This window comes from Mustelus asterias, chromosome 8 (genome assembly GCF_964213995.1).
Source record: "Mustelus asterias chromosome 8, sMusAst1.hap1.1, whole genome shotgun sequence".
Classification (NCBI taxonomy): Eukaryota; Metazoa; Chordata; class Chondrichthyes; order Carcharhiniformes; family Triakidae; genus Mustelus; species Mustelus asterias.
Genome location: NC_135808.1, coordinates 90,082,233 through 90,187,938, shown reverse-complemented (window position 1 = coordinate 90,187,938; position 105,706 = coordinate 90,082,233). Strand labels below are relative to the sequence as shown.

General features: G+C 40.8%; 1 protein-coding gene across 2 annotated transcripts; it reads left to right on the top strand.

The window, feature by feature from the left end:
• The first annotated feature begins 8,576 nt into the window (after window positions 1-8,576).
• On the top strand, window positions 8,577-96,071 carry efcab14 (EF-hand calcium binding domain 14). 2 transcript variants are annotated; one of them, XM_078218477.1, is made up of 10 exons: window positions 8,577-9,088; window positions 13,654-13,802; window positions 22,469-22,614; window positions 40,629-40,727; window positions 42,555-42,665; window positions 47,998-48,189; window positions 50,444-50,527; window positions 63,967-64,078; window positions 86,501-86,635; window positions 93,675-96,071. In XM_078218477.1, the coding sequence occupies exons 1-10, from the start codon at window positions 8,901-8,903 to the stop codon at window positions 93,839-93,841; spliced, it is 1,383 nt and encodes a 460-aa protein (XP_078074603.1). In that variant the 5' UTR covers window positions 8,577-8,900; the 3' UTR covers window positions 93,842-96,071. The 2 variants fall into 2 exon arrangements, with proteins under 2 accessions (XP_078074603.1, XP_078074604.1); XM_078218478.1 differs by having other exon boundaries at window positions 8,593-9,088; window positions 63,970-64,078.
• The last annotated feature ends 9,635 nt before the right edge of the window (window positions 96,072-105,706 follow it).

Sequence of the window (105,706 nt, the reverse complement as noted above, 5' to 3'; positions counted from 1 at the left end):
CCACCTGCCCGCAATTTTACAGGAATGGACGAGGCCTAGGGTGATCGACCTGCCCTCAATTCAATTAATGGCTACTTAAGGGCTTAATTTTGGAGGTTGGCAGGACAGATTCAAGGAATAACGGGGTGATGGGGGAGCCTGGATGGGGGGGGGGGGGGGGGGTGTCCAGCTAATTATCCTGCTTGAGCTTCAGCCAGGAGGAGTAAACGCCTCCATTACTACCCCCTTTTTGAGATTTCTACCCCCCACATTGATTGCTCTCTTCCCACCTGCTCATGATGCCTCTCACTCCTCCTCAACCCCCACTCCTCAGGTCTCCATCGAGACCCTAGACTTCCTTGTGTCAAGTAGCTCAGGCACTTTGACTCTCTGTAGGGGCCACCACTCCTATTTTCTTTTTAACTGTATCTTTGGACACACATTGCTTTCCCCTTTGGGAAATAGCAGGGGAGAGAAGGATTCCTGATCTGATCATCAACCCATTGAACCATGTTATGAATGCTGCTTCCCTGGCCCCCAAGTCTTGATACTAGATTCGAACCTGGAGCTTCTAGTCCAGCGGTAGGGGCACTACCACTGCACTATAACGCCTCCTACTGTTCCCGGTGTCTTGCTGGGACTAAAAAATTTCTGGCCAATCAGATTTGCTTTCAGGCCTGAGTGAGCGGCAGAAGGCCTGCCTCCAGCTAATTAAGCTTCTTGGAGCTGTCCCACCGTCAGAATATTTCTTCCCATGGTGTATATATGACCAAAATGTATATATATGGAATATGCAAAAAATATATTTATGTAAAAATAGAACAGAAAGATCAACAAGTAAGCATATATATATAAGATGGCATGAGAGAGAAGAGGTAGTTATGGAGAAGAAGCAACCACGAAGGGCATTGATGAGGTAAAGTATTAGAGACAAGAGGGGAGAAGGATAACTGATTAGGATACCAGAGAATAGGGCATCAAAAGTATGGAACAAGGGAAATGACAGAATACAAGAGTAAATGCACAGGACCATTGTGAGGTTAGATGTTGAGGACTGTGTGCAGCTCTGGCCTCCATACCGAATGAAATATATACTTGCCTTCGAGAAAGTAAAAAAAGTCCATCAGACCGACCCTTGGGATTAAGGGACTGTCCTATGAGTAGACTAAGGGCCAGATTCTCTGACCTCTCCCATGGCTGGGATTCTCCAGTCTTGCTGCTGTGAACAGAGATTTGGCTAAGTGCCAAATTTTCCATTCTCGCTGGCAGCTGTGGTGGGGCACGCAAGACCAGAGAAGTCCCTGTTCTCTGGGGTTTAGAAGATTGAGTCCAGATCATGCTGAGGCCACGTGGGGCCAGAGAATCATGGGTGAGGGACCATAGCATGTTCAGTGCTGGGGAGAACTCCCTTTGGGATTCTCCCTCTCCGCGCCCCGACGTAATCTGGTTCCTGCCCAGCAAAGGCCCAAACCAGATTAGAAGAAAGCCATTCACATCATAGAATCCCTACAATACAGAAGGAAGCCATTTGGCCCGTCGAGTCTGTACCAATCACAATCCCACCCAGGCCCTATCCCTGAAACCCTACACATTTACCCTTCCATTCACTCTGACACTAAGGGACAATTTAGCATGACCAATCAACCTAACCCGCACATCTTTGGATTGTGGGAGGAAACCAGAACACCCGGAAGAGACCCACACAGACACAGGGAGAACGTGCAAACTCCACACAGTGACCTGAGGCCGGAATTGAACCTGGGTGCCTGGCGCTGTGAGGCAGCAGTGCTAACCACTGTGCCGCCCATGTTGGCATTAGCATATTCAAATCTCAGTTAAATATGTTGGGGGGGGGGGGGGGGATTCTCCGGGTCCACTAGCCCTGATCACGATTCGCAATGGCCCAGAGAATCGGAAGTCGGTGGGAAAGTGGGTATTGCACTGAGCATCAAAGCCACACAACCCTCCCAGGATGCACTGCCAGCCCTGAACAGGTTCCCATCCAGAGTGGGCGTGAAGCCTATTAATATGTAAATACATCTATTTAAATGTCATTAGTGGGCCTGCAGCCCGAATCAAACAGCCCTCGCTATTCACCCACCTCCCCAGTGGGAACTGCAATGGGTGGGCTTTGGTATAGGTTCTCACAAGTGAGGACCTGCTGTGTTGAGCATTGAGGATCAAGGAAGCACTACCAACCCCTCAGCAATGAGAGGTATCCTCTCCCCCACACCACGCAGGCATGAGGTTCATCCAACCTGACCCCCTACTCAGCCCTCCTGCCCCATCAGATTCCCCACATTGCCCCCCCCCCCACCATTCAGGCCACCTCCCACTCCGTCTCCCTTCTTGCCAATCACCTTGGCAGTGTCTATAGTGCACTGCCCCCTGGCACTGACATCCTGGCCTGGCGCCTTGGGCCCTGAGGGGGTGGGGTCAAGGAGGTAGGTCCAGTGGCCATTTGCCCCTTTGCTGCAGAGAAAGGGTCCTTCAAGGTCCTGCAGTTTGGATGGGTTCAGGTTGAGAGCAAGGGATTGACCCCGCTACTCTCCCCTGGGATGGAGGTCATGTGGCTGGACTGCCCCTTCTAATTCTGGCAGATCTGAAGATCACACCTGGCATGGTGATTTCAGGTAGCCCTGTCATCAAGCTCTACATTCCCCCCTGTTAACTGTACAAATTCTGAAGTGGCCTGGTCACTTTAACCTCCATACCCCTTGGTAACCTTGCAGTGTTTCAAATCATTGCAGCATTCCATTCTGCAGCAGATTTTCCTCTCTCCTGTCACAAGCTGCAGGTGAGATCAGACCCCATGAAGTCCCCTGATAGAGTGGAGGTGTCAATTTCACAAAGTGGGGTGGGGGGGAGAGCTTCCAGCCAGCTGTGCACTCAGGCCCAATGTATGCACACAGCTTTGATTTGAAGTTGCTGTGGCTTCCCAGCAAGCAGAAATTATTTGAATCCTCTTCATTGTACTCGGAAGCCTTCGATCTGTAACAAATTCAACTGCAGTGCCTTGTAAAAGATCCAAGTGAAACCACAAGCTAATCAGGATTAGACTCTTTCCGCATTGCGGTCAGGATCAATGGGGGGCTTGAAGTGCACTCAACCATGAAGGGAAATCAAAATAAACACAGATGGCTGGAGGAGGGTGATGGAAAGCCCTTGATCTGACAGCTGGATCTTTTATTCCATATTTAAATAAATAGATTTTCAGCACCATTGAGGTTAACTGATGGTTGAAGGAAGTCATGGAGAAGCTGTGGGACATTGCTCTGGGAGAGGGTGAAGATGATGTGGAGATGCCGGCGTTAGACTGGAGTAAACACAGTAAGAGTTTTAACAACACCAGGTTAAAGTCCAACAGATTTATTTGGTAGCAAATGCCATTAGCTTTTGGAGCGCTGCTCCTTCGTCAGATGGAGTGGAAATCTGCCTTTCCACTGCAGATCTGCAGATTTCCACTCCATCTGACGAAGGAGCAGCGCTCCGAAAGCTAATGGCATTTGCTACCAAATAAACCTGTTGGACTTTAACCTGGTGTTGTTAAAACTCTTAGAGGGTGAAGAGCCAGGGGTCGTGGTCGACAAGGGTAGGAAGTGGGATGAGGTCCTGAAGTAGATTTTAGGGAGTTAGGAAGGAAATTAAAGAGCGGATCCCAAAACCATTAACCTCAGGATTACCTCCAGTGTCACATGCTGATGAACAGAGGAACATGAGGTTTCAGCAAGTGAACAAGTGGCTGGAGGATTGGTGTAGGAGGGAAGGCATCAGATTTCTGTGGCATTTGGACTGTTTCTGGTGCAGGTAGGACATATCTAAAATGGACGACTTGCACCTTAACAGGACAGGGATTAATAGTCTTTTTGGGAGATTTGTTTGTGCTGTTGGGGAGGGTTTATACTAGCTTCGGGGTGAGAATCTGAAGGGTAGCTCAAATTGGAAAGAAGTAAAGCTGGTAACAGGCAAGTAAAAAAGTCACAAGTGAAATTCAAGGGCAGGCAAAGCGAAGGCAAGCTTCAACTAAAGTGTGATAAGGATGGTGTTCGTGAGGAACCAACTAGAAAAGAGACTATTTTAGATTTAGTATTATGTAATGAAAAGGGGCTAATTCATAATTGTGTAGTAAAAGAGCCTTTTGGGATGAGTGACCATAAAACGATAGAATTTTGCATCATGTTTGAAAATGAGGTAAGCTCAATCTGAAGCCAGGGTGTTAAATGTGAACACAGGAAATTATGAAGCAATGAGGGGCAAATTGACTGAGGTGGATTGTGAAAATGCCTTCAAAGGCATGAAATACACAGGCAATGGATAATCGTTAAATAATTATTACATAGTCTATATCAATTATACATTCCTTCAAGACACAAAAACCCAAAACGTCAGCCAATCGTGGCTAACAAAGGAAGTTGAGGATTAGATAGGACGAAAAGCAAAAGACAAAAAGTTGTCAAATAATAGTAAAACTGAAGAATGGGAGCATTTTAAAATATGGTAAAGGAGGTCCTAGAAATCGAGCAAGAAAGGGGGAATAGAATATTAATATAAACTACCAGAAAATATAAAAACTGACTGTAAAAGCTCCCACAGGTATGTAAAAAGAAAATGTTTGTCTGAGATAAATATGGGTCCAATACAGTTTGAATCAGCAGAATTTATAATGAGGAATAGAATGGCAGTGAAGCTAAATACTTTGAGAGACTATGTCTGTCTACACTGAGGAAGATACAATAAATCTCCCAGAGTTAGAGATCCACGGGACTAGGGAGAAGGAGGAATTTAAGGAAATTCGTATTCGCAAAAAGATTGTATTGGAAAATTTAATGGGACTTTAAGATTGATTAGTCTCCAGGATCCGATATTCCATACCCAGAGTGTTCGGCATGATAGCACACTGGTTAGCACTGTTGCCTCACAGCACTAAGGACCCAGGTTCAATTCCGGCCTCAGGTGACTGTCTGCATGGAGTTTGCATCATCTTTGGAACATGGGAGGAAACTGGAGGAAACCCATGCAGACATTCTCCCCATGTCTGCGTGGGTTTCCTCCAGTTTCCTCCCATGCTGCAAAGATGTGCAGGTTAGCTTGATTGGCCATTCTAAATTGCCCCTTAGTGTCAGGGAGATGAGCAGAGTAAATACATAGGATTACAGGGATAATTCCTGTGTGGGATTGTTATCAGTGCGGGCTCAATGCGCTGAATGGCCTCCTTCTGCTCTGTAGAGATTCTATGAGATTCTGTGAGTCTGAGTTCGGAGAGGTAGCTATGAAGATAGTGGATGCATTGATGATCATCTTCCAAAATTCTACCAATTCTGGAACAGTTGCTGCAGATTGTAAGGAAGCAAACATCACCCCACTATCTAAGAAGGGAGGGAGAGGGATTGGGATATACTAATACATGTGACAATAATTAATAAAATTAAATCAAAAGACCCGTTAGACTTATTTCAGTAGTAAGGAACTGCGAGAATCCATTCTAAAGGATGTGATAAATTGATACTTGTATTATAATGATCTGACTGGGCATAGTCAACACGGCTTTATGAATGGGATGTAATTTCTGACGAACCTGTTATAAGGTTTTTGAGGATGTTACTAACAGCACTGTTAATAGGGAGTTGGTGGACATATAGTACTTGGATTTTCAGAAGGTTTTTGGTAAAGTTCCCCACAGGAGGTCGGTTATCAAACCTAAAGCACATGGGATAGGAAGTAATATACTGGAATGGACTAAGGATTAGTTAACAGGCAGAGAACAGTGAGTAGGAGTAAACAGATTATTCTCAGATTGGTAGGCTGTGGTCAGTGGAGTACCGCAAGGGTCAGTACTTGGGCCTCAGCTGTTCATGATATATATTAACCGAGTCCTGTGCTCTTTCTCATTGGTCACGAATTTTCCCAGTTCTTTTAGAATCATAAAAATTGCCCCTTAGGGTCCTGAGATGCGTAGGTTAGAGGGATTAGCGGGTAAATATGTGGGGGTAGGGCCTGGGTGGGATTGTGGTCGGTGCAGACTCGATGGGCCGAATGGCCTCCTTCTGCACTGTAGGGTTTCTATGATTTCTATGATAAATTATGAAAAAAAGGAGCCTTATCAATTTCAATGAGAATATTTTTTTCCATGTCAACAACACATCCTACTCCCTGAGATGCCCACCAGTCTCAGAGTGCCTCAAGAATAACAGCAGACACTGTGCACTCACTTTCCAGGGCACAGATATAGCTGTGAAAAAGAGACAAGCATTGAGATTGAATGACTCATCGGACACATTTAATCCGAACCAGTGGATGACCACCATGGGCCAGGAGCAGATACAAGAGCAGTTTCTCAAATATGTCTGCCCTCTCTGCACTGCATTAGGTGGTCCAAGATCAGGAGGAAATTTTAGGAACCGCCTCTTGAAATAATTGAATAAGAGCTGCAACTTTTCATAACCAACGTAGGCTCAGATTTTGCAGTTAGTGGGAAAGAAAACATTTAGTGGGCTCAAAAACATGGATTTCCTATATTCTGATGGCATTTTAAATTTAGCAACATCTACTTAGGATCTGTGGTGTCTAGAGACATGGCAGGTAGCAGATTGGCCGAGCAGCCTTTCACACGGAACTATTCTCATGGTCAGCAAAGCACGAAGGAAAAGGAGAACATAATTCACATCATTTTACATTGAAGTGGAGAAATCATGGGACACTTGACAAAATTGGGATCAATGGGATTTTATGATACAAATGCTGGGGGCTGTAACACTGTGAGTCACAGTCATGCTCAAGATAAACTTGGAGCAAGACATGACCAGCGGAAGGAAGTGAAACATAGAAGGGAACTAAATGAGTAGTCACAGCCAAATGGCCTTGGGAACTGATATGTAGAACAAAGGAAGCTATATGTTGAAACTGACAACTTGCTGAACAATTTGACAATAAATTTATGTTTGAATGAATATAAGTTGAGACCCCTTCCCGGTACAGACGAGAGACAGTCTGACCTATGTGCATACAGGTAATAAACTTTGCCTGTCTTTAATTTGTATCTGCAACAATATAAATTTATGCTGTAAGAGAAGGAAGTGCTGACTGGTTGGCAAGTAGACTCTGATTTGTAGAGGTGTTGCCATGGAGAATGCACCAGGTGGCTGACAGTTAACTGCCAATTAACAATCAATTTAAGATTGTCATTTGGGCTCATAGTGTAGCATATTTGCATGTACTGAAAGTATTAATGCACAGGGCCCTGTTCTTTGTTGACAGAAAGAACATGTACATACATTGGGACTCTTTCATCTAAACAAAATAAGTGGGAGCCATTTCAGGGTCAACCTGCCTAGTTAAAATTTCAAACAATGCTTTGACAGTTGTCAGTCACCTGATGCATTCTCTATGGCAATATCTCTATCAATCAAAGTCTACTTGCCAACCAATCACCATTTTCTTCTCTCACAGTATAAATTGTTTTCCTCTTTCTCGGTAGCCTTGCTAAATATTCTGATGAGTGCAAGATGCAAAGCATGCCGCTTTGACATGTCACTTTTTTCATTAATAGTCAATTTTGTACTACTCATGACTATTTACAAAGGAAATTAAAAGTTGTGGCACCAATCATTGTGGCATTAAGGGAATAGCTCAAATATCAGAAAATACTTTTATATTTAAAATATATTTGCAATTCAAAACGTTGTTCTAAGGAAATTAGGCTCCAAATTTATAAAATTAGTATTTCGGAATCAGAGCTGCCTTTCATCCGTAATTATGACTTAGTACACTGTTTAAAAACTCAATAGATTTGAAATACATTCATGTAGTATCGCTTCTAGCTTTGCACCTAGTCACTCCTGACTGAAGATTTAACATTTATTTTACTGGTTTTTACAGTGAGAATAGTTAGTTGAAATCTCATCAACTCAGTGATAATGGTGAGTCCATCCAGGAAGATTGCAATACTGAAACCTGTGGAGAAACTTTTGACAGCAACTGTGCAAGTGGGTGCATGCCAGGAGTTGGTGAAAGTAATACCGGTGAGCTCTGACAATCCCGCTGATTTTACAATGGCAAATTCGAGGCTTATTCATAAGATACAACACTGACTCATCCACATCCAGGCCGCCAGAACACACAACCCTGACACACCACCATGTTCCCTGTCTGCCAGCATCTGTAGAGAGACAACAGAGTTAACTTTTCGACTCCAAATGACTCTGTTTCGTTCGAACGCTGATGGTTTTTCCAGCACTTTCTGTTTTTATTCCATCTCCAGTGTTTTGTTCTTATTTACCATGCCCCTAAAAAGATGCCCGTCCCGTCCCATAGGCCCGGTACTGCGCAGCCGCACTAACTTGGCCCACAGACTTGGTACTGCGCCGCCGCACTGACCGGTTCTGTCCCACAGTCTCGGTATTGCGCAGCCGCACTGACCGGTTCTGTCCCACAGTCTCGGTATTGCGCAGCCGCACTGACCGGTTCTGTCCCACAGGCTTGATACTGCGCGCAGCCGCACTGACCGGTTCTGTCCCACAGTCTCGGTATTGCGCAGCCGCACTGACCGGTTCTGACCCACAGGCCCGGTGCTGCGCAGCCGCACTGGCCATTTTTGCGCCACAGGCCCGGTACTGCGCAGGCGTATTGTCCTGGCTGGCTCCGCTCGCGCGTTCTAGTCTCCGTCAGAAGGTCAGTGCGACTGGACGGTATGTCGGGGCGCTTGTGGGATTGACCAATGGGGAAGCGGCTTGTGACGAGGTGGAGTTTGGCTGCTGTCGGAGGGGCGGGCGGTGCGAGTGGAAGATTCCGGACCTGATCTTCACACGGGTAACTCTCGCGACTCACCCTCTCGGTTTATATGTTGGGCCACGAAGCGCTGCAAGCTGGAGAGCAAACACGGACAGCTCGATGTTCAGTATAAAGCGGCGACGCCGCAGAAGAAGATGAAGAAGCGGAAGGAGCTGAACGCGCTTATCGGTCTCACCGGCGACGGCAAGAAGAAGAAGCCGAAGAAAAGCTCCGGCCACCAGCTGCTGCTGCGGACCGAGGGCACGGCCACGGCCTCCGACTCGGAATCCACCTCCGAGTTCGACGAGTTCGCTCAACCAGCCTCCAGTTCCCTGTTTACAAAGTAAGAGAGGGCCGAGGAGCCAGGGGCCCTTTGAAATTAAAGGCGCTTTTGTGCCCGCGGGCGAAACCAAAACTGTTCGGCAAACTTCGGTTAGTGTTGGAGGAGGAAGGAGTGAGCAGCCGAGCTGAGGCTGCATTGGGATGTCACAGTGATCTGCCTTTGGCAAGTTTTACAAACTCTTCTGTTTGAAAACTATGCTTTAACTCCCCCCCCCCCCCCCCCATCCATTGGGTTGTTTCCACTGGTTCCAGGGTTGTACATTAATTTGTCAATAATAACGAAGGTTTCTGATAAGAGGTGCCAGGTCAACCAAATTTCCTGACCCATAACAACGAAGAAAGTCAAATATAGGAGCAGAAGCAGGCGAATTCAGCCCTTTGAGTCTGCACTGCCATTCAGTCAGGTCATGGTTGATCTCTCCCTGGTCTCAAATCCACTTCCCCATCGATCCCCCAAACCCTTTATCCTGTTTTTCTTATTAGAAATATATTTATCTCCTTGAAACCATTTAGTGATTCAGACTCCGTTGCGTTATGGGGCAGCGAGTTCCACAAATTCGCCACCCTCTGTGAGAAGTAGTTCCTCCTCCTCTCAGTTTTAAATTACCATCCCTCAACCTGTACCTGTGACGACGACTTCTAGAAAGGATAGGGGCGATTAGATGAGAAAGTAGATGTAGAACATGGGAGAATAACAACAATGAGATGATTTATCTTAATTTCTATAGAAGAATGGAAGAACTGAGTATATGGGAGTAGTAAGTAGTAGTACTGGAAAACAATCTGTGGAACACAGTAGAAAAGGCATTGTTTCTGATATGTAACTTTCACTATTGAGGGAAGTCAGTCGAAATGAGATTGACTGCAATTCTTCAGATGTTTTTGGTTATGAAAATTGTACTAGAACTGGTTTGCCAACATTTGTCCAGAAAATTGTTATAGGCTATTCAGTGATCTTTGTCTAGAAAGACACTCTGCTTGAAAGGCATGTGACCAAGGTACACAGGGTAAGGTAGCATAGTAATTGCACTACGTGACTAAGAATCCAAAGGTTTAGGTTGCTCATCTGGCAACATGAATCAATGTTAAGGAACCCTGCAATCACTCTTCCCTAGTTGTATGATACTGTCAGCCATAGTTCACTTTAAAGCACTTGCCAGTCAGTCAGAGATTGTGGGTTCAATTCCTGTTCTAGAACTTGAACACACAAATCTTGACTGTCACCCCAGTGCAGTACCTCAGTATTGAGGGAGTGCTCCACTGTCAAAAAGTTTAAATTGAGGCCTTGTTAACGCTGTAAGGTGGATGTAAAAGATTCCATGGGAATATTTTGAAGGACAGGGTGGTTATTCCTTGTATCGTCATCAATATTTATCAAAATCACAAAAACAGATGACATGACCATTCTTATGCCGCTTTGGAAGTTCACTGTGGGCAGATGTGTTGGCGAAAAACCAACATGCGGGTAAATCCCTAGATGCTTTTGTCTGGGACAGTATTGATTAGAATGGCTGGCATTGCACAGCCCTTGTCAAGACAATATCCCATCTTAATACTGAAGTCACCCTCCATCATCTGTGGCACACCGACCACCAAATGATATAGATTCAGAATGGATCTAGCAGCCCAAAGCCGGACATCCATGAGGACTATCAGCAGCTACAGCAGAATTGCATTACTGTACGATCTGTAACCTCACAGCCTGACATATTCCCTGTTTTACTATTATCATCAAGCCTGGAGATTCAGCCCTGATTAAATGACTAACTGGCTGAGAAGACTCCATGAATATCCTCATCCTCAATGATGGCAGAGTCCAGTGAGTGAGTGCAAAAAAAAAGGCTGAAGTGTTTGTGAATGTCTTCAGTCAGAAATGTATTGTGGATGATTTATCTCTGCCTCCTCCTGGAGTCGCCACCAATGTAGAAGCCGGCCTTGAGCCAGTTCAATCCACATGATATCAGGGAGCAGCTGAGTCCACTAGTTGCAGCCAAGACTATGGGCCTTGGCAATCTCCTGGCTTTAATACTGAAGACTTGTGCTCCAGAAACAGCCATTCCTCTAACCAAGCTGTTCTTGTGCAGCTACAACACTGGCAACTATCCGGTGCCCCGGTATGTCCTGTCCATATAAAGCAGGACAAAATCCAAACGAGTTACTGCCCCATCAGTCTCCCCTCGATTATCAACAAAGTGGTTGAATGTGGTGTTGTCAGTGCTATTTTGCGGCAACTATTCAACAGTGACCCACTCAGTGACGTTTGGTTTGGGTTCTGTCAACGCCATGTAGCTTGAGTCCTCATTACAGCCTTGGTCCAAACATAGACAAAACCAATTTCATAGGTAAGGTGGGAGTGACTTTCCTTCACATCAAAGCAGATTTAAGTGTGACATTATGGGCTTGTAGTAAAATTGAAACTGGGATTTGTGGGGTAGGGGGGGGAATCTCTCCACAGACTGGCGTTGTGTCCAGCACATGGACGATGTGGTTCTTGGAGGCCAATTGTCTTAGTCCAGGACTAGTTTACTAGGCCCAACCATCTTCAACTACTTCATTAGTGACCTTCCCTTTATTATAAAGCTAGGAATGAGGATGTTTGCAGATGATTGTACAGTATTCATTTCCATACACAACTCCTCAGATAATTTAGCTAATTGCAGCATCCTATACGTAAGTTAGTTCATGTTTGTGAGCTATATGTGATGACTTCTGTGGCAGCGTGCAGCATGACCTGGGCAACACTCAGGTTTGGAGTGATAAGTGACAAGCAACAGGTGCCAGACAGTAACCATTTCCGGTAACAGAAATGGGGATTTTCACAGTAATTTCATTGCAGTATTAATGTAAGCCTACTTGTGACACTAATAAATAAACTAGAAAGTCTGATCATTCTCCATGGCATTCACTGTCATTACCATCACTGAATCTTTCATCAAAAAATATCCTGGGAGTTAGTTTCACTGTTGACTGGAATCTTGACTGGACCAGCTATATATAAACATTGTGGAGCAGGTCAGCGGCTCGTATTCTGCAGACCCCTGATACTTACCTGCCATCTACAAGGCACAGGTCAGGAGTGTAATGAAATATTCTTCACTTGGCTGGGTAACAGCAGCTGCAATATTCAAGAAGCTTGACACCATCCAGAATAATGCAGCTGGCTTGGTTGGCATCCCATCCAGCACTTAAACATAGAGTTATTCAAGAAAATGAATGAATGTATTGATAAAATTTAGTGGATGTTGTGTGTATTTTTGTTTCAAAAACTGTTTCCTCAGGTGTTAATGGGAGCTTGCGGTCATTTAACATTAAAGAAAGTTAGCATTAATGACTTAACATTTAAAGGGCGTTTATTAGCATGAATTGGAAGTTGGCTAAAGGACAAAATACTGTTTTTCAGACTGGAGGGATGCAAATAATTTTTTTACAGTCAGTGTTTGGATTTCTGCTGCAATTTTAAATTAGATATGAGGATTCGAAATAAAAATCTCCATATGACACCATTAAACAACAATGTTAATTGAACAGGAACATGATCATGTGCCCAACCAAATAAATAATTTAATGAAATTTACTGCTGAGAAATGTGGGTCGAACAAAACCATTGTCTTCGTCCTCATTCACAAGCTCAGTACCCCCGCCACCTGCCTCTCCCTCTCAGCCATTGTATCGGATAGAATTTTCTTGTTCATACTCAAATTGAGCGTCTTAACTACATATCCCTGTAAGTGGGACGTAGATAAATGATTTGAGAGGGGAATTGGGCATTTGGGTGGATAACTCTTTTAGAGCAGTAATAATTGGCTGAAAGGCCTCCATTGTCCTGTAAAATTCTGTGATACTATTGTGTGATTTGTTGTCCTACAGTATGTGCCAAGTCACAGATTCAACTGCCCTGGTCATGCAGAATGCACACACAAACAAGCAATGCAAGTTTCACTTGCATTGAAAGCTTGCTTGTAATTTCATTAAATTTACTGAGTGAGCCTAAAATTTAAGGGAGCAGCAGTTTTTTTTAAAGTATATTTACTAGTGTCACAAGTAGGCTTACATTGAACTGCAATGAAGTTACTGTGAAAATCCCCTAGTCGCCATACTCTGGCGCCTGTTCGGGTACTCTGAGGGAGAAGTTAGCATGGCCAATGTACCTAACCAGCACGTCTTTCGGACTATGGGAGGAAACTGGAGCACTTGGAGGAAACACGTAGACACAAGGAGAACGTGCAGACTCCGCACAGACAGTGATCCAAGCCAGGAATCAAACCCGGGTCCCTGGCATTGTGAGACAGCAGCGTTAACCACTGTGCTGCCCTATCAGCAAGGTCACACATGGTTGATTACTAGCTCAGCAAAAATATTCACATGTTAGTGGAAATGAACAGGGCAAAAAAACATAATTATAACTGTTTGCGTTATGAAATGGTGTGGTGACATTTCCTCTTTTCAACTTTTGTCCATTGCTCAAATTTATTAATAAATTGTACAAGCTAATTGGGGTGAAAATGTCAGTGTTTATACAGTGTTAAATGGTACATAGTCATTTTCAGTTTTTTTCTTCTATTGCAGGAGAGGCTACATAAGATGCTGCAAGATTTGCTATCCACTGTGTGCGTTTGTTATGCTAGCTGCTTGTGTAGTGGCTTGTGTTGGTTTGGTCTGGATGCAGGTTGCCCTCAAAGAAGATCTGGATGCACTGAAAGAAAAGTTTAGAACATGTAAGTAGTCTATTACAAAATAAGAGCAAAACAAAACTGTTCTTGTGGGGACAGGATATTCCGCACATCTTCAAAGTTTTTTGGTGGCTTTGCATTTGGTGTTAGGAGGAAACTTGATCACACCATGGAGAATAGGAACTTCAAGTGCCGGACCTGATAAAACTGCAAGACAATTGAACTCCTATTCCATGAGTGAAGCTTTCATTTAATCAAAACCTTTTATGGGGGACATTCTAATAAAATATTGCAAAGTTTTACATCCTAGCAGTATATATTTACAGTCACACTGCTGGTGGTTCAAGTGAAAAATGGATATGTCACAATGTGACCGTATAGGAAACTTAATAGAGATTGTGTTTTAGATGAAAATTTCAATATGTAGAAGGAGCTTTACCTGGAATTCAGCAAATACCTTGTGTTATGCCTGACTTGAAAGTGCATATTGCTGATACTCGATGTAGAACATCAAAAATTCAGCACTTCGTGACTGATTTATCCACCTCTACAAATGCCTAATTATTTCCTTGCTGATTGCTTGTATGCATTTATGCTAATGCACATTAGATCACAGCAAGTGTTGTTTGAAAATAATTGATTATCAGTCAGAGGAATTTACATCCCATCAGTTGTGGTTGGATCCAAATATTAATCCTACAGTTGAGAATTTTGTGTGCAACTCACTTCACCTAGTCCCCTCAACTTTGGAATGGACTGAGAGTGACCTAGAGCTATCTGACCTTTGAAAAAGGACAGTGTGTGTTTGGTACCACTGCCTATTCAGCCACTAAAGTGGCTGGCCTAAAGTTGAGCCAAGCATTGAAATGAAGGTTCTGGATAGCAGATCCAAAAAGCTGGGTTTCTTAGGGTAAAAAAAATGCTTCAATATGTTTACTTGATTTTAACTTTCATCAAAATGATTGTTTTTAGATTGAACTGCCTAATTGTTGACTGTAATGGTATATATGGAACTATTCTATTTGTCATATCTTGGAGTGATAGGACCTGTAGACCTGGGGTCATGACTCAGATTTTGTACAAGTGAGGTTGTACAAAAAATACCATGCGATGTTTACACTAGTGACTTAATTAACTCTATATTGTATGTAAACCACCAGGTTTTAATTTAATTGTACGCCACTATTTATACTGGATGTCTCAACCCATTACTATCAGAGGTAATATCTGGTACTTTCGTAACAGTTACTGCTCTTTAGAGTATGTTTGGATGTATGTAAACTGATGAAGCATAGTAACAATGCTTTTTTTTCTGTCTGTTCCTAAGTCCTCTGGACCTGGGGATTATTCTAAGGTAGCTTAGGTTTGTGATGTAAAAGAATGCGAGAACTATAATTCTGCTAATTAGAGGCCTATTACCTCATGTCTTTGGTGGGGATATTGGGTAATGAAAAGATAGCCACATCATTTGTTAATTCTAAAGATAAGTTCTTGTCGGCACAAATTTGCAGAATAGTTTTTCCTTTTTTATTTCACAACTCATGAAGTTATGAAACATTTAAATTCTTGGGTTGGGGTGAAGATTAGAAGATTATGCATTTAGTCTCAGATGGTGAATTTTTCCAACTCCGATCAGGTGAGATCCAGCACGATCAAGGCACAGCATCGAAATGATTTTGGTAATCTTCAGTTGATTTGTCCTTTATGAGATCAAGTAGAAAAAGTTGTAAACTAGACAATGAATTGACTTGGTAATAGAAATGGAGGTGCTGATTACCATAAGGCAGCTGGGACCTACAGAGCTGGCCCCAGGTATCAGTAAGAGTTTTAACAACACCAGGTTAAAGTCCAACAGGTTTATTTGGTAGCAAATACCATTAGCTTTCGGAGCGCTGCTCCTTCGTCAGATGGAATGGAAATGTGCACATTTTAGCAAAGCTAATGGTATTTGCTACCAAATAAACCTGTTGGACTTTAACCTGGTGTTGTTAAAACTCTTAACTGTGTTTATCCCAGTCCAACGCCGGCATCTCCACATCATGACCCAGGTATCAGGTCAGGCTCCATTTTCTGATCATAGCAGTGTTGAAGATATTAGCAGACAATCGTAACTTATGGTTAATGCCATATTGCATTGGAAAGTTAAAATATTTTGTGGAGATGGGCATTATTCAAAGACCCATATGTATAATATTTACGAAACTCAAACAAAAATTTTAATAATGAGGAAAGAAAAATATTTGGATATGATAGCATAGAAGGGCATACATTTAAAGATCGTCACTAATGTGCTGTACAGTAATTTTTCCACCCCCCTAATTTGGGTCATGCTGCAGGTTAACGGGTAGGTAGAAAACTGTTCAAAGGCCTTTTCAAATTTTTCAATTTGAGCAATGCTGTTTCTTTTGCTCTTTTTCCCTGTGAAAATGGGCAATGTACCAAGCAGTCTGGCTAAATCAAAAACTCGCTGTGCAGAAAATTGCACTCCTTTGACCCATCATTTGACAACTCTATTCATTAGTCATATTGTTCAATCATTGTTCAGAGATGATGGTATTATTGCTTGACTTAAAGCCATACACGTGTGTGTAAAACATAGCCCATTTTGAATAAAGAGGGATTGTAACTTGCGAGGTCCCCAGCTTTGAATTGGAGGGAAATCCAAAGATGTGCTGAGGAACAGGTAAGGATTTGTACAGCAATTGCTCAGATGTACAAAGTTTTCCCTAGACAATTGCTCTGCACTGGGAGCTATCCAAGAAAGTGATTTAAATTGCAAACTTTGGATGGTTCTGACTGGGTTACTCCAATAGTTATTCAGGAAAAGTAAAAAGAATTAAAACTTCTAACTTGTGGGTAATTATTGTGTACACAGACTGGTAACACTCTTTCCCCCACCATATCCAACCTCCGATTTTTCAAAGCACACTCCCCCAAATCCTATCCTTTTACTTTGGATGCATACTTATTTGCATTCTCCCTGGCCTGTCAATTTCATGATGTGGAGATGTCAATTTCACTGGACCTTTAAATGTACTACGGCAGCTAGTGCTGTAAAAAATCTCAGTTAGTGAGATTGTCCTGGCTGGAGACAATACACATCTCTTTAACCTGTGATTAACCCTCTCTCCATTCACATTCTCTATACTTTTAAGACTTGATTACCTGTAAAGACTCGCATTCCAACCATTATTTTGTATATTGAGTTTGTGTCTTTATGTGCCCTGTTTGTGAACAGAACTCTCACTCACCTGATGAAGGGGCAGCGCTCCAAAAGCTTGTGGCTTGTGCTACCAAATAAACCTGTTGGACTTTAACTTGGTGTTGTGAGACTTACTGTGCTTACCCCAGTCCAACGCCGGCATCTCCACATCATGGTTTCCAGTCACTAAAGCAGCCTTCTATCACCACCCTCTGTCTCCTACAACTGAGCCAATTTTGAATCCACTTTATCAAATTACCCTATATCCCATGTACATTTGCCTTTTTTATAAGTCTCCCATGTGGGACCTAGCCAAAACGTTTGCTGAAATCCATATAAACTACATCAGCTGCACTACCCTTGTCTACACACCTTGTCACCACCTTAAAAATTAATTCAAATTTATTAGGCATGACCTCGCTCTAATGAAGCCATGCTGGCTATACCTGATCAAGCCATGCCTCTCCAAGTGGAGTTAGGTTCTCTGCTTCAGAATTTTCTCCAATAGTTTCCCGACAACTGATGAGACTCACTTTTCTGAAATTCCCTGGTTTATCTTTACGACTCTTTTTAAATAGCGGAACCACATTGGCTGTTCTCCAGTCCTCTGGCACCTCCCCCATGGCCAAAGAGGAATTAAAAATTTGGGTCAGAACCTGCAATTGTCTCCCTTGCCTCCCACAGCAGCCTGGGTCACAATTCATCCAGTCCTGGAGATTTGTCTACTTTTAAGCCTGCTAATATCTCCAATATCTTGTCTTTCCCTATGTCAATTTGCTCAGAACTCTGTCTCCCTGAATTCCATACCTTTGTCCTCATTCTCTTGAGTGAAATGGGATGTGAAGTATTCATTCAACACTCTTAGGAATGTCCTCTGGCTCCACCCATAGATTGCCCCCTTGGTCCCTAATGGCCCTGCTCCTTGCCTGGTTATCCTGCTCCCATTGATATACTTATAGAATATCTTGGGATTTTCCCTTTTTTAACCAACCAGGACTTTCTCATATCCCTCACATTTCTCATATCTATATAATATATTGTTGTGATTGGGTGTTATCCGATGGCATTTTATGAATTTAGGCAGTTCCTTTACTATGTAGGCAGCAAGAAATAAAAGCTGTGGGAATAGATTGGCAGTAGATGCATATATGTAAGCAGTAACAAAGTGGAATGAACGAGGATAGAAAGAAGAAAATAAGTGACAAATTTGAGGGTGAAGGGGGTGGGAAATTTGCAGCAGTTGATATGCTAAATCGAGCAGTGAAGTGTAGAGCTGAGGTTTTTGGTTCCTGGGGTTGCAATTCTGACTTTTGTTTGAAACCAAAACACCGTTTCAAATTTTGTGTTTTTGCCTGGTCTGTTGGAAATATTCCAGCAGACCTTCTTTATAAAACTTGAATGATTTAATGCTGCAGTTCTTTTGATATGCTATTTATAGAGAAAAATGCTTAAAATGTAGTTGAACAGAGTACTCCACAAGTGAAGGTAACTGCATTATTCAGTGGCATACATGTCTCCTTCGCAAGTGGAGGTAAAGTTCCAGGATGCTATTTATACAAGATATGTATTCACTGAAATTTTAGTTTCCTTTTTGTCCTTGTAGTAGTGTAAAGTATAACAGATACTAGTCATGCATTGTAGTGATTACTGCTGCATATTCACCAAAGTAAGCAAAAGTACTGCTGTTCTTTGAAAATGTTTTCTGTTGGTGGGTTATAGGAAACTGGTTCTGGCCAGATTGTTGAGTTCCTGGAAAAAGCACGGTGCACATTATTAAACTGTAGGCATTTTGTGTAAAGTAATAGGGAGCAAAAGAAGTCAGCAATATATTTTCATTTTTTATTCTTTCATGGGATGTGGGCATTGCTGGCAAAGCTAGTATTTGTTGCTAATTGCCCTTGAAACGAGTGGCTTTCCAGGCCATTTCAGAGGGTAGTTAAGGGTCAACCACATTACTGTGGATCTGAAGTCTCATGTAGGCCACGTAAGGAGACTAGTTTTCAAATTCATCTGCCACGATGGGTTTTGAACTCGGGTCCCGAGAGCCTGGTCATCTGGATCCCTATTCCAGTGACTTTACTACTGTGCCACCGTCTTCCCCCTTAAGATCTATCGTATACAGGTTGCTGTAATGATAGACTGTAATAGGCAAGCACAATACTGATTTGTCAAATTAGAGTCATAGAGTCATAGGGGTTTACAGCTTGGAAACACGCCCTTCAGCCCAACATGTCCATGCCACCCAGTTTTTACCACTAAGCTAGTCCCAATTGCCTGCATTTGGCCCATATCCCTCTACACCCAACTTATCCATGTAACTGTCAATGCTTTTTAAAAGACAAAATTGTACCCACCTCTACTACTACCTGTGGCAGCTTGTTCCAGACACTCACCACCCTCTGTATGTAAAAATTGCCCCTCTGGACCCTTTTGTATCTCTCACCTATGCCCGCTAGTTTCAGACTCCCCTACCTTTGGGAAAAGATATTGACTAGCTGATTTATGCCCCTCATTATTTTATAGATCTCTATAAGTTACCCCTCAGCCTTCTACGCTCCAGAGCAAAAAGTCCCAGTCTATCCAGCCTCTCCTTATAACTCAAACCATCAAGTCATATCATCAATGGATGACATGCATTTCCTCTGTCTGACGTTTTGTACATGTTGGATAAGTTCAAAGTCTATATTATTGGCCTGCGATCTAATTCTCATCTGTACTTTGTTTCACTTTGGTAAATTTTATTTGGTTTCAATAGGATAGGTCTATTTAAGTTGGACGTGCGTTGATTAAATTACTTGGAAATTTATTTTTAATACTAAATTTTATTGTGTTAATTACATCGAATAAGCTTTGAATTAATATCTGACTTATTGGCATCAGTCTGTCTTGGGCGATGATGGTTTGCACCCAGGGTGTGCGCCACTTTTGTGTTGATAATTGTCTGTTATACCTGTAAAGACAAATTTGCAAGTGGCAATTCCTTCTACTGCTGGCACAGATGAATGGCATTGGTCCGAGATCGACTAAGGAGTTTTCCTTCCAATGGGCTCTCTTTTCTGGCAACTGGTTATTTCTTTTGTTGTTCTCTCTTTTTCATGCCCTTCCTCACTGAATGTCTCCAGGCACTCCACTTAGCAGCATGAACTTGTCATGCATCAACTCTGTTCCTGCTCAACTTGAAGTCTTGTTTGCAGACGGCTTGGGGGAAATTCTCCCGTCCTGCCCGCCTCAGGAATTGTAGCGGGCAGGGGGTGGACCACGCAAAGGCCCATTGACCTCGGGCGGGATTCTCCGGTTTTGGGGCAAGCGCAGCAAGAGAATCCTACCCCTTGTATTGTAGATGTGGGTGACTTGTTGGTCTTCTGCCAATAGCAAGCTTGCCACAGAGCATGTCTTTGGAATGTGCCCATCATTCATTTGACTCTCAATGGAGTAGCTGCTGACTTGAGGGCAAATGTGTTAGGGAGTTGGTATGCTTCTAAATTTGACATTCTGCTTTGCCAAGAAGTGCTCAATATTTGTCTGAGCCAGTGGAGGTGGAAGCTGTTCAGTTACTTTTCTTGGCTTGTATAGGTTGTCCATGTCTTGTTGTAAAGGAGTGTGCTGATATCACAGGCATGGTGAACACCGAGTTGTTAGTTGACACTTGACTTCTCAACTTGACATGATGGCTGTGGCCTTGGCAATCCTGGTGTTGATTTCAGCATGAAGGGACAGGTTGCTGGTAATGGTTGAATCAAGGTATGTGAAGTTGTCGACAACCTCCAGAGTGAGGTTGTTATTGTTGATGGAAGATGGAGTCTCTACAACCTGGTCTCTAATTTTGGTCTTCCTGACCCTAATTCTCAGCCCATACTAAACTAATATTGTACTTATTGTATAATTTGGGTTTAGGGTTTGAATTTTAGATTTTGAAGGGTGATGGAAACCAGTTGGATCATCTTATTTGGGCAAATAGTTTGTTAGGGCATGTTATAGAACATAGTTTGTTTTCCCTCTTTCTGCAGCTATTCTCAAGAAGCATGTTTTTATTTTTTTTAAAATGAATTGCCATTAAAAAACATTTGCTATTCCAGCTGAAGCTGCTTGGTTCTCCTATTTCTGGCACCTGCTGTGTGACTGAAGTACATTGTTCTTCTCTGCATAACTAGTCAATGAAATGTGACGTGTATGTACCTTTGCCAACTTTTTACTATAAACTCCAAAAACCACATTTAGAATGAAAACAATGATGTAAACTTATTATGCTTTAATTGCACCCTTTCACTAACACCTCAGCTTGTAATGCAGAGAATCTCTGTGCTGCAACCAGCCCGCTTCCCAAATTGCCATCAGTTTCATATATTATCCAAAGATTATGTAATAAAATAGGAAAAACATTTGATGTACTGATTAAATACTTCTGAGAGACAATGTTAAATATTTGGCTGGGAATGTATTGCCTGAAAGGATGGAAGCAGATTCATTGGGAACTTTCCAAGTGAAATTGGATAAAACATGAAGGGAAAGAAATTGCAGGGCTCTGGAGAAAGTCTCACTCTCCTGCTCTAATTGGTGACATTTCCAGAATCACACAAGGGTCATAAATAGCCTCGTTATGTGCTTTATAATTCTATGATAATGTATTGCCTTAAAACAGGGACTGAATTAAGTATGCAGACCGTAGTCTACTTATCCATTTGAAAACTCCACATTTTGGTAACTCTTGTGTGCGATGCCATGGGTGATTGATTAGTGAAAAACTGTTTCAACAAGGGTTTTACAAGAAGTGCAGTATCTGCATTGGCCTACAATAATACAGGAAACTTGTAAGAAGCAATCCTTCAGGAACACATTTGCTAATTTTTTGTTGTTGTTAGCAATTATCCATTTTGATGCAAGAAGTTCTAATTAAAGTCGTTTTGTAATTGCCAATTTGTGCAGTAATTATCTGTTTAAAGCTACTAGGACCAGACTAGTCAGGCATTTATAGACAAGTTGCCATTTTAATGTGCAAAGATGAGGACCTTTTTATTTGAGGACTGCAACATTTTAATCAACACTCCATAGTTTGAGATAGAGAATAGCAGTTAAAGTTCCTCCTCACGTGCGTTTACAATATTGATCTATTTCAAGCTCAGAAAAACATCTTTCTGCACTAGTGTTATGATTGCGACGTTTTTCTATTTCCTACACAACCAGTATGTGCCCACTGAACAAATTTGACAGTTATTGCCAAATTAGTAGTTTAATGTGATGCCATGGCTTTTGGTACCTAACTTGTGACTAGCCAAGTGCTTAACAATAGAGTTTGCAAGTGACAAAATAAATTTTCATCCCCATTATTTTAGATTCTCAGCATTCATTGCACTGGATTATCTAATTTTTCCATAACATAGAGCAGATATGGAGCTAAGAATTTGAACTGATTTTAAGCAAGCACATTTTAACTAAGTTCTTTATGCTCTTTTTATAGTTTATATTTCTGCATGTTTTAGCCCTAAAACTGGAATTTGTTTTGTCCTTTTAGTGGAATCTAGCCAAAAGACCTCGTTTAGTGACATTCCAAAACTAAGCGAAGATCTCCTTGCAGCCCAGAAGGACCTTACCAATATAGACACTGGAGACAGAGGGATTAGCAAAATATGGACCAACATCACAGAGCTGAATAAGCAAGTAAGCAAAGGAGGATCTTATTATTCATCAAACAGTGTACAGTATTTGCAGAATGGAAAACAAACAGGCTGGAAGAATTGAAGCGTTTAACATTTACTATCAAATCATTTATTATCTTTCAGGTTACAAGACCAATATTCAATTATATGAACAAGTCTAAGTCTGAAATAAAACAAAATGCTGGAAATACTCAGCAGGTCAAGCAATATCTGTGGAGAGTTAAACAGTTAACTGTTTCAGGTTGAACTCCTATGAGAAATCTGAAATTTTCACACTGTTTCTCTCTCCACAGATATTGCACGACTAGCTGAGTGTTTGCAACACTTTGCTTTAATAGAATTATATGGAACTATATTCTATACATTACTCACTAACCATGTGGCTAATTCGATTTAATAGGAAATCAAAATGAGTAATAGATACCACCATTGGGCATGGAATCTCAATACTTGTTTCTGCATGCTGAATGCATGTGTACTTTTTGTCCATTTGTTGGTGAAATGGTAGGATGAAAAGTAGAAAGTGCAAGTGTTTTTGACTGTTGCGAGAAGTTTGGTTACTGAATAGTGATAGTAAGTAAATATACACAAGTGAAGTGCCTTTACCTGTATTGTGAGAGAGTATGTTAGGCTTTTTTTACTAAAATTAGTGAACGCAGCTGAAATAGATCCACCATAGCCACATCTACTATGTCAATTTCTATTGGATGACACTGATGTGGAATAATTGAAGCAAAATGTTTATATAGATGCATTGAAGATCGTTTGACATTTCTAAATTATATTTAAAGAAAGAAATGTTTTTACATTTAAAAACTTTGCCAAAATTCTGCCATGTCTGCTTTTATTTCAGTAGAAAAAATTAGTTCATAACCTATCAAAATAATTGTGATATATTTGATACAGACTATCTATTTTGTGCATTTTGATTTCTGAAGAAAACCAAATATGTTGCTTATGATTTATATTCCTATATAAGGGTTGCACAGTGGTTAGCACTCCTGTCTCACAGCACCAGGTACCCAGGTTTGATTCCCAGCGTGGGTCATGAGGAGTCTGCACGTTCTCCCCGTGTCTGCGTGCGTTTCCTCCGGGTGCTCCGGCCTTCTCCCACAGTCCGAAAGACGTGCTGATTAGGTGCATTGGCTATGCTAAATTCTCCCTCCGTGTCCCTGAACAGGCGCCAGAGTGTGGCAACCAGGGGATTTTCACAGTAACTTAAATGCAGTGGTAATGTAAGCCTACTTGTGACACTAATAAAGTTATATTCTGACACGCGATATAAATGGAATGATGGTGGTACTTAACTAATTCTCAGTGTGCTTAACAGAATAGGACAGTTACTGCTCTCTAGCTGTATTATGAAATTTTGTGAAGACATTGGCTAATATCATCTACAAAATCAGCCCATCAGGTGATTAGGAGTACTACATTTCAAGACTAGTCTTGGAATTTCATGTATTGCAATTCTCTGAATTTTGATAGGAAATAAATGGAGTAAGAGTACAAAGAATTTAATGTTAGATGTGTTCAAAATATCCAATTTTTTGGCGCCTTTACAGTCTAAGATTTGAGTTTCTCCAATCAACTTTCCAATTCAAGTTTTAAGGCTTATATTTTCTGTTTAAAGGAATGTACCAGAAAGCAGATTTGATTTCAATGTTTGAACTCTTTTGAGTATTCTTTGGCATCTTAAAGGTTATTTTGATTCAACATTGAAGTTTTTCAGTCCCTGATCTCCTGCAGTGAATTTACCACAGAGACATTTTCTCCTTTTCAAAATTAATTTTAGGATCTGGTGGCTCAAATATATAATAGGAAAATAATTGTTTGCAAACATGGGATTTATTCAATGGATATCTGTATATTAATAAAAATAGCAAGTAGAGGGTTGTAAGGGATGCATGGGGTAAATGCATAAGAGGCCAGAATTAGAAATGAAGAGTTAGAGCGGGCTTATGGATTGTAGGCGATCACGATTAGCAAGGTGAGGCTATGAAGAGACTTGACATAGAATAACAAAACACACCATTTGTGTAAGTCAATTGCTTACTTCTCTTGATGTTTTACTTTCAGGCATCTACTGGTATGTGAACATGCTCTGCCATGGTGTAGTAGACATAATGCGTGTGCATGCATAGTTGGGGTGTTCTGGGTAACAGGTAAAGGTGATATTGAACAGACCATTGGGGATATTATGTGGTTAGTGGGCTACTTAACCATGTTTCGCAGGCACAGCTAGACATTAAAAATATGGATGAGAGCAAAGAGGAATATTATTAAGCAATATCATGAAGGTAAAGATGATATTAATGGGAGCAGAGAGCTAATTACCTGGCTGACTTTTTTGCTCAGTGACACATCCCCAGCAATCAAAATAATTACTCAACCTCTCCTGAGGCCTCCTTTCCAACCTAACAAGAAATTACAATATATATTTAAAAAATCACCACTCAGTTCCATCTTCAGCTCTCATATTTTTAATATTTCTGGTCCATTCCCAGCATCCCATCATTAATTTAGTAGTACTCTTCCTTTTTGATACAACAGTATTCTATTCCTTTTTATGTTTTAAAACACTTTTTTGATTAAATCACCAGTTCTTTACCAAAGTTTTGGGCAGCAAAATTTTATTTCATAAATTTATTGCAATTGTTTTCAGATATCAGAATTGCATTAAATTACCAGCCCTATTATCAAATTACTTTTTTAAATCAAACTATTTAATATAATAATTACTTTGCAGTAAGTAGTTATATTCATTGCTGTAAATGTATACTTTCTAATTTTCAGGAAAATCATCACAGTAGGAAAATCATGAAGTAATTTATGAAAATTAATATAGTTAATTTATAACAGTCAACAATAAAAATATTCAGAGATTCATCCCTATTTCCATAAAGATCTGGCGTCGAGTGTTGTTAATTGCTGGAACGTTCCAGGCAGTCTGACCCTATGGCAGCCATCTTGCCCTGTGCAGGTTGTCAACATAGGAAATCTCATGTCTCCTTCAATGGAAAAGGATCATGGGATAACAATGAGCTAGGAAACCAAATAATCAAAGTGAACTGAAATCACATCCCACTGGCAAGGCCTCAGAATTAAACAATCCCAGGCAAGGAAGGAGAAAAAGGAGGCAATGCAGCCGATCCTGAAATATTTGGCTCGCTCTTCTGGCTTAGTGAATGTACAATGATTGTTTTGAAAATGTGAACATCTGTGACCATAATTTACAGGTTTTACTATACTAGTTTCAAGCATCAAAACTCTAGATAGGATGGAGCAAGACATCCTTTGGCTGAACTCTTCATCTTGTAACTTTCCATATTGCCTATTTTTATTACAGTTGCAGTTGTCCAAATCAAATACTTAACCTGTTTTCAATCATTTTAAATTCATCTGCTTAAACCAGAAGCAAAGACAATGGCCTGAATTTTGCTGTCATATTAATGGAGAGGCTATCAAAATTTGCCATTTTTATAAAGTTTATCTGACATCAACATGCAGACATTAGAAGTTATATGTAGAAATCCAGCAATTGCTGCCACGTTTTGAGCCAACATTTCGAGTCTAGATGACCCTTCGTCGGAACTGTTCTGACGAAGGGTCATCTGGACTCTCAACGTTGGCTCTATTCTCTCCCCACAGTTGCTGTCAGACTGAGATTTTCCAGCATTTTCTGTGTTTGTTCTCCTCTTGTCTGATCCCACTGTTGGTTGGCTGTTTTGGAGACGGCCAAAATAACAGGGAATTAGGGGATATGGGGAGCAGGCGGGTAAGTGGAACTGATTCGCTTCAGATCAGCCATGATCTTGTTGAATGGCGGGGCAGACTCGAAGGGCCAGATGGCCTACTCCTGCTCCTATTTCTTATGTTCTTATGTTCTTAACAGCAGTCATTAGTTGAATAGTTTGTGTCACGTTTCTCGCCCCCCCCCCCTCTTTCTTGTGTCCTGTGCGCAGAGATGTGTTTGTTGCCACCATTTGATTTGATTTATTATTGTCACATATATTAGTGTACGGTGAAAAGTATTGTTTCTTGCATGCTATACAGACAAAGGATACTGTTCATAGAGAAGGAAAGGAGAGAGTGCAGAAAGTGGTGTTACAGTCATAGCTGGGATGTAGAGAAAGATCAACTTAACGCGAGGTAAGTCCATTCAAAGGTCTGCTGGCAGCAAGGAAGAAGCTGTTCTTGAGTTGGTTGGTGCATGACCTCAGACTTTTGTATCGTTTTCCCAATGGAGGAAGGTGGAAGAAAGTATGTCTTGGGGTGCATGGGGTCCTTGATTATGCTGGCTGCTTTTCCGAGGCAGCGGGAAGTGTAGACAGAGTCAATGGATGAGAGGCTGGTTTGCGTGATGGACTGGGCTACATCCACGATCCTTTGCAGTTTATTGCGGCCTTAGGCAGAGCAGGAGCTGTACCAAGCTGTGATACAACCAGAAAGTATGCTTTCTATGGTGCATCTGTAAAGATTGGTGAGAGTCATAGGTGACATGCAAAATTTCCTTAGTCCTCTGAGAAAGCAGAGGCATTGGTGGGCTTTCATAACTATAGTGTTGGCATGGGGGGACCAGCTTGTTCATGATCTGGATACCTAAAAACTTGAGGCTTTCGACCATTTCTACTTCATTCCCATTGATGTAGACGGGCATGTTCTCCACTGCGCTTCCTGAAGTTTTGTTGACATTGACCATCAGTTGCAGATTTCTGTTGTGGAGGAGGATTAATCCAAAATAAACTTTTTATTATTACTTGGCAGAGGACTTGAGTACTCTGCAGAGCGTGCACAGTAAGCAAGGTAATGCAGTGCAAGACAAGTCATCTAATTTTATTTTAGTAAAAGTGCAGGAATCCTGATTTCCATTTAGAACTAATTTGTGTTTCCGGCTTTATCCTTCCTGGTTTTCTGCCTTTCTGATGAGATTCTTCAGTCTGGTTGAAAAGCAACCAAATTTCTTCATCTAATCGCACACCACACAACCCTTCTAGAGATCACAGCACTGAAACCTATGCCTGACTAGGAGAAATCTTGATGCCTATGTTAACTGTGGTCAACTGTCAGTGAGGTGATGGTGCGCACTATACTTTTGCTGCTCAGAGCAAAATCTGGTCAATTGATTCCAACAATAAGTGCGGGTTAGGTTATTTGGCCATGCTAAAAATTGCCCTTAGTGTCCTGAGATGTGTAGGTTAGAGGGATTAGTGGGTAAATATATAGGGATATGGGAGTAGGGCCTGGGTGGGATTGTGGTCGGTGCAGACTCGATGGGCCGAATGGCCTCTTTCTGTACTGTAGGGTTTCTATGATTTCTATGAATAATCACTTACTTGACAAAAGTGTAGCTTTTCTTGGGTTGTTTTTTGTATTTGGAGAAAAAATGTGAACCTGAAAATTATCCTTCCCTTCATTGAGCTTACCAATGTTGGAACCACTCTCATATTAAACGCTAGCTGTGTGAACATATTTTTGCTGCAGAATAATTTGGATATTTGATGTTGAATATGTTGGCCTCAGTATTGTGTCTTTGCATGGGAGGAAAACATGTATTTGGGCTACATTTATTTAGTCTACTAACTTCTATGATGTATTTCTGGAGCAATGTTTCCACTGAGCCAAATTAAAACTTACTGGTAGCTGAGTAAATTAAGATGTAAATTTTAGATAGTGGTGGTGACGTGTTACAAAAGTAGGGAGGTTACACTTAAGTTGTACAGGACACTAGCGAGACAACATTTGGAATACTTATTTAAGGAAAGATGTAAATTCATTGGAAGCAGTTTAGCAGGCTAATACCTGGAATGAATGGTTCAGTTGTCTTATGAGGAAAGGTTAGACAGGCTAGTCTCTTATCCAGTGGACTTTAGAACAGTAAGAGATGACTTGATTGAAACGTATAAGATCCTGAGGGGTTTTGACAGGGTGGATGTGGAGAGGATGTTTTCTCTTGTGGAAGGATCCAGAGTGGTCTGTCTTTAAAAATAAGGGGTTACCCATTTAAAATGGAGATGAGGTGAATTTTATCACTCAGTGCGTCATGAGTCTTTGGAATTCTCTTCTGAAAAGGTTGTGGAATGTTGGGAAGCAGAGGTAGTTATAAGTAATGTTGTATTTTGGATATTAGAAATAAGGTATAGATTTAAGTGAGTTTAATTTAGTGTTTTGTGGAAGGAAGGGTAAAACCTTAGTTAGGTTCATGTTAAACAAAGTTAGTTGCATGCATTGAGATTTTTGGATTCAGTTCAAACTGTCTGTGTTGTGCTTTGAGAGTTTACGACGCGAGAAGTAAACACCAGCTTAGAGAAAGAATGAGCTATTGTTTAGCAGCCAGGGGTCATTTTTTAGGTCAGGAAGGTATTTTGGGTTTAGTTTTCAACCAAACCTACAGTATTCAGTGCTAGGAAGCTAGAGAGGAAGCAGCTCTCTCAACTCTGCTAAAAGAAAAGACATACCATGGAGTAACAGCAAGAAATCAAGTCCAGAAGCTAAAGGACAGTTAGTTTTAGAAACTAGAAAATGAAGAGAAGTTTCCAGGAAGATTGAAGTAAAAGGAAACAGAGGAATTGCCATTGGAACAGGCTATTGTTCGTTGAAGTTAAGGTCAGAGCTGAAATGTGCAGACCTGGTGAAGGTGGCTAATGAGCCAGAGAGACATGAATTAATCCTAAAGATTGGTGATATGTTACTACAGCCTGTGAAGTAAAAGTTGAACCAATTGGTGGCTGGATCCCCGAGTGACTGTGAAAGTTTGAAAGTTCCTGTCTATTTAAAACAAATCAATACTGAATCGATGAGTTGGAAAACCTGGAGGTGAATCCTTGCTGAAAATAGCTGAGGGAACCCATTGCGTGTCTTTTTGAGAGTTGAGTTTGAAACACTCAGTTGGAAGCCGGAGTCCAGTGAGATCAGTTGGCTCACAATATGATAGTCATCTGGAGAGGATTTGAGGACAAATTCACAGAATATCGATTGAGTGGCATCTGGCAGCAGAGTGGGTGTTGTCTGACCATAGCCTGTGGAGCTATAGGGGCTGTGTGTTTACTGAAAACATTACAGCACAAGATATATTTTATAACCCGTGTTAGCCTTAAAATGTGTGTACATTTTGTGAAGATAAGTGGAGTGAAGGAGTATTGTTTCTCGTCAAATGTTTCATGTGTAATCAATGTTTTTTGTATTGTTAAAAGCTAATTGCCACAGCAACGGCACGGTCGCACAGTGGTTAGCACTGCTGCTTCACAGCGCCAGGGACCAGGGTTCGATTCCCGGCTTGGGTCACTGTCAGTGCGGAGTTTGCACGTTCTCCCCGTTCTGTGTGGGTCTCCTCCCGGTGCTCCGGTTTCCTCCCACAGACTGAAAGACGTGCTGGTTAGGTTCATTGACCCGAACAGTTGCTGGACTGTGGCGACAAGGGGAATTTCACAGTAACTTCATTGTAGTGTTAATGTAAGCCTTACTTGTGACTAATAAATAAACTTTAATTAGATCTCCTACGACTCTTCTTCCACAATCCTAAAGAAAGTAGAAGTTATGGTCTTTTGAGCCAGAGTTCTATTCTGGGACCTTCCTGTCCAGTAGTAACACAAACTGGGATTGTAACAGGAAGAAGAGTCTTTGAATGTTCTTAAGACAGAGGTGACTGTGAAGTTTGCATGTTCTCCCCGTGTCTGCGTGGGTTTCCTCCTGGTGCTCCGGTTTCCTCGCACAGTCCAAAGATGTACAGGTTAGGAGGATTGGCTATGCTAAATTGCCCCTTGAGTGTCCAACGATGTGTAGGTTAGGTGGATTAGCCATGCTAAATGCACGGGTTTATGGGGATACAGGAGTGGGGGTGGCTGCATAAGATGCTTGTTGCAGACTCGATGGGCCAAATAGCCTCTTTCTGCACTGTAGGGGTTCTTTGGTGGATTGAATCTTCGTAAGCAAGGTTGTAAATGGTTATTGGGTGTAGGTGGAGCATAGATTTGAAGATACTATCAGGTTGGCCATGATATTAAATGGCGGAGTAGGCTTGAGGGACTGAATGGCCTGCTTCTTCATATTTTACAGTTCAGTCAGGGGGTCTGAGTTGCTCTGGCAATATGCGCATATAGTGCTCTGGAGCAATAGATAATGGCAGAGGCTCCTGTCAGGGCTGACCAGGAATCTCACTCGCTTTTACTGCCTGCCATTGGTGTGCGGTGGAAGGATTCGTAGTTTAATACTCAAACTGAATGGCTGTGTTATGAACACATCTTCTTTGACCATCAAATCCTAAGGTTACTCAAATCCAGAAGTTCTGGCTCAGAGGTAGGGATGCTACCCAGTGTGCCACAAGGCCTCCTTTCATGTAGTGTATTTCAGATATGCGGGGCAATTTTATTTATACGTCTTTTGGATACTGTATAGTTTTAAAGTTCTTAAAATTGATGCAAAACCAGTTTCTTAACTCTTTTTAAGAGGGAAATATCTTATTGACATAGGGTGAAAAAGCAGAGGACAGATTTAAAACGATTGAATAAAATAAACTTTTTCCTCATGTTGCCTTTGATTCTTTTGCCAGTGAAAAGTTAAGAACTGGAATGAGCTACTTGATAGTGTGATGGAGGCAGATTTAATAATGGTTTTCAAAAGAGAATTGGATAAGCTTCTGAAGGAAGACATTTGGAAGGCTATGTGGAAAGAGCCGGAAAATGGCACTAGCTAAACTGCTCGCAGTAGAGCTGGTATGGGCCCAATGGAACTAATAGCTGCTAATTGTGCTGTGACCATTCTATAATTCTGAGTATGTAACTTGCGGATTTCCTACCTAGTAAGCCTGCTTACAGTTTGAACTGATTTCTTACCACGATTAACTCTGCTAGGCTTCCTTTCAATTATAAAGTACTAACAGCTCATCTATGAATCACAAGATTGACCATTTGAATGTAGGATTTGGTGGTGAACTTCACATTACTGGTTTAAATTTCTGTAGATTTGTGATATTGCTGTTTCGACTATTAAGATGTCAGATATTTTGAGCATGTACTTTAAATCTCCCCCTTTTTTTGACCTTTCTTTGACCTGTCTCGTGCTACAGAATTCCTCCACTACCTTTCTCAAATAGCCTTTTCCATTTGTGCTTTGTTAGCATTAGCAGGCTATTCAACATCAGCAAGCAAAGCCTAGTCCTGTCCTTGCACATGTTTTCGCTTGCCAGTAATCAGCTGGGAGTATCCTCTGTTCTCCCCACTCCCTGTGCTGCCAAATCCCTCCATCTCTTAAAGGTACTGAGGCCACACCATGTCAGTATTTTTGCACAGGCTGCAGTCAGCCAACAAAAATCAACACTTGGGTTTTCCGAGCTGTATGCTTCAGTTCCATGTGATTATTTTTATTTGATGTGAAATTAAGAATCAACAGCTATGAAACATGGCCTCCCCATAGTGAATTACAGTTTGAAGGAATTATTAAGCAGTTTAGTGACACTGTTTATATGTGAATTCAGGTTTCTCATTTTTAGCAGATTTAAAGCAATCTTCCCTCAACTTGCACTTAGAATAAACAGATGGAATAGAACAAAATTACTAGTGCAGTTTACTGCTGTTTTGTGAAAATATGAAACTCAATATAGTGCTGCATTAGGTTGATATTCATTTTTCCCTTCTACAGCAGATATCATTGTATCCTCAAGTGGTTTAATTCTCTTCTGCTCTGTTCCTTTATCATGAAATTATTGTACAAGTTAAAAACATAAGAAGGCGTTACAAAAGTATGCTGGAATTATTGATTTATGTAGCGTTGAGTCTGGAGTGTGTTGTACGAGTATGCTATATCATGGGTATGGTGTGAGGATTCTTAGATCAAATATTGGGTATTTGGTCTTGGGTGGGTTGGTATACCAAGCAGAGGCATGGGGTGCTTCCTTCACTGGTGAGTTGCTTTTAACTTCTCAGCAATTTTGAGTGTTAAAGTCCTGAAACCAGACTTTTGCACAAATAGAACATAGAACATTACAGCGCAGTACAGGCCCTTCGGCCCTCGATGTTGCGCAGACCAGTGGTACCAATCTAAAGCCCCTCTAATCTACACTGTTCCAATATCATCCATATGGTTATCCAATAACCACTTGAACGCTCTCAACGTTGACGAGTCCACCACTGCTGCAGGCAGGGCATTCCACGCCCTTACTACTCTGAGTAAAGAACCTACCTCTAACATCTGTCCTATATCTCTCACCCCTCAATTTAAAGCTATGTCCCCTTGTGCTAGCCAACACCATCCGAGGAAAAATGCTCTCACTATCCACCCAATCTAATCCTCTGATCATCTTGTATGCCTCTATTAAGTCATCTCTTAACCTTCTCTCTAACGAAAACAACCTCAAGCCCCTCAGCCTTTCCTCATACGATTTTCCCACCATACCAGGCAACATCCTGGTAAATCTCCTCTGCACCCTTTCCAACACTTCCACATCTTTCCTATAATACGGCGACCAGAACTGTACGCAATACTCCAAATGCGGCCGCACCTGAGTTTTGTACAGTTGCAGCATGACCTCCTGGCTCCGAAACTCAATCCCTCTACCAATAAAAGCTAACACACCGTACGCCTTCTTAACAACCCTATCAACCTGGGTGCCAACTTTCAGGGATCTATGCACATGGAAACCCAGATCCCTCTGTTCATCCACACTACCAAGTATCTTACCATTAGCCCAGTACTCTGTATTCCTGTTACTCCTTCCAAAGTGAATCACCTCACATTTTTCCGCATTAAACTCCATTTGCCACCTCTCAGCCCCAGCTCTGCAGCTTATCTATGTCCCTCTGTAACCTGCCACTTCCCTCCGCACTGTCTACAACTCCACCGACTTTAGTGTCATCTGCAAATTTACTAATCCATCCATCCACGCCCTCATCCAAGTCATTAATAAAAATGACAAACAGCAGTGGCCCCAAAACAGATCCTTGCGGTACACCACTAGTAACTGAACTCCAGGATGAATATTTCCCATCAACCACCACCCATTGTTTTCTTACAGCTAGCCAATTCCTGATCCAAACCACTAAATCACCCTCAATCCCATGTGTCCGTATTTTCTGCAAAAGCTTACCATGGGGAACCTTATCAAACGCTTTGCTGAAATCCATATACACCACATCAACCGCTTTACCCTCATCCACCTCTTTGGTCACCTTCTCAAAGAACTCAATAAGGTTTGTGAGGCACGACCTACCCTTCACAAAACCGTGCTGACTATCCCTAATCAAATTATTCCTTTCCAGGTGATTATAAATCCTATCTCTTATAATCCTTTCCAATACTTTGCCCACAACAGAAGTAAGGCTCACCGGTCTATAATTACCAGGGTTGTCCCTACTCCCCTTCTTGAACAAGGGGACAACATTTGCTATCCTCCAGTCTTCTGGCACTGTTCCTGTAGACAATGACGACACAAAGATCAAAACCAAAGGCTCTGCAATCTCCTCTCTAGCCTCCCAGAGAATCCTAGGATAAATCCCATCCGGCCCAGGGGACTTATCTATTTTTACCCTTTCCAGAATTGCTAACACCTCCTCCTTATGAACATCAATCCCATCCAGTCCAACAGCCTGCATCTCAGTACTGCCCTCAACAACACTGTCCCTCTCCAGTGTGAATACCGACGAAAAATATTCATTTAGTGCCTCTCCTATCTCTTCAGACTCCAGGCACAACTTCCCACTCCTGTCCTTGACTGGCCCTAATCTTACCCTAGTCATTCTTTTACTCCTGACATACCTATAGAAAGCTTTAGGGTTTTCCTTGATCCTACCTGCCAAAGACTTCTCATGTCCCCTCCTGGCTCTTCTTAACTCTTTCTTTAGGTCCTTCCTGGCTAACTTGTAACTCTCAAGTGCCCTAACTAAGCCTTCACGTCTCATCTTAACATAAGTCTCCTTCTTCCTCTTCACAAGAGATTCGACCTCCTTAGTAAACCACGGTTCCCTCACACGTCTGCTTCCTCCCTGCCTGACAGGTACATATTTATCAAGGACGCGTAGTAGCTGTTCCTTGAACAAGTTCCACATTACAATTGTGCCCATCCCCTGCAGTTTCCTTCCCCAACCTATGCCACCTAAATCTCGCCTAATTGCATCATAATTTCCTTTCCCCCAGCTATAACTCTTGCCCTTTGGTATATACCTATCCGTTTCCATTGCTAAAGTAAACGTAATCGAATTGTGGTCACTGTCACCAAAGTGGTCACCTACCTCCAAATCTAACACCTGCCCTGGTTCATTACCCAGTACCAAATCCAATGTGGCCTCGCCTCTTGTTGGTCTATCTACATACTGCGTCAGGAAGCCTTCCTGCACACACTGGACAAAAACTGACCCCTCTAAAGCACTCGAACTATAGCTTTTCCAGTCAATATTTGTAAAGTTAAAGTCCCCCAGTACAACTACCCTGTTACTTTCGCTCCTATCCAGAATCATCTTTGCAATCTTTTCCTCTATATCTCTGGAACTTTTCGGAGGTCTATAAAAAACTCCCAACAGGGTGACCTCCTTTCCTGTTTCTAACCTCAGCCCAAGCTACCTCAGTAGACGAGTCCTCATCAAATATCCTTTCTGCCACCGTAATACTGTCCTTGACTAACAATGCAACACCTCCCCCTCTTTTACCACCTTCCCTGCACTTACTGAAACATCTAAACCCCGGAACCTGCAACAACCATTCCTGTCCCTGCTCTATCCATGTCTCCGAGATGGCCACAACATCGAAATCCCAGGTACCAACCCATGCTGCAAGCTCACCCACCTTATTCAGGATGCTCCTGGCGTTGAAGTATACACACTTCAAACCGCCTTCCTGCCTGCCAGTACACTCCTGCGACTCTGAAACCTCATCCATGACCTCACTAGTCTCAACCTCCTGTACACCGGAGCTACAATTCTGGTACCCACCCCCCTGCTGAATTAGCTGCTGTTCTTTGCAATGTAAGAGTTTTAACAACACCAGGTTAAAGTCCAACAGGTTTATTTGGTAGCGTGGCATTTGCTATCAAAAAAACCTGTTGGACTTTAACCTGGTGTTGTTGAAACTCTTACTGTGTTTACCCCAGTCCAACGCCAGCATCTCCACGTCGTTCTTTGCAATAGCAGTGATGAGCTATTTTCTCGAACCATTTTTTTGCAAAAGAAATAAGCGGTGCACTAATATAATTGGTATAATTAAATTAATCTGCAGGAAATGTTTGAAGCTAGTCTGGGGGATATAGGCGGTGGGGCTCAGAAGAAAGGTCCGACCCAGAGAATGAGGGAGTAGACACCTTGGAATAAAAATAAATTGATCTGTAACGGTTAAAGATATGGTGAGGCAAGCTGGTCTTAAAAAATAATAGTAAGGAGTCTAACAACACCAGGTTAAAGTCCAACAGATTTATTTGGTAGCAAACGCCACTAGCTTTCGGAGCGCTGCTCCTTCGTCAGGTGAGTGGGAGATCTGCTCATAAACAGCACAGTAAGAAGTTTAACAACACCAGGTTAAAGTCCAACAGGTTTATTTGGTAGCAAAAGCCACACAAGCTTTCGGAGCTGCAGCTCCGAAAGCTTGTGTGGTTTTTGCTACCAAATAAACCTGTTGGACTTTAACCTGGTGTTGTTAAACTTCTTACTGTGTTTACCCCAGTCCAACGCCGGCATCTCCACATCATAAACAGCAAACAGGGCATATAAAGACACACTCAATTTACTGAATAATGATTGGAATGTGAGTCTTTACAGCTAATCAAGTCTTAAAGGTACAGACAGTGTGAGTGGAGAGAGCATTAGCACAGGTTAAAGAGATGTGTATTGTCTCCAGACAGGACAGCCAGTGAGACTTTGCAAGTCCAGGCAAGTTGTGGGAGTTACAGATAGTGTGACATGAACCCAAGATCCCGGTTGAGGCCGTCCTCATATGTGCGGAACTTGGCTATCAGTCTCTGCTCAGCGACTCTACGCTGTCGTGTGTTGTGAGGGCCGCCTTGGAGAATGCTTACCCGAATATCAGAGGCCGAATGCCCGTGACCGCTGAAGTGCTCCCCAACAGGAAGAGAACATTCTTGCCTGGTGATTGTCGAGCGGTGTTCATTCATCCGTTACCGTAGCGTCTGCATGGTTTCCCCAATGTACCATGCCTCGGGACATCCTTTCCTGCAGCGTATCAGGTAGACAATGTTGGCCAAGTTGCAAGAGTATGTACCGTGTACCTAGTGGATGGTGTTCTCATGTGAGATGATGGCAACTGTGTTGATGATCCGGCACGTCTTGCAGCGGTTGCTGTGGCAGGGTTGTGTGGTGTCGTGATCACTGTTCTCCTGAAGGCTGGGTAGTTTGCTGCGGACAATGGTCTGTTTGAGGTTGTGCGGTTGTTTTTAGGCAAGAAGTGGGGGTGTGGGGATGGCCTTGGCGAGATGTTCGTCTTCATCAATGACATGTTGAAGGCTCCGGAGGAGATGTCGTAGCTTCTCTGCTCCGGGGAAGTACTGGACGACGAAGGGTACTCTGTCCACCGTGTCCCGTGTTTTGTCTTCTGAGGAGGTTGGTGCGGTTTTTTGCTGTGGCGCGTCGGAACTGTCGATCGATGAGTCGAGCGCCATATCCTGTTCTTATGAGGGCATCTTTCAGCGTCTGGAGGTGTCTGTTGCGATCCTCCTCATCCGAGCAGATCCTGTGTATACGGAGGGCTTGTCTGTAGAGGATGGCTTCTTTAACGTGTTTAGGGTGGAAGCTGGAGAAGTGGAGCATCATGAGGTTATCCATGGGCTTGTGGCACAGTGAGGTGCTGAGGTGACCGTCCTTAATGGAGATGCGTGTGTCCAAGAATGCAACCGATTCCGGAGAGTAGTCCATGGTGAGTCTGATGTTGGGATGGAACTTGTTGATGTCATCATATAGTTGTTTCAGTGATTGCTCACCATGACTCCAAAGGAAGAAAATATCATCGATGTATCTAGTGTACAGCATCGGTTGAAGGTCCTGTGCGGTGAAGAAGTCTTGTTCAAACCTGTGCATGAAGATGTTGGCATATTGCGGTGCGAATTTTGTCCCCATGGCTGTTCCGTGTGTCTGGATGAAGAACTGGTTGTTGAAGGTGAAGACATTGTGGCCCAGGATGAAGCGGATGAGTTGTAAAATTGCATCTGAATTCTGTAAATTGAGTTTGTGTCTTTATATGTCCTGTTTGCTGTTTATGATCTCCCGCTCACCTGACGAAAGAGCAGCGTTCCGAAAGCTAGTGGCATTTGCTACCAAATAAACCTGTTGGACTTTAACCTGGTGTTGTTAGACTCCTTACTATGTTTACCCCAGTCCAAAGCCGGCATCTCCACACCTTAAAAAATAAATCAACCTGGAAAAGGTATAAGAAATAAAACTGGTGAACTGAGGCGTTATGTTAAATTAAAGCACAAAGTCTGGACAGCAGTAATTAACACATGGCTGTATATGGATTAGAATTGACGGATTAATTATAGCTGTGTATAAACTTTCAAGTGAAAGAAGGGAGGAGTGATAACACTCGGAGGGAGGGCACTCATTTTAACAAACTAAATAGAGAAATAAATGAAATTTCTTTAGAATCTGAGCCAAAGAATACCAAGCGATCAATTCCATTATTGGAAACTGCTGAACAATGAAAAGGAAATTAATGAAATTTTTTTTTAGAAAAAAGTATATATTAAACAATGTGCAGTAAGATTTTTGTTATCCTGCACTCTACCAAACTGAAGTCTAACGACTAGGGTTGGGTCAGTTTTACGACTGGAGATGTCTCTTCCCCCTCAAAAATCAGCGCTAGCATCAGTCTCACTTTCACGCAACTGCTAATGATTGTCAAACTCACTGGTAGTTATTCTGCAGCACCATGTTGCCTCAGTGCCGCTCACTCGATTTGTGAACTCCCGCATCTCTCATGAGACCTCAACACCCACATCAACATGAGATTACCCAAGAGCTTTCTGATTGAATGAAAATGCAGAACTTGCCTTAAATCTTAGTTAACAGGGATATTTTATAACCGACACCCCCATTCCCGGAGCATGATGGACAGCAGTTTACTGTAGTTATAATTGTAAAAGATTTTAAATTGAGAGACTGAATATGTTAACGTGTCTGATAATAAAATAAAAACCAAATCAAATACAAGTATTATAGCAAAACTACAAAGAGAGATTATAAAAGCTAAGGTTGAGTACCAGACCAAAATTGTGGGCAAAATGTCCTGTTTTCGCAACAGGCAAATGCATATTTTGTGGGTGTAAAGCGATGTAAAGAGGGAGGGAGAACTGCAATGTTAAATGTCATGTATTTTTTTGTGTTGTGCATAGATTTACAATGGGAAGCTAAAGACACTATTGTAATGAGGTGGTCAGGGACATTCCTGCCCATCCTAATTCACTTCCATCCAAGAGAGCCAGAAAACTGCCACTCTATTGAGTGCTAAGTAGTGAGCCTTAGAGCCTAGTGACCAGGTCCTGTCCTTGGCAGAGAGGGATTTGCACTGAATGCCTCCTGACTGGTATTAGGGTCAGCAACCTGAAAGCACCAACACGGCAAGGTTTTTGTATGCCTTTTGAGGTCATTGCACAAGGAGCACATTTCAGATGTGCCCAGGCGCCAGAGGAAATGGAGAAAATCAGTTCTGAGGCACAGTTTAAAAAAAAAAGTTCTATTGACACTCTACTTCCCTTTACAATTGACATCGTACAATTGACATTGCATATCCAGGGCAGCATGATGGCACAATGGTTAGCACTGCTGCCTCACAGCACCAGGGACCCAGATTCAATTCCCAGCTTGGGTCACTGAAAGAAAGTAAGTTTATTTATTAGTCACAAGCAGTCTTACATTAACATTGCAATGAAGTTACTGTGAAAATCCCCTAGTCGCCACACTCCGGTGCCTGTTCGGGTACACTGAGGGAGAATTTGGCATGGCCAATGCATCTCCGGCACGTCTTTGGACTGTGGGAGGAAACTGGTGCACCCAGAGGAAACCTACGCAGACACGGGGAGAATGTGCAAACTCCACACAGACAGTGACCCAAGACGGGAATCGAACCCGGGGCCCTGGCGCTGTGAGGCAGCAGCGCTAACCACTGTGCCACCGTGCCGCCCCTGTCTGTGTGGCGTCTGGACATTCTTCCCATGTCTGCGTGGGTTTCCTCCGGGTACTCCGCTTTCCTCCTACAGTCCAAAAATGACGTACTAGTTAGGTGCATTGGCCATGCTAAATTCTCCCTCAGTGTACCCAAATAAGCACTAGACTGTGGCAACTAAGGGAATTTCACAGCAACTTTATTGCAGTGTTAATGTATGCCTACTTGTGACACAAATAAACTTAAACTTTACTTGTGAAGGAGAAGGGTTGGTAAAAGATGAAAATGAAGAAATGGTAGAGATACACAAGAAATGATTTATCTTGGTTTTCACAGAGGAGATAGATTTTTCTCAATTTATTTAATATCTCTGGCATTCCTTCATTTTTATCTTTTACTAACCCTTCCCCTTGTAAAATGATGTACAATGTCAATATGAAAGACCTGTGTTTATGAGTAAACTAACAGCACATATAGGTGATTAAGTACAGTAGAGAATAGGAAGTAATAAATTTTGGAATTGAGAGAGTGTAGATATTTAATAGGGTACAAAATCAGAGCAACCCAGTTTAGAAATAGATTTGTCAAGATGGAAATGCAAATTAATATAAGACTAAGAGTCACAAACTTATGTAAATCAAACCATTCAAAGGGGAAATTGGAAAAAAAACTTCAGTGAAGGTGTTAGAATTTGAATTTTTGATGGAGTTTGTACATTTTTAAAAGCAAATTAATTGCTTAAAATTATATTAAGCTATGCGGAGAGAGTTTGAGAATGGGATTAGACTTGGTGGCTTGTAGGAAACACATTGGCACAGATTTAGCCATATTTGAGATGAAACAGTTGAATTGGCCTTTAAATCTGATTGTTATTTTGATCCTGAAATTTGGTTGTCATTCTAATACGTATTCTTGTTTTATAAACAGATTAGCCAACTGAATTCAGCTGTTGCCCATTTAAAAGCCAACGTGAAATCAGCATCTGACTTAATCAACCTTCCAGTCACTGTGGAAGAACTCCAGAAGGTATGGTTTTTGTAGCTTCCTATACCGTGATCTGGTTGACCCTTTAATGACCATGTTCTATTTATTCTCACATTTGATGTTGAGAAGTCGTTACAAGTTCTTTTATATATTTTTATCATCACCAACTATCTCTGAGCTTCGCAACTGGGGCTGAGACCCAAGTAAGATTAAGGATTAGCACTTTCAGAAAGCTACTTTAAAAGAAACTTTTGAAGGGAAAAATATTATTACTCTTAAGTTTACAGTCGGGAAAATTCCATTAGCCATGTGTCATTTGAGTAACCTCCTACAACGAGTAGTATGCAGACATTTTGATATATCCCATTTTTAGTTGTTGAAAATCAATCAGGAGTGATATAGCAAGGTTCAGAGATTATTTAGTTGAGTGTGGAGTCTTTACTTTACTTGTACGCAATTTAAGCGGGTTGAAATTGATTATGGTGGGCCAGAGGGATTTCGGAGAAAGCCAACAGCCAGTAACATCAAGTAGTTAGGAAGGCCAATAGTATTGCGAGAGGGTTGCAGTACAAGAGTAAGAAAGTTTTTCTGAAATTTTGTAGAGCTTTGGTGAGACCACAACTGGGATACTGTATACAGTTTTGATCTTGCTGAAGGAACAGTTTACTTCCATACTGGATGAGGGGACATGGAGGATACGCAGGAGCTGCAGAGGGGTCATGGAGGATAAGAAGATGCATTGATAAGACCTTTATACCTGATCTGTCAAAAAGTTCCCAAAACCAGACAATAGTTCAGAGAGTGCCTTAAACCCCGTGTCTTCCTAAAATGGGCCCAACTCCATGAAAATAATGGGTGGTTTGAAATGTCCACCCGAGCAATGGAGTAGGCAAGGGTGGGATTGTTGGGTGCAGGCTTTCTACCCACATGCTTATCCCAGTGCCATAAAATTCCACATGAGGGGAATGGGGGCAGGAAACAGTCTGACAGTATTAAATCTGCCTCTCTCTCTCTCTCTCTCTCTCTCTCTCTCTCTCTCTCTTCTCTCTCCCCCCCCCCCCCCCCCCCCCCCGCCTCCCCCCTTCCGGGTCATCGTCTCAGGATGAGGGGTTAGCCATTTGGACTGAGCTGAGGAGAAATTTCTTCACTCAAATGTTTGTGTGCATGTATGATTTTGCTGGTTCAGAGGGTTCTGGACATTCACTGGTTGAATATGTTCAAGGCTGAGATTGATAGATTTGTGTACACTGAGAAAATTGGGGATATGAGGATATGACAGTAAAGTGGAGTTGATATAAAGGTTCAACCATATCCTATTGAATGGAGGAGCTGGCTAGATGGGTTACATGGCCAGTTTCTGATTCTATTTCTTATGTTTTTAATCTAATTCTGTACCAAACAACATTGTGGACATACTTTCTTTTTGAACCAATGTAATCCATGGGGTGAAAGATCACCATTGCCATCTCAAGGGTGGCAGTAAATCTGGGCTGTGACAGCGATGTCCATATCTAGAGACGGTGAGAAGTCCCACAACACCAGGTTAAAATCCAACAGATTTACTTGGAATCAGGTGACTGACGAAGGAGCAGCGAGAAAGCTCGTGATTCCTAATAAACTTGTTGGACTTTAACCTGGTGTTGTGAGACTTCTTACCGTGCCCACCCCAGTCCAACACTGGCATCTCCACATCATGCATATCTAGAGAATTAATGTAAAAATAAACTGACCTATGTGTATCAAAGCTCTAATCACTTCTGGAATCAACTGCTCTTGGTTTTGAAAAAGTAAATTTGACTAATAAATTGTAGAAGAGAAATGTATCTGAAAATGCTAAACTAAATAAATTCACGACATTGATTTTTGCAGAGTGTCGCCACAATTGGGAGCACGCTTACCAGTGTTCAACATGATGTTGATACTATACGGACTGCCTTAGAGAGTCAAAAGAAAATAATAGAGACGCTTCAACAAAATAAGGTGAGGACTGTGTAATTAAAAGAAATGAGAATTGGAATGTTTTATACTGAGAGAATGTATTCTCTTGTGATAATTGCTCTTTCGTGTTCAAGCAAAATGCATGCATTCCTAATTTTGCATGTAAGAACAATTTTGCATCTGTAATCTGCTGTTGAGACTGGAGTGTTAATGAGAGTTGGCAGAATTACTGTAACACAGTTATATAACTCATGTTGGAATGGAATTTATAATTGGTATTTCTATTAATATTTGTAGACATTTAGAAGAGGTTTGACAAAGTTAGTACCACAATTTTTCTCTCCGTAAGCGACTTCCCTTGTTAATTGAACACAATTTCTCCTGATGTTGCACGCTAATGCAAATAGTATAATCAACAAAATATACTAGCAAGATTTACTCCTATGACTAACAAGTTTGTCAGCCAAAGTGTCAAATTAATCTTATTTTTCTAGTTTTTGTGTTAGTTGATGTAGACCAGGGAGGAATGTGTTACAGTTGGTTTTAATTGCCCCAGGTTGGTTAGCAAGAAAATAAGATAGGGTCTTGATATTTATCCAGCAACCTTCTGGAAATATTTGTGCAATATATGAGCGGCAACCTGATAGAAGTTTATAAAATTGAGAGGCATGGATAGCAAGGATAGTCAGAGTCTTTTTCCCAGGGTAGAAATGTCAACTATTAGGGGACGGAGGTTTAAGATGAAAGGGGAAAAGTTTAAAGGAGATGGGAGGGGCAAGTCTTTTACCCAGAGGGTGACAAGTGCCTGGAATGCGCTGCCAGAGGAATTAGGTAGAAGCAGATACAGTAGCAGCATTTAAGAGACATTTTGGCAGATACGTAAATAGAGGGATACGGACCGTTTAGAGGCAAAAGGTCTTTAGTTTAGAAAGGTGTCACATGTCGGCGCAGGCTAGGTGGGTTGAAGGGCTTGTTCCTGCGCTGTACTGTTCTTTGTTCGGATAGGGGAATGGGGGTGGGTGGGAATGCTGTTTTATTGAAAGCTCATAACCTATTATGATCTTGAGAGAGACCTTTTAACTTTTAAAGATAAATTCAAATTTCCAGTTATTTACTGAATGGATTATGCCCCAAAATTTCACATTTTAAACCAAAACACTTCCTATACAGGAGTTAAACAAAACAAGTATTACTTACTTAGCACTATATGTTTGGTACATTTATTATTTGAGTCCAAAAATCTTGCAGTACATTTCTTGTTCTACTGTTATTTCACCCAAGAGTTCCTCCTACCTTACAGGATCCTGAGGGTTCATTTACTTTTCCTAGGGCCAAACGAAGCTGTGACACAATTCTGAGGAATCCACTTTGATTCTCCTCAGTGCTCCTGCTATTCTTCAAGGTATGGGATTTCTTGGACTCTCTAACTCTCCTTAAGCACCCCACAACTGTGGGCACCCCAGCTCAAGAATGGGCTTCACTGCCTTCTTGCTTCGTGGCCTCCAGCTCCTGGCAGCCTTTTCTCTTGCTTTCAAGCTCTAGAGCTAAAACTATATGTTCTGTGAAAAATCAAAGATAAACCCAAAACAAAAGGGTACCTCCCCTGCAACCTGTACCTGTGGCCCGTGGCTTTGCAATACCACAGGCAGAGACCTTTTATGTTCTCTTCTGTTCAGACTAACTGCACCATTGCCATTTGAGCCTTGTATGACACAAACCCAACATCAAGCATGTTTTTGCCTCCTTTTTAGAGGATCTATTTTATTGGAATTTCTTTCATCACCCAAACATTTGTCTGCTCCTCCTATGGCAGTTTTCAATGCAACTAAAGCAGATGAGGTGTTGGTTAATTCAAGTTTTCTCGCACCGTTTTGCAGGGTCCAAATGCTTTGCTGCATGAGAGATCAATTTAAGTGCACCTTTCTCAACATTTTGTATTTGCTACTCAGTGTGATCTCGTCTGATGCATCTGAGGTCTCCTTTGCATTTTTACTTTGGCTTTTCTAACCTTGTCTCAACTCCATTCTATATTTGTTTGAGCCAACTTCGGTTATTTACAGTTTGGCTTCTTTTCATCTTACTGTCCTGTGTTTTAGCAGAGCTAAATGTTCTTTAACATAAGAACAGGAGTAGGCTGTTGAGCCTGTTCCACTATTCAGTGAGATCATGACGAATGTGACCTAACTCCATACACCTGCCTTTTTTCCATATTTCTTAGATTTCTCTATCTTGCTATACAATAAACTAACAAAAAGATAGTGATTGTTTAATTTAAGAAACCATGTTTTTAAAAAGTATGTGTTAGTTGACACAGTTTTGTATGCAAATAGTTTTCTGTAGCAGATTGGTAGTCTTGTAGATCCCAGAAGTTGCAAAAAAGCTACTCTTCCCATCTGTCTGTGCTGAATGGTACACATTTGGCAATCTTTTAATGTCCAGACCTTGCCTTTTCACAGTCAACTTATTTTAATTTTGCAAATGCAATAATTTGCGTTTTAGGCTATTGAAAGGAATCTATTCTACAGATTAGGGCAAAATTGTTGTAACCATAGAATAGAAAGACCAATGAGCAAGCTGAAAACACTGATGAAGTGGGGCAACTTGCAGTGTGCACTGCCAGTTTTACCTGCAATTTTCCGCTCAAACTATTTGCTTTGTAGCTTGCCTGAAGTGCAGTCTGACAATGGTATTGTGAGGGTAGCAGGCATCTAGGATCTTGCTGATCAAGCCCACCAGTATCACTGCATTACTGATGAGATTTAAGGATTGAAAACAACCTAGAAATGAGAGCAGGGGGATGAATGAGTAATTGGGTGCTGAGAAGACGACGAGGATTTTGAGAGGAAGACTAAAGTAAGAAAAAATATAAATTTGAATTGTTTAAAATCTTTATGTGCAGGAACAAAACTCCACAGTTTAAATTGTTGAGAATACGACAAAACATCAATAATCATGTTACTAAACAATTAGTTTATTAAATATGAACCTTTATTGGACAATTATTGTGCAAATCCAATAAGATTTTGAAAATGAGCGATGCTGTTTTGAGAGAGACAAACAAGAGGGCGATGCAGCAAGTTCTGGAGATTCACAGCTCGGTATCTCACTCTAACCCTGAGTTTTACACACTGGCTGGTTTGCGACATTAACAATTCTGTGCAATGTTATCACCTTTTCTAGGAAGATGTGACTTGTGTCTTCCAGTCAATGTTGCAGCATAGACTATACTTCGTTGTATTGGAAGATTGCTTTTAATTACCAGTTGTAACAGTCGTCCAATCTCCTAAGCCTTTCAAACTCCTATTTTCCTCAAATCATAATGCTGTTGTGTACAGCAGAAAACTCTACATTTTTGCTTAAAATTTGCAGTTTGAAATTAGTTCTACATCAGGTTCACTGACATTTATTCATATGAAACAAATCTTGACCTGCAGTTGGCACTTCATAGGAACAAGAGGATACCATTTAGCCATTGGAGCCTGTTCTGCCATTCAATTAGACCATCGCTGATCACCTACCTCAGTGCTCCTTTCCCATACCATTTCCATAATCCTTGTTCTGAAGTTTTTTGTGATTTTTAAATGAACAATGTGGGCAAAAATTGGGCCTGATGTATGCATCAATATTCACAAGTACAAATGTTCAAAAGCTTTGATGATTTGAAGAGGCCTCCCTTAATGCAAAGACCAGCCTGTTCAGTAATATAAGTAAAGTATTTTGTAATTGTTTCTCGCTTCCTTAAATTGCTTACAAATTGTTTAAAGAGTAGAAAGACTGAGGAATTGCCTGAAAAAGATGAAACATCTTTAAGTCAATCATGTGCTACGTGGGGCGGCACAGTAGCACAGTGGTTAGCACTGCTGCTTCACAGCTCCAGGGACCTGGGTTCAATTCCCGGCTTGGGTCACTGTCTGTGTGGAGTTTGCACATTCTCCTCGTGTCTGCATGGGTTTCCTCCGGGTGCTCCGGTTTCCTCCCACAGTCCAAAGATGTGCGGGTTAGGTTGATTGGCCATGCTAAAAAAAATTCCCTTAGTGTCCTGAGATGCGTAGGTTAGAGGGATCAGTGGGTAAATATGTAGGGATATGGGAGTAGGGCCTGGGTGGGATTGTGGTCGGTGCAGACTCGATGGGCTGAATGGCCTCTTTCTGTACTGTAGGGTTTCTATGATTTCTATGATTTATACTTTCACCTGTGGTAAATAAAGGTGTTCTATCTGAAGTTATCTTCCATTCTCTTGAAGCAATAAGTTCTCAAGGCAAATCTCACAAAGTGATGGTTTCCAAAAGGTTCCTTCATTCATATGGCTGGAGAAACCATATTGTTTGATATCTACATCAACAATCCATTCACTGACTTCAGCTGATGCAGAGTGAATGTTGTTATGCCACCAGGAATGGATCTCTCAGGGCAGAAGTTCAATATCTGAGCGATGGTATGACTTGGATGGCCAAGGTCACAATTTGAACTGTTTGTCATGTTCCACCTATGGAGCAAGTGGCCACCTCTTTCCTGGCATTTTCTTCTGCAGTTGAAGGTTGTCCAGATTTACCATGAAAAGTTGAAACTACCACTTTTGTGTGGTTGCTCCTGAACTAGGTTGAGCAGCAGTATGCTGCAGTTGGGTAGACCAGGGCAAATGCAGCAGTGTATATTGGCTCTGTAGATGGTATCTGCTAGTTTCTATATGAAACTACTTTTGTCTTGACATTGGCTCCAATGTTTTGGAAGTGTTGTCAGTTGGCCATTTTACGGTCAAGAGTGATGCCAAGATATTTTGCCATTGTATTGTGGGTGAATGGTCAACTGGACATTTAGTTCTTCCTTGGCCAGGTGGAAGGTTGAAATGATAGTTTTGGCAGTGTTGGGTTGATGTCTTCATTTATTGAGGTAGGTTTCCAGAGAATGTAGCTTTTCAGTAAGTTTTCTCAATGTTCCAAAGTTCTTTAGCCTGGAAAGCCAGGGCTTAGTTGTCACCAAATGCAAAGAGCAGTGACTCTGTGGGAGGGAGGCCACTGGTGTATGTGTACGTAAATATATATTGAATAGAGACGGTGCCAGGACTGATCTACATGGAAATCTGTTGACTATCCATGGGCGGCTGATTTGACCTTCCAAGGTGCACACATCTGTCAGCTGCTGATCATGGAGATGATTAGTTGTAGGGTTTTTCACAGCAGATAATTTTGGAGAGTTTCAGCGATCTTTTTAGCAGGAAGCACTCCAGGACTTGGTATGCTAATGAGAACAGAGTGATAGTGCCAACCTACAAAATGTAGACTTTCGTGTAAGTGAAATCTGGTTAAAGCAATACTTTTATTAATGCACTGTTCAGTAACTCTTTGATCACGTTTCTTATTCTTATATGTTTCAGGATATCTTAGAACTGCATGATGAAGTAGATGATGTGAATGCCACCCTCACAATTTATCATACACACAATGACCAAAAGCTGCACCACATAGATTTAGAAGTTAATAATCTCAACCAGAGAGTTACCTTACTGGAGAGCAATTTATTAATTGCCAGTAATACGACTAAAATCGAAAGTGTAAATGGAACTGTGGTAAGTGTAACCATTTTGATTTGAAATAATAACTTGAGTTGTGGATCATTTGTATTGTGATTCATGCCTTTTGAATGTGAGAACGCATGTATTAAAAAATCATAGGTAGAAACGGAGGAAAAATCTGAATCATAAAATTTCCTTTGTTTTGGACCCACCATATATAATTTATTAATAAATATCAAATTTGGTTCAAGGGACAAAGATTGTGGAGTTTCAGATGATCGATTCATGAGGCTGAACTACTGCCCTCAGTATTATGGCAATAAATATGAGTTTTCATTTTTCATCTAGTTAACTTTCGGGGAATTAGTGATGGGAGATCTCCAGAATTCATGGGACTGTGATGGGGCCTTTTCAATGTTATGTTGGAGGTGAACTCACTAAATAAAATGTATTTGTAATTTTTTGAGCCATCACTCATGTCTTAGTTGATTTATAGAAGACCAGTGGTTTGCTTCTTTTAATATTTTATAAATGTAAACTTACAGTAGTGCATAATACTAATTGTTTTTCTTCAGTGTCCCATAATTCCTTTAGTATAGAAAATAGACTCGAAACAATGCTTGCAGACCAAATGTAAGGCAAAATAACCCACAAACAGCGAGAGAGCTGTTGGGAAATTTGACTTGAATTTCAAGTTGTAGTTAGTCAAACCGTTTGTGCACCTTACCTGTTATTGTGCCAGGTTTGTAAACATCAAGATGATTATTGCAACAATGAGTTGAATACTTTTTTTTTGTAGATGTTAGCACCATCTTAATTCGGATGCAGGTTAAAACTTACTATGCTCAAATATGCTTTGATCAGCAACCATTTAGTAGCTTCAACTTGTCAACAAGAGTGTAGTTTGCTGATTGAAATTGTGCAGTATTTTGAACAGCTTCCATTGAATATATCCAATTTACAAAGGTTTTTTGCTTGAAGAATGACATTTGATTAGAAGTGGTATGGACAAGAGAACCACTGCCTCTTTTTTTAAGAATTAGCATTCAACCTCCCTAAATTAATAGCAAATATACAGGGTAAATGTTGTTGTCAAGATCAGAGACCGTTTAACTATCTCGGGCTTGCCCAGCACCTGAAACCATTGGAGTAGGAGCCCTTTGAATAAATTGAATTATTTTTGTTCATTTCATCACTCAGATGAAAGGAACAATTATTTATATTTCTGATTTAATGCATGAGAATTGATTCTTTTTAAGGTTATTTTTAGACAATTTGTTAATGTAAAGTTCTAAGTTAATTTTTATAGAATCATAGAATCCCCACAGTGCAGAAGAGGCCATTTGGCCCATCCAATAGTGCTGTTCTTGTGTGTAAAGTAATTGAGTGTTTTATCATGTTGGTAGCATTTTTCTTCCATCTCTTTTTTTTGAGATGTTTGGAATTTTAGAATGGAACGGTGTCTAAATTTAACCTGTTTTGTATTTTAATATTCCCAACTATGCCCCTATTTTAATACTTGTAATAAATGTTCAAATAAATTTAAAACTCTAATGGACAGCAACTCACATTTGCTGTACATACACTTGACTACATCAAAAGTGTTTATCAAGGTGCTTCAATGGCATAAAAAAGAGGACAATGTGTTTAAGATCTTGGTCAAAGAGAAAGGGCTTAAAAGGATGGAATGGGAGGGGAAAAGGTTGAGAGTGGGACCTAGGTGATTGAACTAAAGATGAGGTAAATGGAGGTCTGATGAGCAAGAGGCTGGATTTGGATGATCAAAAATTGGAATGTGGGGTACTGCAGGCTGGAAAAGGTTTGCTGGGAAGACCCTGTATAGGTGCTTTTAAAAAGGAAGTATGCATTGGGACAGGAGCAGGGACATTTGTGTGATAGAGTTTGAGCGGTGGGAATTTTGATGAGCTGATGTTTACAGATTGTTGAGGATGAAGTGGTCGGTTTGAAGAACATTGGATTAATTTAGGAGAGGATGGCATGAATGAATGGGCAGAAGGGCAGTGCACTTCCTTATAAATAGTGAAGTGCCTGAAATGGTTTTAAATATCCAATTTTAAAAAAACCTCTCAACTCAGTCTTCCATTTTGTCTGTTTAGTGTATTTTTAAACATTGCCTAAGTTAAGAGTGGAAAGCAGATTGTACTTGAAGTGATGTGATGAGATACTCTACTGAAAAGGCAACCTTGCATGCTAGATAATCTTTTACTGCCTATTCAATGAGTTTGCCACTCTTCATTCTTGAAACCAGTAGCTCAAGCTTTAATGCACCTATTGTTGCAAATTGCAGGTGGCTCTGGTGAATAACTCTCAGGAAATAGTCAGTTCAGATCAACTAATTGCATTCAAAGCACAGAAACCTTCAGGATTAAATGTAAGTAAATTCCTTTTGGGTGTTTCTCTCGAGCAATTTAATTGGCTCTTGGGTCTTGCTGTAGAATCGTAAGGCTACGGCCAAATGGTGATTGCCTGTGTTATTATAAGACCATAAGACATAGGAGCATAATTAGGCCACTTGGCCCATCAAGAATGCTCAGCCATTCAATCATGGCTGATATTTTTCTCATCCCCATTCTCCTGCCTTTTCCCCATAGCCCCTGATCCCCTTATTAATCAAGAACCTATCTATCTCCGTCTTAAAGACACTCAATGACCTGGCCTCCACAGCCTTCTGCGGCAAAGAGTTCCACAGAAAGAAATTCCTCCTCCTCTTTGTATTAAAGGATCGTCCCTTTAGCCTGAGGTTGTGCCCCCTGGTTCTAGTTTTTCCTACTAGTGGAAACATCCTCTCCATATTCACTCTATCCAGGCCTCGCAGTATCCTGCAAGTTTCAATAAGATCCTTCCTCATCCTTCTAAACTCCGAGTACAGACCCAGAGTCCTCAACCGTTCCTTATATGACAAGCTCTTCATTCCAGGGATCATTCTTGTGAACCTCCTTTCCAAGGCCAGCACATCCTTCCTTGGGTATGGAGCCCAAAACTGCTCACAATACTCCAAATGGGATCTGACCAGAGCCGTATACAACTTCAGAAGTACATCCCTGCTCTTGTATTCTAGCCCCCTCGACATGAATGCTAAAATTGCATTTGCCTTCCTAACTGCTGACTGAACCTGCACTTTAACCTTAAGAGAATCTTGAACAATGGCTCCCAAGTCCCTTTGTGTATCTGATTTCCTAAGCATTTCCCCATTTAGAAAATAGTCTGTGCCTCCATTCCTCCTTCCAAAGTGTATAACCTCACACTTTTCCACATTGTAATCCATCTGCCACTTCTTTGCCCACTCTCCTAACCTGTCCAAGTCCTTCTGGAGCCCCCACTGCTTCCTCAGTACTACCTGTCCCTCTACATATCTTTGTATCATCCTCTGCAAACTTAGCAAGAGTGCCTTCAGTTCCAAATCGTTAATGTATATTGTGAAAAATTGTGGTCCAGCACTGACCCCTGAGGCACACCACTAGTCATCGGCTGCCATCCTGAAAGAGACCCCCACTCTCTGCCTTCAGCCAGTCCTCTAGCCATGCCAGGATCTTACCCTTAACACCATGGGCACTTATTTCGCAGTCTCCTATGTGGCATCTTGTCAAAGGTCTTCTGGAAATCTAAATAAATCACACCCACTGGTCCTCCTTTATCTAACTTCCTTGTTACCTCCTCAAAGAACTCTTAACAGATTTATCAGACATGACCTCCCCTTGACAAAGTCGTGCTGCCTCAGTCCAACTTTATCATGCACTTCCAAGTACTCTGCGATCTCATCTTTAATGATGGACTCTAAAATCTTGCCAATGACCGAAGTCAAGCTGACCAGCCTATAATTTCCCATCTGCTGCCTCCCTCCCTTCTTAAACAGCGGTGTTACATTAGCTATTTTCCAGTCCTCTGGTACCCTCCCTGCCTCCAGTGATTCCTGAAAGATCGCCACCAATGCCTCCACAATTTCCTCAGCTATCTCTTTCAGAACCCTGGGGTGTAGTCCCTCCGGTGCAGGTGATTTATCCATCTTCAGACCTTTCAGTTTCCCCAGAACTTTTCCTTGGTGATAGTATGACCCTATGAATGCAGGCTGCTCTCTCTCGATCTATGTTCTAGAGTGCAGTTGTAATGTTTAATGCTAATCTGACCTTTTCTTTAAGTTCACCGGTTACTTGAGGCGCTTGGATTAATTGGAGATAATGTTTGGAGCAGGAAATTAGAAATCACCTGGTGATCTGAATATTGTCTCAGCAAAATTGAGTGGCTTTTTAATCCTCTGTGATGTTTAGAATCTATTGAATACATACAATGGCTGGGAGTCTCCCAGAAAAATTCAAAGTTCCCAATTTGGGAAAATGGGAGTAAATCCCACTTTTTTTTTGTGTGATTTCCAAAATGAATCTCCGACACTCTGTGCATAAGAGTGCCCTAGCGTGATTTACTCTGGAAATCTGTGGGGGGGGGGGGGGGGGGGCTATTTTTGCCCAAGAGGGTGGCAGCATAGCACTGAGCGGGCCACTGCACATGTGCTGATCTATTAGAACAGAGATCAACGCATGCGCAGTGGCCCCGACCTCCAGATCCGCTGGCCTTCTAAAACCCCCACCCCCAATCACAGGCCTTCTGGACCTCTCTGGGTCAGCCCCCATATGCCTGGCGAGCAGTGCCAAGGTGCCCCTTTGGTAGTGCTAGTTTGTCTCTTGAGCAGTGTCAGGGTGCCAAACTGGCATTGCCCAAGGTGCGCCCCCCCCCCCCTCCCCTCACCGCATATCTCCTGGAGGAGGGCCCTCAATGGCATCTCTTCCTTCCAGCATAGTCAGCCTGTTAGTGGGGAGAAGTGGTAGCAGTACCATCGAATCATAGAATTCCTACAGTACAGAAGGAGGCTATTCAGCCCATCGAGTCTGTACCGACCACAATGTCACCCAGGCTCTATCCCTATAACTCTGCACATTTACCCTGCTAATCCTCTTGACGAGGGTCCATTTAGCATGGCTAATCAACCTAACCCGCACATCTTTGGACTGTGGGAGGAAACCGGAGCACCCGGAGGAAACCCACGCAGACACGAGGAGAACGTGCAAACTCCACACAGGCAGTGACCCGAGGCCGGAATTGAACTTGGGTCCCTGACGCTGTGATGCAGCAGTGCTAACCACTGTGCCGCCCTAGTAAACCCTGTTGGAGTGAACCACTCCTTTTGGGGGTTGGGGGGGGGGGAAAGCGGGGCTAGAAGATGCTAGTGACTGATTTTACATATCCACTTTTTAAAAAAAGGTCAAACTCAGTCTTCCATTTTGTCTGTTCAGTGTATTTTTAAACATTGCCTGAGTGGAAAGCAGATTGTACCACTAATGAAATGGAAATGCTGATTTCCATATTGTAATCCGCTCCATGTCAATTTCCCGCGTGGAGCTGATTATGCTGGAAATCTTAGGCTGGGAGACTCGTGGAGGCCGTGGCACCCAGTGGGAAACCCGCAAAATTGTCTCCCGGTATTGCCCCCTATACTTATTTTTCCATGGATAACTAGGCAATCTCCTGTGGTATTATTTACAGTAAGTTGAATGATATTCTGGTATTATGTAAATGCAATGCATTATTCTGCTCGGGCATCCTATTAAGGCGGCAACGATCAATTGTCAAGTGAAATGTGTTTTGGGATTTTTTTCGAAGTCCTCTGTAGATTGCTCATTAATTTCAAACTGTAGGTTGAGATTTTTCTCTTTTACCATTTGGGTATAAAGCATTGCATTGGTGGAACCCACAGATGATGAGAACCAGCCAAGATAAATGGCACATCTAAAAGACTCCCTGCCCAGTTTCTCATTCATTAATTCAGAACATATTGGGGGAAAAGCCAGATGTATGGTTTTAATTAGAGAAAGTAATAGTTCTGGGAAGGATATCAAACTCGAGCTTTCAGGAGAGACTTGGGCTTCCCAATAAAAGATGCATGAGGATGATTAAGACACAAAATTCTGTAGGTGAGCAAGATCATGTGGAATATGTAATTACCAAAGCATATTTATTGCTTTAAATTTTATATTTGTCCATTATTCAGAAGGATACTGGATGAACTTTATTTGTCTGTGCCCCCAAAAATGTTGAGTGAGTTTGCTGTGCCTCTATATATGACTTTGATCGACTTTGCAGCTGACAATTATTAATTTTATTTTGTGTTAAATGCTCAATAGTTCCTAAGTTCAGAAGTACAGGTAACATCACCAATGAGAATTTCTATTCATGCTGATACTAAAATTTACACCACACGAGACCAATTTTTGAAACCTGGAATATCTCTAATGGTATTAGAATTTTTAAAACACCCAAATACAATTTCAACATTGATGGTATCAGAATATTTCTTTAAAAATCCAAACATGGGTAACATAAATTGCTTTTTGCAGAGATGCACTTTGAAAATAAAATGGATTTGTCGAAAATTGAATGATATTTCTGTCGACCAAATAAACCGTAGCCCTGAATGGCCCAAATCAAACTTCTTTTGATCTGCTTACAAAACTAATAATTTAGTTTTGTTATACTTATTAAAAAAAACATGCTATTATCTCTTATCCACTTCTTAAAATTATCGCTGTTTGAAGTCATTTTAGCTACAAAACAATCCAAATACTAAGAATGCATTTTAGCAAGAACAGTGCTCAGCAAAAGTATATACCAGTGATAAGGAAGGACTGTAGAGAAAGGGATAATCAGCCATGGAGATAGAGGAGGGTATCAAATTGAAAGAAGATGCATACAAAGTGGCAAAGATTAGTGGGAAACTAGATGATTGGGAAATCTTTAAAGGTCAACAGAAATCCATGAAAGAAGCTATAAAGAAAAGTAAAAGAGACTATGAGAGTATACTTGCTCAGAATATAAAAACAGATAGCAAAAGTTTCTACAAATATATAAAAAGAAAAAGAGTGGCTATGGTAAACATTGGCACTTTAGAGGATGAGAAAGGTGATTTAATAACGGGAAATGAGGAAATGGCTGAGGCACTGAACAGGTATTTTGTGTCCGCCTTCACAGTGGAAGACACAAATAACATGTCATCAATTTTTAGCAAGGAGGCTATGGCAGGTGAGGACCTAGAAACAATCATTATTACTAAAGAAGCAGTATTAGATAAGCTAATGGGGCTAAAGGTAGACAAATCTCCTGGCCCTATTGGAATGCATCCCAAGCTACTAGAAGAGATGGCGGGGGAAATAACAAATGCGCTCATAATTTACCAAAATTTGCTGGACTATGGGGCAGTTCCAGCAGATTGGAAAAAAGCAAATGTGACATCACTGTTTAAAAAAGGAGGTGGACAAAAGGCGGGTAACTATAGGCCGGCTAGCTTAACTTCTGTAGTGGGGAAATGCTTGAATCTATCATCAAGGAAGAAATAGCGAGACATTTGGATAGCAATTGTCCCATTGGGAAGACACAGCATGGGTTCATGAAAGGCTCATTGAATTTAGTGGAATTCTTTGAGGACACTACGAGCGTAGTGGACAATGGGGAACCGGTAGATGTGGCGTATCTGGATTTCCAGAAGGCGTTCAACAAGGTGCCACACAAAAGGCTGCTGCATTAGATAAAGGTGCACAGTGTTACGGGTAATGTATTAGCATGGATAGTGGATTGGTTAACTAACAGAAAGCAAAGAATGGAGATAAATGGGTGTTTTTCTGGTTGGTGATCAGTGACTAATGGTGTGCCTCAGGGATCAGTGTTGGGACCGCAATGGTTTACAATTTACATAGATGATTTAGAGTTGTGAAACCAAGTGTGTCAAAGTTTGTAGATGACATTGAGATGCGTGGTAGAGCAAAGTATGCAGAGGGCACTAAACATCTGCAAAGGGATATGGGTAGTTCAAGTGAGCGGAAAGGGTCTGGCAGATGGAGTACCATGTTGGTAAATGTGAGGTCATCCATTTTGATAGGAATAACTGCAAAATGAACTATTATTTAAATGATAAAAAATTTCAGCATGCTGCTATGCAGAGGGACCTGGTGTCCTTGTGCATGAATCTCAAAAAGTTGGTTTGCAGGTGCAGCAGGTAATTAAGGTGGCGAATGGAATTTTGCCCTTCGTTGCTAGAGGGATGGAGTTTAAAAACAGGGAGGTTGTGTTGCAGCTGTATAAGGTGTTGGTGAGGCCACACCTGGAGTACTGTGTACAGTTTTGGTCTCCTTACTTGAGAAAGGATATACTGGCACTGGAGGGGGTGCAGAGGAGATTCACTAGGTTGATTCTGGAGTTGAGAGAATTGGCTTATTTTGTGGGGTAAATCAAGATGACTGGTACTGTCTTAATTATAGACAATACAAAACTTACAAGGCAGATATCTCAGTACAAAGACATAACATTTATTCAAAACAAAAGCAAGCAGCTGCAAGGAGATCACCAAAAGGCTCAAGTAGCTCTGAGAGCGACAGAACCTCTCCGATGTATACATCAGATTCAATCAAAAATAGATCAAATATAGTTTCCTGCCTTATATTAGTTTAAAATCAATTACATTTAATATACTCACATCAATAATAATCTGACTTTCACCTCCGCCAATTACATTCTACCATCCAGTATAGTATCTCATTCGTCCTTTTATTCTGGATGCTAACCCCCATCATGGCTAAAGTCCCTTCTTTGTTGCCTGGTTACCCCGGACACTTGCTACAGGGATCAAAGTGGACATTCCCACCGGATCATTGTCAAATTGGATAAATGTGATTCCGCGTCCAGGCTCGTCCTTATCCAAAGTCTAGGCAATGAATAAACTTATTCATTAATGTTGCCAAGATGTATTCCCTCATAAGCAACTTCCTGATGCGAATTTTTGCTAACTACCTGGTTCCCAGGCCTTTGGCTCTGAACTGTTTGCCTTTACCATCATCCCTTACAGTAACCTGCTTTCAGCTGAGGTGAGCAATGATTCATAGAATACTCAAAATACATTATAATATCAGTATACCAAAAGAGAAAATGCTGGAAAATCTCAGCAGGTCTGGCAGCATCTGTAAGGAAAGAAAAGAGCTGATGTTTCGAGTCCAGATGACCCTTTGTCAAAGCCCTGCTGAGATTTTCCAGCATTTTCTCTTTTGGTTTCAGATTCCACCATCCACAGTAATTTGCTTTTATATAATATCAGTATATATGTTTTAAAATTATAATTGTTTAATTCTCTTACTGCATCCACATATGTGTGAACTATTTGTCTCATTAGCTTATTAAATTGTTTCAAGAATCATTTAACTCTTTACTGGTAGTCCTGTCAGTGTCTTCATGTATTCTGTCTAAAACCTTATTAACTGATTAGAAATTTCCCACTTCAGCTTATGAGGCGAGACTGAGTATACTCGGACTATACTCATAGATGACTATGCTCAATTGGAATTTAGAAGAATGAGGGGGGATCTTATAGAAACACATAATATTATGAAGGGAATAGATAAGAGAGTGTTTTCACTGGCGGGTGAAACCAGAACTAGGGGAGGGGGGTGGGGGCATAGCCTCAAAATAAGGCATAGCAGATTTAGGACTGAGTTGAGGAGGAACTACTTTACCCAAAGGGTTGTGAATCTGTGGAATTCCCTGTCCAGTGAAGCAGTTGAGGCTATCTCGTTGAATATTTTTAAGGCAAAGATAGATTTTTGAACAGTAAAGAAATTAAGGGTTTTGGTGAGTGGGAGGGTAAGTGGAACTGAATCCACAAAAAGATCAGCCATGATCTTATTGAATGGCGGAGTAGGCTCGAGGGGCCAAATGGCCTACTCCTGCTCCTAGTTCTTATGTTAGGTAACTTGACATTTATGAAAGCTATTTAAGGTGTCTTTTTCAGCATCAATTTATTATAAAAGTATAATGAGCCAGAAGAACAAATACACTTAGTAGACTTTGGAAATGTCAAACTATGCTGCTTGTGGGTATGCTAATTAGAACACTTGTACCTCATAAGGGGGAATTACTGCCAATAGTTGTTTCCACAAAGGCTTCTCAACTATATCCAGTTGACATTTATTGCTTGCCCAGCAGCATGAGGCTGTTAGCTCTCAGATAGCTATGCTGAAGGTCAAATGCAAAATGAAACCAGATTTATTGCACCACCTGTGCCTCTCAAATATGTCTGAATTTGAAAAGTCAAAGAATTTGCTTAGAAGAAAAATAACTGAACTTAAATGCTAACCCAAAAAAATGATTGCAGTCAGTATTTTAAAGTTACAGAGCATTTTTAGTAATGTAAAATTTCAAAGCTAGTATACCAATTAATTGGGTTCTGTTTAGTATGTTGGTTTATTTCTATATCTACACTTGAATTGTTCAATGTGGGGCTAAGCTTTAGGTTGCAACATCACAATTAGCTCGGTTACTGAACTATCAAGCAGAAGTTTGATCTGATGTTTAGGGTTTCAGAAAAATCATAGTGTGCATTGATGATATCTAACTGATACATGTGGAGAAAGCTACTGAATGTGAATTTGGGATCAATATTATGAATCAAAGTTCTTGGTGCAGAATTTTGTGTGACGGTGGTGCTGATTAGCAATTTGGATAAGGAAATGTGTGCTCCATGCTATTCTCTAATGATCTCTGGAGCTGATTTCCCAAAGTGCTCTGCTGTTGTAGTCCTGCACTAATCCATAAAATCTGCATGCCTTATTTGATTTGGATCTGAATGGATTTAAATTCCTTGTGCAAAATAGAAATGTTAATTTGTGCACATCTGTTGACACTAGAAAAGCCTTTTTCTGCCAAATAACCCATCTTTTGTGGATAGTAATGTTGCAGTTTTGCAAGAAAATTCAGGGTCTTAAAAAAAATCTTCTGGAGAATAGTTCTGGCAGCTCTCGTTCTTTGCGACTGGCCAAATTAGGATCATGGAAACCAGCATCCAAAAGAGGATGAATATTTGAAAACACCACTAAGGATTGATGTGCAAGACTGAAGTCTCCCATACTATGTGCAAAAATCACTTCTCACAATCTCTGCACTAAATTGCATGTGCCACCAATTTTCTCATTCTGCTAACCAGCTGTGAACCCCTATGTGTTTGGTCTTCATCGATTGCTTAACCTTTTTTCTTAAATGGAATCCATACTGGCTTATCTTGATTATTCCATGTAAGTCTAAATGCACAGTAATTTGATTAAATTGTGGATGATATAGATTTTGTCCACAAATGAAAGAATCTATAATAATTGGGTTGTTTCTTCATTTTTGAATAGAGTCGTAACACTTCTTGATCAGTTGGTCTGTGTTGCACATCTAAAATGGGTTGAAACAATTTGGGAGGTTTTGATTTCTCTCCTCTGACTTCTGTCAACATGTGCATATGATCAAAACATGTGCTCTTTCATCTCTATTTTTTCCTTTTTGACTCCTTGTCTAAACTTAAAAGTTGTTAAAAATGCTCAGGTTTACATACCTTCTCATTTGTAAAAACTGCTGCAACATAGATCATTAATATCTCATCTGGCCTTCTGAACTAAATTATCCCCTCATCTGTTTATGAATCTAATCTTTTTCAACTTATTCTCCTACTTTGTTATATGCTTATAAAAACTGAAGTCTATTTCTTTTATATTTTCATGCCCCTTTTAGTAGTTCTTTTCTTCCCAATCACATCCAAAATATACTTCCTGCATTCGCTTCCTTTATTGTTCGCCCTCATTTTGTCATGTACTTCCTTTTTAAACTTTTGCTATAATCTTAGCTAATCTATGTGACTCTCTTTAATCTACCATTTTCATCTTTTGTGGTGCTTTAGAACTTTCCTCTGAAGGTTAATTTCTAAAAGTATGATGCTTCATTTTTACTGGAATAGAGCTTCTCAATAAGAATATTGAGGGTCTTTGCCCAGAATACAGTGTCCATTCAATCGTTACTTCATTCTTCATAGATGGACAAGGTGCTGATTTTCCATAGTACAAAATGGTATAATAGGCCAATATCAGGATTGAAAAATTTCCACTATTTGACATTTTTGATATTAGCAAGTTGGAAATCTGTCATTTTAAATCCATGTTCCGACCTTCAGGGCTAGTCCAAGATTACTGGGTTGTAAGAGTAGTTGCAACTCTGCTGTCAGTCGAAGAGAGTGGGAATTGATTGCAGAGCTATGATTGGAGGAGCAGCGAGTGTGGGAGAGGCAAAATCTTAGAATCCCAACAGTGCTGAAGGAGACCATTCGGCCTATCGAGTCTACACCAACAACAATCCCACCTGGGCCCATAACCTCGTATTTACCCCGCTAATCCCTCTAACCTATGCATTCCTGGACACTAAGGGGCAATTTAGCACGGCCAGTGCACCTAATCCGCACATCTTTGGACTGTGGGAGGAAGCCGGAGCATCTGCAGGAAACAGCACACTGGCACAGCGGTTAGCACATCTAAAAGATTCTGAGCAGAGCATCAAAACTTGAGTCATTGACAATTGACACTCTTTTTACAACCTTGGGAGTATTTATTTTTTGCAATCCCTTGAGTCGTGCTCTTTATTCGTGGAGTGGGGAAAGGTGAGTGGGTGGGGAGGAGAGACCGTTTCTGAAAGCCACAGGGGAATATACACAAAGTTCCTTTTTAAAATTATTTATAATTAACAGACCCTTCCCCACCTTCACTTCTCTCCAAGTTACAACAACCTCCCTATTTTAACATGAAAGAAAGGGCAGATTCAATGCAGCTAAAGAGCTCTGATTGTGACTGAGAGGGACATGTGGGGGTGGGGGGAGGGACACTGAGAAAAGAAGAAAGGAGAGTTGAAATTGAGGGGGGCGGAGGCAGGTGGAAGAAGGAGGAGGCCTCAAGATGAGAGAGGAAGTGGGCAACAGACAATATTGCTAATTTTCACACTGGCAGCTTATTTTATTTTTAAAAAATAACTTTTTCCTTCCAAAACCCCCCTCTTGGGTTGGCTTTCAGACTAGTTTGCAAACTACAGCTGACACACCAATAATCCAACCGAAACATTAAATCCTTTCCAATGAATTTCTTCCTCTTTTATATTTGTTCACAGGAGACAATGGATGGTAAAAAGTGCTGTAACTTGCCAGCCACACTCACTGCAGTGACTGTCGCTTTGTGCTATAATCTGTACGTGATTTCTTGTCACAAACAATTTTCATACCTTTTAGTTTTCAGCCATTAATTTTCACATCCTTTCGCCTTTGGCCACTCTCATCCCTGCAATATAATTGAGTGCAGTGCAGTTTTTTTGCACTGTGGAAGTATTTGTTTCGCAAATGCTTGCTAGTTGCGGTGTAGCCATGTGAAAAAAGCTTTCTAAAGCTGAAAGTGTAGTCAATTCTGATGCTCTTTCAGGTTGAGCTCTGCTTTCCTGGAGGGTCACCATTGTGACCCAGATGTGTCTTTGGAAGAGGTTTTAGCTAATGTGGAATAAATGCTTAAGTTAGCAACAAATGTTACATAGCTATGTACAAGCTCATTAGAAAAGACCATGAATGATTATTCCCGAATTGATTAATAGTAAGATTAAAATTTCTTGGGTTAATATCAACACTCACCATTCACACCCCACAACCGTTTGGAGATGTAAAATTCAAAAATGAGTAATGCAACTTCAATCAGCAACATATGAATGCTGTCAGTTTTATGGTGTCATGCTGCATTGCATATCTATATCCCACTCTTTGCCCCACATCTTAATAGTGGGACTCAGTTAATTATGATATTTAAATCAAACTCCTCAATGCATTTGAGAGCCTAGTTTAAATTAGTACTGTCTGACAGTTAAATGGAGGCAAGAGCAGGCGAATCAAGCAGCTATGTGCTTTTCATAACACTGCTTATGAGTTAGAAGAAGCAGGAATGCACCCCATGGCCCTTCTTGTAAACCTCCAGCCAATTACTACCTGGACCTAGCTGATCAGCCCTTTTGGCTATCAGCTGGGGGAAGAAAATAGAAGTAATGTTGCAGTCAAATGTTTTGAGACTGCAAGGGTTTTTGCAGATTTTTCCCCAGAACTGTTCTTCCTGTGCTCCCTCGCCATAATATTTGGAGTCTGTTTCTTTCAGCTGTGTACTTTTTATTCTGAAGATAATGAAAATTAGTGCAAGGTTTATTCAATTTCTCCAGTTTCTCCAACTTGTCACCCCGTATCCTTTTTGCCTTTTATTTATGCCTCGAGTATACTTCATAACTGACAATATAGTCCAGAGCGTATCTGATTTTAATGAGTTTGATAATGAGAGAGAAACTTATTTTGGATACTAGAGTTCTAACACGAGTGCATTTTAAGACTCGTTTAACTTGGAAAAATATGATATGTTTATTTGGCACTGATATGAACTACAAATTAGAACCTTAAAATATTCAATGACCCTGCCTCCACTGTTCTCTTGGAAAGAGTGTTCCATGGACTCTCAACTCTCTGAGAGAAAATGTGTCTCCTCATCTCCGTTTTAAATTGTGTCCCCAGCTCTAGTCTCTCCGACAAGGGGAAGCTGCTTTCTAGCATTGATCCTGTCAAGTTTCCTCAGGATTTCCTTTTCATAAAACCATGTTGACTCTGCTTGATTGCATTGATATGTGCCCCACTGTAACCTCCTTAATAATAGAATCCAGCATTTTCCCTATAACCAATGTTAGGCAAGCTGGCATGTAGTTTCTGATTTCTGTCTCCCTCCTATCTCAAATAAAGTAATTACATTCACTATTTCCAACTCGATGGAATCCTGCCTGAATCTAGGGAATTTTGGGAAATTAAAACGAATGCACCTGCTATCTTAACAGTCACTCCTTTTAAGACCCTAGGATGAAGACCATCAGGACCTGGGGACTTGTCAGGTTTTAATTCTAATAATCTTTTCAGGACTCTTTCCCTGGTGATTGCAATTGTTTTAAGTTCCTCCCTTCCTTTTCACCTCTTAATGAACACTTCTGGGATGTTATCTGTATCCTCTACAGTAAAGACAGATGTAAAATATCTGTTAATTCATCACCATTTCCTTATTTTCCATTATTTATTCCCCAGTATCGCACTGCAGAGGACCATCATCCACTTTATTTAGTCTTTTCCTTTTTAAATATGTGTAGAAGGTACTATCTTTTTATATTTCTAGCTAGCTCTCTCTCGTACTCTAATTTCTCTGAATTTTAGCAATTTTTTGTTTTTATATTCTGTCCAATTTTCTAGCCTGCCACTCATCTTCACAGAATTGCATGATTTTTCTTTCAATTTGATACTATTTTTAATTTCCTTAGTTAGCCATGGCATCCTTCCCTTAGAGTTTATTTTTCCCGTTGGAATGTGTCTTTTCTGAGTGTTACACAATACCTCCTTAAATGTCCACCGCTGCAATTCTACTTACTGACTTATCCCATAACCTAATTTCTCTGTTCACTTTATCTTGTAAATTGAGTTTGTGTCTATATATGCCCTGTTTGTGAACACAATTCCTCACTCACCTGAAGAAGGAGTAACACTCCGAAAGTTTGTGCTACAAAATAAAACTGTTGGACTTTAACCTGGTGTTGTGAGACTTCTTACTCTGTTCACTTTGGCCAGCTCTGGCTCTATATCCTAATAATTGTCCTTATACAAAAGTCTTCGGCACACCTTTTTTACCCTTGAATAGAATACAAAATTCAATCATGTTATGATCACTGTTACCTAGGGTTGCTGTTATTACGAGGTCATCAATTAATCCTGTCTCTTTGCACGTTACCAGATTCATTCTGCTTAGAAGTACTTACCACCACACTTCATGAATTCTTGATATAGCTTCCAAGTATAATGATGTTTCATGCCTGTTAATTGCTGATCATCTTCAACAATTATTGCTGATATTGTACTTGTTCTTTCCTCAGCAGAATGACAGCAGTCAAATGTCAAACCTTCGGGAGAGGTTGAAGGTTATGGTGAATGCCCTGACTAGCAAGCCAGATAATGTAGGCAATACAAATGCAATCATCAGTCAAGGTAAGGAAACAATCTGAAGATGAAAAAGTGAAAAGGGAATATCTGTTTTCACAAGCATTCTCCCTGCTTTGAATACAAGAAAATAGTGCTAATCAAATATTTCAATATCTTTCCTAAAAGGCAATTTTAACATTAACCTATTTATGTATCAGAGAGGGTCTCCATTATGGTGAAGTCTAGAATGAGAAATGTCATGGAGCTGCTCCGTTACAAGCAGCAGGAAATATGACTTCATACAGGTTTGAGGGCTAGCTTGGAGTTGCTTGACTCTGCGGAAACCATATTATAGTTGCACATATAAGCACTCTGCAGTGCTTGAGATTACTACTGATTAGTGATAAAATTGGCGATATTTTAAAAGTTGACGAAATATTTAAGTGCATTTCTCCTGCAACAGGGAGAAATACAATTTTGCTCAAAGTTTAAAATGCAATTTTGCCTATAAAGGCTATTGTCATAGGATTTGTAATACTGCATTTTTCCCATCTTTAATAAATCAATATCACTTGAGAAAGACCCACATGAACCTGCAAGTTTGGTTAAGTTGCTGTTTTAATGCCTCTTTTGTTAGGATAATAATTCACCAATTTATATAATCCTGCTTTCCAAACCTGAATTGCTGTTTTTTTTTAAATAGTGTCTTGTTTAGTCTTTTTCATATACAGGAACAAGCAGTATTCTGTACATTTTTTGGAATGGAATCAGAACAGCAGTTACAAATGTTGATCCCACCGATGCTATTTAACTATTATTTCCAGTGTAGTGTTATGGGTGCATTACTGAATATGTTCTGGAATGTGGTTAATGACTAAATCAACCTTGCTGGTACATATTTCATTCCCAATATTTAAAAAGACCAAGCTTTACACATTTTCAAGATTTGTTTTAGTGATAAGAGAAAATAATTTCAGTTGTTTTTACCAGATGACACAAACTGTAGCACTAACCACCATTTATATAACTTAGAAAAATATCAGGATGAGACAGAGAATAGGGGCAGAGTAGGCTATTTGCCCCCCCCCCCCCAAGCTTGCTCCAGCATTCAATCTGATCATTCAATATGATCCTCTGTCAACTCCACACTCTTGCTCTCTCTTCATACCCTTGACACCTTTAGTGGCTAGAAATCTATTTCTTTCTTAACCTATTCAATGACGTGGGCTCCACAACTTTCCGTTAGAGAATTCTGCAGGCTCTCCAACCTTTGTGTGAGGAGATCGCTCTTCATCTCATTCCTAAATGGCCTTCCCCATATCCTGAAACTGTGAACCCTTGTTCTACACCCACTCCCCTACCAGCTAGGGGAAACATCATCTCTGCATCCAGTTTGTTCAGCCCTTTGTAATTTTATACATTTCATGAGATCCCTTCTCATTCGTCTAAACTCCAGTGAATAAAGGCCTACCCGACCTAATCTCTCCTCATATAACAATGCTGCCATCTCAGGAATTAGCCTGGTGAACCTTTGTTGCTCTTCCTCTATGACAAGAAATGGGGGAGGGGAGGAGGAGAAAGAAGGAGTGGGGGGTGGCAGGGAGCTGTATTTAACTGGCTGACTTGAATTTTACTTACCCTAATCTTAAGGAGATAAGTGGTATTTAAGTGACATGCTTTTTTCTGACTCTTATCTGGATAGTACAGCCATGCGTATGTATTTCTGTCCTGTCACAGGATGAGAACTGATTTTCTTGGACACAAACTTTCTTTTTGCAGAGACAATCATTTACATAAAACAAAGATCGCCTATATGTAAAACTAATTAAGCATACTTTTACCACTGCTATTGAGACATTAGTTGAAACAGTGGGTCTTTGCCTGTCCATCGTTGTTCATATGTTTGTACTTTTATTGTTTAAAAGGCCGTTGTGTATCTTTGATTGTTAAGGAAATCCCATCAATTTAGTCATGACTGATTAATGTACTGGACGAATTCACCTATTGGGGCCACCGTCTGAACCATGGTAGTTACCATGGCTTTAAATTAGTGATGTGAGAATCATGACATCACTCCACTATTTCTGTTTCCTTTCAACTGAGGACCTTATGCGCATTCAGATAAGGAATAGTCTATTTATATCTCCCAACAGTCTCCTTCTGATCCTGTAGCCTTGATGAATTGCGTATCCTTCGTTCACTTAAAAATACTTTGTGCACACAGTTTCATGGTGTTATTTAACAATTAGTTTTTGGGATTTCATTTAACAGACAGGAGAGAGGAGCAGAGTCGGTGGCTGGGAGAGGGGAGGCAGGCGCGGCGGCTGGGGGAGGGGCACCACGGCGGCCTGGAGGAGCAGGGGTGGTGGCTGGGAGGGGGGGGGAGGCGGGGCAGCAGCTGGGAGTGGGGAGCAAGGACTGTGGAATGAAAAAAAGGATGCAAGAGAGATAAAATCAAGATGAAGTGGGGAAAGATGGAATGGGAGTACGTGGTTGGAGGAGCAAGGAAATGGGAAAGAAATTAAGTGGTGATTGTGGAAGGGAAACAAATTTAGACTTGCTTCCTGGAGTATATGTGAAAACAGTTTAAATTATTCTCAAATGTTATTCAAAGCAAAAACCGAGCACAATTGTTGCTTCATATGCAAAAAATACCAGTAGGTGTCAGTGGTGGTGTACTTTTAAAAATCAATTGCACACTCATTCTTCCTTTTTAACGTCTAATATCTCTTCTAATGTACTGTGTAACAAAGGGAGCACCTATCCTATGTTGTTAGAGGAATGAAATGAAGCACAGAAATTGAAGTGATCATTACAGAAATTCTACCACTTTACAGCTTTCAATCATTTGTATTAACATTATGGGAGCTTCCCTACTCTGGAACCATTTCTCCAAACAGCTTTTGTAAAATTACTTCTGCTCCGTCAAATTCAATTTTTTTCTGCATATTAACTGCACTGTACCATCGTCTTGACATAAAATGCAATTCTGTAATTTGTGCATGTTACTTTCCTCTGTATATGTTATAGAGTTGATGTATGCTATTATTACCGCCATTACTGTTTTGACTGAAATAACATGGGAATTCAGGCATGTTTTTGGGGTAGGAAGTGGAAATGTTTATAGGGAATGAAGTCTGTATTTGTAGTGGGAGTTGTACTTTGTAACTCTCTTTAATGAGCACTAGTGAGTTTCAATTTCTGCACAGTATGTGGCAGTTTATTTAAAAAACATTTTTCTGTGAATATATAAACAGTAAATGCTGGAAAATTTCATCAGGTCTGACAGCATCCATGGGGAGAGAATACAGCCAACGTTTCGAGTCAGGGCTCTGACGAAGGATCATCTAGACTCAAAACATTGGCTCTATTCTCTTCCCACGGATGCTGTCAGACCTGCTGAGATTTTCAAGCATTTTTTGTTTAATGTTTCAGATTCCAGCATCCACAGCATTTTGCTTTTAATTCTGTTAATATATCTAAGCTAGAATTTCCTGGAAAGTTTCAGCATAATAGAGTTGTCCTATTTCTCTGAGGAGCTCTGCATTTCCAGTTTTACAAATATCTACAAATTTGTTCTTTTGCACATTGAAGTGCCACTTTACTTATTGCTGCAGCTTCATTTCCTCATGCAAAAGATCAGAGAATGCAAATTTCCTGAGAGGGTAGTCCCAGTATTTATGCTGATTTTCAGTTGTTTAACACTTTTTTAATGTTGGCATGTATGTTAATGTTTTCTGGCAACTTGGACCACATTTTCCCTTACTGTAGAAACCAGTGGCAAGTTCGGCATAATTTAAGTTGAGGGAATTCCAACCTACTGTGTTGGTAGATAAATGTGCATGAGTTTTTAATTAGGATTTTTTTCAAGGTGTTTTATGTCAAATCTTAAAATACTGATCTTTGAAATACCTTCAAGTGGAGTTTACCAAACTTAATAGTTACTTGATCGTAGCTTCCGTGACCAATTTAGCTGCTTATGCATGATCTCCTGAGGAAGAAAACCATAACTTCCAGGTTCTGGGGCTATCATAACTTGAGGACAGTACCCCAAAGATGCACTGGGGACCCCACCTGCACATACCCCACACACATGAGCACGTTATTCTGCGCAAGAAAGGATCAGCTGGATTGTGAGGTAGAAAACTAGGTGTGAGGTTGCACTTCAACTCCGCCATTCTGTTTGCAGGCCCTATGTATCACCAATTTCACTTTGTTAAAGTATGTTTTGTACACAGTACGATTATGCTGTAAATATGTAATGCCTATATGCATAATTTGCATGTGTATTCAACAACAGTTCCAATATTGGTGAGGGGAAATGTTATTTTCTTCCCTTACTGTAATTGTACACTCTTGTCTTTTTGAAATGATGGTTGATTTGCTGCTTCTATAGCATCTAGAGCTTATTGTATATATTGGTTTGCATTATATTTTCATTAATGGCAACCACTTACTTTATGCTGCAGTGCTGCATAATGTTTCAGAATTGCACTAAATATTAGATTATATCAAATACATTTGAAAATATGCAATAGAATTGAGATTGATCGGAATTAATGCTTTCACTTTACGTATTAGATTTTTTTGACTTGGAAGAATTAGCAACATGAGGTTGGAATTTTATGCATTTGTTAAATTGTTACTGATGAATTACTCCTGGTGCTATGTACTTGTGAATATAGAAATAGGAAGACAGAGCAGATTAATGCATGGCTGGAGAGATCATGTAAGAAAAAAAGCTTTAGATCCTGGGATATTGGGACTTGTTTGGAACCTGTGCGGGGTGGATGGGTTGCACCTCAACAGAGCTGGAGTCAATGTCCTTGCTGAATGGTTTGTTCGTGCTTTAGGAGAGGTTTTAAACCAGTTTGGTAGGACAATGTAAGCCAGGATTTTTTTAAAATCCTGTGCACAAAAGATTGGGAGAGCCATGTGCTGGAGCAAAAAATAGAGGCATTTTGTGGGGTCAGATTAAGTGAATTCAATAAATTCGAATTTAAGTTTTACAGTACCTAGACGTAAACACACGAAGCATGGTAAATAAGATTGGTAAGCTGCAGGCACAGCTAACCACGTGAGAATATGATGTAGTGGTTCACAAAAAGGCAGAACTGGATGCTGAAAATTCCTGGATACAAAGTGTTAGAACAAAGTACAAAGAACAGTACAGCACAGGAACACACCCATCAGCCCACCAAGCTGCACCGATCACATTGTCCTATCTAGACCAACCGCCTGTATGCCTCTATTCCCCGCTTGTTCATGTGTCTACCCAGATAAGTCTTAAATGTCACTAACGTTCTGAGGATTCTGAGAAGGCACGAAAGGAGAAGAGGTGGAGGTATTCATTAAGGAAAATATTACACTTGGAGGGGAAGGATGTCCAGGCAGAAGGAGGTTTAGAGTTAAACAAAGGCGGTGCCAATACAAGGCTAGGTGTATTCTATAGGCCACCAACTAATGGGAAAACAACAGAGGAACAAATTTGCAGGGAAATTAGATATGTAAGAGCTAATAGAGTAGTGATAATTATGGATTTCAATTAACTTAATACAGATTGAGTTAGTAATAGTGTAAAAGGCAGAGAGAGAGAAGAGTTACTGAAGTCTGTTCAGGAGAGGTTTCTTGAACAGGACATTACTAGCCCAGTGAGGGGGAGGACGTTGTTGAATTTGGCTCTGGGGAAAGGTCGGTCAAGTGGAAAAAGTTGTTTATAGGTGAACATTTACGAAATCATGGGGTTTAGATTAGCAATGGAAAGACAAGGAACAATCTAGAGTAAAAAAAACTTGTGACGTGGATTAATTTCAGTGGGTTGAACCACATCTTTTTTAATCAGCGTCACAAGTAGGCTTACATTAACACTGCAATGAAGTTCCTCTGTAAATCCCCTAGCTGCCACACTCCTCACTTGTTCGGGTACACGTGGGAGAATTTAGTATGGCCAATGCACCTAAACAGCATGCCTTTCGGACTGTGGGAGGAAACCGAAGCACCCGGAGGAAACCCATGCAGACACGGGGAGGATGTGCAGACTCCACACAGACAGTGACCCAAGCTAGGAATTGAACCCGGGTCCCTAGCGCTGAGAGGCAGCAGTGCTAACCACTGTGTTACTGTACTGCTCATCTGTCCTGTATAAAGTGGAAGAGGCATAACTCTAATCAAGCAATAGGCTACCTTTTAAGAAAAGATGATTAGTGTACAATCAAGGTACATCCCCATGGGAGGGGAAGGTAGAGCAACAAAATCAAAGTTCCCCTGGATGATGAAAGAGATGCAGAGTAAGACAAAGCAAAAATGGGGGCACATGACAGGTATCAGGTTGTTAATACAGTGAGCACCAGGCTGAAATTAGGAAGTTCGGAGCAGAGATGAAAGAAGAGTGAAAAGACTGGCAGCTAACATAAAACAGTCGAATAGTCTTCCATAAGCATGTAAAGAAAATGTTAGGAAAAGGAGGGGTGAGTTGATTGATGACCAAAAATGGCATCTATGCATGGAGGCAAAGGACATGGCTGAGATGTTAAGGAAGCATATTGCATCCCTCTTTACCAAAAAAGAGGACGCTACAAAAACCATAATAAAAGAGGAAATGGTTGAGATTCTAGATGGGCTAAAAATCGATAAAGCAGGGATACAAGAAAGGTTTGCTGAGGGAAGTAAAGGTGGAAATCGACGAGTATTGCCAACAATCTTCTAATCCTCTTCAGATGTAAGGAGGGTTCCAGAGGACTAGAGAATTCCAAATGTTTTCACCATTGTTCAAAAAAGGATGCAAAATAAATTTAACAATTACAGTCCAGTCGGTTTAACCTTGGTGGTGGAACAGCTTTTTAGAAATAAGCTGGGCCAAAATTAGAAGTTGCTTGAACAAGTGTGGATGGATTAAGGAAAACTTGCCTGAAGTTATTGAAGGCAAATCATTTTTAACTAACTTGATTACGTTTTTTTTTGATGGAAGAACAACCAATGAGGATGATGTGGTTGGTAGACATATGGACTTCCAAAAGACTTTTGATAAAATGCCACATAATAGACTTGCCAACAAAGTTGAGATGCATGGAATAAAAGGGACAGTGGCAGCATGGATACAAAGTTGGCTGAGTGACAGGAAACTGAGTAGTTGTATTTAGACTGGAGGAAGGTATACAGTGGTGTTCCCTGGGATCAATGCTAGGGCCACTGTTTTCTTGATTTATAATAATGATTTAGACTTGTGTGTACAGGGCACAATTTCAAATGACACAAAAAACAGTGTCAATTATGAAGAGGATATTGATAGAATTCAAGAGGACAAAGGTTGATGGAATGGGCAGACAAGACAGGTGGCAGGTGCAATTTACTGCAACAAAAAGTGATACATTTTGGTAGGGAGGAGGAGGAGAGGCAATACAAATTAAAGGATATAAGTATAAAATGCATGAAGGAACGCAGAGACCTTGGGAGCAATCTTACCAAAAAAATTCTATGTCCAGGACGGATGTGAAAACGGAAGTGTTTCTGATCCATTTTTGTTGGGTGAGTTTAAATCTGCTACCTTATGCGCTTAGACAAAAGAAAATCCTCAAAAACGGCTTCTCATCTGAGGGGGCGGGGGCTTAAATCGCCTAAAGGCTGGCTGAGAGCAGCAGAGGGCACAATTGCGCATGTGCAGGTCTCTGGCAGCAGATGCCTGTCACTCGGCCTCTGCTACTCTCATCAGCCTAAAGAAAGCACCCCCCCCCCAGATACCATGGGGGTCCATGGCCTATTGCGACTGGTGTCCCGCCCCTCACTTGCCCAGACTGTGTTCTTCCCCCATCCCCAAATGATCCCTGATGTAGAGCGGCAGTGCCAGGGTTGAGATGAGAATTGATAGTTTTTCAAAATCAGGGGGATCTAAACAGAGTAATTGGAGGCAAACTATTCCTGTTGGCAAAAGGGTCAAGAACCAGAGGAGACGGATTTAAAGTGATTGGCAATGGAGCTAAAAGTGACAAGGAAAATGTTGAGAGTGACTAAGATCTGGAATAGATTGCACAGATTGACAAAGATTCAGTTGTGGCTTTGAAAAGGAAATTGAATAAAAACCTGTCAGAAAAAAAATGAAGGCTACAGGTAAAGGGCCAGGGAGTTGGACTAGATAAATTACTCTTGCAGAGATTCGGCACAGGTGTGATGGTCTGATAGTCTCTTTCTATGCTGTAATCATTTTATGATTCTATCATTGTTTTACATAGCAGTCTTCAACTTTGCTGAACTACTGTAAGACGTTGTTTCCTTGTTATTCATTCTGTGAGTGTGTCCACTCTTTGCTGAATCCTTTTTGTTGAACAGAGATGATATTTGCATAATCAAAGTATTATGATCCCCATTGAATTTTTATCCTCCAAGTTTTGTTCTTTGAATGTAAGTGTATGGTATATGATTAAACATTTTAGAAAATTCACAAGACTCTTGGGTCTAACTGTAATTATTCTTGGGTCTTGCAAAAGCTTTTCTAGGAAGGTAGTAAGTGCATAATCAGATGAACTTTGCACAAAAACTGTCAAGCGAACTGAAAAATGAATGTAACTTAATACATTTATTATATTGGAATCATTAAATGAAACCAATATCAAGAAAAAATGTGGAATGTTTAAGTAGGTGAGAACTTAATAAGAGCATGCATAATTTTTCTTAAGTAAATGCAGTGTATTTTCAAATGGTGTTGCCTTTGGTAAAAGCTTTATTCTCTTGGTTGAAAATCTAAACAACTAATTTCAATCAATTTTGAGCCAAAGTCGCTTCAGGCAGATAAACTTGTTGTGCTTATTCCATAAGGGGTTGACTAAATTTTCCTTTAAATTGTTTGTAGTTGAGATTTTTTTGAAATTTTAACAAAATTATAACACGGTTCTCATGAGGCTCTTCTCCAATGCCAGCACACCTACCTCTTTCTGAATGAAGAATTTCTCTTCCACTCTCTTTGAGGATGTGGTGGATTTCTAGTAGATTGCCCATAGTAAATCATAGAATCCCTACAGCGCCTAAGGTGGCCATTTGGTCCATCGAGCCCGCACAGACAACAATCCCAACCAGACCCTATCCCCATAACCCCATGTATTTACCCTGCTAGTCCCTCTGACACGAAGGGGAAATTTAGCATGGCCAATCCACCTAACCCGCACATCTTTGGACTGTGGGAGGAAACTGGAGCACCCGGGGGAAACCCATGCAGACACGGGGTGAATGTGCAAACTCCCCACGGACAGTCACCCAAGGCTTGAATTGAACCTAGGTCCCTGAGGCAGCAGTGCTAACCAGTGCGCCACCATGGTGATAGTTTTAAATTCATGGTGATAGATTTATCACTGCTTCTAAATGGTGAAGGTACTGAAACAAAATTGAAAACCGGAAAGGGAAAGAAATTAAAGTTCCAGTGTAATGAATGAAATAACAGTGCAAAGAAAGAAATCAAAAAGGACTGAATGATGAGGACTTCTAAATTTCACCAAATCCTGGACAGCTTTAATAGCTGTATACCTGCAGGACTAGGCTGTGCTCTAGGTTTAACTGCACAGTAATAAGTGATTCAACATGTTAACATTTATAGAGCCAGAAAAGCATGCCCTCAAGTACAGAATGCCCTAAATTCAAAATTACTTCTTTCAAATTCTGTTTAATCGATTCCGAAGCATTAAATTCCCACTATTGTGTTAGATAGTTGCCAATTTTAGCACAAGCCAGCTTCAGATTTTTAGGAGTCGGTAGTCCTAGTGAAGATTGATCCATGGAGCATAATAGATTTTGGGCGGCAGGGTGGCACAGTGGTTAACACTGCTGCCTCACAGCGTCAGGGACCAGAGTTCGATTCTCGGCTTGGATCACTGCGTGGAGTCTGCACGTTCTCCCGGGTCTGCGTGGGTTTCCTCCAGGTGCTCCAGTTTCTTCCCATAGTCCAAAAGATATGCAGGTTATGTGGATTGGCCATGCTAAATTGCCCCCTCAGTGTCAATGGGACTAGTTGGAGTAAATGCATGGGGATAGGACCTGGGTGGGCTTGTGGTCGGTGCAGACTCGATGGGCTGAATGGCCTCAAAGAAGAACAAAGAAAATTACAGCAGAGGAACAGGCCTTCGGCCCTCCAAGCCTGCACTGACCATGCTGTCCAACTTAACTAAACCCCCTACCCTTCCAGGTTCCATATCTCTCTCTTCCCATCATATTCATGTATTTGTCCCTTCAAAGTCACTATCGTATCTGCTTCCCCTACCTCCCACGGCAACAAGCTCCAGCCACCCTCTGTGTAAAAACAATCTGCCTCGTACATCTCCTTTAAACCTTGCCTCTTGCACCTTAAACCTGTGCCCCTAGTAATTGAGTCTTCCACCCTGGGAAAAAGCTTCTGACTATCCATTCTGTCCATGCCCCTCATAATCTTGTAGACTTCTATCAGGTCACCCCTCAACCTCTGTCGTTCCAGTGAGAACAAACCAAGTTTCTCCAACCTCTCCTCATAGCTGATGCCCTCCATATCAGGCAACATCCTGGTAAATCTTTTCTGTGCCTTCCCCAAAGCCTCCACATCCTTCTGGTAGTGTGGTGACCAGAATTGAACATTATATTCCAAGTGTGGCCTAACTAAGGTTCTATAAAGCTGCAACATGACTTGCCAATTTTTAAACTCAGTGCCCTGGCTGATGAAGGCAAGCATGCCGTATGTCTTCTTGACTACCTTCTCCACCTGCATTGCCACTTTCAGTGACCTGTGTACCTGTACACCCAGATCCCTTTGCCTATCAATACTCTTCAGGGTTCTGCTCTTTACTGTGTGTTTCCTATCTGTATTAGACCTTCCAAAATGCGTTACCTACTTCTGCACTGTGGGATTCTATAGATCTGGGAACATTACATGAAAATGTAAGAGTAGATGAAGATTTGGTCTCGTCAAAAAAAAATGGTGACTTGGATTAAAATGCACTATAATTTAAAATTTTACTCATAAGGTATTGTGTCATATCCAGTTTTCTTTAAAAAATTATTGCAGAATATGCAAGTTTTTCATCGAATTAAGTTGGTGTACAGACAGTACAGTAAATTAGTACTGAAATGCATTGGACATTTCAGTGAACATAAAAATGACCAAACTCAAGTTACTTGATTCTTGACTGGTGAACCTTTGATAGATTTAGATTTCACGCTAGACTAAGAACTGCCAGTTGTTGTCATCGTTGTAGGAGATTTCTATCCACTTCAATGGCAACTGTCTGGATGGAGACCGATTCATTAAATGTCTTCCAGTTAGGCTTTCCTGGTTGGACAGTCCAATAAATACCTGCCAATGTACTTCAGAAGATAATAGCTCCACTTCCAAATTAAATTGCTGTTCTGTTGGTTGTGAGAAGGGGCTTTGAGATGAGGGTGTTTTTCTTTCCAAATCTACAACAAAACAACATTTTTCTTTAATACTTGAACAGGTAAAGCCAAATTTAGCTTCCCCCAACAGCTTACCCTTAAAATGATTATATTCATATGCATTTTTAACTAGTGCCACTGGTCCCATTTCCCTAAGTTCACTCCTTTTATAAAAGTCAATGTGCTGCTGGAAAGCAAATTGGGTATCCATACAAAACCCAAAATGGACCAGGGAGCAGACCATAGAATCCTACAGTGCAGAAGGAGGCCATTCGACCCATCGAGTCTGCACTGACCACAATCCCACACAGGCCCTATCCCTATAGTCCCATGCATTTACCCTAGCTAGTTCCCCTGACACTAAGGGGCAATTTAGCATGGCCAATCCAGCTAACTTGCACATCCTGGTAGTGGTTGGTTGGTTAAGAAGGTTAAGGCTCATGGGATACAAGGAGAAGTGGCTAGATGGGTGGAGAACTGGCTTGGCCATAGGAGACAGAGGGTAGTGGTCGAAGGGTCTTTTTCCAGCTGGAGGTCTGTGACCAGTGGTGTTCCGCAGGGCTCTGTACTGGGGCCTCTGCTATTTGTGATATATATAAAGGATTTGGAAGAAGGTGTAACTGGTGTGATCAGCAAGTTTGCGGATGACACGAAGATGGCTGGACTTGCGGATAGCGAAGAGCATTGTCGGGCAATACAGCAGGATATAGATAGGCTGGAAAATTGGGCGGAGAGGTGGCAGATGGAGTTTAATCCGGAGAAATGCGAAGTGATGCATTTTGGAAGAAATAATTTAGGGAGGAGTTATACAATAAATGGCAGAGTCATCAGGAGTATAGAAACACAGAGGGACCTAGGTGTGCAAGTCCACAAATCCTTGAAGGTGGCAACACAGGTGGAGAAGGTGGTGAAGAAGGCATATGGTATGCTTGCCTTTATAGGACGGGGTATAGAGTATAAAAGCTGGAGTCTGATGATGCAGCTGTATAGAACACTGGTTAGGCCACATTTGGAGTACTGCGTCCAGTTCTGGTCGCCGCACTACCAGAAGGACGTGGAGGCGTTAGAGAGAGTGCAGAGAAGGTTTACCAGGATGTTGCCTGGTATGGAGGGTCTTAGCTATGAGGAGAGATTGGGTAGACTGGGGTTGTTCTCCTTGGAAAGACGGAGAATGAGGGGAGATCTAATAGAGGTGTACAAGATTATGAAGGGTATAGATAGGGTGAACAGTGGGAAGCTTTTTCCCAGGTCGGAGGTGACGATCACGAGAGGTCACGGGCTCAAGGTGAGAGGGGCAAAGTATAACTCAGATATCAGAGGGACGTTTTTTACACAGAGGGTGGTGGGGGTCTGGAATGCGCTGCTAAGTAGAGTGGTGGAGGCAGGCATGCTGACATCGTTTAAGACTTACCTGGATAGTCACATGAGCAGCCTGGGAATGGAGGGATACAAACGATTGGTCTAGTTGGACCAAGGAGCGGCACAGGCTTGGAGGGCCGAAGGGCCTGTTTCCTGTGCTGTACTGTTCTTTGCTCTTTGTTCTTATCCTCCTGTGGGAGGAAACTGGAGTACCCGGAGGAAACTCTCGCAGAAAAAGGGAAGAATGTGCAAACTCCGCACAGACAATGACCCAAGCCGGGAATCGAACCCAGGACCAGGGATGATCTTGGACAATATTCTTTAGTACCACGTCACTTTGGGCAGTTATCCACTGAACTAATGTGGAGAATTCTAATTTTCTGAGATACAAGTGTGCTGTATATTTGTCTGATTTGGTTCTGTAACTAATTCAATTGGAATTTTTCCTCCTGAACAAAAGCTTATATTTTTCTTAGGCAGCCCTTTGGGGTTGAGGATGATTTGCTTTCACTCCGGTTTGATGGATTGATAAGTCCAATATGGCAATCTGCAGATCCTGCCACTTGGTGCAGGTTATGCTTGAAGGGTTGGATAGATGAGGTGCTTGAAGGTTTGTGCACTCTCTCCAATGCCTCCGCTTAGCCCCTGAATGTTCCTGACAAAGTTGTTTGGTGCCTTCCTGAATAAACCATTGCTATTTTGATTGTTCACAAGGCAGGGATGTTTTATTTCTTCAGGGACGCTCGTCTGACCTGAAGGCCACTGTCCTCCTCGGGAGTCTGCTGCCACACCTCAGTATCAAGCAGAACAGTTCCTTCAGGAACTGGTGTCAGGCAGGTGAACGACATGTCCTGCCCAGCAGAGCTGATTTTGACTAATGTTGGTTTGGGAGAGGATGCTGCTGTTGTACCCCTTTCTTGCAACCAGATTTGGAGGACCATGCAAAGGCACTGCTGATGGTACTTCTCCAGTGCTTTGGGGTGTCTGCTGTAGGTTGTCCAAATCTCCAAACTGTATGGGAGTGTATGTATGTTAGCAAGAAATGAGCATGGGATCAGGGTCTGCCTTGATGACCTGCAAAGTCCGTCAGTATGCCGATGCTACCTGGGCTTACACATGAAGAATAGAAACTTGACGCTGGAGGGCTGGTGATGCCTGTGGACCTGCTTCCAAATTTGAATCTTGGTGGTAAAAAAGGAAATCTTTGAGATGTATACAATTATGAACAGAGTGTACAGACTGATTATAAAGAAATGGCCAGTATTAGAGTGAGCTTTAGGACAAGTGAACATTGGTTCAAAATACCATTGGGAAAGCGAGCTTGAGATATAATATCATAAGAAGGTGTGGGAAAGCCTATCCAATAGGATTGGAGGGCTATGGCTTTCAAGGCAGTGACCAGTTAATTTGTCAGTAGATAAGGTGCTCAGGAGAATTTTGAAAACATTTTTATTCATTCAAGGGATGTGGGTTTTGGCTAGGCCATCATTTATTGCCCATCCCTAATTGCCGTTAAAGTGGTGAACTACTATCTTGAGCCATTGCAGTCCATGTGGCATAGGTACGCCTACAGTGCTGTTAGGGAGACAGTTCCAGGATTTTCACCCAGTGACAGTGAAGGAATGGTAATATATTTCCAAGTCAGGATGTCGAGTGGCTTCGAGGGGAACTTCCAGGTGGTGCTGTTCCCTTGAGTCTGCTGTTCTGGTCCTTCAAGATGATGGTGGTCGTGGGTTTGGAAGATGCTGCCTAAGGAGCCTTGGTGAGTTCCTGCTGTGCACCTTGTGGATAGTACATACTGCAGTTATTGTGCATTGGTGGTGGAAGGAGTGAATGTTTGTGGATGGAGTGCAAATAAAGCAGGCTGCTTTGTCTTGGATGGTGTTGAGCTTCTTAGTGTTGTTGGAGCTATACTCATCTAAGCCAAATGTGTTATCATACTGTTTATTTATTCTGATGTAGGGTAAATAAAAGCCCTATTTACAATATCTGTTCCAGCAATGTGAAAATTGCACGCTAATTCCTCCTCATTATTGGCATTAGTTTAAACTGTTGAGGAAGGAACATATAATTGAAGTTCAAAAGAAAGGCTTGCTTCTAAAAAAGAACAGCTGGGTTAATAAGCAGCCCTGCTGCTTCCTTTGTAAAGTAATGTGTTTAGCATGATGAGATCAGAGGTGACCATACAGCAGGAGTCAGACCACATAACCTGAGAATATATAATTGATCTCCGAACTAATTAAGTTGAGAGCAGATGATGCTTGAAAATAAAGGGTGGGATAGTCACTTTGCTTTCTCTGACATTAAGTGGTTGCAGGTCCGATCTGGAGTAAACAGGCATTCAGTGGAATACAGTGCTTGTTCACAGCTATCTGGCTATCACCTTTTTAAATAAACATTTGATCCTATGTTCTGAGACGTATGGCATTCAAAGGCTAAGACCTTACAACTAATTAAAGCATTTTATTTTTCTCTTAATGGAAGCTAGTGTAGACTTTGATCAAAGGTGGCTGCCAGTTATGCTGAAAGAAGCAACAGAACTGTGATGATGAACCTTTCATGTGCTAACTGTGATAGCATTAATAGCTGCTGGGTTTCAAATGCATGGAGCGTCAATTAGACCATGTTGCCAGTGCAAACTAGTTTATCATTAGGCAGGCGGCTATATCAGTTGCATGTAAAAGCAAACAGACTGAAATAAGCAAAATAGTGAAGGTACTAACAAATTACTGAGTTTGAGGATGGGTTTTATTCCCTAAAATGACATTCTAACATATTTTGCTTGAGGGTTGGATATAATACAGGATTCTTTTCCATAATTCCCACTTTGTGAGTACCTAAATTTAGTCAGGTTCTCAGTAAAAGTGAGATCACAAGGTAAGTATAAGTAAGTGAATCCATTCAGCTTACCTTGGCTCATCCATCCAGAATAGAAAGAAAATTGGATATGGTCATCTAGCTGTATCCTGAAGGAATGGTCTGCCACTTATAGTAATAGAGATTCACTGCATGAAAAACTTCTTCCACCCACATTAGTCTATACTTACTTGCTCTGGTGCATTGATTTATACTTCCACAGTGTGAGGAATTGAAAATCTGAGTAGTAGAATGGAGATGGGGTGGGGTTCAAAGATTATATCAACTATTGCTATTCTTTTCAATCTCCTACTGACTAATTTAACATCAGAAATGCCAGAAACCGGAGAGGAAATAAATTGCCTGCCTGAAAATCTCAATTCAACCAGGATCTGATATGTAATTCTGGAAAATTGAACTTTGGGTAGGAGGTAAAAGCAAAAGACACAGGTTTAAAATTGGTCAAATAAATTCAAGGGGAAAATTACATAAGTGAATAAAAGCAGACAAGATAAAGTAGCAGTGCAATTAAGATAATGGTTGAAAGCTATAGGATAAATTCAGTAATCTACTTTTAGCAACAGCGTCGTATTTGTATAGCGACATCAAGGTAAAGCATCCCAAAGCACTTCGAGAACATCAAACAAAATTTGTCAAGCCACATAAAAAGATTACTGAGGCATCTGATTGGAGGCCTAGTTAAAGAAGTAGATTTTAAGGACTGTCTTAAAGGAGAAGAGAGGGGTGGGAAGGTTTGGGGAGAGAATTCAAGAGCTTGGAGTCTAGGAGCTGCTGAAGTCACAGCTGCCAATGGTGGAGCTATTAAAATTTACAATGTTCAAGATCAGAATTGGAGGGTTAGGTTTTGCTTGAAAGAAACATAACCAAAGAATGGGGTTCACAATACTAGTGCCAATTTTGCATAGCAAGCTGTATTTGAGTTTGATTTGCCATCAGTTTGTGGTTAGGCTGAATTTACACCTCTACAATCTTAATCACAAACATTTCCCTGAGGATTAATAAAACAAGGGGAATTTGATTTTTGAAATAAAAACAAAATGCTGGAATACTGAACACATCTTGTAGCATCTGTGACTAGAGAAACAAGTAATGTTTCAGATCAGTAGCCTTTCAATCAAATTTGAATTTGGTTTGAAAGATAAATGAAAAAATGCTCTTGTATATCTAATTGCATTACTGCACACTAATTGCACAGTATATACGGAAGCAGCCCGTGCCAATATGCAGCAAGATCTCGACAATATTCAAGTTTGGGCTGAACAGTGGTAACTAATATTTGTACCTCACGTGCCAGGCAATGCCAATCTCCAACGAGAAAGAATCGTCTCATCATCCCATTGCATTCAATGGCATTATCATCACTGAATCCCCACGATCAATTTCCTGGGGGTTTGCCAGCCATAGTGGGGGCATAGTGGGTAGCACTACTGCCTCAGCGCCAGGGACCCAGGTTTGATTCCGTCTGTGTGGAGTTTGCACATTCTCCCTGTGCCTGCATGGGTTTCCTCCAGGTGATCCAGTTTCCTCCCACAGTACCTTAGTGTTCAAAGATGTGTAGGTTAGGTGATTTAGCTTTGGTAAATGCACAGGCTTACGGGGATAGAGGGGAGGGGTGGCCTGTGTGGGATGCTCTTTCGGAGAATTGGTGCTGACTCAATGGACGAGATGAACCTAGGAGGACAAAGTTTGGGAGCACCACCTGTAATTTCCTCTCCAAGCCACACACCAATGCTGACTTGGAACTGTATCACCATTCCTTCATTGTTGTTGAGTCAAATTCCTGGAACTTCCTTCCTAATGGAACTGTGGGTGTACCTACATCACATGGACTGCAATGAATCAAGAAGACAGCTCACCGCTATCTTCTTGAGGGCAATTGAGGATGGGCTATAAAAATGCTGGCCTAGTCATTTATGTCCACGTCCCATGCACATACGAACATACAAATTATAGGAGCAGGAATAAGCTACTTGGCCCTTTGAGCCTGCTCTGCCATTCAATAAGATCATGGCTGATCTGACTATAACCTCCCACCCGCTTGTTTAACAAGAATCTATCTACCTCTACCTTGAAAACATCCAAAAATTCTGCTTCCACTGCTTTCTGAGAAAGGGAGTTCCACAGATGCTTTACCCTCGAGAAAAAAATTCTTCTCATCTGTCTTAATTGGGCGATCCCCTTATTTTAGTAAGATCTAAATCATAGAATTTCTATAGTGCACAAGAAGCTCATTTGGCCCATCAAGCTGCACTGACAACAATCCCACCCTATCCAATTAACCCCACTTATTTACCCTGTTAATCCTCTGATACCAAGGGGTAATTTAGTATGGCCAATCAAGCTAACCCACACATCTTTGGAGTTTGGAAAAGACGCAGACATGGGGAGAATGTGCAAACTCCACACAGACAGTCATCCATGACCGGAATTGAACCCAGGTCCTTGGCGCTGTGAGGCAGCAGCGCTAACCACTCTGCTGCCCAGATGTTCCTGCTATCGGAGGGGAGCAGTGATTGTGGAATTTCTTCAGCTGCAATTTGCCTTGGGTTTTAGGTTTTTATTTGAGCCTTGTTTCTTTTTACAGATGTAGTGGTGAACTCAAACCTGCCTTTTAGAGCACTTGAACCTCTTTAGCTGTAAAAGCAGAAATGTTTTCCATGCAAAATAGATTCAATTATAGTGCTAAACTGTTTTTTTCCTGTTGAATAAACATATCCAGCTGCAATTTTACTGCCAGTTAACCTGAATAACAAGAAAATTAGATAACATTTGAACACACAACTATGTGGTTATGACTGAAAAATCTAAAGAGGAATGTCACAAGTACTTGGAAATGCAAACTTAAAACATTACTCTAAAGTTGACTGAATAAATTATACTACAGAGTCCATTTCATTTGTGATTTTAGAGTAGAGAAGAATAATGCAATTGATGTGTTAGACTTGGACTTTCAGAAGATTTTTAATTAGGTATCACAGAGGGCATTTGTGACAAAAGGTCAAAGCATGTGGAATCAGGCTGGGTTAACGAAATAAATTGCAAAGGCTACTAAACAGAGGATGTTTCTTAGACTGGCAGAAAGTGGGAAGTGGTCACACAGATTTGGATCATCATTGTTTACCTTGTACATAAATGGGTTCAGGAATTGGAGGTATGTTGTCAAATTTAGTACACGTAATGTTAAATTGATAGTGGGAGGTTGTTAATAATGTGGCTGACTAAAATACAGATCTTGCAAATAACTTATAAATATACATATACTTATAAATTTCAAAGAAACAGGTGCAAATAAATCATACAACATTTCAGATTTTAAGGTTTTTAACTGAAACAAACTAAAATCAACATTGATTAAACAATATTTAGTAGGCAACTAATACACTGAATTACAGAAAAGCTATTCCCCATTAACTTAACTCGAAAACCCCACCTCAACTTCTACATTACGGTGCACACTCAGCAGAAGTGAAGTCTTGTGTTTAAACAAAGTACTCTTCACTCAGTTTTCAGAACATACTTAAATAGGCTTCCAGTAGCTCGACACCCTCTGATGATTCCTTGGTCTTTAATTGTTTTTTTTTACAAACAGGGATTCCATCCTTACCAGTACTCTGCTTGGTGGTGAACTCAAAAACCAACCATTTTTCTTCTGCCTGGCAGAGCAGCATCTGTTGTGCGCCAACTTCCCCAAATATCTGACTGATTCTGGAAAGGCTGTCGCCTCCATTTGTGTTCAGATGTTACAACTTGCACCTTACTTTCAGTATGTTTTGACCTGGGCTCCGGTCTCCATGGCAACCAGCCATAGGGACTTGTTTCCAGGCATATTTAGTATGAAGTTAAATGGGTCCACCTCCAAACAGTTGTGTGAGGTCACGTCAGCTTTCTCTGAGCAGATTCTATAGGAGCATCCACTCGCCAAACAACTCCATTTTACCTTGAATTAAAGGAGACAGTTTAAACCTAACTGTCTTATAAAATCCCATATAACAAAATGCAGGTACTAAAGACCAAAAGTACAAGGTACAGAGTTAATTTCTGGACAAATGAAATATAAAAACAGGAAGGTAATGTTAAAAGTATGTAAAACCTTGGTGAAGTGACATTGTGAGAACATCATGCAGTTCTGATTGTCTTACTACTGTTAGGGACCAGGTCAGAAACTCCAAGGTATTTTATGAAGTTAGCATAGATCCCAACTATCTTTTGATTTTGGCACTAGTGTGAGCATTAGTTGTTTCACTCCAGGTGCAATTTTGTTGACCCACTAGGAAGCTTTTATTCAAACAAACTTCATTTGAAACAGTTAAAATATAACAAAAAGAATTAGCATAACTTTTACCAATTGAAATACTTAAACCTGACCAGGTATAATTCGTAACTTCCAATTTAAGCAATTTCCCCATAGATGTAAATTCTTCAAAAGCAGTTAGCAAGACATGCAGACTTGTGTGAATTCCCAGTTCTTAACCCCTCTTGACAGAGATACGGAGAGACATCGGTCTTCTGACTCTCGGACAGCAGCCTCCAGAGAAAAACCTGTATTCATACAGCAGAACCTCAGTGGGGGGGAAACACCTCTTGCCTTTTGCAGAGAAATACCTCTTTTCCAGCATGTCCCAGACTTCAATGTCCAGAAAGAGAGAGAGAAATAGAGCCACCGTTCTTTTCAAATTCAAATGCAACTGTCTGCATTTTTCCTCTGTAAGCCTAGCTCCACCCATTCATAATTTTCTTCTTGTCAATCAACTTAATCAACCCCTACCCTGAAAATCCCAGGGGACAACCCTAACATAAAATTGCATGAGCCCACATTTAAAACAAACTCCAATAATTTAGAGAAATGAACCTTCTGCATGCTCAGCGTGTGAACTGCCGGTTGTAGATAATTTGGCATCATTAAACAGAGTTGAAGTAGAAACACAACCTTCACCAGAAACATGATACATTTCTTAAAGGCACAGTATTGTGATTTATATAAACGATCTGGAAGAAGGTATAACTGGGGTGATCAGTAAGTTTGTGGACGACACTAAAATGGCTGGACTTGCAGATAGTGAGGAGCATTGTCAGAGGCTACAGAAGGATAAAGATAGGCTGGAAATTTGGGCAAAGAAATGGCAGCTGGAGTTCAATCCAGATAAATGCGAAGTGATGCATTTTGGTAGAACTAACATAGGGGGGAGCTATACGATAAATGGCAGAACCATAAAGGGTGTAGATAAGCAGAGGGACCTGGGTGTGCAAGTCCACAGATCCTTGAAGGTGACATCACAGGTGGAGAAGGTAGTGAATAAGGCATATGGCATGCTTGCCTTTATAGGATGCGGCATAGAGTATAAAAGTTGGGGTCTGATGTTGCAGTTGTATAGAACGTTGGTTCGGCCGCATTTGGGATACTGCGCCCAGTTCTGGTCGCCACACTACCAGAAGGACATGGAGGCGTTAGAGAGAGTGCAGAGGAGGTTTACCAGGATGTTGCCTCGTATGGAAGGGCTTAGTTATGAGGAGAGATTGGGTAGACTGGGGTTGTTCTCACTGGAAAGACGGAGGATGAGGGGTGACCTAACAGAGGTGTATAAAATTATGAAAGGCATAGATAGGATGAACGGTGGGAAGCTTTTCCCCAGGTCGGTGGTGACGTCCACGAGGGGTCATCAGTTCAAGGTGAGGGGGGGGGGGGGGAGGTTTAACACGGATATCAGAAGGACATATTTTACACAGAGGGTGGTGGGGGCCTGGAATGCGCTGCCGGGCAAGGTGGTGGAGGCGGACACACTGGGAATGTTTGAGACTTAGCCACATGAACAGAGTGGGAATGGAGGGATACAAAAGAATGGTCTAGTTTGGACCAGGGAGCGGCGCAGGCGTGAAGGGCCTGTTCCTGTGCTGTATTGTTCTTTGTACAATGCAAAAAAGTTTTCTGAAGCATTGGAGAAAGCACTATTCACAAGGAGAATGTGCATGTACCCAGAAAGATTGAGCAGTCTTCGGACTTTCTTTGGAAAAGAGAACATTAAGAGGAGATCTGATAGAAGCCATTGAGATTCTGTTTGAACTGGATAAGGTACATGTGGGAAAACTGTTTCCACTTGTGGGTGAGTCCACAACAAGGGGCTATAGCTTTACAGCAGCAAATGACAAGTCAAATAAAGAATTGGAAAAATGTATTTACACAGAGTGGTGACAGATAGAACATAGAACATTACAGCGCAGTACAGGCCCTTCGGCCCTCGATGTTGCGCCGACCAGTGGAACCAATCTAAAGCCCCTCTAATCTACACTATTCCAGTATCATCCATATGTTTATCCAATAACCATTTGAATGCTCTTAATGTTGACGAGTCCACTACTGCTGCAGGCAGGGCATTCCACGCCCTTACTACTCTCTGAGTAAAGAACCTACCTCTAACATCTGTCCTATATCTCTCGCCCCTCAATTTAAAGCTATGTCCCCTCGTGCTAGCCATCACCATCCGAGGAAAAAGGCTCTCACTATCCACCCTATCTAATCCTCTGATCATCTTGTATGCCTCTATTAAGTCACCTCTTAACCTTCTTCTCTCTAACGAAAACAACCTCAAGCTCCTCAGCCTTTCCTCATACGATTTTCCCTCTACAATTAGATGGAATAGTGGAAGCAGATAACATTTAAGGGGAAGGCTTAGTGCACATCTAAGGATACCGAGTAGAGCGATATGAGGGCATGAATGGAAGAGAAAATCAGATTGTATACAAACACTGGCGTGGTCAGGTGGGCAGAATGGGCTGTTTTTGTGTTGTAGATTCTGTGTAACTTTTCCCTACGGGGTTGCAGAAACAAGTTATAAACAGAGAATGCTTTTTAATAATGTTGTTTTTGTTCTACAGGTAATACAGGTTCAACTTCTACAGTGAAACCCTTAATGTCTTCGACACTTCCAGTAAAAGCAGTTACTAAAAAAAACAATAAAAGGAATGTCAAATTAAAACGCCTTTCATTGCCTGGGATTACCAATTTAAAAGGTGAGTTTTAACGAACAGACTTCATCAAACATTTAGCATATATCATAACACTAAAGCAAATTACTGCAGATGCTGGAATCTGAAACAAAAAAAAAGTGCTGGAAAATCTCAGCAGTTCTGACAGCATCTATGGAGGGAGAACAGAGCTAATGTTTTGAGCCTGGATGAGCCTTCGTCAGAGTTCAGCAGATATCAAACTGCTTATTTGAAGTACGTTATTTGTAATCTTAACTGCCCATTTAGAGACATCAGTTGATGTGATCATGGCGAACCAGTGGTGATCTCTCGCGCCTTCTCTTAAGTTTCACTTTTTTTATTCGTCCATCGGATGTGGGCTTGCTGGCTAGGTGAGCATTTGTTGCCAATTCCTAAATTCCCTCGAGAAGATGGTGGTTCGACGCCTTGAACTGCTACTGTCCATGTTTTGTAGGAAAGCCCACAGTGCTGTTAGGGTTGAAATTCCAGGATTTTGACCCAGTGACAGTGCAGGAACAGCAACGTACTTCCAAGTCAGGATGGTGTGTGGCTTGGAGGAGAATTTGCAGATGGTGATGTTGCCACGTATCTGCTGCCCTTGTCCTGGGTGATAGAGGTTGTGGATTTGGAAAGTGCTTCAAAGAGCAGCATATTGTCTGGATAATAATTCAATTTGTTTAGATAAATTTGAAACTTCTGTGATGTACATTTGGTCCACTTCTGCTATGGATATTGGTGATATGTTTTGATGAACATGAAAAAATAAATCATGATGTGGAGATTTTTTATGTACACGTAACTATTTAGAAAACTACATTTTACTTTGAATAGTTAATGCCACAAAATGTAATTTCAAAGTTAGACGACTATATGCATCATTAACATTTTTAGGAACATTAAGCGGTTATTGTGTTCAACAAGCCTGCAAATTTCAGAGAAATTGTCAACATCTAACTGCTTTCGATCAATCATTTCTCTCCCAAAAGAGACATATTACAGAATCCATGAATTGAGAAAGAGACTTGTATTACCCTTGTGGACTCTTATGAACATCCAAAATAGGAACAGAAGTAGGCCATTTGGCCCCTTGAGCCAGCTCCACCATATGATAAAATCATGGCAGATCACTTTGTGTTTCGAATGCCACAGTCCTGATACACTATGGTTCCACTAGGCTTCATAACATTAATTTCTTGTTTTGCAAGGGAATCAGTCTACCTCCCCCTTAAAAATATTCACTGACCCCCACCTCCAGCTACTTCTGAAGCAAAGCTCCAAAATCGCACAGCCTTCAGAGAAAAAAATTCTCCTCATCTGCATCCTAAAAGGGCAACCCCTAACTTTCAAACAGAGCCCCCTAATGCTGGACTTCCCCATAGTTCTGGACTTGGCCACAACACACAGCATCATTTCCATGTCTACCTGGTCATTATCATTCAGGATCTTGTGTACTTCAATCAAGCCGCCCCTTGTTCTTCTAAGCTCCAGTGGAACACATCCAATCTGTCTAACCTTTCCTCATAAATCAAACCACTCATTCCAGGTATCAATCTAGTAAACCACCTCCAATGTATTTACATCCTTCCTTAAATAAGGTGACCAAAACTGCACACAATATTTGAGATTCTCACCAATGCTTTGTAAATCTCAAGCATAATATTTTTTACGTTCAATTCCTCTCCGAATAAAGGATAACGTTTCATTAGGGTTATTATGGAGAAAGTGATTGGGCCCATTGGCCATTTTGAGTCTATCAATAGAAAATAAATACTTAGGATTTCCCTTACTGTTTTGTTTTCCCAGTCTCCTGCCTCTTGTTTCCCTTTTTTCTGCACCATAATATTCATTTGGAAACATTTTCCCTTTTTGTCCAGCTATTGTTCCGTGCTTTCCACTTGAATCGCAGCTCAGCATTCCTTTTTACAGGATTTTGACAGAATTGTGAGGGGAATGAAAAATTGGGTAGCTGCGTGGGTTTTTAATATTGGTTAAAGAAACGATCTCTGTTCTGGGGAGGAATGATGTGCTATAAGGATCATCAAATGAGGTAACTTGAGTTGAACTGGGGAACATGAAAATGGGGCAGTTGCACAGCTGACAGAGGGAAACAGAAGAGCAAATATGCCGGCAGATTGCTGAAAAGTGCAAAATAGGGCAGAACCCTAATAACTGGGATAAAAATTTTCCTAAAACATAGAGAGAGCACAGAATTCTTAAAATGCTTTCAGGAAAACCTTTTTAGTTAGTGTGGTAATCCCAACAAGAGAAGGGGCATTGGTGGATTTCATTTTTAAGAAATGAAGCTGGGCAGGTGGGAGAGTTATATCAGTGGGATAGCACTTTGGTGGATTCAACATGGTTGTGAAAAAGGACAGAGATTGACCAAGAACAAAAATGTTTACTTTGGGGAAATTGTTAGCATTGTTATGAAGTTGAGTTGTGTCCTTTCTGGCCAAATTGGACTGGAAACAGTCCCTTTCAGATAGATCAGTGTCAGAAGAGTAGAAGGCACCACACAGACGCACTCTGATGTCCTGAATGGCCGAGCCCTTTAACTGAAAGAAACTAGAATGGGGTATGCGCAGCCTGTCACCTTGCCACACTCCACGTGTGCCGACTGGGGAATAAATACCTTGGCCTCTGCCGGGACTAAGGCAAGTTCCCGTTTCTAAACAAGAGCAGGCAAAATACTTCCTTTATTAGCTGAGGCTTAGAGCATGACATCTAGAGTACTGCACACTGTTCTGATCTCATTACAAGAGGATGTGGGAATAGTAGAGAGGCTACAGAAGAAATTAATAAGGGTGCTGCAGGAATGGAAAATTTCAGCTATGAGAAAAAATTGCATCGGCTTGGGATATTGTCTTTTGGGGATTTAATAAAGGTGTGTAAATGTATGAGGTTCTGGGATGGGCTGGACAGGAAGAACATGTTCCCTTTATCAGAGAGGTCAATGATCTGGCGGCACAGATTTAAATTGGCAGGAGTAGTGGGAAGTTGAGAAATGTTATCACCCAGAGAGCAGTGGAAATCTAGAACTCGCTGTCGGAAAGACAGAAACTCTCATCCCATTTTTTTTTAAAATGCTTGGATCGGCACTTGAACCGTCGTCACCTGCAGGGCTGCAGACCACGAACTGAAAAGTGGAATTGACTGTCCGACGCTTTCTTGACTGGCACAGACACTGTTCAGAATGAACTTCTGTTCTGTATATTTCCTGTTTCATTCTGCGTTAATTTTGAATTGGTTCTGTTGACATTTTGACCCCTCATTTTAAAATGTTATTCTTGAATTGCATACTGTGGATGCAAATATTTGCTTTGGCAGGATATTTTATTAAAAACGATAATAAATGTTCTTCATTGAATTTAATATGTATCGAGATGGAGGATGTTCAAATTGAAAAATTGAATCCTTTCCCACTCTTGCAATAGTTGTTATTACTAAATCTCTCGAGGCTGAGAACAGTACAGATTAAAGTTGAAATTTACTTTAGACTGCCCCACCACACTGATCAGCAACCTGCAAAACTGAGTAGAGCAAGATGATTGTACAAAAACTGCCCTCAAACTACAATCAGATACCATTATGGAGATTGGAGATGTAGATCTCAGCTGTAGAACAAATGTTCATTTTTGCATCTTTGACTTGTGTTAATTTTCCAAAGATGCTAGTTTATCTTCTAGCGAGTAGATCCACCACTTCTACATTGACATGGCTCAAATTGCAAAAAGTTGGGAAATCTGAATCGGAGTTCATAACCAAAAAAGTTTAGGAATCGCTGATCTAGCCAACTTATTACTATTTTTTTTCCTGTCAGCTCATTACTTTTGCCAAATTCTGGTGGTAGCCCAGAAACACAATTTTATATTCCTTTTCCTTCTGTTTCCAACCATGTATAGCTTATGGATAGCACTTATTGCTGCCCATTTAAAGTCAACTTTACATGTTGGTTATCAGCAGCTTTGCCCTTTACGTGTTTGCCAGGACAAAAGTTGGAAACTAAGTAATGCTTGGTTGATCTTGATTTTTAGGGCAAAACAAATTTACTACCGTCAAATGACTGCTTTCACCATTGTGTTCTTTCGCATTCTCTTGTGATGCACCATGAGCTCTTTTTGCTTAAATTTTCACTAAAAAGATTTCAAGGCATATCAATAATTCAGAATGTTTAAAAGAAAACCTGTTCTGTGGAAGAATTATACTTTGTAGTAAAACTAAAGAATTTGTAGAACACTACTAGACCATTTAAATAATGGCCACAATTTGTGGTAGTATTAATGGTCAATATGCACCTCTATTGCTGACTGCAGCTTCTGGTTTCCGCATATGCATTTAAATGAAGAAATCCAGAAGGTGCTTAGAGATAACTAGTTTGTGCTGTTGCAGTCTTGTCAAGTGCAGCAATACAAATCACAAGTTTGCCGTGAACTTAAACTGATTTATATAAAAAGGACCAATAGACCGACATTTAAATTGAGCCTTACATGAACACAACTCCATAAAGTGCTTTCCAGCTAATTGGGTACCTTTGAAGCATATTTACTGTTATAATGTGGGAAGTAAAGCCAATTTGCACACCACAAGCTCACACAAACAACATTGTAATGATGACTAGATAATCTGTTTTTGTGATGTTGATGCAGTATAAATACTTACCAGGACATCAGGGATAAGTCCCTTGCTTCTCAGTGTTGAGTGTTTTAAACTACTGCACTCCTTTCTGTTCCTTCAAAATGATAGTAAACAGCAATAGCCATTTTCAGTTATGTATTATTTTTAACATAGAAAAATGTCCTGTGGTATGAGAATGCAGACATTGAGCCAGAGGAGGAGAGAAGGAAGTAATGATCAAAAACTTGGTCAGTCAAGTTGGTGTTAAGGAGGGAGTTAAGGAATGCATTCCAAAGAATGTTGAAAGTGCAGTCAACCAGGATGGAGGGATACACAAGAGGCTACAGTCAGAGAAGCAGAGAAGATTATAGGACTAGAGAGGTTTACAGGCAAGGATGAGGCCTTAAGAGAATTTGCAAATAAGGAACAGTACATCTGCTTAATATTTAACCAAAGTCATATATGATTTCCACAACACTGACCACAATACAACGCCCACACATTGTGCAATTGATTAAACTCATCTCTGAGTTTAGAGTAGTTGTAGTTAAATGATAGCTAGTGCTTTGGAGCTATTAATATTCATGCTTGTGAAAATCAATGTGATAATGACCAAATAATCTAAACAGTCCAAAGATGTGAAGGTTAGGTTGATTTGATTTATTATTGTCACGTGTATTAGCATATAGTGAAAAGTATTGTTTCTTGCGCGCTATACAGACAAAGCATACCATTCACAGAGAAGGAAATGAAAGAGTGCAGAAGGTAGTGTTACAGTTATAGCTAGGATGTAGAGAAGGATCAACTTAATGCAAGGTAAGTCCATTCAAAAGTCTGACAGCAGCAGGGAAAAAACTGTTCTTGAGTCGGTTGGTACGTGACCTCAGACTTTTGTATCTTTTTCCCGATGGAAGAAGGTGGAAGAGAGAATGTCCGGGGTGCTTAATTAGGCTGGCTGCTTTGCCGAGGCAGCGGGAAGTGTAGGGCGTGAGAGTTTATTTTTAGGAGTGCTTGGAACCTGCAGGAGGTTGCAGCTCTGTGGGTCAGAGGGATTGGGGGCAGGGGGGGGAGGGGACTCCAGCTTCAGGGATGCAGGTCTGGTCGTTGGGGACCAGCAGAGTGAAGGTCCGGGCTCCCGTGGCGTGTTCTCGGGCTCTAGGAATCCTCCAAATGTAGGCCCAGGCTTCTAGGGCATTTTCCTGGTGTGGAGGAATCCCTGGCTCTGGGATTGCAGTGCCAGCTGCTGCTCACGCGTAGGCGGCTGGTCCGGGTCAATTTCGGGTCAGTCAGGTTGGGTGTCTCCAGGGTCCTAAGGATTGCCAAATCTGTAAGAAGTTGAATTAAAGCATTGTTAGAGAGTTTAAGAGTTAGAATGAAGTTTTAGAAGCATAGAATGAGAGTAAAAGATAGAATTAGAAGGTATGCTGGGCACAGCTTGCAAGAAGTCGCCTCGCTCTGGCGCCATCTTGGAAAATTGGTCGATTGGCCATGCTAAATTGCTTCCAAGTGTCCCAAGAGGTATAGGTTAAGGGAATTAGCGGGATAAATATGTGTGGGTTCTGGGCCTGGGTAAGATGCTCTGTCAGAGAGTCGGTGTAGACTCTATGGGCCAAATGGCCTCTTGCACTGTAAGGGTTCTATAATGTATGCTGTTTAAGGAAATAACATTGTCCTGGGGCTGGGCAGTGGGGAGAACTCCCCTGCTATTGTGGGATCTCTTCCATCACCTGATGGGGCCAGAACCTCCTGCTTAATGTCTAATCCAAAAGTCGGCACATATGACAATGCAGCATTCCCTCAGATAGCACATTTTAAACATCAGCCTAGATTATCTGCTCAAGTCTTGGAGTAAGAATTAAACCCACCATCTTGTGACTTGAGTGAGACTGTTAGGAACTCCACAGCTGACACCATGTTAAGGAACTGGAAAGGATAAATCTGAAACATGAAATTGGGAGAGTAGGATCGGGGGTGGTGGGGGAAACGATGATGACAAAGTTGTAAGAGGTCAATTTGGGACTGAAATTAGAAATAGTTATCAACACCTAGAATGGCTTCCCAGATTTGGCAGAAGGGACAAAAGCTTTAGCATCTAATTGGTTCTTACATGAATTCAAAACAAGAGAAATTCTTGTGTCTGGATAGGTGGATAAATTAAGATGAGCTGAATGATCATCCTCGCTCGTAAAATCTTGCGACTCTTGTGTGACTTGTGATCCAGTGAATTTAGATGCCGGCTCGCAAGAACAAATGCATAGAACCCTTGTGTTTGCACAGTGAATTCAGACAATTCAAACTAAACCTTCATATCTCGGGGCAGCTGCATAAAGAATATTGTGTGTGTTGGTTCTTGTAAAATACTTTTTTTCTTTTGAAGTGTCTTAGTATTGCCTTTTCAAAGCTTAGTGTATGTCATTGTCAAATATGTTTTGTGCTTTTATTATTGCAGCTCTCCAGGATCTGTTTCTTAAATCTAATGATGGCCAACTCTCTTATCAAGATCTTCACAATTTATTTGGGAGCCAAACCCCTAAGCCCGAAGAAATTCAACCGTTTGATTCGAATGGAGATGGAAGATTCTCTCAAACAGAACTCATTAATGCACTTGATCCATAAGACTGGAGGTGGGGGTTATACAATATAGTAACTAATTGGACTGGTGGAGTTTTTTTAAGCTGAAGTACTGACTTCTAATTGCTACAGTTGCACCTTTTAAACAGTATTTCACTATTGTGCAAAATTTGCTTATATCCTTATAGAATAGATATTCTAACGTGTTAGTTTTGGGTTTTCCCCAAACATTTTTTTAATGAACCAGTCTGTAATATCTTACGTAAGTAAGGAATGAGTCATTCAGGATTTTGTTTTTTTGCTTCAAGTTTCACACACAGTAAACTGGCTTCTTAAACTTCATGAATAATCAAACTCATTGCAGGTTCAGAAACTTATCTTGTACAATACAGGTTTCCATTCATTTTGATGGAGACAAAAGTGAATTAATTTTTGTGCTTTGAGCCTTGCATTGGTGCTGTCGGGAGCGGGATTGCCTCTTTGAATTCAAAACTTCTATATATGCAGCAGTTATGTTTAATCACTTAAGTTTGATCATAATAATCAGTTATGTATTAAATCAATGCATCTGGAAGTTTCAGAAGTTTCCATTATTTTCAATGGAGAATTCATAAGCATTTTAGTCACCCTTGACAGACGTTTAATATGCACATCTCACTGATTTGAGGCAAATTACTGGAGAGATTTGTGACGACTCTTTAAGTTTTATCTTGGGATTTACTTTTCCTAAACTGTTGCAGGACATTGCCAGCTCTGAAAATTTGCAAAGTTCAACAATTTATATACCGTATGCACAGTAAATACAACCACTTTTGTGCAGGTAAATAAGACATCTTTCACACTGCTTCTGTATTATGTTCATGCTGTGGCTCCCAATGTATGGGTTACAAGCAGCTGCAGCAACCGCAAAGTAAACTTGGATTTACTAATGTTGGCTACCGGGAAGACCCTTTTTTTAAAAAAAAAGCATGTTTGCTTTGAGATTTCTGCCATCAGTTTGAGAGTCATGTACTGGCATGGTTCACAACCAATATAATGGCATCAACTTGGGGTTTTTATGGTTTAATGGAAACCATTCCTTTTATTTAAGGACTGGGCTATCTTTCAGATCTGTCACTCAGTCACTTTAGTTCAGTTAGAACAGGGGTTTGTTTTGCAGACTGACCTTGTGAACAGCTGTAACAGACTGTGTCCTAGGTTGCTGAGTGCAAAACTAACCTGTAAATTTAGTTGTTTACAGCAGTGTAGTTTCATTATTAAGATCAGTACTTGAAACATGCAATCTTATAAAACTGAAGCTTCCTTTGACTTAAATAATTTGACATTTTATTTTCTGACAGTAGCATAAAATCTGAATATTGTTTTTTAATCTAAAGATTGCTGGCAAGGTATTTCTAATGTGTAAAGCTTAATAAATGAACATTAAAATCAGCATCCATGTCTCTAGCGTGTGCTTGGCAATAATTTTAAAAATTGCGCTAGGATTGAGTCTACCTGGAACTGACTTTAGATCCCATTAACAGCATAATATTCTAAAGGAAATGCTCAAATTTAGTGCATTCCACAAGTGCAGAATTTTAGTAGGCGAGGAAGAAAGTTGAATAGTCAATACAAAGTGTTGGATTTTATGATCTTGTTCTCGTATTGGTTCTTTGCTGACACCAGCTCTGTATTGAATCAGTATTTTGTGGATAAATATTTTTGTTCTGCATAATTTTAACACAATTTACTTCAATTCCATAGATCTGTTCCAATAATAACCTCTTTAATTATACTAGCAATAAGAGATCGGCCTTTCTGCTATTTTTGTATTTCATTGTGATAAGTTTCATTCAGTTTTGCTGAGATATTTGCAGAAAGGTTGATCTAATTTTGTGATGCAGGTGCGAGAGAGAAAATAATTCAGGTTGTTTGCACTGTTGGTTGTTTTTTTATATATATAATGCAATGCTGTTGGTGATACCTGAAGCTGAACACTGGGCAAGCGTCCTAAAATAAAGGAACTGCTTTGCTACAGAGACATTTGGTACTATCATATGAATGGTGGATCATAAATGTCTTAAGTAATTCTGATAAATAAAGTCATTTTAAATTTCACTCTGTGTTGTATACAATGCACTAAAATGTATTTTGAGAAGTTACTCCTGTAATAAAATGGTTGGTTACATTGTATTCAAGTAACAACCACGGTTTTGATGACTTGTGTTTTGCATGTTTCATATCATGTAATCAAAATATTTATAATTTATCAAACATTAAAAAGACAATATTCCAACTTTGGTGCAAGTTTTCTGTGTAGTAAATTCTCCATAGGCATTCGCAGAATATTAATAGAAAAATGTCAGTGTGATTAATCAATATGAATGAAATATTTATGTGACCTGTGAAAGTTTCTGGAAGTACATAAGAACTTTACAGTATCTCATTTCTAATAGCAAAATAATGACATTGTCCCATTGAGCTCTGCTGGACCAAATAATTTGTACGTCAACAGCAAAGATTATGCAAACTATTCATACTGTATTATCTATTCTTACTGCATTATCTGTTTGTGAAAACACAATGTTCACTAAAAACAAATTGGTTGGTTGGCAAGAGATTAGCTAACGCTGCTACAATTATCTTAAAGTAATTGAAATTGTTCATTTAGTAATAAATAAATTTAAAGTCAGGATATAATGAATTCCAGTGAAGCTGCATCTCCAAATTAAATTAATTCCTGTAGTAGGAATTATTCCCATTATGTAGAAATGATCTATGCCTAAACAAACGCTCCCTAAAACCAATCTCCCATGATATTATTGACTGTAACTTGAATAATGTGCAGTTTTATATAGATGCTTTATCACTCTTCCTATTAATTTGTATATACTGCATCTTGAGCTGTCCTAGGTATTAACTAATTTTAGTGTTTTGCTCTACTATTTATCCACCAGGGAAGCAACAGTACTAATGAAGGCACTTTCTAATTTGACCGATCCATGAAACTTAAGCAGGGCAAAAAGCAAGCAAGTAATGGACCTGGGTTTGGGTGCATTTGCCAAGGTTCATGGGTCTACATCTGTCCCATGACCTGTAGTTTGGACACAATATTTCATAGAAACATAGAAGATAGGAGCAGGAGGAAGCCATTTGGCCTTTCAAGCCTGCTCCGCCATTCATTACGATCATGGCTGATCACCCAACTCAATAGCCTAATCCTGCTTTCTCCCTTTGATCCCATTCACCCCAAGTGCTATACCTAGCCGCGTCTTGAATACATTCAATGTTTTGGTATCAACTATTTCCTGTGGTAATGAATTCGACACGCATTCCATTTTGACTATGAACCTTTTAATAATGGCTATGAAATATGTAAAGTTTCTGAACATATTAAGTTAATTTCAATATTTTCTGTTGCAAAATATATCCAACAGTACTTCGTGTTACCGCTGGGTTCTAATTAAACTGGGTAACATTTAGTATTTTTACTCAGAACCTGCCTCAACTTGAATAATGGTTTTATGCTCATATGAATAATTCTATTCTACTGATTGGGAGTTCTGAAGTAAGTGTTAATGAAATATAACCATGTAATCATTTAAAACTAAGATGGCTACAGCACAAATATATTTTGACTGTTCATATCTGTCGATGCTTTATTAAAGCAATCAAAAAATAATCCTAATGTGCTGCTCTCTTTGCATTAAAATCTTGTTCTTGTTAAAATGCCCACTGTTCCTGCAAATGATGCCTTGTCTTTGTGTCTGAATCATTCCTTGTGAGAAAGTATTCCTGCTGCAACAACCCTGTAAAGAAATGTTTTCTAACTTTTCTTTGGTGATTATTTTAAATTGGTTACCACTTGTCACTGAATAGACCTGAGATAACGAAAACCCTTAATTTTCAAAATTCCACGAAATCTTGTCACATTTTCTGCTTCAGTGAAAAAAAAAGTTGCTTTGTATCTTAAATAGCTGCTAATGGCTATAATTTCCAATCCCTAATTGAGTGCCTAAAGTTGTGCACATTACTTTGGTTGAACCAATATTTTGTATTAATTATGACTTTATTTTTATTCTATGGACCTATGTATAAGCGGCAGAATGTTGTTCCCTGCACTATGCAGTATCCCTATTTGGTTTCCTCAACCTTGCAAAACTTTTATTGTTGTCAAAAACAGCATCTACTTCCAAATTCTGACCTGTGTGTCAGACTCTGGGACTGACCCAACTTGGTCCCTCGCTTCGATACTTGATTATTCCCAGGGCATACCCAGCAATTTTCCAATATCTTTAAAGGGGCTATCAAGTTTTGGATTTAAAAACAAAAATGAAAATTTTAAACTTGTGCCTTTTTGGATAAGAGTAGCCAATGTAACTAGGGGCCAGAGCAATGGATGAGTAGAACTTGGCACAGGATAAGATGGGGCAGCAGAGTTGTGGATGAGCTGATGATGTGTGAGGTAGCCAGGAGGGTGAGTAAATTCTCAAGTAGTCCATGTCCATATGCAGCAAGACCTGGACAATAATCAGGCTTGGGCTGAAAAGCTACATTCACGCCCACAAGTGCCAGGTAATGACCATCTCCAACAAGAGAGAATCAAACCATCTCCCCTTGACATTGCTACCACTGAATTCCCTATGTGCAACATTCTCAGGAGTTAATATTGACAAGAAACTGAACTGGAACAGCCATATAAATATTGTGGTCTAAAGAGCAGGTCAAAGCCAAGTAACTCATCTGAAGCCTACAAGGCACAAGTCAGGAGTGTGATTGAAAGCTTCCCACTTGCTGGATGAGTACAGCTCCAACATCATCCAGACAATGCAGTCCATCTGATTGGCACCCCATCACAAACTTAAAACATTTACTTCCTCCACCAACTGAGCACAGAGTGTTGACTATTTAGGAATATAGTTGCAGGGATAGGCCATTCCGCTCTTTGAGCTTGCTCCTCCATTTAACTAGATCATGGATGATCCTCTATCTCAATGCCACCTTTCCACACTATTCCCACATCGCTTTATGTCATCGGTAATTAGAAATCTATCGACTCTTGTCATTTTTGTTTTTTCTCGTGTTGAGGGATATAAGGAAATGGCTAGTGATGTTGTAATGGTTAAAAGGGTGACTTTGAATTCCCTTTCCCTTGTCTTGTATACTTTATCCACTGAAGACACAACATTTACAGTAGATAGAAGTTGAGAAAAAAAAGCAGTGCAGATTGATAGAGTAGCACTGATCCACACAGACCTAACTTTTTGAAATGTTTAACCGCAAAATGTGAAATACCCCTCTTCACCTCTGTTGGCCATCTAGCCTCATGTGCATTTCCAACACTCTTTGGCCTACTGTAGGCAGTCTGTCTAGGCACTAATCTCTGGAATTTCATCCCTTAACCTCTCTGTCCTTGTCCCTCTGTTTAAACATTGCCAGGATTCCAGTAAAGTCAGTACAGTACATAATCAGGTCACATATGGCAAAATTAACCTTCTGAAAGAAATTGCAGAGTGGACAGTGAATGCTGATTTGCTGGTGGAATCTCAGGGTTACTGGTGAATGAGACAGAAAGAAGGTTGTTAACTTAATGCTTGGTATGAAATGATAGAAAGTTAGCAAAGGTGCCAAAGTTGGGTCCATCTGAGATAGACAATTCTACCATATGCTTTTCAAGGGGAAATGAAGCTTGAACCATGGCAGGAGAGACAGAAGGCAGAGGATTAGCAGTGTGTTAGGTTGGGGTTCAGGAGACAAAGTCCCTGGGGCAGAGAGAAATACAAGCTGGCATTGCTGTGTGAACAGTGATGGTCCCAAAATAGAGTGGGAAAGAAGGTGTAAATAAAGTGGGCTCAGAATTAGACTGGCAGCGTAAGATTGAACACAAGGAATTACTTGTCTAGCATGGCAGATATTGGAAAAGACATATAAATATATCTCTGTCCTTTTTACATAATGCCTTTCATGCCGTTAACTTTATAGTCATTTTTTAATTACAACCACTGTAACTTAAACATGGCAGCCAATCTGTAGTAAGCTTCCACGGGATGGAAGCTTATTGCAAATAGCAATAACCAGATTATCTATTCTAATGTTTATTGAGAGATAAATGTTCAGCAGGACATGGGGGAATAACTGTTCTTCAAAATGTGGGATCTTTTGCATCCACCTGAAAGCCATATGGGATCTCAGTTTAATGTATCCTAAAGATAGCACCTCTGACAATGCAGTTCTTAATACTGCACCTGTCAGCCCAATCTTCTGCTCAAGTCTCTCAGTGGGATTTGAACCTATAACCTTGTGACAGAGGCAAGAGTGCTAATAAATGAGCCATGGAAGACATCAAAGCATGTCTGATATGAAATGGACAAAGCGTTGGCAACTGGACGCTGGTTAGTGGATGTTCTAAGCTGTCTCCATTCTGTAGTGGGATGAGGATAGCTTGGAACATCTGTGAACCAGTGTCCAGGCTTTGACAGCCATTGTGCAGAGGGAGTGAATTCAGGAACCAGTTAAGGAAAAGTGGTGCTGTGGAGATTGTGTTGGGGAATCGAATTGAGGAAGAGTGGTGAGAGGTCCATAAGTCAGCAGTGATTAATGCAGTGATCCAGAGGAGGTGGATGATAGCTTCAGGTGTTAGCAGTGCGTGGTAGTGGATCATTTGAACCTACAAAAGAGCAAAGATGAGTCAGTGTCTAGTGTCTGATATGAGACCACAATCTTAGCTGGTTCTTAATCACAATATAAACTAGACTCAAATTCAAATTAACGATTTGAGCTCCATTCAACTACCACCAGGAATTACCACATGCCTACCTCCAAACTCTGAAGAACTAAACAGGCACAATGATGTGTAAAAAAGCAATATCTTATTTAACTGCTACAAATAACACAAGCACTACAGTCACAAAGTACCCCTGTTTTATTCAAGAATAGCATTATTTGAATTTAGTTCAACATCACATGGGATAAGCTTCATGGTTCAGTGGTAATTTCATTTTGAAGTATTCAGTTATCTGCTACTCTTCTGGGCCTATTTAGATTCTCATTGATTTATCTTCAATCCTCTTCTATCCCAAGACGGATTTTTTTTTGTACTTCTAATATTTGAGATATAAGCTTTTATGCATTTTAATTCACTAGTATTCTGTGCACTGCTATTCATTTCCTGAATTTTTGATTCCTTAAAATAATCCCTTTCCACTATTCAATTCAGACTTCAACACCATCTTCAGCTAACAAAGATTAAACCCAGCTCTTAAACAAACCAGTAACATGTACACAAACTAAAGTACAATCTTTACTATCGCTAGATCAATCACTCTCTCGCTCAATAAATCTTTTGGTCTTTCACCAACTGAGGGATGCTTGCTTTTTAACTCATTTGAGACACCATTCTAAACATGTATGTTGTTGTAGAATAATAGGCAAGTGTTGAGATTACCTTAGACTTCAGTTTGCCCTTGCGATTGGTGGCAGAGAGACCAAATATGGAAGAGCAGTAGAAGTTATACTGGGAATGGAAACATCAAAAACAGCCACAAAGCCTGTTAATCTTGGTATGGATTGATCCTTGCCTTGACTTTAAAGGGGCACTTTGCAAAGACATCGCTGTGAATAAAATCAATACAAAATCAAGACAAAAAATATCTTGATCAGCAAACTAGTCAGTTGAACATGGCGAGTCAACATGCAGACATGAAGAAACTGGATTTGACTTGTGCTATTCTGCTGCTCCCTAATGTGGCTTAGCTCCTTTTGAACAAGATTAGTAGTTGCTCATTTGGATGAAGTTATGTACACAATAACAGGTACATTGAGATTAAGCTGGTCTTGCTCCTGATCCTGTCCAATATAATCCCTTCTAAGTAGGCAACAAGTTGCCTTGCAGAATTTGTTCCTTAAAGTGCAAGTACTAAACTTCAAAGGCACAGACCGCATATTTTCAGATTACACCTATTGGCATGTACTGCCTGGTTCCCCAATAGACATGCACAACGTCCTTTATGTATTATTAAACGGGTGGAAGACTTAAATTGTCAAGTCAATAATATTAGTCTGTTTAAATGAAATTAACTGAAATGTTAGAGTATAGATACAATTTTTTCTTATGGAATGAGTGTTGTTGGGATCATCAATATTTGATGCCCATTTGTAATTGACCTCAAAAAGTTGGTGAGATGTCTTCTTGAGCACTGAAATCTATTAGTGCTGTTGGGAGGGGAGTTCTGGGATTTTGACCAAGCAACAGTGAAGGAACAGCGATATGGTTCCAGTATGTGGCTTGAAACAGAAATTGCAGGGTAGTATCCCATGTGTCTGCTGCCCTTGTCCTTCTGTGTGATAGAGGCCATGGGTTTGGCAGAGAAGAAAAATGCTGACTGATTTGAAGCAAGCATCACTATGATGGGACCTATCAAGTAGTCTGATCCCATTAATTACAAGAGAGATCCAAACAAAAAGACCCTGAATGCACTTAAAGTACTCAAAGTAAAATCGAACAGATTGTTACGTGGTGCGCCAATGACTGATGGTTACAACTTTTCCCGAATATCCGGATGTAATTCGATAGAGGGAATGCTAGGGGAATACATGAAGAGACCAAAAAGCTACTGGTCCATCCCATAGAAAATGGTTCCATTGAAAACAAGGCAGGGAAGGTGGTCACTGACTATAATAAACAGAGAGATGGGAGAAACATTATCTTGAGTTGTACTCTAGGGAGAACATGGTCAACGAGGAAACTCTTGACCCATTGAAAGCCTGCCTGGGAGAGCTGCAAATTGAACCTACAGTGGAAGAGTTTAGCAAAGCTATTGACTCGCCTGTCATGGGCAAAGCTCCAGGTGCTGATGCTATACAACCTGAATCATTAAACACAGGGATGCTAACATCCCTCAAAAGGTTGGTGAGATGTCTGCAGCATTGACACAAACTTCTCTGTGTCTGCAGCAGTGCCCAGGGTGTGTGTGATGCAAAAATTGTGACCCTGTACAAGAACAAGGGTGACCACAGAGATTGCAGAAATTACTGAGGCATCGCCCTGCTGAGTATCATGGGAAATGTTTTTGTCCATGTTGCCCTTGTCAGACTGCAGAGTTTGGCTGAACGTATCTTTCCCAAACCCCACAGTGTAGCTTCAGAATTGGAAGACCTGCCATTGACATAATTTTCTCAGTCTGGCAGCTGCAAGAGAAATTCTGTGATCAAAGCCACTCTATATTACCTTCATCAATCTCACCAAGGCATTCTACCTTGTGAGCAGAGACAGTTTATTTAAACTGCTGGAGAAAATTAGATAGCCACTGAAACTGCTCAATGTGATCTTTTTCCTTGACAACATGATGAGTAAGGTCAGCAATGACAGGGTAGCATTGGAGCCTTTAAAATCCACAGTGGAGTCAAACAGGGTTGTGTTCTGGCATTGACACTCTTTGACATATTATTTTCTTTGCAGCTGCTGTTATATGTTTTCAGGTTATCTAGAGAATGTCTACTTACATATCAGAAATGACAGAAGATTGATCATTTTTATTTACCTGAGATGCAAGTCAAAGGTGTGCCAAATCCTTATCAATGAGTTGCCCTTCGCTGTCAATGCTACACAATTTTTTTTTAAAATTTGTTTATTTATTAGTATCACAAGTAGGCTTACATTAACACTGCAATGAAGTTACTGTGAAAATTCCCTAGTTGCCACACTCTGGCACCTGTTCGGGTACACTGAGGGAGAATTTAGCATCATCCCATACTGGGGAATATCTGCAGCAGCAAATAGACAGTCTCTCTCAAACATACAAAGAGTTTGGTTTGATCATCAGCATCAGGAAGACGAATGTCATGGTTCAGCATTTTGCCATATCGCCATCTATCAGCATTGACAATATGATCCTGGAGGTTGTTGATAGTTTCACATATCTATTCTCCATAATTACCAGCAATCTGTCACTTGATGCTGAAATCAACATGCATATTTTAGATGCTGCAACTGTTATGTCCAAGCTGAGTAACAGAGTTTGGAACAACAACAACCTGACTGAGAACACCAAACTGTGATTCTACCAAAGCCTGTCTCCTCTGTACTCTTCTGTACAGTGGTGACGCCTGGACAATGTAAAAGACAGGTTGACAGTTTCCAGATTTTGACTTGGTACATGATCCATCTAGTTTACCTTCTTTTGAATCATTAAATAAATTGTCATGAAAAGAACAAGAGGAATTTGCAGGACTCAGGATGGATTGGACGTTAAAATTGAAGTTTTTAGAGATGCCTCTGGACACGTTTTGGATGCTTGCAGGACAAGAACGTCCATCTATTTCAGATCACACATTGGCAGTACTCCTACCATCTCCAACAACCTACCTACGCAAGTTGCTGTTCTCAACACTGGCTTATGTTAACAAACAAAAGAAGGGAGTGCCTGCCTCTGTGAGGAGAGTCTGTTGATCTGGGGAAGAACTGTGACAGGGCAACTCATAGGTGTTGCTCCAGTGACACTGATAATCATCACCAAATTTGGAGCATGCTGTCTAGCAAATATGGCACCTCATCACTTTTTGGGTTCAATTTTAGATTGCTCATAACCCGTCTACCACGATTTGTCACGTCATCTTGTAAAATCATTAAATAATCTGAGTTAATTACTCCTCAAAATAAATTGTAAAATAAGATAAAATTATTAATTTAAATATATAAATTAAGAATCAAGTTGGCTTCAAATCATGCATTATGCTACTATCATTTTGACTCAATTTGTAGCATATTTGCCTCTGGTTTAGCTGGTTGTGTGTTCAAACCAAACTCAGAACTCAAACTCATAATCTAGGCTGGCATTTGTCCATAATACTGAAGGAGGAAATGATGTATTCCAAGGCCTTGATCAGGGAACATTAAAGATCCTTGGTGTTTTCCCTCAACTCATACCACAACAGTTGTTTGAGAGAATTGCTGCATGCACAAAGTCTATATTATTGACTTGCATTTCAAAACATATTTTACAAATGTTTGCACTGCAGAGTAATTAATTGTATATAACATGTTCTGGAAGGTTTCTGAGAATCTATCCTTTCCTTTAGTAATTGTCCCATAAATTTCAGGCTTTTAAAATTTGAACTTGACATTACTTAACTGCTACTTTCTCAATTACCTTGCATCATCACTGAGTTTCAACATAATGCATGGTGAACTTTGAACTTTAGTGCATGGTGAACCTTGAACCTTAGTGCATGGTGAACCTTGAACCTGAGTGCATGGTGAACCTTGACCCTTGAACTTTAGTCTATGCTGAACTTTGAACCTTAGTGCATGGTGAATCTTGAACCTGAGTGCATGGTGACCCTTGAACCTGGATGCATGGTGAACTTTGAACTTTAGCGCATGCTGAACCTTGAATCTTTCCTCAGGTTCTTAATAAAAAAGATCTATATAGTTCTGAGTAATTTCTTAGAGTTTGAGTATTTTCAAGTAGGTGTTACTGCTCACTGCTTCGATATTATTTTTGAAGGTTAATGTTTCATTGGGGATCAACATTGCTTTGAACAGAAGTTCTCACTTTGTAATTAACATTATAATATACATTGAAAAGCAACTGAGGGGAATGTATTCTGGATGCTAGAAAATAAAAATACTTTAATTTATTTTCCAATACCAGTGACAGTTGTAATAAGTGCGACAACTAAAATTACCTTCAGTAATTTCTCATTTTAGGTTCCACACGCCATATTTAAGACCAAGCACTAGGAAAGTTTTTTTCTTTCCGAGCTAAGATTCATATAATCTTCAATGGGTACTTATCATCATGATGTGGAGATGCCGGCGTTGGACTGGGGTGAACACAGTAAGAAGTCTCACAACACCAGGTTAAAGTCCAACAGGTTTATTTGGTAGCAAATACCATAAGCTTTCGGAGCGCTGCTCCTTCGTCAAAGGAA

Coding starts and splice junctions, on each gene's coding strand:
- efcab14 (XM_078218477.1), top strand. CDS start 8,901: ATGAAGAAGCGGAAGGAGCTGAACGCGCTTATCGGTCTCACCGGCGAC. Junction 42,666..47,997: donor AGACGCTTCAACAAAATAAG/GTGAGGACTGTG, acceptor TATATGTTTCAG/GATATCTTAGAACTGCATGA. Junction 48,190..50,443: donor AAAGTGTAAATGGAACTGTG/GTAAGTGTAACC, acceptor TGCAAATTGCAG/GTGGCTCTGGTGAATAACTC.